Source organism: Balaenoptera musculus, chromosome 3 (assembly GCF_009873245.2).
Source record: "Balaenoptera musculus isolate JJ_BM4_2016_0621 chromosome 3, mBalMus1.pri.v3, whole genome shotgun sequence".
NCBI lineage: Eukaryota > Metazoa > Chordata > Mammalia > Artiodactyla > Balaenopteridae > Balaenoptera > Balaenoptera musculus.
Genome location: NC_045787.1, coordinates 160,136,078 through 160,280,256, shown reverse-complemented (window position 1 = coordinate 160,280,256; position 144,179 = coordinate 160,136,078). Strand labels below are relative to the sequence as shown.

Here is a 144,179-nt window from a genome sequence, read left to right as displayed (position 1 = left end):
GATTTCCCTTTGCATGGTATATCTTTTTCCATCCCCTCTCTTTCAGTCTGTATGTGTCCCTAGGCCTGAGGTGGGTCTTTTTTAGACAGCATATATACAGGTCTTGTTTTTGTATCCATTCAGTGTGTCTGTGTCTTTTGGTTGGAGCATTTAATCCATTCAAGTTTAAGGTAATAGATATGTATGTTCCTATTACCATTTTCTTAATTGTTATGAGACTGTTTTTGTAGGTCCTTTTCTTCTCTTATGTTTCCCACTTAGAGAAGTTCCTTTAGCATTTGCTGTAGAGCTGGTTTGGTGGTGCTGAATTCTCTTAGCTTTTGCTTGTCTGTAAAACTTTTGATTTCTCCATCAAATCTGAATGAGATCCTTGCTGGGTAGAGTAGTCTTGGTTGTAGGTTCTTCCCTTTCATCACTTTAAATGTATCGTTCCACTCCCTTCTTGCTTGTAGAGTTTCTGCTGAGAAATCAGCTATTAACCTTATGGGAGTTCCCTTGTATGTTATTTGTCATTTTTCCCTTGTTGCTTTCAATAATTTTTCTTTGTCTTTACTTTTCATCAGTTTGATTACTATGTGTCTCGGTGTATTTCTCCTTGGGTTTATCTGCCTGGGACTCTCTGCACTTCCTGGACTTGGGTGGCTATTTCCTTTCCCATGTTAGGGAAGTTTTTGACTATAATCTCTTCTAATATTTTCTCAGGTCCTTTCTCTCTCTCTTCTCCTTCTGGGACCCCTATAATGTGAATGTTGTTGCGTTTAATATTGTCCCAGTCTCTTATGCTGTCTTCATTTCCTTTCATTCTTTTTTGTTTATTCTGTTCCATGGCAGTGAATTCCACCATTCTGTCTTCCAGGTCACTTATCCGTTCTTCTGCCTCAGTTATTCTGCTATTGATTCCTTCTAGTGTATTTTTCATTTCAGTTATTGTATTGTTCATCTCTCTTTGTATGTTCTTTAATTCTTCTAGGTGTTTGTTCTTTCATTCTTCTAGGTCTTTGTTAAACGTTTCTTGCATCTTCTTGATCTTTGCCTCCATTCTTTTTCCAAGGTCCTGCATCATCTTCACTATCATTATTCTGCATTCTTTTTCTGGAAGATTGCTTATCTCCACTTCATTTAGTTGGTTTTCTGGGGGTTTAGCTTGTTCCTTCATCTGGTACATAGTCCTCTGCCTTTTCATTTTGTCTATCTTTCTGTGAATGTGGTTTTCCTTCCACGGGCTGCAGAATTGTAGTTCTTCCTGCTTCTGCTGTCTGTCCTATGATGGATGAGTCTATCGAAGGGGCTTGTGCAAGCTTCCTGATGGGAGGGACTGGTGGTGGGTAGAGCTGGGTGTTGCTCTGGTGGGCAGAGCTCAGTAAAACTTTAATCCACTTGTCTGCTGATGGGTGGGGCTGGGTTACCTCCCTGTTGGTTGTTTGGTCAGAGGCAACCCAGCACTGGAGCCTACCAGTGCTCTTTGGTGGGGCTAATGGTGGACTCTGGGAGGGCTCACGACATGGAGTACTTCCCAGAACTTCTGCTGCCAGTGTCCTTGTCCCCACGGTGAGCCACAGCCACCCCCGCCTCTGCAGGAGACCCTCCAACACTAGCAGGTAGGTCTTGTTCAGTCTCCTGTGGGGCCAGTGCTCCTTCGCCTCGGTCCTGATGCACACACTACTTTGTGTGTGCCCTCCAAGAGTGGAGTCTCTGTTTCCCCCAGTCCTGCTGATATCCTGCCAGCAAATCCTGCTAGCCTTCAAGGTCTGATTCTCTAGGAATTCCTCCTCCTCTTTCCGAACCCCCAGGTTGGGAAGCTTGATGTGGGGCTCAGAACCTTCACTCCAGTGGGTGGACTTCTCTGGTATACGTGTTCTCCAGTTTGTAAGTCACCCACCCAGCAGTTATGGGATTTGATTTTATTGTGATTTTCCACTCCTACTGTCTCACTGTGGCTTCTCCTTTGTCTTTGGATGTGAGGTATGTTTTTGGTGAGTTGCAGTGTCTTCCTGTTGGTGATTGTTCAGCAGTTAGTTGTGATTCTGGTGCTCTCACAAGAGAGAGTGAGTGCACATCCTTCTTCTCCACCATATTGAACCAATCTCCTCCTGTTGGCCATTTTGATATTCTGTTTTGAAAAATGTCTATTTAGTTCTTATTTTTTCATAGGATTGTTTGTTTTTTGTTATTGCATTGTATGATTGCTTTATATATTTTGGATATGAACCCCTTTTCTGGTAGATGATTTGCAAAATTTTTCTCCAAGTCTGTATGTTGTCTTTTCATTTTGTTATTTGTTTCTTTTGCTGTTCAGATCCTTTTGAGTTTGATGTAGTCTCATTTTTTGACTTTTGCTTTTCTTGTTTGTGCTTTCAGCATCATTCTGAAAAATCATTGTCAATACCAGTGTCAAGGGACTTCTCCCCTATGTTTTCTTTTGGGAGTTTTATGGTATCAGGTCTTCTGTTTATGTCTTTGATCTATTTTGAGTTAATTTTTCTGAGTGGCATGAAATAGGGGTTCAGTTTCATTGTTCTGCATGTATTTATCCAGTTTTACCAACACTGTTTGTTAAAGAGACCATCCTCTGCTCATTGGGTGTTGTTGGATCCCTTGTTGAATATTAGTTGAGCTCGAAAGCTTTTCAGCATGGTTTTCTTGGTCTGTGAACACAATATTAAATAACTCCAAAAAAGCATTTCCTGTTTAATTCTTTACATCCTTCTGATTACTCTCTGAGAACATTCTGGTTTGGTGCTACTATGTCTCTAACACTTTTCATATAACATCCTTTAGAAAACGAGAAGGAGTGTCTTGCACTCAAAGCCCTCACTAGGCAAGAGTTCTTGCTAGGATTTAAATAATGTTCTTTCATTTTTATGACATTCTCTTTTTACTCTTTTCTTCTGTTATCAGTTGGGGTTCAGGTCGGAAAATGGAAAACATACTCTGGCTGTCACCCTTATCTATGTCAAGTGGTTTTGGTTACCAGATGGGACAGGAAGGGGGGAGGGACAAATTAAGAGTATGAGATTAACAGATACAAACTGCTCTACAGAAAATAGATGTGCAACAAGGATTTACTGTGTAGCACACGGTATTATACCCAATATCTTGTAATAGCCTCTAATGGATATAATTTGCATAAAACACCCCAAATCACTATCCTGTACCTTTGAAATGAACACATTATTGTAAATCAACTATAAAGATGCAGACGTAGAGAATGGACTTAAGGACACGAGGAGGGGGGAGGGTAAGCTGGGACGAAGTGAAGGAGTGGCATGGACATATATACACTACCAAATAGATAACTAGTGGGAAGCAGCCACATAGCACAGGGAGATCATTTCGGTGCTTTGTGACCATTAGAGGGGTGGGATAGGACGGGTGGGAGGGAGACACAAGAGGGAGGGGATATCGGTATATATGTATGCATATAGCTGATTCACTTTGTTATAAAGCAGAAACTAACACACCATTGTAAAGCAATTATACTCCAATAAAAATGTTTAAAAAAATAAGAAAAAACCCAGAATAAGATATCATCTTACACTTGTTATATTGGCTATTATCAAAAAGGCAAGAAACAATAGGTGATTGTGAGAATGTGGAGCAAAGGGATCCCTCATGCACTCTTGTTTGGAATGTAAATTAGTGAAGCCATTATGGAAGAGAATATGGATATTTCTAAAAAAATTAAGAATAGAACTATCATGTGATCCATCTATCCCACCTCTGGGTATTTATCCAAAGAATTGAAAACACTAATTTGAAAAGATGTATACACCTGGATTTTCATCAGGGCATTATTTACAATAACCAAGACATGGAAAAAAAACTAAGTGTCCATCAAGGGAGGAATGGATAAAGAAGATGTGAGGTATATATCTATCTATATCTATATCTATCTATCTATCTATCTATCTGTCTCACCCATAAAAATTTGTGACAATATTGATGGATCTTGAGGATATTATGGTAAGTGAAATAAGTCAGATGGATAAAGACAAATACCATATGATTTCACTCATATATGGAATATAAAAAACTAATAAACAAAGAAAAACCAGAATAAATGCGCAAACCAAACCAAACAAAAACGAACACGTAGATACAGAGAACAAAATAGATGTTACCAGAGTGGAAGGAGGGAGGAAGGCAAATTGGGTAAAGGGGTCAACTGTATGATGATGGATAGAGACTAAATTTTTGGTGGTGAGCATGCTGTACGTTACACAGAAGTAGAAGTATAGTGTTGCACACATGAAACTTATACGATATTATAAATAAATGTTACCTCAATAAAAATAACTTAAAAAGAAAGGAGACATAAACATTATAGAAAAACATACGACATCTGCTTCATGGCTGAATAGCTTGGCCATGTTATTTAACCTCTTTATGCCTTTCTTTCTTTCTTTCTTTCTGTCGTAAGAACCTCAGTTTTATTTATTATGAGGATAACACTGTTTGGAACCTGTTTCCTTCTTTGCTTTGACTACTAGGAAGCTCAGTTCAAGTTAGAGACCACCTCAAATAACTAATTGGAATGTTATGACAAACACAGTACAATAATCTCGTATACCATACTATTAATCCAATTAAAGTATAAGGTTCAATAGCTTTCAGTATATTCACATAGTTGTGCATCCATCACCACAATCAATTTTAGAACATCTTCATTACTCCAAAAAGAAATCCATACCCCTTAGCTATTGCCCTTCAACACCCCCCTTCCCCCAGTCCTAGGCAACCACTAATCTACTTTTTGTCTCTATAGATTTGCCTACTCTGCCTATTACAAATTTGCCTAATTTGCCTATTACATATAAATGGAATCATACAGTATGTGGCTGTTTGTGACTAGCATAATAGTTTCAAGGTTCATCCACTTTGTAACATGTATTAGTACTTTCCTTTTTATTGACAAATAATATTTCATTGCACAGAGACACCACATTTTATTTATCTATTCAAAAGTCAATGAACTTTTGGGTTTTTCCCACTTTTTTCTAATATGAATAGTACTTCTATGAACATGAGTGTACAAGGTTTTGTGTGGACATATGTTCTCGTTTCTCTTGGATATACACCTGGAAGTGGAATTGCTGACTCTTATGGTAATTCTATGTTTAACCAATTGAGAAACTGCCACTGTGTTTCCATCTTTGCTTTGAGTGTTTTTATGCCTCTGTTTCTTAAATTTGGAAAATGGGGATGCCATAAGTACCTAGCTCATACATTTATTGAGAGAATTAATGGCTCACATACATACCTGTCTATATAATTATAATCTTAGAAGACTACCAGGGGAAGAGTAAGTACTGACTAAATCTTAGTTATTATGAACTACTATAACTACCATTATAATAATGTTATATAAATAACATACTATAAATATTTTACTACCACTAAAATTAATTTAGAAAGCTAGAATAATTTTTAAAAGACAACATTACATTGTACAGGAATAGACATATAAAACAGTGGAACAGAATAAGAGTCATGGAACAGACCCATGTATAAATAAACTTATTATATTAAAAAAGGTAACAATGCGAATCAGCAGACTATTCACTGAATTGTGTTGGGAGAATTAGTTAGTCCTTAAAAATAAATTTTACCACAACATGTCTATTACAATGGATAAAATCCAGAACACTGACAACACTAAATGCTGGCAAGGATGTGGAACCATAGGAACTCTCATTCATTGCTGGTATTGCAAAATTGTACAGCTGATTTGGAGGGCAGTTTGCCAGTGTCTTACAAAACTAAACATACTCTTATTATTATATAATCTAGTAATCACTTTCCTTGGTATTTACCCAAATGAGTTGAATACTTAGGTTCACACCAAAAATTGCACACAGATTTTTAAAATTTTTTATTTTTATTTTATTTTATTGGGTCTTGTTTTTTATTATTTATTTATTTATTTATATATTTTTTATTGAGGTATACTTGTTTTGCAATGTTGTGTTAGCTTCTAATGTACAGTGAAGTGAAGTTCCCTGTGCTATACAGCAGTTTCTCATTAGTTATCTATTTTATACATATTAGTTAGTGTATATATGTCAATCCCAAACTCCCAATTCATCCCACCACCCCTCTTTCCTCCTTGGTGTCCATACATTTGTTCTCTACATCTGTGTCTCTATTTCTGCCTAGCCAACAATTTCATCTGTACCATTTTTCTAGATTCCACATATATGCATTAATATACGATATTTATTTTTCTCTTTCTGACTTACTTCACTCTGTATGACAGTCTCTAGGTCCATCCACCTAAATGCCCATCGACAGACGAATGGATAAAGAAGATGTGGTACATATATATGATGGAATATTACTCAGCCATAAGAAGGAACGAAACTGGGTCATTTGCACACAGATGTTTATAGCAGCTTTATGCATAACTGCCAAGACCTGAGGGAACCAAGATGTGCTTGGGTAGGTGAATGGATAAATAAAATGTGGTACATCCAGACAATGGTATATTATTCAGCGCCAAAAATTTGAGTTATCAAGCCATATAATGGTATATTATTCAGACTCAAAAAAAGTCGAGGAAATCTCCACATTTCAAATGTGAATCTTGAGCAGCTGCAGAGAGACCGAGAAGTCTCTACTGCTAATTCAAGGAAAGAAGTCCCACTATGAGAAATGACCTGCTGTGTTAAAGAGTGACATGGCACATGGGCCAGAGGGTAACTCTTTGTTGAACCACAATACTGAGTACAGAGCCCAGGGCAAATGTGTATTCCATGGTCACACTGGTTAAATGATCCCCCATGGGCATGAGGGGTGGGGGGATTTAAGCTCGACCATACTTCATAGTACTTATAATTTGTTGAAAATATCTGTATTCAAGAGAATGACAAATACTGTATTATATCCCTTTAAGTGGAATCTTAAAAAGTTACTCGTAAAAATAGAGAGTAGAATGGTGGTTGTCGGGGGCTGAGGGGTGGGGGAATTGGGACAATGTTGTTTAAGGCACAAATTTGCAACCAGTAGATCAACCAGAAGATAAACAAGATCTGGGTGTCAAGAACACAGCACTGTGAGTATAGACAATAATTCTGTATTATCAACTTCAAAGTAGCTAAAAGACTAGATCTTAATTGTTCCCACCCCCCAAAAAAGATACGATAATTAAGTGACATGATAGAGATGTTAGCTAACACTGCAGTGGTAATCATACTGCAATATATATATATATCACTTCAGCACGTTGTATACCCTAAACTTACACACTATTATATGTCAATTGTATCTCAATTAAAAAATTCCCTTGACAAATTTATAGCATTTCAGAATATGAATTTATGCATTAAAAATAGCAATTTATAATACATAATGGACACTAGTTTATGGTGATACCGTTTTGTACAACAATAAATGTAATTAAAATACATAAGTAATAGTCAAATAGGCAAAGTTTTAGAAAAGAAAATGTGTATTCATACATAAGTTGAGTAGGAAACTATACATCATTTTCTCTAAAGTTGAGTTCAATCTTTGCCTATACTTGTGTAGTAAAAACATCCCATGTTACCATGCAGTGGGAAGATGCGGAAAAATTTTCAGTCAAACTGAGGATCCCAGAGCATCCTCCTTTGCATACTATACTGCATGTTTCATATTACCCCTCAAATACATCATCTCATTACAGCCCTACAGTGGGGGATCAGGGCAGACAAACTCACAACTCCACTTGACAGAGGGGAAACTGAGGCTCAAAATTGTTGCATGACTCATCCAAGATCACACAACTTAGAAGGGCCAGGCTTCCAATGTAGGACTTTTCTGATCCCCAGGTCTCTTCAACCCAATGCTTCACACACCCTTTTCCTACAGTGGGTTTTGTGGGTCCCCCATCCCAGGAGGACTAGCCCAGTTTCAAATCAATCACTCCATCATCCTAAGAGCCTTTAAACCATAGGTGGGCAAATGAAGCCCACCATACACTGGAGCGTGCATCCTTGCGACACTGATGTAATATTTCTGTAGATTCAGGACTACTTCGTGATTTTAAAGTTTTGGTCTTGCTGGAGTTCCTGAGTAACTCTTTCACACTGGTGCCGAGATGCTCCCCTTCCCTGGCAGCAAGGAATCTGTAGACAAGAATACAAGCTAGCCTCTTTCATTTTCTTCATTAAAGAGCAACTTGGCCTCTGATCCTGTAGGTATCCAAATCAAAAGAGCACCTGGATGTGATTGGGTATGCACAATGAGTCGGGCACCCAATGTCTTCTGCTGACTTATTATGATTCCTTAGGCTATCAGCTTCCTGAGGTGAGGAAGTCTGTCCATCTTGCTCACCATCACAGCCAGCACCAACATGGTGCTTGGAAGATACAATTGATTGACATATATTTCTTGGGTGGGCCACTGCAATCCCCAGAATACTGAACAAACCAAAATGTTGGCTTATAATGTTTACTGTGAGAAACCTCATTGCCATCCAAAGCAGTGGGAAACAGTGTGTGGGAGGCTGTGTTTGGGGTCAGAATGACATGGTTAAATCTTGCCTCCCATTTTCCCACCTAATTAGATGGACATCTTATAGGTATATTCCACATCTGTGTAAATACTAGGATGTTCAGAGCTGGGACATCTATATGTCACATTAGGTATATCCACTAATAAAGGACTGTTAAACAAATCTTGGTTCATTCATACATGGGACACAGGCAGCCATAAAGTCCATTTAATCCTTGGACTTCATCAGCATCCTGCTCTCCCTGGCGATCCCATCTTCTGTCATGGTTTTCTGTACCTTGTGCACACAGGTGATCCTCAAATTCTTATCTTTATCCCTATCCAACTGCCTACTCGATATCCCCAAGTGGGTATCTAGGAGGCATCTCAAACTTTATGTGTCCAAAACCTTGGATATTCTTGTTGCCATTATTATCCTTTCTCTTTCTCTCTTCCTCACTCTCTCCCTCCCACCTTCCCTTCTTCTGTCCCTACCTCCCTCCTCTTCTTTCTCTCCTTCTCCATTTCTCTCTTTTCCTCTCCCAATCTCTCTCTTCCCCCCTTCTTCTTCCTCTTCTTCCCCCTTTTCTTCTTCTTCTCCTTCCTCTTCCTCTCCTTCTTCTCCTTCTTTCCCTTCTCCTCTTCCTCCTCCCTCTCCTCCTCCTCCTCTTCCAATTTTTGGGGTGATGAAAACGATCTAGAACTAGATATAGATGGTGGTTGAATAACACTGTGAATGTGCTAAATGCCAATAAATTGATCACTTTAAAGTGGTTAATTTTAAGTTATGTAAATCTCACGCCAAACATAAAAACAAAACAAAAGCACAACAAAACCCCACAATAGTACTCGTATTTTATGTGTTTGTGTTTGTTCACTTGCCACATGCATACAGAGGTCTGTAAGGACGCCCATCAGATTGATCATTGTGATCGCATGGCCGGCCACTGCGTGACTTTTAGCCTGGTGTGCAGCGTTTCAATTATTTAACAAGAAGGAACACATATTTGTGTGCTGATTTTTAAAATTTTAAAAAGACATGTAATTGAGCAAAGGCCCTGAATGGGCAAGAAAGCAGGTGGAGGGGCATGTCGGGCAGCCTCCTCAGCCGCAGTGGGCAATTGGCAGGGCTGCTTTCCTGACGATGTCAGCAGCCAGAGCCCCAAATCCCAAATTTGGAGAGCATTAGACTCTGCTCAAGCCCCTGAGAAGCTCAGGTAATTAACTCACCCCTGTCAGGCAGGGAGGGAGGGAAAGTGAGGACAGTCTCCCTGAGGTTGCCCAATGCCTCCCAGGGTCCCCAGGGGTCTTGCATACCTTGGGGACCCTGGGAGGGCAAATGCAGAGGCAGTGGGACCACAGAGAGGGAAGGCAGCAGGCAGGGGGCAGAGGCAGCATAAGTAATGGCGGCGTGGCTCAGGTGAGCTCCCCACCCGCTGGCACGATCAGGGCGGCAAGCTGCTTGCCTAGCAGCTCTCACTTGTAAGGCCCTCAGCTGCAGGGAAACACCAAACTAAGACCTCCAGCTGGAGTGAGGCAGAAGCAGGTGCAGAGCCTGGAGCCCCAGGTGAGTCATCTTCCCTCCCTTCCACTTGACTAGGAGAGACCTGGGGAACCAGCATATGCCACAGACTCAGAGAAGCCACCCTGCTTATAAAACTCCTTGTGTAACTTGAATTTATGAGGTGGGACCAGAAGGCAGTGGTCGACTTCCTGGGTTCAAAGTAATGTGATGATTGCCTTGCAGGACAAGTGAGGAAACTGAGGTGCAGAGAGAGAAGAGCTACTGCTCTAAGTTACCCTGAACACCCGTCTGACTTTTAACCGCTGTCCCCACTCCGTTCTGGCGAAAAACCAAAGGTGAAATGATTGTCGGGAGGCAGAGAAAAGAGACAAGAGAATTTAGGATGCAGAGGCGCCAGTCACCCGCCGAGGGTGTAAATTATTAGGGAGGCACCAGGGTGGGCAGGTGTGGTGATGGTAAGGAGTCAGGGATGAAAACAGGCAGAAAAAAGGGAGGCAGGAGGTGGCTGAGATGGGAGGGAGGATGCGGAGAGGGGAACCTAAACAGCTTCAGTGAGAAGAGAGAGCCAGGATGGGGGAAGACCCATAAGGCAAGATGGAGACGACACAGACCTGGTCTGTGGTTCTCAACCAGGGGCAGTTCTGCTCCCGAGGGGACACTTGACTATGTGTGAGGGTACTTCTGATTGTATACAATTGGGAGATGATACTGGCATCTAGTGGGCAACAGGGACACTGCTCAGCATCTTATAATGCACAGGACAGCCCCAGCCACAAGAAATCATCAGCACCTAAAGTTTCTAATGTTCAAGTTGGAAAACTCTGCCCCAGGGGATATGTGTGGACAGGATTTGTCCATGGGTGGGCTTGGTCCCTGAGTTCCTGGGTGGAGACTGACCCCACTGTGGGTTCCTCTAAGTGCCAGATAGCCAGGTTGCTCTCTCTGGGGTTGTTCAGTTCACTTACAGAGGAACCCGCTAGGTGTTCTCCTGGAGGATCAATGCCGGGACACTTCAGTCTATTTCTCTGCCATCCTGGACTGACACCCATCATAGTTCTAAGGGTTTTTATTTTCCTTAAAAAAATTAACAGACTTTACTTCTTGGAGCAGTTTTAGGTTTACAGAAAATTGAGCAGATAGTGCAAGGTATTTCCACATACCTCCTCTCTCCATGCACAGGCTTTTCATTAACATCCTGCATTCGTGAGGTAACTGTGTTACAGCTGCTGAACCAATATTGACACATTATTATTAACTAAATAACACAGTTTATATGAGGGTTCACTCTTGGTGCTGTACATTCTATGAGTTTTCACAAATGCCCAATGTCATGTATCCCCCACTATAGTATCATGCAGAGTTGTTTCACCACCTTAAAAAAAACCAGAGTTCCACCTATTCATCTCTCTCTCTCCTTCTGAATCCCTGACAACCACCAATCTTTTTACTGACTCCACACTTTTGCCTTTTTCCAGAATGAACAGACACCAATCTTACCTGTCTTCTGCATCCCCATCATCCCAGAAGTTGTATATGCAGCCCTGGACCACCTTCCCAAGACACGGTGAGCTCTTGTCTTCTCATAGTTCCTCTCTCTTTCTTTATTGATGACTGTGGATTTTTGTGATCTAATTAATATAGGGAGGGAATGTGTGACTGGTCTGGTATGGTGAAGCTAAGAACTCCCTGGTCCTGGGAGTGGCTCTGACATCCATTAACAGCCACCAGTAAGTGGTGAGTATAACATGTTAGGAAAAGATAGGCTTAGGGGTCATTCAGATGTAGATTCAGATCCTGGCTCCCCCACTCAGGAGCGATGGTCTCTTGGAGAAGTGTTGTGTCCTCTGTGGGATGCGGCTGTAACTTCCATAAAACAGGGATCACAGCAGGTGCCTCATAATATTGGGGTACAAATTTAATAAGAAAGGTATGAGCACAGGTGCCAACATCCAATTAAGAGTAGCTATTCTCATCAAGAACTCAAAATCCAGTGCTAGAGAGAGTTGCATCTCCAACACGACACATTATAATGATGGTCATGGAAAATATAAAAGCAAGGACTTTTAGACTCACTCAGGAGTTGTTTTGGAAGCACACAGGAATGAATGACTAAATCTCTGTTGGGAAGAGATGTCCAGGAAGGTTGCACAGAGAAAGTGCCATTTAAGTTGAGTCTTAAAGATAAACAGGTGTTTGCCAGTTGGAAAAGGGGAGGAACCAAGATCCAGGTAGAAGGAACAGCTAAGGAATTACAACTGTACTCTGTAGATTATTGGTTCTTAACTGGGGGCAACTTTGCCCCCATTGGGACATTGGCAATGTCTGGAGATGTTTTTGGTTGTCACTACTGAGCAGGGAGCTACTAGCCTCCTGGTGGTGAAAAGCAGGGATGCTGGTGAACACCTTAGAGTGCACAGGACAACCCCCCATAGCAAAGAATTATCTTGCCCCAAATATTGAGAAATCTTACACTGGATGTTGGAGAGCTATGGGAAGCTGAGAGCACAGGCCGCAAGATCCCGGTCTCACCCATTCAGTCTCTTCTTTGAGGCTGTTGTTTCAAAGTCGTTGACTCTGACTCATGCCATCTAGGAACTCAGAGTATCAGGACTGAGTGTGGCCATTGGGGCTACCGTCCTGGGGACATAAGGCAGGTGCTGACCCAGAAGTGAAGGAAAGAAACAAGTGACTGCAAGGGAGGGAGGCCAAGAAACTCTGGAAACCGGTGATGTTTGGGGAATGCAGCCTCCAGGGACGAAAGTGTCTGGTTCCCCCATTTTGTTTTGTTCTCAACCTGTCAGGGCTTGATCTAGGACATGAGCCCATTTAAAAGGGCCTTCATTACAGTTTCTTATTTTTTAAATTGTGGTAAATACACATAAGAGAAAATTTACCATTTTCTCCATTTCATAACATACAATTAATTCAGCGGCAGTAAATACATTCACGATGTTGTGCAACTACTACCTCTTTCTAGTTCCAGAACCTTCTCAGCACCCACAAAGGAAACCCCATATCCATTAACAGTCACTCTCCATTCTCCCCTTACCCCAGCCCATGGCAACCACTGATATGCTTTTTTTTTTTAACATCTTTATTGGACTGTAATTGCTTTACGATGTTGTGTTAGTTGCTGCTGTATAACAAAGTGAATCAGCTATACATATACATATATCCCCATATCCCCTCCCTCTTGCATCTCCCTCCCACTCTCCCTATCCCACTCCTCTAGGTGGTCACAAAACACCGAGCTGATCTCCCTGTGCTATGTGGCTGCTTCCCAATAACTATCTATTTTACATTTGGTAGTGTATATATTTCCATACCACTCTCTCACTTCATCCCAGCTTACCCTTCCCCCTCCCCGTGTCCTTAAGTCCATTCTCTACATCTGCATCTTTATTCCTGTCCTGCCCCTAGGTACTTCAGAACCCATATATATGTGTTAGCATATGGTATTTATATTTCTCTTTCTGACTTACTTCACTCTGTATGACAGACTCTAGGTCCATCCACCTCACTACAAATAACTCAATTTTGTTTCTCTTTATGGCTGAGTAATATTCCACTGTATATATGTGCCACATCTTCTTTATCCATTCATCTGTCGATGGACACTTAGGTTGCTTCCATGTCCTGGCTATTGTAAATAGTGCTGCAATGAACATTGTGGTACATGACTCTTTTTTTTTTTTTTATTACAGCAGGTTCTTATTAGTCATCAATTTTATACACATCAGTGTATACATGTCAATCCCAATCGCCCAATTCAGCACAGCACCATCCCCACCCCCCTGTGGTTTCCCCCCTTTGGTGACCAACATTTGTTCTCTACATCTGTGTCTCAACATCTGCCCTGCAACCCGGTTCATCTGTACCATTTTTCTAGGTTCCACATACAGGCGTTAATATACGATATTTGTTTTTCTCTTTCTGACTTACTTCACTCTGTATGACAGTCTCTAGATCCATCCATATCTCAACAAATGACTCAATTTCGTTCCTTTTTATGGCCGAGTAATATTCCATTGTATATATGTACCACACTTCTTTATCCATTCGTCTGTCAATGGGCATTTAGGTTGCTTCCATGTCCTGGCTATTGTAAAAAGTGCTGCAATGAACATTGGGGTGCATGTGTCTTTGTGAATTATGGTATTCTCTGGGTATATGCCCAGTAGTGGAATTGCTGGATCATATGGTAATTCTATTTTCAGTTTTTTAAGGAACCTCCATACTGTTCTCCATAGCGGCTGTATCAATTTGCATTCCCACCAACAGTGCAAGAGGGTTCCCTTTTCTCCACACCCTCTCCAGCATTTGTTGTTTGTAGATTTTCTGATGATGCCCATTCTAACTGGTGTGAGGTGATACCTCATTGTAGTTTTGATTTGCATTTCTCTAATAATTAGTGATGTTGAGCAGCTTTTCATGTGCTTCTTGGCCATCTGTATGTCTTCATTGGAGAAATGTCTGTTTAGGTCTTCTGCCCATTTTTGGATTGGGTTGTTTGTTTTTTTGTTATTGAGCTGCATGAGCTGTATATATATTTTAGAGATTAATCCTTTGTCCGTTGACTCGTTTGCAACTATTTTCTCCCATTCTGACAGTTGTCTTTTCGTCTTGTTTATGGTTTCCTTTGCTGTGCAAAAGCTTTGAAGTTTCATTAGGTCCCATTTGTTTATTGTTGTTTTAATTTCCATTACTCTAGGAGGTGGATCAAAAAAGATCTTGCTGTGAATTATTACAAAGACTGTTCTTCCTATGTTTTCCTGTAAGAGTTTTATAGTGTCCGGTCTTACATTTAGGTCTCGAATCCATTTTGAGTTTATTTTTGTGTATGGTGTTAGGGATTATTCTAATTCCATTCTTTTACATGTAGCTGTCCAGTTTTCCCAGCACCACTTATTGAAGAGACTGTCTTTTCTCCATTGTATACCTTTGCCTCCTTTGTCATAGATTAGTTAACCATAGGTGCATGGGTTTATCTCTGGGCTTTCTATCTTGTTCCATTGATCTATGTTTCTGTTTCTGTGCCAGTACCATATTGTCTTGATTACTGTAGCTTTGTAGTATAGTCTGAAGTCAGGGAGTCTGATTCCTCCAGCTCCATTTCTTTCCCTCAAGACTGCTTTGGCTATTTGGGGTCTTCTGTGTCTGAATAGAAATTTTAAGATTTTTTGTTCTAGTTCTGTAAAAAATGCCATTGGTAATTTGATAGGGATTGCATTGAATCTGTAGATTGCTTTGGGTAGTATAGTCATTTTCACAATATTGATTCTTCCAATCCAAAAACATGGTATATCTCTCCATCTGTTGGTATCATCTTTAATTTCTTTCATCAGTGTCTTATAGTTTTCTGCATACAGGTCTTTTGTCTCGCTAGGTAGGTTTATACCTAGGTATTTTATCCTTTTTGTTGCAATGGTAAATGAGAGTGTTTCCTTAATTTCTCTTTCAGATTTTTCATCATTAGTGTATAGGAATGCAAGAGATTTCTGTGCATTAATTTTGTATCCTGCAACTTTACCAAATTCATTGATTAGCTCTAGTAGTTTTCTGGTGGCATTTTTAGGATTCTCTATGTATAGTATCATGTCATCTGCAAACAGTGACAGTTTTACTTCTTCTTTTCCAATTTGTATTCCTTTTATTTCTTTTTCTTCTCTGACTGCAGTGGCTAGGACTTCCAAGACTATGTTGAATAATAGTGGTGAGAGTGGACATCCTTGTCTCGTTCCTGATCTTAGAGGAAATGCTTTCAGTTTTTCACCATTGAGAATGATGTTTGCTGTGGGTTTGTCGTATATGGCCTTTATTATGTTGAGGTAGGTTCCCTCTATGCCCACTTTCTGGAGAGTTTTTATCATAAATGGGTGTTGAATTTTGTCAAAAGCTTTTTCTGCATCTATTGAGATGATCATATGGTTTTTCTTCTTCAATATGTTAATATGGTGTATCACATTGATTGACTTGCGTATATTGAAGAATCCTTGCATCCCTGGGATAAATCCCACTTGATCATGGTGTGTGATCCTTTTAATGTGTTGTTGGATTCTGTTTGCTAGTATGTTGTCAAGGATTTTTGCATCTATATTCATCAGTGATATGGGTCTGTAATTTTCTTTTTTTGTAGTATCTTTGTCTGGTTTTGGTATCAGGGTGATGGTGGCCTCATAGAATGAGTTTGGGAGTGTTGCTTCCTCTGCAATTTTTTGGAAGAGTTTGAAAAGGATGGGTGTTAGCTCTTCTCTAAATGTTTGATAGAATTCACCTGTGAAGCCATCTGGTCCTGGACTTTTGTTTATTGGAAGATTTTTAATCACAGTTTCAATTTCATTACTTGTGATTGGTCTGTTCATATTTTCTATTTCTTCCTGGTTCAGTCTTGGAAGGTTATACATTTCTAAGAATTTGTCCATTTCTTCCAGGTTGTCCATTTTATTGGCATAGAGTTGCTTGTAGTAGTCTCTTAGGATGCTTTGTATTTCTGTGGTGTCTGTTCTCCTTTTTCATTTCTAGTTTTATTGATTTGAGTCCTCTCCGTCTTTTTATTGATGAGTGTGTAATGGTTTATCAATTTTGTTTATCTTCTCAAAGAACCAGCTTTTAGTTTTATTGATCTTTGCTATTGTTTTCTTTGTTTCTATTTCATTTATTCCTGCTCTGATCTTTATGATTTCTTTCCTTCTGCTAACTTTGGGTTTTGTTTGTTCTTCTTTCTTTAGTTCCATTAGTTGTAAGGTTAGATATTTTATTTGAGATATTTCTTGTTTCTTGAGGTAGGCTTGTGTAGCTATAAACTTCCGTCCTAGAATGGCTTTTGCTGCATCCCGTAGGTTTTGGATCGTCATGTTTTCATTGTCATTTGTCTCTAGGTTTTTTTTGATTTCCTGTTTGATTTCTTCAGTGATCTCTTGGTTATTTAGTAACGTATTGTTTAGCCTCCATGTGTTTGTGTTTTTTACGTTTTTTTCCCTGTAATTCTTTTCTAATCTCATAGCGTTGTGGTCAGAAAAGATGCTTGATATGATTTCAATTTTCTTAAATTTACTGAGGCTTGATTCGTGACCCAAGATGTGATCTATCCTGGAGAATGTTCCGTGCGCACTTGAGAAGAAAGTGTAATCTGCTGTTTTTGGATGGAATGTCCTATAAATATCAATTAAATATATCTGGTCTATTGTGTCATTTAAAGCTTCTGTTTCCTTATTTATTTTCATTTTGGATGATCTGTCCATTGGTGTAAGTGAGGTGTTCAAGTCCCCCACTATTATTGTGTTACTGTCGATTTCCTCTTTTACAGCTGTTAGCAGTTGCCTTATGTATTGAGGTGCTCCTATGTTGGGTGCATATATATTTATAATTGTTATATCTTCTTCTTGGATTGATCCCTTGATCATTATGTAGTGTCCTTCCTTGTCTCTTGTAACATTCTTTATTTTAAAGTCTATTTTATCGGATATGTGTATAGCTACTCCAGCTTTCTTTTGATTTCCATTTGCATGGAATATCTTTTTCCATCCCCTCACTTTCAGTCTGTATGTGTCCCTAGGTCTGATGTGGGTTTCTTGTAGACAGCATATATATGGGTCTTGTTTTTGTATTCATTCAGCAAGCCTGTGTCTTTTGGTTGGATTATTTAATCCATTCACGTTTAAGGTAATTATCTATATGTATGTTCCTATGACCATTTTCTTAATTGTTTTGGGTTTGTTTTTGTAGGTCCTTTTCTAATCTTGTGTTTCCCACTTAGAGAAGTTCCTTTAGTATTTGTTGTAGAGCTGGTTTGGTGGTGCTGAATTTTCTTAGCTTTTGCTTGTCTGTAAAGCTTTTTTTTTTTTTTTTTAATTAATTAATTAATTTATTCTTGGCTGTGTTGGGTCTTCGTTTCTGTGCGAGGGCCCTCTCCAGTTGTGGCAAGTGGGGGCCACTCTTCATCGCGGTGCGTGGGCCCCTTACTACCGTGGCCTCCCCTGTTGCGGAACACAGGCTCCAGACGCGCAGGCTCAGTAATTGTGGCTCACGGGCCTAGCCGCTGTGCGGCATGTGGGATCTTCCCAGACCAGGGCTCAAACCCGTGTCCCCTGTATTGGCAGGCAGACTCTCAACCACTGCGCCACCAGCGAAGCCCTGTAAAGCTTTTGATTTCTCCATCGAATCTGAATGAGATCCTTGCTGGGTAGAGTACTCTTGGTTGTAGGTTCTTCCCTTTCATCACTTTAAGTATATCATGCCACTCCCTTCTTGCTTGTAGAGTTTCTGCTGAGAAATCAGCTATTAACCTTATGGGAGTTCCCTTGTATGTTATTTGTTGTTTTTCCCTTGCTGCTTTCAATAATTTTTCTTTGTCTTTAATTTTTGCCAATTTGATTACTATGTGTCTCAGCATGTTTCTCCTTTGGTTTATCCTGTATCGGACTTGCTGCGTTTCCTGGACTTGGGTGGCTATTTCCTTTCCCATGTTAGGGAAGTTTTTGACTATAATCTCTTCAAATATTTTCTCTGGTCCTTTCTCTCTCTCTTCTCCTTCTGGGACCCCTATAATGCAGATGTTGTTGTGTTTAATGTTGTCCCAGAGGTCTCTTAGGCTGTCTTCATTTCTTTTCATTCTTTTTTCTTCATTCTGTTCCGCAGCAGTGAATTCCACCATTCTGTCTTCCGGGTCACTTATCCGTTCTTCTGCCTCAGTTATTCTGCTATTGATTCCTTCTACTGTAGTTTTCATTTCAGTTATTGTATTGTTCATCTCTGTTTGTTTGTTCTTTAATTATTTTAGGTCTTCGTTAAACATTTCTTGCATCTTCTCGATCTTTGCTCCATTGTTTTTCCGAGGTCCTGGATCATCTTCACTATCATTATTCTGAATTCTTTTTCTGGAAGGTTGCATCTCCACTTCATTTAGTTGTTTTTCTGGGGTTTTATCTTGTTCCTTCATCTGGTACATAGCCCCCTGCCTTTTCATCTTGTCTATCTTTCTGTGAATGTGGTTTTTTTCCAAAGCCTGCAAGATTGTAGTTCTTTTTGCTTCTGCTCTCTGCCCTCTGGTGGATGAGGCTATCTCAGAGGCTTGTGTAAGCTTCCTGATGGGAGGGACTGGTGGTGGGTAGAGCTGACTGTTGTTCTGGTGGTCAGAGCTCAGTAAAACTTTAATCCACTTGACTGTTGATGGATGGGGCTTCGTTCCCTCCCTGTTGGTTGTTTGGCCTGAGGCAACCCAACACTGGAGCCTACTTGGGCTCTTTGGTGGGGCTAATGACAGAATCTGGGAGGGCTCACCACAAGGATTACTTCCCAAAACTTCTGCTGCCAGTGTCCTTGTCCCCACGGTGAGCCACAGCCACCCCCCGCCTCTGCAGGAGACCCTCCGACACTAGCAGGTAGGTCTGGTTCAGTCTCCCCTGTGGTCACTGCACCTTCCCCTGGGTTCCGATGTGCACACTACTTTGTGTGTGCCCTCCAAGAGTGGAGTCTCTGTCTCCCCCAGTCCTGTCAAAGTCCTGCAATCAAGTCCCATTAAGCTTCAAAGTCTGATTCTCTAGGAATTCTTCCTCCTGTTGCTGGATCCCCAGGTTGGGAAGTCTGACGTGGGACTCAGTACCTTCACTCCAGTGGGTGGACTTCTGTGGTATATGTGTTCTCCAGTCTGTGAGTCACCCACCCAGCAGTTAAGGGATTTGATTTTATTGTGATTGCACCCCTCCTACCGTCTCATTGTGGCTTCTCCTTTGTCTTTGGATATGGGGTATCTTTTTTGGTGAGTTCCAGTGTCTTCCTGTCAATGATTGTCCAGCAGCTAGTTGTGATTCTGGTGTTCTCGCAAGAGGGAGTGAGAGCACGTCCTTCTACTCCACCATCTTGGTTCCTCTCCACATGACTCTTTTTGAGTAATGGTTTTCTCGGGATATATGCCCAGTAGTGGGATTGCTGGGTCGTATGATAGTTCTATTTTTAGTTTTTTAAGGAACCTCCATACTGTTCTCCATAGTGGCTGTATCAATTTACATTGCCACCAACAGTGCAAGAGTGTTCCCTTTTCTCCACACCCTCTCCAGCATTTATTGTTTCTAGATTTTTTTATGATGGCCATTCTGACTGGTGTGAGGTGATACCTCATTGTAGTTTTGATTTGCATATCTCTAATGATTAGTGATGTTGAGCATCCTTTCATGTGGTTGTTGGCATTCTGTGTATCTTCTTTGGAGAAATGAATATTTAGGTCTTCTGCTCATTTTTGGATTAGGTTGTTTGTTTTATTGTTATTGAGCTGCATGAGCTGCTTGTATATTTTGGAGATTAATCCTTTGTCAGTTGCTTCATTTGCAAAGATCTTCTCCCATTCTGAGGGTTGTCTTTTTGTCTTTTTTATGGTTTCCTTTGCTGTGCAAAAACTTTAAAGTTTCATTATGTTCCATTTGTTTATTTTTGTTTTTATTTCCATTTCTCTAGGAGGTGGGTCAAAAAGGATCTTGCTGTCAACCACTGATATGCTTTAAACTCCTACATGAATGTTTATAGTAGCACTATTCACATGAGTGAAAAAACAGAAATAACCTAAATGTCTAACAATGGGTGAATGGGTAAAAAAAATTTAGTCTATCCATTAAGGGATATTGTTTGGTCATAAAAATGAAGTTCTTCATACATGCTACAATATGGATGATCCTTGAAAACATCATACTGAGTGAAAGAAGCCACACCCCAAAGGTCTCATAGTGTAGATTCCATTTAGGTGAATTATCCAGAGCAGGCTAATCCATAGCGATGGAAAGTAAATTAGCGGTTAACTGCCTTTTAAACTTGATATTGCCTAATAAAAAAGATCACATTAAAATAGGTAAGTTATTTATTCATAAAGAAACATTGAAATCTCATTAAATTGACGTTATTTACTGAGCACAGACTATGTACATTTGCTCACTTAATGTATTGATTTAATTATCATCGATAGCACCTATTGTTTTCCAGGTCACAGTCCAAGAATAACACATTTAGTTCTCACAACCATTCTTTGAGGCAGGTAGAGAGAAATGGAGGTATAGAGAGGTGAAGAAATTGCTCAAGTTTACACAGTGGGCAGAGCAGGGATTCAAAATCAATCAGCTGACTCCCATACCCCTTTGTCAGATGGCTATGTTGCATTGCCTCAGAACATACAGATGGGCTGCATGAGATCTGGAAAACAACCAGAACATTATTTCAACAGTTTCCTGCTTCGGATGCCTTGCATGAATAACTCCAGAGGAAGAATCGGATTGATCCATGTTAAGGTAGAGATACCATAGGGTAGGTATGTCTTGTGGTATCTGCAGCTCTGGGAAGAACAGGATTTATCAGAAGGGAGCAGGAGGGCAGAGCAGCAATGACTGGAAGGTCTGATGAAGGAACATTTTCATTTTTGCAAGCAACCTAGAAGGATAGAAAGGAAGAGTCTTTGGGGACAGCCAGCCATGTGTTCAGGTGTTGGCTCTGCCATTTCAGCAGCTTTGCCATAAAACAAGTTGCTTAGACTCTGCACCCCAATATTCTCAATGAGTATTCTCAAGATACTCAAAACAGAGTGATAAAAGCAGCACCTCCCCCAAAACATTGATGAAAGGATTAAATCACAGAGTAGGAACTCAACCAAAGCCACCTGTCATTTATCAGGAGCAGCCCCTTGGGCAGGGCCAGGAATGGTGGAAGCTGATGACCTTCCTCCATCCAGTAGCTGACCTCTGCATGTCACACCTCACTGCAGGCACAGTCTCCATGCAGGGAGCCAACCTCTCAGCAGTGACTGAATTCATCCTCATCGGCTTCTCCATCTTCCCCCACCTTCAGCTGATGTTCTTCCTGCTCTTCCTGCTGATGTACCTGTTCACGCTGCTGGGGAACCTGCTCATCATGGTCACCATCTGGAGGGAGCCCAGCCTCCACATGCCCATGTACCTCTTCCTGTGCGCCCTCTCCATCTCCGAGGTCCTCTACACCTTTGCCATCATCCCGCGCATGCTGGCCGACCTGCTCTCCACCCACCACACCATCGCCCTCATGGCCTGTGCCAGCCAGATGTTCTTCTCCTTCACGTTCGGCTTCACCCACTCCTTCCTGCTCACCGTCATGGGCTACGACCGCTACGTGGCCATCTGCCACCCCCTGCGCTACAATGTGCTCATGAGTCCCCGTGGCTGTGCCTGCCTGGTGGCCTGGTCCTGGGCTGGAGGCTCCATCGTTGGGTTGGTGGTGACATCTGCCATTTTCCAACTCACTTTCTGTAGGTCTAATGAGATCTATCATTTTGTTTGCCATGTAAAGCCTCTTCTGAAGTTGGCCTGTGGAGAAAACGTCTTCACTCTGGCCATGGGTGTGGGCCTGGTGTGTATCACTGCCCTGCTGGGTTGCTGTCTCCTCATCCTCCTCTCTTATGCCTTCATCGTGGCCGCCATCTTGAGGATCCCCTCAGCCGTGGGCCGGCACAAGTCCTTCTCCACGTGTGTGTCCCACCTCACCATGGTGGTCGTGCATTATGGCTTTGCCTCTGTCATCTATCTCAAGCCCAAGGGTCCCCAGTCTCTGGAAGCAGACACTCTGATGGGCACCACCTACACAGTCCTCACTCCCTTCCTCAGCCCCATCATCTTCAGCCTCAGGAACAAGGAGCTGAAGAAAGCTATGAAGAAGACCATCCTCAATAAGCTCTAGCCAGAAAAAAATGTGATTATCTGGGAGGAATTCCTTGGAAATAGCTAAACTGGGTTACTAGATGCTACCATTAGATATGGCACCCTGTAAGCATGTAATAGCCTATATTTGTCTGATGCTTTATGGTTTACAAGGACCCTTGTAGGCAACATCCAAATGATTGCAAAATGGTTAAATAACATCATGCGTGTATCCAGGGTGGAAAGATGTATGAGACGATAACACACAGAAAGTCAGATTCTTTGATTCCTATATGCTGCAAGACCCTTTGTCAGGTATCATTAAACCTGGAATCTGTTCTTCTCCTGCCAGAAACCAGGGTGGTCTAATTACTCCCATCATCATAAACCCACACTACAAAGAGAAATGGAATAGGTCATGCCTCAGTCCTTCTTTAGGCAGCAACAGGTAGCTACAACACAAATTTTGTGAGGCTACAAAAGACTAAGCCAGATTACAGCAGAGGAGAGCAAGGCACCCTAAATTTCAGCATTGCACAGATCTGTGCAATAGCTGTTAGAGACAGTAGTAAGCAGACTCAGAAAAGGTCAGGGAAACCACCATGTTTCAAGTATGAATCTTGAGCAGCTGAAGAGAGACAGAGAAGTCTCTCCAGTTAGGTTAAGGATAAAAGTTCCACCATGAGAAATCACTTTCTCTGCTAGAGGTGATATTGCACATAGGCCAGTGGGGAACTGTTTGTTGAACCACAATGATGAGGGCAGAGCCCAGGATTAAGTTTATTCCTTATCATGATGTGTAATGATCTCCCATGGGCATGAGGGGAGGTTTTAAAGTTGATCACACATCACAGTACTTTGAATTTGTTGAAAGCATGTGTATTCAAGAGAATGATAAATACGGTACAATATCCCTTGTAAATGAATCTAAAAAAAGTAAACTCATAAAAACAGAGAGTAGAATGTTGATTACCAGGGGCTGAGGGGTGGGGGAATTGGGGAGATGTTGTTTAGGGCATAACTTTGCAACCAGCAGATCAACCAGAAGATAAGCAAGATCTGGGGGTCTAGTCTACAGCATAATGATTATAGACAATAATAATTTATTATAAACTTCAAAGTTGCTAACACACTAGATCTTAGTTGTTTCCACCACAAAAAAGATATGATAATTATGTGACATGATAGAAGTGCTAGCTAACACTGCAGTGGTAATCATATTACAATATATAAATGTATCAAATCAGCAGGGTGTATACCATAAACTTACACAATGTTATTTGTCAATCACATCTCAATGTTTAAGAAAGTTTCACTGACAAATTTAAATTGTTTTGGAATATGACTTTATGCACTTATTTTAAAATAGCAATTTATAACACCTAATGGACACTAGTTTATGGTGATGCTGGTGTATGGAAAAACAAAATATAATTGAAATGCACTAGCAGTAAATAAAATTAACCAACGTTTAGAGAAAGAAAATATGAGTATTCATATTTAAGTTGAAGAGTTAACTGTATGTCATCTGTCCTAAAGCTGAATTTAGTCTTTCTCTATAAGTTGAGCAGTAATAACCTTTATTTAACAATTACATGAAGCCATCTGTGTCTCAAATCCTATGCTAGTTTTGGGGGTACAGAGATGGGTCTGTTGCTAGTCCCTGTCTTTGAAGAGTTTCCATGGTACTTGGTGGACAGACACACATAGAAATGTCAGGGCTCTCACCAAGATATGGACCAGATGTTAAAGGCCACCAAAAGGGGTGTGACTCTGCAGCTTGGGATGCATCAGCTAGGTCTTCCCTCATTCCCGTACTCCAGTGGCTCTCACTGGTGTCTCCAGAAGACACTTGGAAGTTTCTGGAGACATTTTTGCTTGTTACAACTGACGGAGGGGGAGATGTGCTATAATATCTAGGGGATCAAGGTCAGGGATGCTCCTCAACATCCTACAATGCACAGAACAGACCCCACCACAAGGAATGTGCCAAACCCAAATGTCAACAGTGCCAAGGACGATAAACCCTGCTGTATTTATTAACAAACATTTATTGAGCATCTACTGTGTGCCAGGCACTTTTTTAGATGCTACAGGGGATCCAATGTTGAAGTATTTAGATATGACCCTGATCTCAGTGTTTGCAGTTGAGAAAGGAAGATGTGGCTATTAAAGAGATAATCACACTAATTAATATACATGATAAATTGTGACAAAAGCTATGAGGAAAAGAAAGACGTTACTATGAGGGCTTATAATAGGAGTGATGACTCAGTATGGGAAAATCAGGGAAAGGTTTCCTAAGGAGGTGACATTTAAGGTCAGACCTAAGATTGTGTAGGATATGCCAGGGGAAGGGTGTTCCAGGAAGCAGCAGCAACATGTGCAAAGCCCCTGAGGTCTGAATGTGCTTGGTTTATTGCAGGAACAGCCAGAAGTTAGAAAGACTGGAGAGCTGGGGAGGGCTGGGATGTAATGTTGAAGATGAAGCATGGATCTGACCACAGGAGAGTTTATACTGTGTCCTAAGTGTATAAGCAGATAGGTCATTTTTCAGGTTTTCCCCTTTGAAAGATCCCTCTGGCTCCGGAACAGAGACAGCTTAGGCGGGGTGGGGCGAGGTTAGACAGTGGAGGAGAAGAAAAACATCCTTGAGGAGGGGACTGGGCTTTCATCCACAAGCCAGGCTGTCAAGGTCAACATTGGGGAAGGGCAGAAGAAGAGAAGGCAGGAGGTTGCCTCACTCAGGCTGGACTTTGCCTTGAGCAATTAGCATGGAAGCCCACGGTGGCTCCATTAGCGCTGGAATGGGGTGGGGGGTCCCCTAAAGTCTGGAGATCTCTCCATCAGCAGTCTTTCTCTGTGCTCCAGGCCCTTTAGTCACCTCTCCGGGCTCTGACCCCACCTTGGGGATACCAAAGCATGTGGCACAGCGGGAACCATTAGAAAGGAATGGCAAACAGCTAGGAATGCAGGGGGTGGGGGAACATCAGAAAATGGAAGCTGAATAATGGAGGGGAGTGGAGGACAGGGCCCTGAGTGGGGGGTGTCCTGGCCAACACTAGTGGGTAGGGGGGTGGTGCTGTCTCTCTTCCTGTGATGTGGAGGGTCATCACCCCAAGAGTTGTGTTTACACTGAAGTTTTGGTGTTTATTCATATTTTCAATTGGTACATAAGTTAATGGTGGCTTCTATTTTTTAGACTTTTGTGGAGAAAATAAATGCAATGTTTGTGTGTGTGTGTGGCGGGGGGAAGGTAGGAATCTAACAATTCTACCTTCAGGACTAGGGTCAGGCAAGTGAGGCACTCACACTGACCACTAAATTTAAGGGGCCACCACAAAATTCAGTGGTCAAGATAAATCATATTTCATGCAATATATTTTTTAAATTTCCCCCTTTTATTTTCCCAGAAGAATTTAAATTAAAAAAAAAAGACTAAGGTATAATTAATTGAGGTATTCGTATTTAAACAATAATCTTGCTTCAAAATCTAATTCTTGTTTCAAACAACTTTATGTTCCAAAACTATTTCTTACATCCAAAATTATAAATGTCCATTTGTTACAAAAACTTTTATTTTGAGAGTTTTATTTTAATCTGTGCCTTGTGTTTCTTTAACTTTATTCCATTACTAGGTACTAGGGATTTCATTTTTTTTAAAAATTTTTATTGGAGTATAGTTGATTTACAATGTTGTATTATTTTCAGGGGTACAGCAAAGTCATGCAATATTTTAAAAAATCAAAATCAATGCTAAAATTCACGATGAAGAACATATCAGCATTTTAAATGACAGGATCCAGGGCTGCACTTTCAGGACCCTGCCTTACTCTTCTCACTCTGACCCAGACCTTGAGGTCTAGACTATGCATCTTAGAGAAAAAACTTACATTCCCTAAGTTCAACTTCGTTGATTGTTTTAAATTTACAGAACAACTAATGCTAAATAAAGTAAAGGAGTAAAAACACGGTTTATTTAAATTTCAGAATGCATTGACATTAATCGATCCAACTAGAATGAGTGGATTTTTTTCTCTGATGACCACAGGGAACCACACTGGCGCTTCTTGGCTATAATCCAGAAGTCACCTTTGCCGTCAGCTCTTTCAAATCAACAGTGTGATTTTTACCTGTTTCCCAGGACAACCAGTATATTCCACGATGTCTCCAGACAGGTGATCAGCTAAAGAGCACTGGCTACACCCCAGGACTGGTGTTGGCCACTTAAACATCTGTTGAACATGGCAGCTCCAAGAGGGACAGTTCTTTTCTTTCCCCCTTAATACTTCAGCATTTTCATTATTATTTGGAGTTCAATATTTGTTTATTTTTTTCCTTTTAAACATATAATAAAATGTACAAATATGAGGTCTGCCATTGATGATTTTGCCTAATGTATATGCTTGTGCAATGCAATCCCCTTATGAGACATAGAACATCACTGGGCCCCCAAAATGTTCTCTCAAGTCTCTCAATCCCATTCCCGCCCCATACCGGAAGCAACCACTGATTTTGTTTTTGCTTGTTTTACAGCATAGATTAGTTGTCCCATACTAGAGTCTCATATAAATTGAAGCATACTGTGTGTTCCCTTTTACATAAGGTTCTTCTTTTTTTTTTTTTTAAACATCTTTATTGGAGTATAATTGCTTTACAATGGTGTGTTAGTTTCTGCTTTATAACAAAGTGAATCAGTTATACGTATACATGTATCCCCATATCTCTTCCCTCTTGCATCTCCCTCCCTCCCACCCTCCCTATCCCACCCCTCTAGGTGGTCAAAAAGCACGGAGCTGATCTCCCTGTGCGATGCGGCTGCTTCCCACTAGCTATCTATTTTACGTTTGGTAGTGTACATATGTCAGTGCCACTCTCTCACTTTGTCCCAGCTTACCCTTCCCCCTCCCCGTGTCCTCAAGTCCATTCTCTAGTAGGTCTGCATCTTTATTTCTGTCTTGCGCCTAGGTTCTTCATGACCTTTTTTTTTTTTTTTTAGATTCCATATATATGTGTTAGCATACGGTATTTGTTTTTCTCTTTCTGAATTACTTCACTCTGTATGACAGTCTCTAGGTCCATCCACCTCACTACAAATAACTCAGTTTCATTCCTTTTTATGGCTGAGTAATATTCCATTGTATATATGTGCCACATCTTCTTTATCCATTCATCTGTCGATGGACACTTAGGTTGCTTCCATGTCTTGGCTATTGTAAACAGTGCTGCAATGAACATTTTGGTACATGACTCTTTTTGAATTATGGTTTTCTCAGGGTATATGCCCAGTAGTGGGATTGCTGGGTCGTATGGTAGTTCTATTTTTAGTTTTTTAAGGAACCTCCATACTGTTCTCCATAGTGGCTGTATCAATTTACATTCTCACCAACAGTGCAAGAGGGTTCCCTTTTCTCCACACCCTCTCCAGCATTTATTGTTTGTAGATTTTTTGATCATGGCCATTCTGACTGGTGTGAGATGATACCTCATTCTAGTTTTGATTTGCACTTCTCTGATGATTAATGATGTTGAGCATTCCTTCATGTGTTTGTTGGCAATCTGTATATCTTCTTTGGAGAAATGTCTATTTAGGTCTTCTGCCCATTTTTGGATTGGGTTATTTGTTTTTTTGATATTGAGCTGCATGAGCTGCTTGTAAATTTTGGAGATTAATCCTTTGTCAGTTGCTTTGTTTGCAAATATTTTCTCCCATTCTGAGGGTTGTCTTTTCGTCTTGTTTATGGTTTCCTTTGCTGTGCAAAAGCTTTTGTTTCATTAGGTCCCATTTGTTTATTTTTGTTTTTATTTCCATTTCTCTAGGAGGTGGGTCAAAAAGGATCTTGCTGTGATTTATGTCATAGAGTGTTCTGCCTATGTTTTCCTCTAAGAGTGTTGTGTTTTCATTCTCATTTGTTTCTAGGTACTTTTTTGATTTCCTCTTTGATTTCTGCAGTGATCCATTGGTTATTTAGTAGCATATTGTTTAGTAGCATATTGTTTGTTTTGTTATATTTGGCTTGCTAATGTTTTGTTGAGGATTTTTTTCTTTTATGTTAATCAGAGATATTGCCCTATAATTTTTTTCTGTGTTGCCTTTTTTCTGGTGTTGGTGTCAGGGTGATTTTGGACTTGTTAAATGAGTTAAATTTAAATACTAAAATTCAAATTTATATTAAAATATAAAATATTTAACTTGTTAAATATTCCTTCCTCTTCAATTTTTTGGAATAGTTTGAGAAAAATGAGTATTAAATCTTCTAATATTCTAAATGTTTTATAGAATTCACCTATGACTCTATAGTTAATTTAATAGTTTAACACCTATTCTGATAAAGAGTTGCAATTTTCTGATTCTGTCTATATATCACCTTGCTCAAAGTTTTGTGTACTTTTGCCTTTTTGTTTCTAATAGGAGATCTCCTTTTAGCATTTCTTCTAAGGCAGATTCACGGTTGTTGAACTCCCCCAGCTTTTCTTTGTCTGGGAAAGTCTTTATTTCTTCTTCATATTTGAATAATGACTTTGTTGTATGGAGTATATTTGGGTGACAGTTTTTATCTTTCATGTTTGGAGTATGTCATTCCACTCCCTCCTGGCTTGTAGAGTTTTGGCTGAGAAATTTTCTGATAGCCTAATGGGGGTTCCTATGTAGGTTACCATCATTTTATCACTGACTGCCTTTAAAATTCTTTTTTTTGTCATCGAATTTTGACAATTTTAATATGATGTGTCCTGGAGAAGGTCTTTTTGCATTGAGGTAATTAGGTGTTCTTTTGGCTTCATGGACTTGTATATCCAGGTCCTTTCCCAGGTTTGGGAAGTTCTCAGCTATTATTTCTTTAATCTCTCTGCTCCCTTCTCTCTCTCTTCTCCTTCTGGAATACCCATTACCCTAATGTTGCCCTTCCTAAGAGAGTTGGATAGCTCTCACTGAATTTCCTCATTTTCTAAAAAGATTGTTTCTCTTTCATCTTTTACTTGTTTCATTTCTATATTTCTATCTTTGAGCTCACTAATTCTCTCTTCTATAAGGTCTGCTCTATTTCAATTCTTTCTTGTGCCTTCTTCATCTTGTTTATTGAGTTCTACAGTTCCAGAATTTCAGTGTAGTTCTTTTTTAGTTTCAATCTCTCTGGTAAAGTATTCCTTCTGTTTACTAAATTAATACCTGTCCTCATTGAACTGCCATTCTTAGTTTTCCTGTAGCTTGATAAGTTTCTTCATGACAGCTATTTTGAATTCCCTATCAGATCACATTATTTGTGACATTAAGTCTGTTTTCTGGAGAATTGTCATTGTCTTTTTGTGGTGTAGTGTTACTCTGGTTCTTCATAATGCTTGATGAACTGTTCCTCTGCTGGTGCATTTGAAGTAGTCACAGGTTGGAAGTTAGAGGACTTCTTTTGTTATTGTCTGTTTTCCAGGAGGAAGCATTATAGCACAAGTTTTTCTTTTTTCTTACCTGAGATGCCTCTGCTTATATTTGAGAGTTGGCGCTTTCCACCCTCCACTGGCTTTATAAGAAGTGTGACTCCATGATTTCCTGCCTTCCTTATCACTTCTTATGCCTCAACTGTTCTGCTTTTTTGCGTCTGCCAGTGTGCTGTCTGGTGCACTGGGATGGTGGGTTCCTTCCTCACATCTGGGATCCCCTGAGTTGCAGACTCCACTGCTACAGGGGTAGGAGCATGGGCAGGAGAGCCAGGGTTATGCAGGCACCTCTGTTGAGTCCAGTGTTGTAAGGTTCAAAGGCTCCACTGCTTGGGGGCAGTGACTGGGTTGTGGGTACCTCAGCAGCTGGAGGGATGGGGTCCCAGAACCCACTGTCACTGCTGCCTGGTTACCTGTGGCCACAGGCACTGCTGCAGCTGAGAGACTGGAGCTGCGTGTGTAGCCTCTTCTGCTGCTAATGTTTTCTCTGGGGCTGTGGATTCAGCTGCCACAGCTGGAGGGTCAGGATTTCAGGCATTGACTCAGCTGATCCCTCCGTTCTGCCTCCTTCATGTGTTCTAGTTCACCCACCTTTAGATGTACAGATGTGTGGAATTCTCCAGAGTCTGGGTTGTTGGGCAGGGACACCTTTGTTGAGTTGTGGAAGTTTTACTGGTTGTAGATTGAAAGTGAGAGACAAACAAAGTTTTTTACTTTAGCACGATGCTGATGTTGCCACCATGAAGTGGGTATTTGAAAGTTCCATATTGTTCTCTTCTCTAATTTTATCATTCTTTCTTTGTGCTTCTTTTTCATATTTGTATCAGATATTCTTGAAGATGTACTTGTTCATGTGAGTTTTGAATTCACAATTCATATTTCATATTAAAATTTTTATCAGATTTTCATCAATTTGTAGATTAGGGAGCTTTTTCGGTTTACATTATTGTATCTTTGGTATCTCTCTCCATTTATTTAGGAATTCTTTTATGTCCATCAATAAAATGCTATAGTTTCTCCCTGTAAATGTCTTATGCATTTTTACTCATATTATACCTAAATGCCTCATAAGTTTTGTTGCTTTTGTGAGTGAGACTCATTTCTATTATACTATGTTCATGAGGTTAATTATATAGAGAAGCTGTATTGTTAGTTGATTCTCAAATCTTTCCTAGATAGATAAACATTATTGGCAAATATTGAAAGCATTGTCTGTTCCTGTCCAATCCTTATACTTCTTTTTCTGTTTGTTTTCTAAGTGCATTGTCTAGGTTCTCTGGTAAAATGCAGAAGAGAAGTAATGAGAGTAGGCATTCTTTCTTTTAAAAATGGGGATATAATTGATATATAACACTATATTGGTTTCAGGTGTACAACATAATGGTTTGACATATGCATATATTGAGAGTGGGTGTTCTTATCCATTCCTGAAGTTAATGGCAATGTTTCTGAATCAAGTCTTGAAGATGGCTTGAGAAGGCCATGGTGGGCTTGGAACCTTGAATGTAACCTAGTAGACGCTGGGCAGGGGGGAGGGTAAAGATCAAACATGAGCAGGGGAAGTTGTCAGGGTGAACTTAATAAGGCTTGGTTGTTGGTATAAGGAGCTATGGATTCTTCTTGAACTCTGGGAGAATCATTCTAGTGTTTTAATCTTGATGGTGGCATAATCAAATGACTTGGAAGAATATGGATTAGAGGGAGACAGTTAGTGACATGTGGGAAAAAGGTCAAGACCCCTTACAAGAGCCAGTGTTAAATTTTCTGGAATTTTGCAAGCTGGTTGTTAAACACAGCTGTTATTAAAACTAAGTTATATAAACATAAAATTAGATAAATTAGGGTAATCTAGGACTGAGCCCCGTCTTCTCAATTCTGCTTTTTGTCACTGTCGAGAAGACTAATGTGATGTTCTTACCACTGAAACCAATGGTTGACAGGTCTTAAGAAAATATAGATTATAAGGAGATTGATTCTTCTGTCTGAAAGTCAGAGAAGTAAATTTTTAGGGACAAATAATTTGGTTAAGGATTTGGCAAGTCAGGAAGTAATACAATCTAGAACCTCAACCCTAGAATGGTAAAAAATACTCTAAATTCATTACTTCCCAATTATTTTATTACTTTTTGTAAGATTAAGCAGGTGAAAAAGTAATAATGTCTAGAACCTAAAAATAATAAATGCTCAAAATCTATCAATTCTCAAATGAAATTGAGTTATTTGTAGTGAGGTGGATGGACCTAGAGTCTGTCATACAGAATGAAGTCAGTCAGAAAGAGAAAAACAAATACCATATGCTACCACATATATATGGAATCTAAAAAAAACAATGGTTATGGAGAACCTAGGGGCAGGACAGGAATAAAGACGGAAACGCTGGGAATGGACTTGAGGACACGGGGAAAGGGTAAGCTGGGAAGAAGTGAGAGAGTGGCATGGACTTATATATACTACCAAATGTAAAATAGATAGCTAGTGGGAAGCAGCCTCATAGCAGAGGGAGATCAGCTCCGTGCTTTGTGACCACCTAGAGGGGTGGGATAGGGAGGGTGGGAGGGAGAGGCAAGAGGAAGGGGATATAGGGATATATGTATATGTATAACTGATTCTTTGTGTTATACAGCAGCAACTAACAACAATGTAAAGCAATTATACTCCAATAAAGATGTTAAAAAAAAACCTGCAAAAAAAATCTATCACTTCTCAATTATTTTATTACATTTTACTATTATCTGTACTCTTGAGGGCCTTCACAAGTATTGTATACGTTTTGTGGAAATAGTATGTAAGGGTGTGCACATCTCTTTAACTACTTCAGCCATAGAGAGAGTCTTTACAACACAGAAATTGGCAAATGCTAGCATATCAATGGAGGTGAATCTAGAGGCAGTAGGAGAGGAAGGAGGCTCATTGAGATAGAGACTTGGGAATAGACAGAAGGAAAATCAATACCCTGGAGAGATCTAGAAAGTAAATGGGACAGAATTTGGACACCAAATTCAGTTCTGGCAAAAGATTTGTTTCCAAAGACGACAGAAATAAAATATCAGCAGATATAGTTGAACATGTTGAAAGAACTACCTCAAAAATAGAAATAGATAAAGTTTTTTTGTAGCAAAAGGTACATTCAGTGAGTTTGGACTTTCCTTATTATTTCTTTCCCTAAACTCTGTCTTTAAAAATAAACACTTTATATCTCTATAAGCACAAAGGCCAAATCTCAGAAGCACCATACAATTTTTGTTTTTGCAATGTTGATGTTTTCTTTTGTCCTTCTCATTTTTTAAGAAGATGTTAAGGGAAAAGTGTTAAAGACATAATAGCACCAAATCAGAATGATCTCAGAGTGTAATCAGAAGGATGGAAAGAATTTAAAAGGGAATACTTTTTTGTTGTTATTTAACGTGTGTCCATGGACCAACAAAAACCAACCTGAAAAGCTGTCAATTTCAACTAATATTCGACAAGGGAGCCAATAACACTGAATGAGGAGGGGATGGGCTCTTCAACAAGTGATATTGGGAAAAAATGGATAAACACATGCAGAACAATGAAATTGGACCCCTATCTCATGCCACTCACAAAAATTAACTCAAAATTGATTAAAGTCTTAAACGTAAGACCTGATACCTTAAAACTCCTAGAAGAAAACATAGGGAGGAAGCTCCTCAACATTTGTATTGCAATTATTTTTTTGATATGACACCAAAAGCACAAACAACAAAGCAAAAATCAACAAGTGAGACTACATCAAACTCAAAAGCTTATATGCAGCAAAAGAAATAATCAACAAAATGAAAAGGCAACCTACAAAATGGGAGAAAAATTTTGCAAACCATATATCAGATAAGGGGTTAATATCCAAAATATATAAAGGACTCATACTAGTCAATAACAAAAAACAAACTATCTGGTTTAAAAACAGGCAGAACTAAATAGGCATTTTTTTCCCAAAGAGGATATCAAAATAGCCAAGAAGCATTTGAAAAGATGCTCCACATCACTAATCATCAGAGAAATGCAAACCAAAACCACAATGAGCTATTACCTCACACCTGATAGAATGGCTATCATCAGGAAGATGAGAAACAACAGGTACTGGCAATGATGTGGTGAAAAAGGACCCTTACACACTGTTGTTGGGAAAGTAATTGGTCCAACCACTATGGAAAACAATATGGATCTTCCTCAAAAAATTAGAAATGGGTCTACCATACAATCCAGCAATCCACTTCTGGGTATATAGTCAAAGAAAATAAAAACAGGATTTCAAAGAGATGTATACACTCCTATGTTTACTGCAACATTATTCACAATAGCCAAAATATGGAAACAAAATAAATGCCCATTAATGGATGAATGGATAACAAAAAATGTGAGATAAAGATAAATAGATAAATATGTACACATACACAATAGAATATTATTCCACCATGATAATGGAGGATAGCCTGCCATTTGCAACAACACAGATGGACCTTGAGCACATTATGCTAAGTAAGTTAAGTGAGAAAGAGAAAGACAAGTATCAGATGATGTTACTTATATGTGAATCTAAAAAGTCAAACTCGTGAAAAACAGAATGGTAGTTACCAGGGGGAAGTGGGTGATAATATCGATGTTGTTTAAGGGTACCAACTTGCAACAAGTAGTAAATAAGCCATAGAGACCTAATGCACAGTATGATGAATCTACATGACAATACTGTACTACATTCATCAAAGTTGCTAAAAGATTAAAACTTAATTATTCGACAATAACAAGAAGAGATAATTGTGTAATGTGATAGAGGTGCTAAATAGCACTATAGTGGGATTGTGAGACTTTGACAGGACTGGGGGAAGTGGAGACTCCACTCTTGGAGGGCATGCACAAAGTAGTGTGCACAGCAGGACCCAGGGGAGGGAGCAGTGACCCAATGGGAGACTGAACTGGACCTCCCTGCTAGTGTTGGAGGGTCACCTGCAGAGGCAGGGGACAGTTGTGGCTCACCATGGGACAAGGACACTGGCAGCAGAAGTTCTGGGAAGTACTCCTTGGTGTGAGCTCTCCTAGACTCTGCCATTAGCCCCACCAAAGAACACTGGTAGGCTCCAGTGCTGGATCGCCTCAGGCCAAACAACCGACAGAGAGGGAACACAGCCCCACCCATCAGCAGACAAGCAGATTAAAGGTTTACTGAGTTCTGCCCACCAGAGAAACACCCAGCTCTACCCACTACCAGTCCCTCCCATCAGGAAGCTTGCACAAGCCTCTGAGATAGCCTCATCCACCAGAGGGCAGATAGCAGAAGCAAGAAGAACTACAGTTCTGCAGCCTGTGGAATGAAAACCACATTCATAGAAAGACAGACAAAAAGAAAGGGCAGAGGACTATGTACCAGATGAAGGAACAAGATAAAACCCCAGAAAAACAACTAAATGAAGTGGAGATAGGCAAAATTCCAGAAAAAGAATTCAGAATAATGATAGTGAAGATGATGCAGGACCTTGGAAAAAGAATAGAGGCAAAGGTCGAGAAAATGCAAGAAATGTTTAACAAAGACCTGGAAAAATGAAAGAACAAACACCTAGAAGAATTAAAGAACATACAAAGAGAGATGAACAATACAATAACTGAAATGAAAAATACACTAGAAGGAATCTATAGCAGAATAACTGAGGCAGAAGAACAGGTAAGTGACCTGGAAGACAGAAGGGTGGAATTCACTGCCACAGAACAGAGTAAAGAAAAAGGAATGAAAAGAAATGAAGACAGATTAGAAGACCTCTGGGACAACATTATATGCAACAACATTCGCATATAGGGGTCCCAGAAGGAGAAGAGAGAGAGAAAGGAACCGAGAAAATATTTGAAGCGATTATAGTAAAAAATCTCCCTAACATGGAAAAGGAAATAGACACTCAAGTCAGGAAGTGCAGAAAGTCCCAAGCAGGATAAACCCAAGGAGAAACATGCCGAGACACATAGTAATCAAATTGACAAAAATTAAAGACAGATTCACTTTGTTATAAAGCAGAAACCAACACACCATTGTAAAACAATTATACTCCAATAAAGCTGTTAAAATTTTAAAAAAGACAGAGAAAGATTAGTAAAAGCAACAAGGGAAAAACAACAAATAACATACAAGGGAAATCCCAAGAGGTTAACAGCTGATTTCTCAGCAGAAACTCTACAAGCCAGAAGGGAGTGGTATGATACATTTAAAGTGCTGAAAGGGAAGAACCTACAACCAAGATTACTCTACCAAGCAAGGATCTCATTCAGATTCAATGGGGAAATCAAAAGCTTTACAGACAAGCAAAAGTTAAGAGAATTCAGCACCACCAAACCAGCTCTATGGCAAACGCTAAAGGAACTTTTCTAAGTGGGAAAAACAAGAGGAGAAAAAGACCTACAAAAGCAAACCCCAAACAATTAACAAAATTGTAATAGGAACATACATATCAATAATTACCTTAACGTGAATGGATTAAATGCTCCAACCAAAAGATATAGACTGGCTGAATGGATACAAACACAAGACCCATATATATGCTGTCTAAAAGAGATCCACTTCAGACCGAGGGACACATACAAATTGAAATTGAGGGGATGGAAAAAGATATTCCATGCTAATGGGAATCAAAAAAAACACTGGAGTAGCGATACTCATATCAGATAAAATAGAGTTTAAAATTAAGAACGTTACAAGAGACAAAGAAGGACACCATGTAACGATCAAGGGCTCAATCCAAGAAGAAGATAAAACAATTATAAATCTATATGTACCCAACACAGGAGCACCTCAATACATAAGGCAAATGTTAACAGCTATAAAATAGGAAATTAACAGTAACACAATATTACTGGGGGACTTTAAACCTCACTTACACCAAGAGACATATCATCCAGACAGAAAATTAGTAAGGAAACACAAGCTTTAAATGACACAATACAGCAGATACACCAATTGTAAATATTTAAGCACCCAAAATAGGAGCACCTCAATACATAAGGCAAATACTAACAGCCATACAAGGGGAAATCGACAGTAACACAATCATAGTAAGGAACTTTAACACCTCACTTTCGCCAATGGACAGATCATCCAAAATGAAAATAAATAGGGGAACACAAACTTTAAATGATACATTAAGCAAGATAGACTTAATTGATAGTTATAGGACATTCCATCCAAAAACAACAGAATACACTTTCTTCTCAAGTGCTCATGGAACATTCTCCAGGATAGATCATATCTTGGGTCACAAGTCAAGGCTTGGTAAATTTAAGAAAATTGAAATCATATCAAGTATCTTTTCCGACCACACTGCTATGAGACTAGATACAACTTACACGAAAATATCTGTAAAAAATACAAACGCATGGAAGCTAAACAATACAGTACTAAATAACCAAGAGATCACTGAAGAAATCAAGAGGAAATCAAAAAATACCTAGAAACAAATGATAATGAAAACACGGTGACCCCAAACCTATGGGATGCAGGAAAAGCAGTTCTAAGAGGGAAGTTTATAGCAATAAAATCCTACCTCAAGAAACAAGAAAATCTCAAATAAACAACCTAACCTTACACCTAAAGCAATTAGAGAAAGAAGAACAAAAAAACCCCCAAAGTTAGCAGAAGGAAAGAAATCATAAAGATCAGATCAGAAATAAATGAAAAAGAAATGAAGAAAGCTCGTTCTTTGAGAAGATAAACAAAATTGATAAACCATTAGCCAGAGTCATCAGGAAAAAAAGGGAGACGACTCAAATCAATAGAATTAGAAATGAAAAAGGAGAAGTAACAACTGACACTACAGAAATACAAAGGATCATGAGAGATTACTACAAGCAACTCTATGCCAGTAAAATGGACAACCTGGAAGAAATGGACAAATTCTTAGAAAAGCACAACCTTCCGAGGCTGAACCAGGAAGAAATAGAAAATATAAACAGATCATTCACAAGCACTGAAATTGAGACTATGATTAAAAATCTTCCAACAAACAAAAGCCCAGAACCAGATGGCTTCACAGGCGAATTCTATGAAACATTTAGAGAAGAACTAACTCCTATCCTTCTCAAACTCTTCCAAAATATAGCAGAGGGAGGAACACCCCCAAACTCATGCTACAAGGCCACCATCACCCTGATACCAAAACCAGACAAAGATGTCACAAAGAAAGAAAACTACAAGCCAATATCATTGATAAACATAGATGCAAAAATCCTCAACAAAATACTAGCAAACAGAATCCAGTTGCACAATAAAAGCATCATACACCGTGATCAAGTGGGGTTTACGCCAGGAATGCAAGGATTCTTCAATATAAGCACATCAATCAATGTGATAAACCATATTAACAAATTGAAGGAGAAAGACCATATGATCTTCTTAATAGATGCAGAAAAAGCTTTTCACAAAATTCAACACCCATTTATGATAAAAACTCTCCAGAAAGTAGGCACAGAGGGAACTTACCTCAACATAATAAAGGCCATATATGACAAACCCACAGCCAACATCGTTCTCAATGGTGAAAAACTGAAACTATTTCCACTAAGATCAGGAACAATGTTGTCCACTCTTACCACTATTATTCAAAATAGTTTTGGAAGCTTTAGCCACAGCAATCAGAGAAGAAAAAGAAATAAAAGGAATACAAATCAGAAAAGAAGAAGTAAAACTGTCACTCTTTGCAGATGACATGATACTATACATGGAGAATCCTGAAGATGCTACCAGAAAACTACTAGTGCTAATGAATGAATTTGGTAAAGTAGTAGGATACAAAATTAATTCACAGAAATCTCTTGCATTCCAATACACTAATGATGAAAAATCAGAAAGAGAAATTAAGGAAACAGTCCCATTTACCATTGCAACAAAAAGAATAAAATACTTAGGTATAAACCAACCTAAGGAGACAAAAGACCTGTGTGCAGAAAAGTACAAGACACTGATGAAAGAAATTAAAGATGATACAAACAGATGGAGAGATATACTGTGTTCTTGGATTGGAAGAATCAACATTGTGAAAATGACTATACTACCCAAAGCAATCTACAGATTCAATGCAATCCCTATCAAATTACTAATGGCATTTTTTATGAAACTAGAACAAAAAATTTTTAAATTTGTATGGAGACACAAAAGACCCCAAATAGCCAAAGCAGTCTTGAGGGAAAAAAAAGGAGCTGGAGGAATCAGACTCCCTGACTTCAGACTATACTACAAACCTACGTTAATCAAGACAATATGGTACTGACACAAAAACAGAAACATAGATCAATGGAACAGGATAGAAAGCCCAGAGGTAGACCCACACACATATGGTCACCTCATCTTTGATAAAGGAGACAAGAATATACAATGGAGAAAAGACAGCCTCTTCAATAAGTGGTGCTGGGAAAACTGGACAGCTACATGTAAAAGAATGAAATTAGAATACTCCCTAACACCATACACAAAAATAAACTCAAAATGGATTAAAGACCTAGATGTAAGGCCAGACACTATAAAACCCTTACAGAAAAACATAGGCAGAAAACTCTGTGACATAAATCACAGCAATATCCTTTTTGATCCACCTCCTAGAGAAATGGAAATAAAAACAGAAATAAACAAATGGGACCTAATGAAACTTAAAAACTTTTGCACAGCAAAGGAAACCATAAACAAGACAAAAAGACAACCCCCAGAATGGGAGAAAATATTTGCAAATGAAGCAACTGACAAAGGATTAATCTCCAAAATTTACAAGCAGCTCATGCAGCTTAATATCAAAAAAACAAACAACCCAATCCAAAAATGGGTCAAAGACCTAAATAGACATTTCTCCAAAGAAGATATACAGATTGCCAACAAACACAGAAAAGAATGCTCAACATCACTGATCATTAGAGAAATGAAAGTCAAAACTACAATGAGGTATCACCTCACACCAGTCCGAATGGCCATCATCCAAAAATCTACAAACAATAAATGCTGGAGAGGGTGTGGGGAAAAGGGAGCCCTCTTGCACTGTTGGTGGGAATGTAAATTGATAGAGCCACTATGGAGAACAGTATGGAGGCTCCTTAAAAAACTAAAAATAGAACTACCATATGACCCAGCAATCCCACTACTGGGCATATACCCAGAGAAATCCATAATTCAAAAAGAGACATGTCATTGCAGCTCTATTTACAATAACCAAGACATGGAAGCAACTTAAGTGTCCATCAACAAAAGAATGAATAAGAAGATGTGGCACATATATACAGTGGAATATTACTCAGCCATTAAAAGGAAAGAAATTGAATTATTTGTAGTGAGGCGGATGGACCTAGCGTCTGTCATACAGAGTGAAGTAAGTCAGAAAAAGTAAAACAAAAATCTAAAAAAATGGTACTGATGAACCTACTGGCAGGGCAGGAATAAAGACGTAGACATAGAGAATGGGCTTGAGTACATGGTGTAATGGGAAGCTGGGACGATGTCAGAGAGTAGCCCTGACATATATACACTACCAAATGCAAAGTAGATAGCTAGTGGGACGCTGCTGCATAGCACAGGGAAATCAGCTCGATGCTTTGTGACCACCTGGAGGGGTGGGATAAGGAATGTGGGAGGGAGGCTTAAGAGGGAGGGGATATGGTGATATATGTATACATATAGCTGATTCACTTTGTTGTACAGCAGAAACTAATACAACATTGTTAGGCAATTATACTCCAATAAAGGTGAAAAAAATTCATAAATAGACATACATATATCAAATCATTATGTTGTACACATAAAACTAATACGTTATGTGTCAATTATATCAAAAATTTTTAAATCGTAAATAGGAGTTGAAGTTTATAAAATATACTCCTCCCTTGATGGAAATAATTATATCATTTATTTTCTAGTTTATTTATGTTATGAATCACATGATGCTGCACCATCTAGTCATTCATGGGATAAACCAACACTACTTGATTGTAATTGACAATTTTAATAAATCATTTAATTTGATTAGGTGATGTCTTATAATGGTTTTAAAAATTTGCATGGATAAGTAAAGTGGGACCATAATTGTCATTTCTTGTAACATTTTACCTGGTTTTAGAATTAAGATTGCATTAATCAGATGAAATGAGCTCAGCAGATTTCAATTTTTCCTTTTTTTTTCTTTTATTCGAAGAACATGTATAAGATATTAATCAACTATTCCTTAAAGTTTTATGAGCACTCATAAACCCACTGGGACTAATGATTATAGGAAGGGAAGGTCTTTAACCATTTCAATTTCTTTAAAATTTTTGAATATCCATGGACTCTCTTTTTTTCTCACACCAGTTTTGCAATTTTATATGTTTCTGAGAATTCATTCATTCATTTCAATTTCTTAACTTATATTTTATTAGTATTTCTTTTCATTTTAAAATATCCATTATTTCCATAGTTATTTCCAATTTTAATTTTGTTTTTTTTCATTGGCATTTTCTCCTTGGCTCTATCTTGTTAATCTGTTCCAATCACCTGATTTTGATTGTCTTAAGCATGATTTTCTGCATAAAGTTTCTGATAAATATATTTAAAGATGTGTATTCCCCTCATGGTACTGTTTTAGCTTAAAACTTTGACACTTGATGCTTAAATTACTTAATTATAAATATTTCTTCATTTTATGATTTAATATTTAAACAAAAAATTATTTAATAATATATTTATCTTTCTAATTCATGGAATTTGGAAAGCTATTCTTTATTGATTTTCAATTTTAGTGCATTATATTCTATATATAATTTATACTTTGAAATGGATAGAGGATTTCTCTATGTCCTAAAACAAGGTAAATTTTGGTTAAAGTCCTCTATGTGCTTGAAAGAAATGTTTAATCTTGCTTAGTAAAAAGCCTAAATGTATCCAGGAGCTAACGTCTGAATATTTTAATGCATTGTAATTAATAATTCCCAAATTGCATTTCTGAACTCTTAAAATTTCCAGCTTCAATTTTATTTTATTTTTTTGCCTGCGTTGGGTCTTTGCTGCTGTGTGCAGACTCTCCTCTAGTTGCTGCGAGTGGGGGCTACTCTTCATTGTGGTGTGCAGGCTTCTCACTGCGGTGGCTTCTCTTGTTGCGGAGCATGGGCTCTAAGTGCATGGGCTTCAGTAGTTGTGGCACGTGGGCTCAGTAGTTGTGGCCCACGGGCTCTAGAGTGCAGGCTCAGTATCCAACTTCAATTTTAAAATCTCTCCCTCTAGTACTGATTTTTCTAGTATTTGTATTTTATAACTATTTCACTGAAGTTATGTTGAATATTTATTCCTAATATTCAAATGTATACCATTATATAGGTTAATTGTATATATGCAGGTTGCTAAAATGTTCTTTTAACTTTCATAAAATATTCCTCTTTGACCCTTCCTGTGTGCATGTGTGTGTGATTTTTACATTTCAGTATGCTTTTAAACTAGAAATATTTTCCTTCACAGCCTATTTATAACAAAATCACAGTTAAAATTGATAACTAAATTAAGAATAATCCCTTCATATTATTCATAAATCATCATTCATTCTTACCATAATAAAAGTTTTCTCTATTTCCTTAATAATACTTAACGAATATCTCATCTAAATCAGCATCTAATCCAGTAGGCTATATTGCGTGTGGTTATGTCCCTTGAATTTCTATTCATCCTTTTCTTGACCCTGGCTTATTGATGAGACCAGAGCAATTGTTCTGTGGAATATTACTCCTTCTAGATTTTCTGATTGCTTCCTCGTGGTGTTATTTATCTTGTTCCTCCATCCTCTGCACATGATCAATCTTTTTGATGCTCAGCTATGGCCAGTGGGCACATTTTTAATCTGGTTCTGGCATCCCTTAACATTAACACTTTGCTCAGTGAAAGTTCCATTTCACAATGGAAGACATTTCCTAAGCTTGTTATCATGCCCAGACCATTTCCTCAGGGAACCTGCTTCCTTTTACTGGCATATGGTAACAAAATATTATGATTATTGTTTCATTAAATTCAATTTTTTTGCTTTCAGGTTTGCTTCCTCAGCTTTCCTTTGCTGCACATTTGCTTGACATATATTCGTCCATCCTTTTATTTCCAAGCGTTCTCTTCAGTTCCTTTAGAAGAGTAAATACAAAATATGAGATACAATGACAGAAATGAGTATCATTAAAACAGTATTAAAATAAATATGAATGGGTTACTCAATTAAAGGCAAAGACTCAGAGAAAAAAGTTTTTATAAAGCCAAGATCCAAATATATTTTCTAGAACGGGCACAGTAGTGAAGAGAAGATGACCCTGATCATCTATGTCTGTGTTGATTACAAACCTGAATCTTTCATTTCTTTTCATCACTGTTAATAAAAACCCAGGAGCCAAACTATGTTTTAAGCATTTAATATGATGATCTAATTTTATCTTTATCACCATTACTAAGTGGTAAGAAGTATTATGATTTTTTTCCATTTTACTGATGAAGATTCTGAGACCCAGACAAGTTAAGCAAATGAATATATGGTACAGAGCCCTTCAATTGCCACTTAATCTATGTTAGAGCCTCTGATTTAACCACTGTGCCTTCATTCTGTTTCTGATCTCACCAGATGCACCATCCCTGTCTTGTCAGAACTATAGCGCAGTGTCTGAATTCATCCTCATCGGCTTCTCCACTTTCCCTCAGCATCTCCTGCCTGCCTTCTTCCTGCTGTACCTGCTGATGTACCTGTTCACGCTGCTGGGGAACCTGTTCATCATGGCCACCATCTGGAGGGAGCACAGCCTTCATACGTCCATGTACTTCTTCCTGTGTGCCCTCTCCGTCTCCGAGATTCTGTTCACTGTCACCCCTCGAATGCTGGTGGACATGCTCTCCACTCACTGCTCCATCACCTTTGTGGCCTGTGCCAGTCAGATGTTCTTCTCCTTCACGTTTGGCTTCACCCATTCCTTTCTGCTCATGATCATGGGCTATGACCGCTATGTGGCCATCTGCCACCCCCTGTGCTACCAAGTGACTGTGCCTGTCTTGTGTCCTGGTCCTGGGCTGGTGGCTCAGTCATGGGGATGATGGTGACATTGACAGTTTTTCACCTCAGCTTCTGTGGGTCTAATGAGATCCACCGTTTTGTCTGCCACGTGTTTTCCCTCTTGAAGTTGGCCTGTGGGAAGGAGACAGCCAATGTCACCATGGTTGTGATCATGGTTTGTGTCACAGCCCTGCTGGGATGCTTATTTCTCATTGTCCTCTCCTATGTCTTCATCATGGCCGCCATCTTGAGGATGCCCTCTGCTGAGGGCCGGCACAAGACCTTCTCCATCTGTGTATCCAACCTCACAATAGTGATCGTGCACTACGATTTTGCTTCCATCATCTACCTCAAGACCAAGAGTCCCCATTCTATGGACAGTAACACTCTGATGACCACCACCTATACAGTCTTCACCCCCTTTCTTAGCCCAATCACTCAGGAATAAGGAGCTAAAGAACGCCATAAAGAGAAGCTTCTGCAGAAACTCTGTCCCCTAAGCTCTTGATGGCCAGTTTATGATGAAGAAATATGATAGAAAAGTTGGGAGATAATAATGTCTGTCTTCATAGAACTCTTGTAGTGATTCAGGTCTGTAAAATACCTACACTCCATATGAGTTTGATGCATACTAGCTATTTGTTTTTCTCCAATATTTCCCCCTCTTGCATAGGCTCTATCATCATATTCTCTTATTTATACCCAGTGAGATGAACTCCATTCCATTATCTATGCCTATGAATGTGTTATCTATCTGTAGGCAGGTGGGGAGCATCACATGGGTGTGTCAGGACCCTGATGCACCTGGTTCTTCTTTTTTTTTTTTTTTTTCATTTTTATTGGAGTATAATTCCTTTACAATGGTGTGTTAGTTTCTGCTTTATAACAAAGTGAATCAGTTATACTTATACACATATCCCCATATCACCTGGTTCTTCTTGAATGGACTAGCAAGAGAAAGTTTTATTTCCCCATCCACCAAAATAAAAATAAACAAAATAACCTAAAGATAATAAGAAATGCCACCAGCATTGGGTCTTTTCTATGTATGAAGCACTGTGTCTGGTGTTTTGTTTTTATTATCTTTTTAATGATAACAAATATACAAAAGAAAATGAACCATTTGTCTCTGAGAATGGTTTACTATTTACAGTTCATCACTGCATTTTGGAGTGATAGACTCTAAGAGAGGTTTTTGCTTTCGTTTGTTTGTTATTTTTTGTTTGTTTTTATCTTGAGCTCAATTGAGTGAAGAAGGTCAGAATGTAAAGCAGAGAGAGAGAGAGCACGAACTAGATCTAGTGAGAGCAAAAGCAATATAGAGAGCAGGCTAGGAGGAATGGAATCCTTTAAATTGATCTGATCATTCAATTGGATAAAGAAAATATGGGGCAAAATCTGGGAAATAGAGGAAGATTGAGAAGGAGGTTGGTAATAGGGCAATGTTCATATGAAGAATGGAAGATGAGGGTGGTAGGGAGGAAGAAAAGGAGAGAGAGAGACAAAGGGCAGAGAGAGAAAGGGAAGAAAGATCAGTGTTTAGGTAAGAATATAGGCACGTAAAAGAGTGTTGCTTGTCGTTTCCATTTGTGTGAAATATCTTTTACTATTATCTCACTTTCAGTCTGTGTGTCTTTAGCCCTGAAGTAAGTCTCTGTAGGTAGCATATTGAGGGGTCTTGATTTTTTTATCCAGTCATCCACCTTAAGTCTTTTGATTGGAACATTTAGTTTATTGACATTTAAAGTAATTACTGACCATTGAGAATGACGTTAGCTGTGGGTTTGTTGTATATGGCATTTATTATGTTGAGGTAGATTCCCTCTATCCCCACTTTCTGGAGAGTTTTTAACATAAATGGGTGTTGAATTTTGTCAAAAGATTTTCTGCATCTATTGAGATGATCATATGGTTTTTATTCTTCAGTTAGTTAATGTGGTGTATCACATTGATTTGCATATATTGAAGAATCCTTGTATTCCTTGGATAAATCCCACTTGATCATGGTGTATGATCCTTTTAATGTATTGTTGGATTTGGTTTGCTAGTATTTTGTTGAGGATTTTTGTCTCTATGTTCATCAGTGATATTGGCCTGAAATTTTCTTTTTGGGGGTATTTTTGTTTGGTTTTGGTATCAGGGTGATGGTGGCCTCATAGAATGAGTTTGGGAGTGTTCCTCCCTCTGCAGTTTTTGGAAGAGACTCAGAAGGATAGATTCCAGTCTTCTTTGTTGGTGGTTATGCAACAGTTAGTGGCAATTTTGGTGTTTTCGTGAGAGGAGGTGAGCTGAAGTCCTTCTACCAAGAAATAACAAGTGTTGTCGAGGAGGTGTGGCAAAGGGAACCCCCATGCACTGTTGTCGGGAATGTAAATTGGTGCAGCCAATATGGAAGACATCATGGAGATTCCTCAAAAAATTAAGCCTAGAACTACCATATGATCCAGCTATCCCACTTTTGGGTATTTATCCAAAGAATACAAAAACACTAATTCAAAAAGATATATGCAGCCTTATGTTCATCATGGCATTATTTACAGTAGTTGAGATGTGGAAACAACTTAACTATGCACTAAAGAAGATGTGAGATATATTTCTATACATAATGGAATACTACTCAGCCATAAAAAGTTTGAAATCTTGCTATTTGTGAAAACATGGATGGATCTTGAGAGTATTACGCTAAGTGAAATAAGTCAGATGGTTAAGAACAAATACCATATGATTTCACTCATTCGTGGAATATTTAAGGAACAAACAAATAAAAGCCACAATAAATGAACAAATCAAACAAAAATAAGCACAATGATACAGAGAAAAGAGCAGAGGTTACCAGAGAGGAAGGAAGGGTGAGGGAAAATGGGTAAAGGGGTTAACTGTATGGTGGTGAATAGAAACTAAATTTTTGGTGGTGAGCAACTGTAAGACATACAGAGTAGACACACAATGTTGTACACATGAAATTTATATAATATATATTTAAATCAATGTTACCTCAGTAAAAATAAATTTTTAAAAAGGAGATATACACATTGTAAAAATAATCCACTTTTTCATGGCTGAATAGCTTGGCCAAGTTATTTAACCTCTTTATGCTTCTTTTTTTCAAATTTGGGTAGTGTGGATGTCATAAATACCTAGCTCATATAGTTATTTTGAGAATTAATGACTCACATAGATACCTGTTTATATAATTATAATCTTAAATGACTACCAAGGGCAGAGTAAGTAGTGACTAAATCTTAGTCATTATGAACTACTATAACCACCATCATTATGATGTTACATAAATACCATACTATAAATATTTTACTACCACTAAAATTAATTTAGAAAGCCAAAATAATTTTTTAAAAACAACATTGTATTGTACAGGAATAGACTTGTAAAACAGTGGAATAGCATATATGTCATGGAACAGCCCCATGTGTAAATAAACTTATTAGATTAAAAAGGGTGGCATTTCAAAACAGCGGACTATTCATTAAATCATATTGGGACAATTAGTTAACCATTAAAAATAAATTTTACCCCCACATGCCTATTAGAATGACTAAAATTTGGAACAGTGGCAACACCAAATGCTGGTAAGGATGTGGAAAAGCAGGAACTCTCATTCATTGCTAGGAATGCAAAATGGTACAACTACTTTGGAGGACAGTTTGGTGATGTCTTACGAAACTGAAAATACTCTTTGTATAAAATCCAGCAGTCACACTCCTTGGTATTTATTCAAAGGAGTTGAACACTTAGGTTCACACAAAAACCTGAACACGGATGTTTATAGCAGGTTTCTTCATAATTGCCAAAACTTGAAAGAACCAAGATGTCCTTGAGTAGGTGAGTAGATAAATAAACTGTGGTACACCCAGACAATGGAATATTATTCAGCGCCAAGAAATTGAGACATTGAGGAACCTTTAATGCACATTACAAAGTGAAAGAAGACCATCTAAAAAGACTACATACTGTATGATTCCAACTATATGATACTTTGGAAAAAGCAAAACTATGGAGACAGTATAAAGATCAGTGGTTGCCAAAGGTTAGGAGAGAGGGATGGATGAATAGGCAGAGCACAGAGGACTTTTAGGGCAGTGAAAATACTCTGCATGACATAATAAACATGAATACATCTCATTAAACATTTGTTGAAACCCAGAGAATGTACAATGAGGGTGAATGACAATGTAAACTATGGACTTTGGTGATGATGGTGTATAGGCTCAACAGTTGTAACAAATGTACCACTCTGGTGGAGGATGTTGATAATGGGAGACCCTGTACCTGTGTAGGGGGCAGAGGGTACATGGAAAATCTCTGTGCTTTCCTCTCAATTTCACCATGAACCTAAAATTTCTCTAAAAAAAAGTCTTAAAAAATAATGTTGAAAACAAACCTGAAATATTTGCACAATTTTTTGGTAGATTAAAGTTTGAGAGGTTAACAAACTTTTGTGTAAAGATCAGATGGTAAATATTTTCAACTTTGCAGGTCACACCATCTCTGTCCAACTGTTCAACTCTGCTGTTGTACCATGAAAACAGCCATAGACAATATATCAACGAATTGTCATGATTGAGGTTCCAATAAAACTTTATAAAATAGTCAGTGGACCCACATGCTGCAGTTTTTCACCCCTAACTTATCGTATAAAAGCATTAGCAGTAACCGAGTGGAATATTTCTGACAGGAACAAGAAACAGAAGGCAAAGGAAAAAGATTGGTAGGCAAAATTACTATTTAGAATCTCTAATTATATGCCTGCAAATCAGTAAGAACAAAACAAAAAAGAAAAAAAGGAAAGGCTTTGATTAAGCATACCACAGAAAGGAAATCTATATGGATAAGAAACAATAGAGATTTTTGAACCCCACTAGTAATTAGGGAAATGCAAATTAAAGTGACAATGGGAGCTCGCTTGGCAACCATATTGGCAAAATTAAGTTTCACACTGTCAAGCGTTGGTGAGGGTGTGGGGAAACAGATCCTCTAACACACAAGCGCTGAGAGTATAAATTAGCACAGCCACTTGGGAGTTTAATTTGGCAATTCTTCTTAAATTTAAGATTCATATTTTTAACGACCTGATCACCTCTCTATTCAATTTGTATTTAATCAGATAGTGCCTGCGTGTAGTAAAAGACATACAAGAGTATGTATTGCATTATTCCTAATAATGGAGAAAAATGGGATGCCTAACAGTTAAATGTGTACTGCATATACTTAGGAAATTGATTTATTAAATTGATTTTATAAAAATGAGATGTTTCTATAGCAGTGGTTCTCACCTAGGGGTGATTTTGTCCCCGAGGTGACATTTGGCAAAGCCGGGAGACTTTCTGTCACGGCTGGGGTGGGGAGGCTACTGGCATCTAGTGGGTAGAGACCAAGGATGCTGTTAAACGTCCAGCAATGCTCAGATAACCCCCACCACGAAGAATGATCCAGCCCCAAATGTCAACACTGCCAAGGCTGAGAAACATTGGTCTATAATAAACTAACATGAATATCACTCCAAAATGATGAGCAAAAATGCCAAGTTACAGAAAGGCACCTACAGAACAATCAGATCTATATTAAAACACATAGTATAAAAAATAGTTTGGTGGTTCATCAAAAAATTAAATATGGAATTACTCTATGACTCAGCACTTTTACTCCTAAGAGTATATCCCAAAGAAATGAAAATAATTCAATCAAATCTTTGTACACAAATATCCATAGCAGCACTATTCATGCACCCCAAAGGTGGAAACTACCCAAATACCCATTAATAGGTGAATGAATAAACAAAATGTGGTCCATACAATGGAATATTACTCAGCTATAAAAAGGAATGAAGGGGCTTCCCTGGTGGCGCAGTGGTTAAGAATCCGCCTGCCAATGCGGGGGACACGGGTTCGAGCCCTGGTCTGGGAGGATCCCACATGCCACGGAGCAAGTGGGCCCGTGAGCCACAATTGCTGAGCCTGAGCGTCTGGAGCCTGTGCTCCGCAACAGGAGAGGCCGCGATGGTGAGAGGCCCGCGCACCGCGATGAAGAGTGGCCCCCGCTTGCCGCAACTAGAGAAAGCCCTCGCACAGGAGCGAAGACCCAACACAGCCATAAATAAACAAATAAATAAATAAATAATTAAAAAAAAAAAAAAAAGGAATGAAGCACTAATGCATGCTACATGATGGATGAATCTTCAAAGTATTACGCTGAGTGAAAACGCCAGACCCCAAAGGCTACATATTGTATCATTCCATTTGTATGAGATGCCCAGATCAGGCAAATCCACAGGGTAAGAAAGCAGGTTAGTGGTTGCCAGGGGCCGGGGGGAGGAGGACTGCTAATGGAATGGGATCTCCCATTTCTTGAGGTGATGAAAATGTTCTAGAACTAGATAGAGATGGTGGTTGAATAACATTCTGAATATGCTACATGCAACAGAATTGTTCACTTTAAAGTGGTCAATTTTAAGTTATATAAATTTCACCTTAAAAATAAAAACAAAACCAAAAAAACCACCACAAAACCCCACAATAGTACTCGTATTTTATGAGTTTGTGTTTGTTCACTTGCCACATGCATACAGAGGTCTGTAAGGACGCCCATCAAATTGATCATTGTGATCGCATGGCCGGCCACTGCATAACTTTTAGCCTGGTGTGCAGCGTTTCAATTATTTAACAAGAAGGAACACATATTTGTGTGCTGATTTAAAAGAATCTTTTAAAGACACTTAATTGAGCAAATGCTCTGAATGGGCAAGAAAGAGGGTGAAGAGGCACGTCGGGCAGCCTCCTCAGCATCAGTGGTCAATGGCAGGGCTGCTCTCCTGCCAATGTCAGGAGCCAAGGCTCTAAATCCCAAGTTTGTGAAGAATTAGGCTCTGCCTGAACCCCTGAGAAACTCAGGTAATTGACTTACCCCTGGCAGGCAGGGAGGAGAGAGGGAAAGTGATGACAGTTTCCCTGAGGTTGCCCAATGCATTGCAGGGTCCCCAAGGGTGCCAACATCCCTGTAACAGTGGCAGAGACAGAGGCCAGGGCATCACAGTGACAGAAGGCAGCAGGCAGGGGGCAGAGGCAGCATAAATAATGGCAGTCAGGCTCAGGTAAACTCCCCACACAGCTGGCATGCTCAGGGTGGCATGCCTTGCAACCCTCACCCTTACAGCCCTTACCTGCAAGGAAACGCCAAACCAGGACCTCCAGCTGGATTGAGGCAGAAGCAGGTGCAGAGTCTGGAACCCCAGGTGAGTCATCTTCCCTCTCTACCACTTGACCAGGAGAGACCTTGGGAGCCAGAATCTGTCACAGACAAGTAGAAGCCACCCTGTTTATAAAACTCCGTGTGTAATATGAGTCTATGGGTTGGGGCAGTAGGCAGGGCTCCGCTTTCTAGCTTCAAGGTAATATGACGATTGCTTTGCAGGATAGGTGAGAAAACCAAGATGCAGAGAGAAAAGAGCTACCGCTCTAAGTTACCCAGAGCACCTGTCTCGCTTTTAACCTCTCTCCCTTCTCTGTCCTGGCCAAAATCCAATGGTAAAAGGATTGTGGGGAAGCAGAGAAAAGAGGTAGTCAAGAGGATTCAGGATTGAGAGGCTCCAGTCACCCCCACCCCGAGGGTGTAAAGTGTCAGGGAAGCACCAGGCTGGACAGGTGTGATGATGGTAAGGAGTCAAGGATGAAAATAGGGAGAAAAAAGGGAGGCAGGAGGTGGCTGAGATGGGAGGGAGGATGCAGAGAGGGGAACCTAAACAGCTTCATGAGAAGAGAGAGCCAGGATAGGGGAAGACCCGTAAGGCAAGATGGAGACGACACAGACCTAGCCTGTGCTTCTCAACCAGGGGCAGTTCTGCTCCCCAGGGCACATTTGACAATGCGTGAGGGTACTTTTGATGATCACAATTGGGAGATGATACTGGCATCTAGCGGGCGACAGAGATGGTGCTGAGCATCTTATAATGCACAGGACAGCTCCCAGCCACAAAAAATTATCAGTCCCTGAAGTCCCTAATGCTGAAGTTGGAAAACCCTGCCCCAGGGGTATTTGTGGACAGGACTGTCCATGGACAAATTTGGCCCCTGAGTTCCTGGGTGGGTAGCTGGCCCCACCGTGGGTTCCTCTAAGTGCAAGATAGCCGGATCACACTCTCTCTGGGGCTGTTCAGTTTACTTGCAGAGGAACCCACTAGGTGTTCTCCTGGTGGATCAATGCCAGGAGAATTTAGTCCACTTCTCTGCCATCCGGGACCCACACCCATCATGGTTCTACGGCACACTCATCATGGTTTTTTACTTCAAAAAATCATATATACTACTGTGTATATGTCAATCCCAATCTCCCAATTTGTCCCTATCTCCCTTTCCTCCTTGGTAACCATAAGTTTGTTTTCTACATCTGTGACTCTATTTCTCTTTTGTAAATTAGTTCATTTGTACCATTTTTTTAAGATTCCACGTATAAGTGGTATCATATGATATTTTTCTTTCTCTGTCTGACTTTACTCAGTATGACAATGTCTAGGTCTATCCATGTCGCTATACACAGAACTATATGTAAAATAGACAACTAATAAGGACCTACTGTATAGCACAGGGAACTATTCCCAATAGTCTGCAATGACCTACATGGGAAAAGAATCTACAAAGAGTGGGTATATGTATATGTAAAACTGATTTACTTTGCTGTACAGCAGAAACTAACACAACATTGTAAATCAACTATATTCCAATAAAAATTAATTTTAAAAAATTAGGAGACTTTATTTCTTAGAGCAGTTTTAGATTTACAGAAAATTGAGCAGATAGTGCAAAGGATTTCCATATACCCTCTCTCTCCCTGCACACAGCTTCTTATTAACACCCTGCATTAGTGACACTGTGTTACAGTTGCTGAACCAATATTGACACATTATTATTGACTAAAGCCCACAGTTTCATTAGGGTTAACTCTTACTGCTGTATATCCTATGAGTTTTGACAAATGCACAATGTCCTGTATCCACTATTACAATACCTATCATACAGAATTGTTTTACCACCTTAAAAAATCCCCTGAGTTCCACCTTTTCATCTCTCCCTCTCTCCCGCTGAGTCCCTGACACCCACCAATCTTTTCACTGTCTCCACAGTTTTGCCTTTACCCAGAATGAAGAGGCACCAATCTTAGCTGCATTCTGCATCTCCATCATCCCAGAAGGTGTATATGCAGCCCTGGGCCACATCCCCAGGACATGGTGAGCATTTGCCTTCCCATAGTTCCCATCTCTTTCTTTTTTATGGATGTGATTTTTTTTTGTGATCTAATTAATATGGGGAGGGAATGTGTGAATGGTCTGATATGGTGAAGCTGACATTTCCTTGGTCCTGTGAGTGGCCTTTGACATTCATAAACATCCAGCAGTAAATGGTGAGTATAACAGAGAGGTTAGGGAAAGGTAGGCTTTGGGGTTATTCAGATGTAGGTTCAGATCCTGGCTCCCCCACTCAGGAGCCATGGTCCCTTGGGCAAGTGATGTGTCCTCTGTGGGATGCAGCTGCCATTTCTGTAAAACAGGGATCATAGCAGGTGCCTCATAATATTGGGGTACAAATTTAATAAGAAACACATGAGCAGAAGGGCCAACGTCCAATAAAGAGTAGCAATTCTCATCAAGAACTCAAAATCCAGTGCCAGAGACAGTTGCATCTCCAAGATGACACATTATAATGACGGCCCTGAAAAAGTTAAAAGCAAGTACTTTTAGACTTGCTCAAGAGTTGTTGTTTTGGAAGCACACAGGAATGAGTGATTAAATCTCTGTTGGGAAGAGATGTCCAGGAAAGCTGCACAAAGAAGGTGACATTTAAACTGAGTATTAAAGATGAACAGGTGTTTGCCAGTTGGAAAAGGGGAGGAACCAAGATCTGGGTAGAAGGAGCAGCTAAGGAATTACAACTGTACTCTCTAGATCATTGGTTCTCAACTGGGGGTGACTTTGCCGCCCACAGGGAAATCGGCAATGTCTAGAGACAATTTTGGTTGTTATTACTGAGCAGAGGCTACTGGCATCCAGCTGGTAGAGGCCGGAGATGATGTTAAACACCATACAGTGTACAGGATACCTTCCCCGTGTAGCAAAGAATGATCTGGCCCCAAATATCGAGAAACCTTGCACTAGACATTTGAAAGCCCAGAAGCCTGTGAGCACAGCCCACATGACCTCTGTTTCACCTATTCAGGCTCTTCTTGGAGGCACTTGTTTCCAAGTCATCCACTTTGATTTGCCCCTCTAGGATCTCAGAGTATCAGGGCTGAGTGGGGCCACTGGGGCTACCATCCTGGGGACCTACAGGCAGGTGCTGACTCAGAAGTGAGGGAATGATGCAAGTTACTCCAAAGGAGGGAGGCCAAGAAACTCTGGAAACCAGTGATGTTTGGGGAATGCAACCTCCAGTCACCAAAGTTTCTGGTCCCCCTTCATGTATCATTATTAACCTGTCAGGGCTTGATCTAGGACCTGAGCCCACTTAAGATGGTATTTCCTATTTTCCTATTATTTAATTGTAGTAAAATACATGTAAGTTACAATTTACCATCCTAGACATATTATAGCATACAATTCAGTGACATTAAGTACATTCATGATGTTGTATGAACACCATCTATGTATTTCCAGAACCTTCTCAGCACCCCCAAAGGATACCCTATATCCACTAACAATCACTCCCCTTTCTCCCCTTCCTCCAGCCCCTGGAAACCACTGATATGCTTTAAACTCCTACATGAATGTCCATAGCAGTACTATTCACAAGAGCGAAAAAATGGAAACAACCTACATGCACATCAATGGAGTGAATGAATAAACAAAATGTGGTATCCATAAAGTAATATTGTTTGCCCATAAAAAGAAATGAAGTTCTGACGATGCTACAAATGGGTGAACCTCAAAAATATCATGCTGAGTGAAAAAAGCCAGACCGCAAAGGTCACATAGTGAATGATTCTGTTTATATGAAATGTCCAGCACAGGCAAAATCATAGAGATAGAAAGCAGATTAGTGGTTCACTGCCTTTTACTTGGCAGTACCTAATAAAAAAAAAAGATCACTCAGAAATTGTTATTTATAAAAAGACATTGAAATCTCATTAAATTGAAGTTATTTACTGAGCATGGACCATGTACATTTTCTCACTGAGTGTATTGATTTAATTATCATATGTAGCACCTACTGTTTTCCAGGTCACAATCCAGGAATAACTCATTAGTTCTCTGAACAATTATTTGAAGCAGGTAGAGAGAAATGGAGGAACAGAGAGGCAAAGAAACTTGCTCAAGTTTACACAGTGGGTAGAGCAGGGATTCGAACTCCTTGACTCCCTCATCCCTTTGTCAGATGGCTATGTTGCATTGCCTCAGAAGGTACAGATGCACCTCCTGGGATCTGGAAAACAACTCGAACATTATTTCTACACAGTCTCTTGCTTCTGATTCATTGTATTGATAACTCCAGAGGAAGAATCTGATTGGTTCGTCTTAAGTTAGAAATGTACACTGGTCCAAAGTGTTGTAGCCATGGGTAGGTAGGTCTTGTGTTATCTGAAGCTATGGGAAGAAAAGGATTTATCATAAGGGAGAGGAAGGCAATGGCTGGAAGCTCTGGTGAAGGAACATTTATATTATCGGAGGTAACCAGAGGGAGAGAGGTGTATAGCCTTTGGAGAAAGTCAGCCATGTGTTCAAGTCTTAACTCTGCCATTTTGGCAGCTCACCTTGAACAAGTTGCTTAGCATTTAGCATCCCAATATTCTCAGTGAGTATTCTCAAGACACTCGAAATGAGGTGATCAAATCAGCACCTCCCCCACTACATTGATGAGAAGATTAAACCATAGGAGGCACAGAGTAGGAACTCAAACAATGCCACCTGTCATTTATCAGGAGCAGCCCCTTGGGCAGGGCCAGGAATGGTGGAAGCTGATGACCTTCCTCCATCCAGTAGCTGACCTCTGCATGTCACACCTCACTGCAGGCACAGTCTCCATGCAGGGAGCCAACCTCTCAGCAGTGACTGAATTCATCCTCATCGGCTTCTCCACCTTCCCCAACCTTCAGCTGATGTTCTTCCTGCTGTTCCTGCTGATGTACCTGTTCACGCTGCTGGGGAACCTCCTCATCATGGTCACCATCTGGAGCGAGCGCAGCCTCCACATGCCCATGTACCTCTTCCTGTGCGCCCTCTCCATCTCCGAGATCCTCTACACCTTTGCCATCATCCCGCGCATGCTGGCCGACCTGCTCTCCACCCACCACACCATCGCCCTCATGGCCTGTGCCAGCCAGATGTTCTTCTCCTTCACGTTCGGCTTCACCCACTCCTTCCTGCTCACCGTCATGGGCTACGACCGCTACGTGGCCATCTGCCAGCCCCTGCGCTACAACGTGCTCATGAGTCCCCGTGGCTGTGCCTGCCTGGTGGCCTGGTCCTGGGCTGGAGGCTCAGTCATTGGGTTACTGGTGACATCTGCCATTTTCCAACTCACCTTTTGTGGACCCAGTGAGGTCGGCCATTTTGCTTGTCATGTGCCCCCACTATTGAAGTTGGCCTGTGGTACTGATGTGCAAGTAGTGGCCATGGGCGTGGGCCTGGTGTGTATCACTGCCCTGCTGGGTTGCTGTCTCCTCATCCTTCTGTCTTATGCCTTCATCGTGGCCGCCATCTTGAGGATCCCTTCAGCCGAGGGCCGGCACAAGGCCTTCTCCACGTGTGCGTCCCACCTCACCGTGGTGGTCGTGCACTATGGCTTTGCCTCTGTCATCTACCTCAAGCCCAAGGGTCCCCAGTCTCTGGAAGGAGACACCCTGATGGGCACCACCTACACAGTCCTCACTCCCTTCCTCAGCCCCATCATCTTCAGCCTCAGGAACAAGGAGCTGAAGAATGCCATGAAAAAGACCTTCCTTAGCAAACTCTACCCAGAAAAAATGTGATTATCTGGGAGGAATTCCTTGGAAATAGCTAAATTGGGTTACCACATGCTACCTTTAGAGATGACACCCTGTAAGCATGTAATAACCTATATTTGTCTGATGCTTTATGGTTTACAAGGACCCTGTAGGCAACGTCCAAATGTTTGCAAAGTGGTTAAACAGCCTCATGAATGTATTCAGGGTGGAAAGATGTACGAGTTGATAACACATAGAAAGTCAGATTCATTGATTATCTGTTGCAGGACATTTTGTCAGATAGCCTTAAACCAGGAATCTGTTCTTCTCCTGCCAGAAACCAGGGTGGTCTAATTACTCCCATCACCATCAACCCATACGGCAAAGAGAAATGCAATAGTTCAGGCCTCCACCCTCCTCTAGGCAGCAACAGGTAGTTACAACCCAACTTTTGTGAGGCTACAGAAGACTAAGCCAGATTACAGCAGAGGACAGCAAAACACCCTAAATTTCAGCATTGTGCGTATCTGTAATAAGCAGACTCAGAAAATGTTGAAGATACCTCCACGTTTCAAGTGTGAATCTTGAGCAGCTGCAGAGAGACAGAGAAGTCTCTATAGTTATGTCAAGGAAAGAAGTCTCACGGTGAGAAATCACCTGCTGTGTTAGAAAGTGACTTGGCACATAGGCCAGTGGGTAACTGTTTGTTGAACGGCAATAATGAGTGCAGAGCCCAGAATGAAGGTGTATCCAATGGTCATACTGATTTAATGATCCCCCATGGGAGTGAGGGGGGATTTAAGGCTGATCATACTCAATATTACCTATAATTTGTTGAAAATCCATGTATTCAAGAGAATGGCAGATACTGCATGATATCTCTTATAAATGGAATCTTAAAAAGGTAAACTTGTAAAAACAGAGAGTAGAATGATGGTTGTCGGGGGCTGAGGGGTGGGGGAATTGGGGAGATGCTGTTTAAGGGCACAAATTTGCAACCAATAGATCAACCAGAAGACAAACAAGATCTGGGGCTCAAAAACACAGCATTGTGAGTATAGATAGTAATACTGTATTATAAATTTCAAAGTTGCCAAGAGACTAGATCTTAATCTTTCCCACCCCCCAAAAAGATATGATAATTATGTGACATGATAGAGGTGTTAGCTAATACTGCAGTGGTAATTATATTGCAATATATAAATGTATCCCTTCAGCACATTGTACACCCTAAACTTATACACTGTTATATGTCAATTATATCTCAATTAAAAGTCTCTTGACAAATTTAAAACTTTTCAGAATATGAATTTATGCACTAAAAATAGCAATTTATAATACTTAATGGACACTAGTTTATGGTGATACAGTTTTGTACAACAATAAATGTAATTATCATGCATAAGTAATAGTCAATTAGCCAAAGTTAAAAAAACATGTAAGTTGAATAGTAAACTATACATCATTTCCCTAAAGTTGAATTCAGTCTTTCTCTATAACTTGAGCAGTAAAAACATCTCATGTTACTCTGCAGTGGGAAGATGTGGAAAAAATTCCAGTCAAAACTGAGGATCCTAGATCATCCTCCTTTGCATAATGTACTCCATGTTTCATGTTACCCCTCAAATACATTACCTCATTACAGCCTCACAACTGGATATCAGGGCAGATAAACTCACATCTACTCCACTTGACAGAGGGGAAACTGAGACTCAAAATTGTTGCATGATTCATCCAAGATCACACAAGTTAGAAGGGCCAGGTTTCCCTTGTGGGTCTTTTCTGATTCCCAGGCCTTTCCACCCACTGCTTCACACAGCATTCTCCTACAATGGGTTTTGTGAGTCCCCCATCCAAGGAGGACTAGCCCATTTTCGAATCAATCTCGTCAGTATCCTAAGAGCCTTTTTTTTTTTTTAATTTATTTATTTATTTATTTTTGGCTGTGTTGGGTCTTCGTTTCGCGTGAGGGCTTTCTCTAGTTGCGGCCAGCGGGGGCCACTCTTCATCGCGGTGCGCGGGCCTTTCACTATCGCGGCCTCTCTTGTTGCGGAGCACAGGCTCCAGACGCGCAGGCTCAGTAGTTGTGGCTCACGGGCCTAGTTGCTCCGCGGCATGTGGGATCTTCCCTGACCAGGGCTCGAACCCGTGTCCCCTGCATTGGCAGGCAGATTCTCAACCACTGCGCCGTGAGGAAAGCCCCCTAAGAGCCTCTTAAACCACAGGTGGGCAATTGGAGCCCACCATAAACTGGAGTGTGCAACCTTGGGACATTGATGGAATATTTCTATAGATTCCAGATTTTAACGTTTTGGACTCATAGGAATTCCTGAGTTACTCTTTCACACTGATCCTGAGATGATCCCCTCCCCTGGCAACAAAGAAAGTCTAGACAAGAATATAAGCTAGGTTCTTTCATTTTCTTCATTAAAGTCAACTCAGCCTCTGAGCCTACTAATAACCAAATGGAAAGAAAACCTGGAATGTGATTGGGTATCCACAATGAGTGGGGCACTCAATGTCTTATGCTAACTTATTATGATTCATTAGGCTATCAGCTTCCTGAGGTCAGGAAATCTGTCCATTTGCCCACCGTCACACCCAGCACCAGCATAGTACTTGGAAGATATAATTGATTAACTGATATTTCCTGGGTGGACCAGTGTAATCCACAGAATACTATACAAACCAGAATGTCGGCTTGTAATGTTTACTATGAGAAACTTCACTGCCCTCCAAAGCAGTGGGAAACAGTGTGTGAAAAGCTGTGTTGAGGTCAGGATAATCTGAGTTTAAATCTTGCCTCCCTAATTAGATGGATATCTAATTAGATTGAAACCTAATTAGATAGACATCTTATATATTCCACATCTGAGTAAATAATGGAATGTTCAGAGCTGTGACATTTAAGATTGTAAAACTTAGATATATCCATTAATAATGGACGATTAAACAAATACTGGTTCATTCATAAATGGAACACAAGTCAGCCATTAAAACCATTCAGTCCTTGGACTTCATCAGCATCCTCTCTCCCTGGGGATCCCACCTAGTACCATGTGTTTATGTACCTTATGCACACAGGTGATCCCCAGATTCTTATATTTATTCCTATCCAACTGCCTATTCAATATCTCCAAGTGGATATCTAGTAAGCATCTCAAGCTTAATGTATCCAAACCTTGGATGTTCTTGTTGACATTATCACACTTACTTTTTCTCTCTCCCTCCCTCACTTTGTCCATCCCTCCCTCCTTTCCTCTGTTCTTTTCCTCTCCTTTTCTCTCTTTTCCTCTTCCACTCCCTCTCTCTCCCTCCCTCTTTTCCCCTTTCTTCCCATCTCCTTCTCCCTCTCTCTCTCTCTCCCCACCCCCCTCTCCTTCACACACACACACACACACACACACACACACACACACACATCATTCTCCCACAGTCTTTCTTATCTAAGAAAACAGAAACTCAGATTTCAATTCCTTGGAGTCTTTTCTGCTCAAATATCATAGAGCCCTTCTTTAACCATACTACACAAAATAGAAACACCCCTGGCCGTGTCCTACCTCCCTGATCTGCTTTACTTGTCTCCCACATGCTTATTACCTCCTGACATGTATCTGCCCAATGAAGTCTGTCTCTGCCAACTGGAATGTTGCTCTGAGGAGGTCAAGGACTCTTGGTTCATTTTGTCCACTGCTGTATTCCTACACAGCATATGGTAGGCTTTCAAAAATTTAACTAAATTAATTTAGAAGAATGAAAGTAACAGTTAGGTGCTATTTTTCCCATCCAATTGGATGGACAAAAAATTTTCAAACTTATTAACACTGTTGGAGTGGGCATGGGGAAATTTACTCCCATGTGTTGCTGTGTGTCCATAGGCAGGTCAATTCCCTTCTCTGAGCACACCCTGTAATGATGAAAAAGCACCTACCTTCTAAGACAGTTATGAGACTGAAGTAAGACAATGTTTGTGAAGGGCTTAGCATGGTGCCTGGCACATGGATATGCTCAATAAACAGTAGTTAGGATGATATTATAATTTCAAGTTTTGCTTAATGAGTTTGGAAACAGAGGCGTTGGTTGAGGAACTGTTCAGTTGTCCACCAACTTTGACTATCACCTGGGTTATCAATGTGGCCAAAGGAGTGGGACCTCAATGGAGAGCATTTTTGTCTAGAAGGGGGTGTTGTTGGCAGAAGTTCTACACCAACTGAGCTTCCTGACCTCCCCCTTTCTCCCAGGATCCCCTTCTACACAAACAGCCTCATTGCTATGGCTACTAGTCTCTAAGCGTGGTCTCCACAAGTCATCTCTATGGCAACAGCTGATGGGCAGGGAGACAGGTGATACCTTGCACTCTAAAGAGAAAAGAAAGAGTTGCTCAGAATTGTAAATAGCGCTGTGCAGTGGGTAAGTGATGAAGCAAAGTGGCTTTGGTTAAATCACATGTAATCTCTCAGCCTCAGTTTCCCATCATTAAAATAGGTTTAATAATAAGGTAGCCACCTCTTAGGATAGTTCTGAGAATTAAATCATATCTAGGTAGGGTAATTGACAGTGACTGGCAACCAATAAGCACTTAATAAATGCCAGATTTTTAAGATTTATTTAATAATTAATTGTCTTCTGTGTGTTAAATCCTGTGCTAGTTTTGGGAGTACAGAGATGGGTCTGTTGCTAGCCTCTCTCTTTGAAGAGTTTACACAGTGCTTGGTGGAAAGACACACAGAGAAATGTCAGGGCTCTCACCAAGATATGGCCCAGGTGCTAAGGGCCACAAAAAGGGGTGTGACTCTGCAGCTTGGGATCATCAGCCAAGTCTTCCCTCATTTCTGTCCTTAAGTGGCTCTCAGAGCCTCCAGAGGACACTTGGAAGTTTCTGTAGACATTTTTGATTATTACAACTGAAAGAGGAGGAGATGTGTTACAATATCTAGTGGGTAAAGGTAATGGTTGCTGCTCAACATCCTGCAATGCACAGAACAGACCCCACTGCAAAGAATGAGCCAACCTCAAGTGTCAACCGTTCCAAGGATGATAAACCCTGCTTACTTACTTAACAAACATTTATTATCTACTGTGTGCCAGGCATGTTTTCAGATGCCACTGGGGATTCAACATGGAACTGATTAGATGTGACACTGATCTCAGTGCTTGCAGCTGAGAGAGGAAGATGTGGCTATTAAACAAATAATCACACTAATTAATATATATGATACATTGTGATAAAAGCTATGAGGAAAGAAAGAAGTTGCTATGAGTGCTTATAATAGGAGTGGTGACTCAGTCTGGGGAAATCAGGGAAGGCTTTCCTGAGGAGGTGACATTTAAGGTCACACCTATGGATGTGTAGGTTATGCCAGCGGAAGGGTATTCCAGGTAGAAGCAGTAGCATGGGCAAAGCCTGAAAGGTCTGAGTGTGCTTGGTTTATTGCAGGAATAACCAGGACGTTAGAGAGACTGAAGACCTGGGGAGGGCTGGGGTGTAATGTTGAAGATGAAGCATGGACCTGACCACAGGAGAATTTGTACTGTGTCCCAAGGGTATAAACAGACAGGTGATTTTTCAAGTTTTCCCTTTAGAAAGATCCTTCTGGCTGCTGGGCAGAGACAGCTTGTGGGGGTTGAGGGTGGAGGAGAAGAAAAACATCCTTGAGGAGGGGACTGGACTTTCACCACAAGCATGGCTGGTAGGGTCAACACTGGGGAAGAGCAGAACAAGAGAAGAGAAGGCAGCACGTTGCATCACTCAGGACGGTCTTTGCCTTGAGCAGTTAGCATGGCAGCCCACGGTGGCTCCATTAGCACCAGGAGGGGGGACCCCTAAAGTCTGGAGATCTCTCCATCAGCAGTCTTTCTCTGTGCTCCAGGCCCTTTAATCACCTCTCTGGGCTCTGGCCCCACCTTGAGGATACCAAAGCATGTGGCACAGCGGGTACCATTAGTAAGGAATGGCAAACAGCTAGGAATGCAGGCGGTGGAAGAACATAAGAAAGTGGAAACTGAATAATAGAGGGGAAGTGAGGACAGGCCCTGGGGGGGCGGGGTGGTCCTAGCCAACACTAGTGGGCAGAGGGGCAGGGCTGTCTTCACTCCTGTGATGGGAGGGTCATCACCCAAAGATGCTGGTTGTGTTTACACTGATGTTTTGGCATTTATCTCTATTTTCCATCACCAGATAAGTGAATGATGGCTTCAAATTTTTGAACTGTTGCAGGGAAAATAAAGGCAAGGTATTTTCGGGGGTTGGGGGAGATAGGGATGTCTAACGGTATCAAGACTAGGGTCAGGCAAGTGAGACACTCACATTGACAACTAAATTTAGGGGGTCACCACAAAATTCAGTAATTAAGATAAATCATATTTTATGCAATATTTTACAAAATCAAAATTAATGCAAAAAATTCACGATGAACAATATATCAACATTTTAAATAAAGAAAGGAAGCAGCACTGCAGTTTCATGACCCTGCCTCATTCTTCTAGCCCTGACCCAGCCCTTGGGTCTAGAATATGCCACTTAGAGAAACAACATACATTCACTAAGTTCAACTTCTTTGGTCATTTTAAATTTACAATACAACTAATAGTAAATAAAGTAAAGGAGTAAAAATATGGTTTATTTAAATTTCAGAAAGTGTTGTCATAGGTCAATCAAAGTAGAGTAAGTTGATTTTTTCTATTATGACCACAGGGAACCACACTGGCACTTCTTGGGTATAATTCAGAAGTCACCTTTGCTGTCAGCTCCTTCATATTCACATAGTCTGACTCTTACATATTTCCCGGGACAATCGGTATATTCGAAAAGTCTCCAGATCTGTGATTTGCCAAAGAGCACTGGCTACACCTCAAGGCTTGTGCTGGCCACTTAAACATTCCTTGCACGTGACAGCTTCAAGAGGGGCAGTCCTTATATCTGGTATTCCTTCACCATGTATAGGGGAAGCAAAGGATGTCCCCAAATATTGCTAATTAACTGTCTTAAGTCTTCTCAATATAACCCAGGAACCTGGCTTTAAAAGGATTCAGTTCTTTTTGTTTTGTTTGTTTGTTTGTTTTAGCTCAAGCAACTTCATATTTAAACATGACACTCTTTTCCATATTAATACCACTGCTAAGGAAAACCAAACACAGAATGCCTATAGCCTGTTTTTGTCAAGGTTAGGTTATGTCTCCCCGGTCCTCTCACATTGGGTGTTTCTTCCTAACCCCCTGAGGTCAGCATATTTTCAAGGTCTGGGCTTATTTCATTTGGTGCCTGCTAAAACCGGTCTTTTCTTTCCAATCCAGGTTTTCATCCCTTCCTGGAACAGCTGGCCTCCTCTCCTCATAACCCCTGAGAAGTGTATGCTTCTGAGCCCCAGCTCCAACTTAATGAATTCTAGCTTTTTTCCACTTCAGGAGAAAGATTTAGCTAGCAGACTTAATCTCTTTATATCTCAATTTCCTCATCTTGAAAATGGAACTAATAATCTGACCTCCCTCGTGGAGTAAAAGAACTGATGTGTGTAAAGCATTTAAGACCTTACCTGTCTTTATCCATCAGGGAAATGCTAATCAAAACCACAATTAGATACCTCTAGAATGACTACAATCAGAAAGTTAGATAACAACAAATGCTGGTGAGGATGTGGAGAAATTGGAACCCTCATACGCTGCTGCTGGGGATGAAAAATGGTTCAACCTCTTTAGAAAAGAGTCTAGCAGTTCCTCAAATAACTAAACATAGAGTTACCATATGACCCATCCATTTCACTGAAAGGTATATACCTCCCAAAATGAAAACATAGGTCCACGCAAAAACTTGTACATGAATGTTTATAGCAGAAACACTCCTGGTGGCCAAAATGTGGAAACAACCAAAAAATGTATCAACAGATGGATGGATAAACAAAATATCATATATCCAAACAATGCAACTTTATTCAGCTATAAAAAAAGGAATGAAATTAGTGATACATGCTGTGACATGGATAAACCTGGAAAACATGGTACATGAAAGAAGCCAGACACAAAATGATAAATATCGTATGAGTCCATGTATATGAAATGGCCAGATAAGTCAAATCTATAGAGACAGTAGATTCGTGGTTGCTTAGGACTGGAAGGAAAGGAAGAAGGAGAGGTGATAGCTAAAAGGTACAGCTTTCTTTTGGAGGTGAGGAAAATGTTCTAAATTCGCTGTGGTAATGATTACACATATCTTCATATGGGTATGTTATATGGTATGTAAAGTACATTTCAATACAGGTATTTTTTTAAAGACCATAATAGCTGATGATAAATGCTCAACAAATGGGAAGCTGTTATCTTCATAACTATTAAAAAGAAAGGAAGAAAGGGAGGAAGGAAGGAGGGAGAGAGGGAAAGGGGGAAGGGAGGGAGAGAGAGAGAGAGAGGGTGAGACAGAAAAGCTACCTCTGCCTCCAACTCAAATATGTGGCTTCATATTTGAGCTAAGGATTCTTTAGAGCAGTGGTTCCCAAAGTGTCATCCTCAGACCAGCTGCAGCGTCACCTGGGAGCTTGTTAGAAATGAAGATTCTAGAGTCCCCCTTGCCCAACCACACAGACCTACTGAATTAGACACTCTGAGGTGGGACCCAGCAGCCTGATTCTGATGTGCCCTCAAGTTGGAGACCCATTACTACAGAAGACTCACTCAGCCCACCCCATTCTACATCCATGAACCTACCTGGCTTCTTGATTTCGGACAAGTACCAAACCTCACTGTGTCCATTGCCTCATTTAAAAATGTAGCGTAACCCAAAGCAGCTACCTGATTCTGCCTGAGCACTTCCCTTGAAGCAGGCCCAGCCTGTGGATGCATCCCCCCAATCTATCTGACTCCACAACCCATGAAAGGGAAATGGATTTTTATTGAGGATTTCAAGGGCGTCCAGAAAGGGGATTTACATCAGGTACTTTATAGCAACCTTATTAACCTTATAAAATGTCCATTTATGTCCCTGCTCTTTCCCCGTATTTCTTCACCAGCCACTGGGTCCATCATCCCCTCCTAGGTCCCCATCAACTGCTAGCAATCTGGTTTTTCTACCTGTTCCTCCCTTATTCCTCAAACCAGCCACCACTTCATCTTCCCTCTCCCATGTCTTCCCCCATCTCTTTCCATATTGTTTATCTTAGAAGGAGAAGTTCAGATCCCCTCTCTCTTCTTTCTATAATTTGTATCCTTAGACCTATCATTCACTCAGCCAAAAAAAGCAACTCATAGGAGAAGACACCCTACCTCCAAAAATGTGAAGACTTGAAATGAAAAACAACAACAGTCAACAATGCTCTCCTTCCCTCAATATGATACATGAGAGAGATGAGGTCTCCAAAGCATAGAGTGCAGTTCTTGATACACAGCAAGCACGAGATCAATGTCGCTGTTTATGTCATCATTGTTTTAGGTAGAGCAAGCATCCCTCCTTCACACAGTGAAGATAAATTATGCACGCAGGTTCCCCAACACAGGACATGGGCGTCCCCTCTTTCGTGCTGCTCTCAGGCACAGTAAACAGGAGGAAGTTGACTCACAAGGTCAATATTGGGGAGATTGTGACTCCAGTGAATGCAGGAGGAATGAGGTCAACCAGACTGGGGGAAAGGAGAGAAAGCAGACATCTAACATTTATAGAGAAGTTGCTGAGTGGGGACGAGTGGAAATTCACAAACAGGAATCATCACCAGTGCAGCACGATTATTCCCATTTTACAGAGGATAGACTGAAGTGCCTCTACGTGCCACATCTCCTGTTACAAAATCTGCCATTTCAGGAGCTATGGAGAAAGAATTTGTTGAGGAAGGTCTTTTTCATGGCATTCTTCAGCTCCTTGTTCCTGAGGCTGAAGATGATGGGGCTGAGGAAGGGAGTGAGGACTGTGTAGGTGGTGCCCATCAGGGTGTCTCCTTCCAGAAACTGGGGACCCTTGGGCTTGAGGTAGATGACAGAGGCAAAGCCATAGTGCATGACCACCACGGTGAGGTGGGACGCACACGTGGAGAAGGCCTTGTGCCGGCCCTCGGCTGAGGGGATCCTCAAGATGGCGGCCACGATGGAGGCATAAGAGAGGAGGATGAGGAGACAGCAGCCCAGCAGGACAGTGACACACACCAGGCCCACACCCATGGCCACGGTGGAGACGTTGTCCCCACAGGCTAACATCGCTAGAGGTGGCATGTGGCAGAAGAAATGGTGGATCACATTGGGTCCACAAAAGGTGAGGTAGAAAATGGCAGATGTCACCACTAGCCCCATGACTGAGCCTCCAGCCCAGGACCAGGCCACCAGGCAGGCACAGCCATGGGGGCTCATGAGCACGTTGTAGCGCAGGGGCTGGCAGATGGCCACGTAGCGGTCGTAGCCCATGACGGTGAGCAGGAAGGAGTGGGTGAAGCCGAACGTGAGGGAGAAGAACATCTGGCTGGCACAGGCCATGAGGGCGATGGTGTGGTGGGTGGAGAGCAGGTCGGCCAGCATGCGCGGGATGATGGCAAAGGTGTAGAGGACCTCGGAGATGGAGAGGGCACACAGGAAGAGGTACATGGGCGTGTGGAGGCTGCGCTCGCTCCAGATGGTGACCATGATGAGGAGGTTCCCCAGCAACGTGAACAGGTACATCAGCAGGTACAGCAGGAAGAACATCAGCTGAAGGTTGGGGAAGATGGAGAAGCCGATGAGGATGAATTCAGTCACTGCTGAGAGGTTGGCTCCCTGCATGGAGACTGTGCCTGCAGTGAGGTGTGACATGCAGAGGTCAGCTACTGGATGGAGGAAGGTCATCAGCTTCCATCATTCCTGGCCCTGCCCAAGGGGCTGCTTCTGATAAATGACAGGTGGCATTGTTTGAGTTCCTACTCTGTGCCTCCTATGGTTTAATCTTCTCATCAGTGCAGTGGGGAAGGTGCTGATTTGATCACCCCATTTTGAGTGTCTTGAGAACACTCACTGAGAATATTGGGGTGCTAAATGCTAAGCAACTTGTTCAAGGTGAGCTGTCAAAATGGCAGAGTTAAGACTTGAACACATGGCTGACTTTCTCCAAAGGCTATACACCTCTCTCCCTCTGGTTACCTCCAAAACTATAAATGTTCCTTCACCAGAGCTTCCAGCCATTGCCCTCCTGCTCCGTTCTGCTAAACCTTGTTCTTCCCATAGCTTCAGATACCACAAGGCCTACCTACCCATGGCTACAACACTTTGGACCAGTGTACATCTCTAACTTAAGATGAAGCAATCAGATTCTTCCTCTGGAGTTATCCATGCAAGAGACTGTGTAGAAATAATGTTCGAGTTGTTTTCCAGATCCCAGGAGGTGCATCTGTACCTTCTGAGGCAATGCAACATAGCCATCTGACAAAGGGATGAGGGAGTCAGCCAACCTGTGTTCGAACCCCTGCTCTGCCTGCTGTGTAAACCTGAGCAAGTGTCTTAACTTCTTTGTACCTCCATTTCCCCCTACTTAACTCAAAGTGTTGTTGTGAGAATTAAATGAGTTATTCTTGGACTTGATCTGGAAAACAGTAGGTGCTACCTATGATAATTAACTCAATACACTCAATGAGCAAATGTATATGATCTGTGTTCAGTAAATAACAATTCAGTGTCTCTTTATGAATAACAATTTTAAATCCTTTTTAAAAATAAATGTATTTATTTTATTTATATTTATTTTGGGCTGCATTGGGTCTTCGTTGTTGCGCGCAGGCTTTCTCTAGTTGCGGCGAGTGGGAGCTCCTCTTCATTGCGCACGCGGGCTTCTCATTGTGTGCCTTCTCTTGTTGCAGAGCACGGGCTCTAGGCACACGGGCTTCAGTAGTTGTGGCTCGCAGGCTCTAGAGCGCAGTCTCAGTAGTTGTGGCGCACGGGCTTAGTTGCATCCGTGGCATGTGGGATCTTCCTGGACCAGGGCTCGAACCCATGTCCCCTGCATTGGCAAGCAGATTCTTAACCACTGCGCCACCAGGGAAGCCCCAAATCTTTTTTTTTTTTTTTAATTAGGCTATGTCAAGTTAAAAGGCAGCTAACCACTAATCTTTTTTCTGTCTCTATGGATTTGCCTGCTCTGGACAAGTCGTCTAAATGTAATCATATACTCTGTGGACTTTGGGGTCTGGCTTCTTTCACTCAGCATAATGTTTTTGAGGTTCATCCATGCTGTAGCATTGTCATAACTTCATACCTTTTTATGGCTGAGCAATATTCCATTGTATCGACAGACCACATTTTGTTGATCTATTCACCCACTGATGGACATTTGGTTCTTTTCCACTTTTTCACTATAGTGAATAGTGCTGCTATGAATATTTATATAAGAGTTTAAGGCATATCAATGGTTGCTGGGGGCTAGGGGAAGGGGATAAATGGGAGTGACTTCTAATGGATATGGGGTTTCCTTTGGGGGTGCTGAGAAGATTCTGGAACTAGATAGATGGTGCTTGTACAACATCGTGAATGCATTTAATGCCACTGAATTGTATGCTATAAAATGGTTAAAATGGTAAATTTTATGTTATATGTATTTTACCAGAATAAAAAAATAAGAATAAAGTAGTAAATGCCCTCTTAAGCGGGCTCATGTCCTTGATCAAGCTCTGACAAGTTGAGAACAAAACAAAGTGGGGGAACCAGACACCTTGGTGACCAAAGGTTGCTTTCCCCAAACATCACTGGTTTCCAGAGTTTCTTGGCCTCCCTCCCTTGGAGTCACTTGTTTCTTTCCCTCACTTCTGGGTCAGCACCTGCCATAGGTCCCCAGGTAGCCCCCGTGGCCTCACTCATTCCTGATACCCTGAGATCCTAGAGGGGGTGAGTCAAAGTCAATGACTTGGAAACAAGAGCCCCCAAGAAAAGGCTGAATGGGTGAGACTGGGATCATGTGGGCTGTGGTCTCAACTTCCTGTAGCTCTCCAGCATCTAGTGCAAGTTTTTTCAATATTTGGTTCTGGATCATCCTTTGCTACGGATGCCCTGTAAGGTGTTTAACAGCATCCCTGGCGTCTACCAGCTGGATGCCAGTAGCTCCTGCTCAGTAGTGACAACCAAAAGTGTATCCAGACATTCTGACAGGTGTGAGGTGATACCTCACTGTAGTTTTGATTCGCATTTCTCTAATGATTAGTGATGTTGAGCATCCTTTCATGTGTTTGTTGGCAATCTGTATATCTTCTTCGGACAAATGTCTATTTAGGTCTTCTGCCCATTTTTGGATTGGGTTGTTTGTTTTTTTTTTTGATATTGAGCTGCATGAGCTGCTTGTATATTTTGGAGATTAATCCTTGTCAGTTGCTTCGTTTGCAAATATTTTCTCCCATTCTGAGGGTTGTCTTCTCGTCTTGTTTATGGTTTCCTTTGTTGTGCAAAAGCTTTTAAGTTTCATTAGGTCCCATTTATTTATTTATTTATTATTATTTTTTTAAAAAGACTAAGGTTTTTATTTATTTTTATTTATTTATTTAATTTTTATTTATTTATTTATTTATGGCTGTGTTGGGTCTTCGTTTCTGTGCGAAGGCTTTCTCTAGTTGTGGCAAGCGGGGGCCACTCTTCATCGCGGTGCGCGGGCCTCTCACTGTTGCGGCCCCTCCCGTTGCGGAGCACAGGCTCCAGATGCGCAGGCTCAGCAATTGTGGCTCACGGGCCCAGTTGCTCCGCGGCATGTGGGATCTTCCCAGACCAGGGCTCGAACCCGTGTCCCCTGCATTGGCAGGCGGATTCTCAACCACTGCGCCACCAGGGAAGCCCCCATTTATTTATTTTTGTTTTTATTTCCATTTCTCTAGGAGGTGGGTCAAAAAGGATCTTGCTGTGATTTATGTCATGCAGTGTTCTGACTATGTTTTCTTCTAAGAGTTTTATAGTGTCATTGCCAGTGTCCCCATGGCAGGCAAAGTCGCCTCCAGTTGAGAACCAATGATCTAAAGAGTACAGTTGTAATTCCTTAACTGCTCTTTCTCCCTGGATCTCAGTTCTTCCCCCTCTTCAACTGGCAAACACCTGTTCATCTTTAAGTCTAAGCTTAAATGCCACCTTCTCTGTGCAGCTTTCCTGGACATCTCTTCCCAAAACAGATTTAGTCACTCATTCCTGTGTGCTTCCAAAACAGTACTCCTGAGTAAGCTTAAAACTTCTTGAGTTTAACTCTTTCATGACCTTCATTACAATGTATCATGTTGGAGACACAACTGTCTTTGGCACTGGATTTCAGTTCTTGATGAGAGTAGCTACTCTTTATTGGACGTTGGCACCTGTGCTCGTATGTTTCTTATGAAATCTTTAATCCAATATTGTGAGGCACCTGCTATGATCCCTGTTTTACAGAAGTGGCAGCTGCCTCCCACAGAGGACACATCACTTGCCCAAGGGACCATGGCTCCTGAGTGGGGGAGCCAGGATCTAAACCTACATCAGAATAACCCCAAAGCCTATCTTTTCCTAAACTCTCTGTTATACTCATCACTTACTGGTGGCTGTTAATGAATGTCAGGGCTACTTCCATATATATCCATATATCCCCATATCCCCTTCCAGGACCAGGGACATGTTATATCCATTTATCCCTACTTCCATATATCCCCATATCCCCTTCCAGGACCAGGAACGTGTTAGCTTCACCATACCAGACCATTCCCATACTCCTTCCCTATATTAATAAAGATCACAAAAACCACAGCCACGAAGAAAGAAAGAGGTACTATAAGAAAACAAGAGCTCACCATGTCCTGGGAAGGTGGTCCAGGGCTGCATATATATCTTCTGGGATGATGGGGACACAGAAAACAGCTAAGATTGGTGTCTGTTCGTTCTGGAAAAAGGCAAAACTGTGGAGACAGTAAAAAGATTGATGGTTGTCAAGAGTTCAAGGAGAGAGCAGAAAGGATGATTAGGTGGAACTTGGGTTTTTTTTTTTTAAGGTGGTGAAACTCTTCTGTATGATACTATAATGGTGGATACATGACATGGTGCATTTGTCAAAACTCATAGGATGTACAGCACCAAGAGTGAACCCTATTGTAAACTGTGGGCATTGGTTAATACCAGTGTGTCAATATTGGTTTAACAGCTGTAACGCAGTTATCTCACTAACGCAGGATGTTAATAATAAGGGAATCTCTGTGGTGGGAGAGAGATGGTACATGGTAATTTTCTGCACTATCTGCTCAATTTTCTGTAAACCTAAAATTACTCTAAAAAAATCTACTAATTTTTTTAAAAAGAAAAACAAACAGTCATAGAACCACGGTGGGCATGGGAGTAGGACAACAGAGAGGTAGACTGAAGTGTCCTAGCACTGATCCACTAGGAGGACACGTAGTGGGTCCCTCTGTAAGTAAACTGAACAACCACAGAGAGAGTGTAATCTGGCAATCTTGCACTTAGAGGAGCCCACAGTAGGGCCAGCTCCCCACCCAGGAACTCAGGGACCTAGCCTGTCCATGGACAAATCCTGTCCTCCTATACCCCTGCAGCAGTTTTCCAACTTCAGCATTAGGGATTTTAGGGGCTGATAATTTTGGGGGGCTGGGGCTGTCCTGTGCATTATAAGATGCTGGGCAGCATTCCTGTCACCCACTAGATGTCAGCAGCACCTCCCAATTGTGACCATCAAAAGTACCCTCACACATTGTCAAATGACCCCTGGGAAGCAGAACCGCTTCTGGTTGAGAACCACAGACCAGGTCTGTGTCATCTCCATCTTGCCTTACCTGTCTGCCCCCATCCTGGCTCTCTCTTCTCACTGAAGCTGTTTAGGCTCCCCTCTCCGCATCCTCCCTCCCATCTCAGCCACCTCCTGCCTCCCTTTTTTCTCTTATTTTCATCTCTGACTCCTTACCATCACTGCATCTGTCCACCCTGGTGCTTCCCTGATACTTTATACCCTCAGAGTCGGGTGGTGATTGGAGCCTTCAGTCCTAAATCCTCTTGACTATCTCTTTTCTGTGCTTCCCCACAATCCTTTTACCATTGGTTTTTGGCCAGGACAGAGAGGAGAGAGAGGTTAAAATTCAGGCAGGTGTTCTGGGTAACTTGGTGTGGCAGCTCTTTTCTCTCTGCACCTTAGTTTTCTTACCTGTCCTGCAAAGCAATCATCACATTACCTTGAAGCTAGAAAGTAGAGCCCTGTCTACTGCTCCCACCCCATTCACACAAATTGCACAAGGAGTCGTATAAACAGGGTGGCTTCTCTGAGTCTGTGGCAGATACTGGTTCCCCGGGTCTCTCCTGCTCAAGTGGGAGGGAAGGAGGTTGATTCACCTAGGGCTCCAGGTTCTGCATTTGCTTCTGCCTCACTCCAGCAAGAGGCCCTGGTTTGGTGTTTCCCTTGAAGTGAGGGCTGCAAGGCAAGGGACATTCCAGCGCAGTAGGGGGATTTACTTGAGTCTGTCCTCCATTTTTTATACTGCCTCTGCTCCCTGCCTGTTGCCTTCTCTCACTGTGGTACCACTGCCTCTGCCTCTGCTACAGGTATGCTGGGACCCCGGGGAACACTGCGAGGCATCGGGCAACCCCAGGGAGACTCTGTCCTCACTTTCCTTCCCTCCCTACCTTCCAGGGGTGAGTTGATTACATGAGCTTCTCAGGGGCTTCAACAGAGTCTAACACTCTGCAATTTGGGATTTGGGGCTCTGGCTCCTAACTTTGGCAGGAAGGCAGCCTTTCTATTGCCTGTTGGGGCTGAGAAAACTACCCAATGTGCCTCTCCACCTTCATTCTTCCCCTTCCAGGTTATTTGCCCAATTAAATGTCTTTTTTTTTTAATTTAAATTATCACATAAATATTTGTTTCTTCTTATTAAATAATCGAAATGCTACAAATCGGGCTAAAAGTCATGCAATGGTCAGCCATGCTATTACCATGATGAATTTGATGGGCACCCTTACAGACCTTTGTATGCATGGGGCATGTGAACAAACACAATCCCATAAAATAAGAGTAGTATTGTGGAGTTTTGTTGTGCTTTTTGGGGTTTTGTTTTATTTTGGGGGTGAAATTCGCATAACATAAAATTAACCATTTTATAGTGAACAATTCAGTGGCATTTAGCACATTAACAATGTTGTTAAACCATCATGTTTATCTAGTTCTAGGACATTTTTATCATCCCCAAAATGGGAGATCCCATCCCATTAGCAGTCCTCCGCTGTCTGCTCACTAGCCCCAGATTAGCGGAAACCACTAATCTCCTTTTTTACCCTATGGATTTGCCTGTCCTGGACTTCTCGGAGAAATGGAATCATACAGTATGTAGCCTATGGGGTCTGGCTTTTTCACTCAGCATATTTTTGAGATTCATCCATCATGTAGCATGCGTCAGTGCTTCATTCCTTTTCATAGCTGAGTAATATTCCGTTGTATGGCTTGACCATATTTTGTTTATTCATTCACCCATTGATGGGCATTTAGGTTGTTTCTAACTTTTGGCTGTGTGGATAGTGCTGCTATGGATATTTGTGTACAAAGATTTAATTGAATTCTTTTTGTTTCTTTGGGGTATATTCCAAGGAGTGAAATTGCTGGGTCATATAGTAATTCTGTATTTAATTTTTTGGTGAACCACCGGACTGTTTTTCATACTATGTGTTTTAACACAGGTCTGATTGTCCTTTAGGTACCTTTCTGTAACTTGGGGCTTTTTTACACATCACTTTGGAGTGATATTCATGTTAGTTTATATAGTCCAAGGTTTCTCAGCCTTGGCAGTGTTGACATTTGGGGCTGGATCATCCTTTGCAGTGGGGGTTGTCTGAGCATTGCTGGACGTTTAACAGCATCCTTGGTCTCTATCCACTAGATGCCAGTAGCCTCCCCACCCCAGCCGTGGCAAAAATGTCTCCAGATATTGCCAAATATCCCCTCTTTGGCAACATCACCTCTAGGTGAGAACCACTGCTACAGAAACACCTCATTTTTATAAAATCAGTTTAATAAATCAATTTTATAAATATATTCAGTATACATTTCACTTCCAGTTTTTGTCCATTGTTAGGAATACATATCCTTGTATGCCTTCTACTACAAACAGGCATTATCTGATTCAAATACAAACGAGTAGTGAGATGATCATGTTGTAAAAAATATAATTCTTAAATTTAAGAAAAATTGCCAAGTTAAACTCCCAAGTGGCTGTGTTAATTTACACTCTGAGCACTTGTGTGTCAGAAGATCTGCTTCCCCACACCCTTACTAATGCTTGACAGTATGAAACTTAATTTTGCTGACATGGTTGTCAAGTGGCCAAGTGGTTTCCCACTGTCACTCTAAACTGCATTTCCCTAAATACTAATGGGGTTGAAAAATCTCCATTGGTTTTTTTTTTCTATTTTTTATTTAAATTTTATATTGGAATACATTTGATTTACAATGTTGTGTAAGTTCCAGGTGCATAGTAAAGTGATTTAGTTATACATATACATATGTCTATTCTTTTTCAGATTCTTTCCCCATATAGGTTATTATAGAGAATTGGGTAGAGATCCCTGTGCTATACAGTAAGTCACTGTTGATTATTTTATATATAGTAGTGTGTATATGTTAATCCCAAACTCCTAATTTATTCCTGCCCCCTCCTTTCCCCTTTGTTAGCCATAAATTTGTTCATAAATTTGTTCTCTAAGTCTGAGTCTGTTTCTATTTATAAATAAGTTCATTTGTATCATTTTTTTTTAGATTCCACATATAAGTGATATCATATGATATTTGTCTTTCTTCACTCAGTATGACAATCTCTAGTTACATCCATGTTGCTGAAAATATCATTATATCATTCTTTTTTTAGGACTGAGTAGTATTCCATTGTATATATGTACAACATTTTCTTTATCCATTCACCTGTCATTGGACATGTAGGTTTTTTCCATGTCTTGGCTATTGTGAATAGTGCTGCAGTGAACACTGGGGTGCATGTATCTTTTCAAATTATGGTTTTCTCTGGATATATCCCTAGGAGTGGGATTGCAGGACCATATAGTAGCTCTAGTTTTAGTTTTTTAAGGAACTTCCATACTGTTCTCCATACTGGCTATATCAATTTACATTTCAACCAACAGCGTAGGAGTGTTCCCTTTTCCCCACACCTTCTCCAGCATTTATTGTTTGCAGGATTATTTAAAAACATCTTTATTGAAGTAAAATTGCTTTACATTGTTGTGTTAGTTGCTGCTGTATAACAAAGTGAATCACCCATACGTATACATATATCCCCATATCCCCTACCTCTTGTGTCTCCCTCCCACCCTCCCTATCCCACCCCTCTAGGTGGTCACAAAGCACCGAGCTGATCTCCCTGTGCTATGCGGCTGCTTCCCACTAGCTATCTATTTTACGTTTGGTAGTGTATATATGTCAGTGCCACTCTCTCACTTTGTCTCAGCTTACCCTTTCCCCTCCCCGTGTCCTCAAGTCCATTCTCTACATCTGTGTCTTTATTTCTGTCCTGTCCCTAGGTTCTTCAGAATGCCCCCTCTTTTTTTTAGATTCCATATATATGTGCTAGCATACAGTATTTGTCTTTCTCTTTCTGACTTACTTCACTCTATATGACAGACTCTAGGTCCATCCACCTCATTACAAAGAACTCAATTTTGTTTCATTTTATTGCTGTGTAATATTCCATTGTATATATGTTCCGTATCTTCTTTATCCATTCATCTGTCAATAGACACTTAGGTTGCTTCCATGTCCTGCCTATTGTAAGTAGTGTGCAATGAACATTGTGGTACATGACTTTTTTTGAATTATGGTTTTCTCAGGGTATATGCCCAGTAGTGGGATTGCTGGATCATATGGTAGTTCTATTTTTAGTTTCTTAAGGAACCTCCGTACTGTTCTCCATAGTGGCTGTATCAATTTACATTGTTTGTAGACTGTTTGATGATGGCCATTCTGACTGGTGTGAGGTGATACCTTATAGTAGTTTTGATTAGCATTTCTCTAATAATTAGTGATATTGAGCATGTTTTCATGTGCTTTTTGACCATCTGTATGTCTTATTTGGAGAAATGTCTATTTAGGTCTTCTGCCCAATTTTTGATTGGGTTGTTTGTTTTTTTACTATTGAGCTGCATGAGCTGTTTGTATATTTTGGAGATTAATACTTTATCAGTCACATCATTTGCAAATGTTTTCTCCCATTCTGAGAGTTGTCTTTTTCTTTTGTTTATGGTTTCCTTTGCTGTGCAAAAGATTTTAAGTTTAATTAGTTGGCATTTATTTATTTTTGTTTTTATTTTTATTACTCTAGGAGGTGGATTAAAAAAGACCTTGCTGACCTACTCACCACAACAATATAGCATGCTGAAGTGTCTCCTCACACTCAGCCAATGCCTTCCACTTCCCACCTTTTTGAGGCAGGTTTTCTGTCATTTCATTTTGGATCCTGGACTTCGTCATTGAGTATGGACCTCTGTAATGGTGCTTGTGTGCACACAGCTGGGACCTAGTGACCTTCTTCCTTATTTGGGTCAGGGTAGCTGAGTCAGGAGCAAGGAATTCCAAACATGGTGTGAACACAGAAAAGGAAACTATCAACAAGACAAAAAGACAACCCTCAGAATGGGAGAAAATATTTGCAAACAAAGCAACTGACAAAGGATTAATCTCCAAAATATACAAGCAGCTCATGCAGCTCAATATCAAAAACACAAACAACCCAATTCAAAAATGGGCAGAATATCTAAAGAGACATAATATTTCTCCAAAGAAGATATACAGATTGCCAACAAACACATGAAAGGATGCTCAACATCATTAATCATTAGAGAAATGCAAATCAAAACTACAATGAGATATTACCTCACACCAGTCAGAATGGCCATCATCAAAAAATCTAGAAACAATAAATGCTGGAGAGGGTGTGGAGAAAAGGGAACCATCTGGCACTGTTGGAGGGAATGTAAATTGATACAGCCACTATGGAGAACAGTATGGAGGTTCCTTAAAAAACTAAAAATAGAACTACCATACGATCCAGCAATCCCACTACTGGGCATATACCCTGAGAAAACCATAATTCAAAAAGAGTCATGTACCACAATGTTCATTGCAGCTCTATTTACAATAGCCAGGACATGGAGGCAACCTAAGTGTCCATCAACAGATGAATGGATAAAGAAGATGTGGCACATATATACAATAGAATATTAATCAGCCATGAAAAGAAATGAAATGGAGGTATTTGTAGTGAGGTGGATGGACCTAGAGTCTGTCATACGGAGTGAAGTAAGTCAGAAAGAGAAAAACAAATACCGTATGCTAACACATATATATGGAATCTAAAAAAAGGTCATGAAGAACCTAGGGTCAGGACGGGAATAAAGACCTACTAGAGAATGGACTTGAGGATATGGTGAGGGGGAAGGGTAAACTGGGACAAAGTGAGAGAGTGGCATGTACATATATACACTACCAAATGTAAAACCAATAGCTAGTGGGAAGCAGCTGCATAGCACAGGGAGCTCAGCTCAGTGCTTTTTGACCACCTAGAGAGGTGTGATGGGGAGGGTGGGAGGGAGGGAGATGCAAGAGGAAGAGATATGGGGATATATGTATATGTATAGCTGATTCACTTTGTTATGAAGCAACAACTAACACACCATTGTAAAGCAATTATACCCTAATAAAGATGTTTAAAAAAATACATCTACATGTGGAACAACTCCTACGGAACACTTACTGAATGCTGGCAGAAGACCTCAGACTTCCCAAAAGGAAAGAAACTCCCCATGTACCTGGGTAGGGCAAAAGAAAAAAGGAAAAACAGAGATAAAAGAATAGGTATGGGACCAGCATCTCTGGGAGGGAACTGTGAAGGAAGAAAAGTTTCCACACACTAGGAAGCCCCTTCACTGGTGGAGAAGGGGATGGGTTGGGGGGAAGCTTTGGAGCCACAGAGAAGAGCGCACCAACAGGGGTGTAGAGGGCAAAGTGGAGAGATTCCCGCAGAGAGGATTGGTGCCAACCAGCACTCACCATACTGAGAGGCTTGTCTGCTCACCCGCTGGGGAGGATGGGAGCTGGGAGCTGAGGCGTTGGCTTCTGAGGTCATATCCCAGGGAGAGGACTGGGGTTGACTGCATGAACACAGCCTGAAGAGGGCTAGTGCACCACAGCTAGTCGGGAGGGAGTACAGAAGAAAACTCTGGAACTGGCTAAGAGGCAAGAGACAATTGTTTCTGGGTATGTGAGGAGAGGGGATACAGAGCACCACCTAAACGTGCTCTAGAGACGGGCGCAAGCCGTGGCTATCAGCACGGACACCAGAGACGGGCATGAAACACTAAGGCTGCTGCTGCAGCAACCAAGAATCTTGTGTACAAGCACAGGTCACTATCTACAGCCCCCCTCCTGGGAGACTGTGCAGCCCGCCACTGCCAGGGTCCCGTGACCCAGCGACAACTTCCCCGAGAGAACACACAGCGCGACTCAGGCTGTTACAACGTTACGCTGGTCTCTGCTGCCACAGGCTCGCCCAGCATTCTGTACCCTTCCCTTCCCCCGGCCTGAGTGAGCCAGAGCCCCCAAATCAGCGGCTCTTTAACCCCCTCCTGTCTGGGTGAAGAAGGGACACCAGAGGGCAACCTACATGCAGAGGCGGGACCAAACACAAAGCTGAACCCCAGGAGCTGTGCGAACAAAGAAGAGAAAGGGCAATTTCTCCGTGAGCCTCAGGAGCAGTGAATTAAATCTCCACAATCAACTTGATGTACCCAGTATCTGTGCAATAACTGAATAGAAAATGAGTCATCCCAAAATCGAGGCAGTGGACATTGTGAGCAACTGTAGACTTGGCTTTTGCTTTCTGCATCTAATTTGTTTCTAGTTTCATGTTTATCTTACTTTAGTATTTAGAGCTCAGTTTCATTGTTTATTGATTAGGTTGCTCTCTTCCTTTTTTAAAATATATATATATATGTTTTTTTCCTTTTTCTTTTTTTGTGAGAGTGTATTTGTATGCTCCTTTGTGTAATTTTGTCTGAATAAGCTTGCTTTTAGCATTTGTCCCAGGATTCCGTCTTTCCATTATTTTTTTTAGTATAATTTTTAGTACTTGTTATCATTGGTGGATTTGTTTATTGGTTTGGTTGCTTTCTTCCTTTTTTAAAAATTACTTAAAAATTTTTTATGTTAATATTTTTTTAATTTTTAATTTTAATAATTTTATTTATTCCTTTTATTTTTCTTTATTTCTTTATTTTCTTATTTTCTCCCTTTTCTTCTGAGACGTGTGGCTGAAATGGTTTTCTTGCACCAGTCAGGTGTCAGGCCTGAGCCTCTGAGGTGGGAGAGCTGAAATCAGGACCTTGGTCCACCAGAGACCTCCCGGCCCCTCGTGATATCAATCAGGGAGAGCTCTCACAGATATCTCTGTTTCAACGCTAAGACCCAGCTGCACTCAGTGACCAGCAAGCTCCAGGGCTGGACCCCCTATGACAAACCACTAGCAAGACAGGAACACAAACCCACCCATTAGCAGAGAGTTTGCCTAAAATCATAATAAGTTCACAGAGACACAAAAACACACCACTGCACACAGTCCTGCCCACCAGAAAGACAAGATCCAGCCTCATCCACCAGAACATGGGCACAAGTCCCCTCCACCAGGAAGCCTACACAACCCACTGAATGAACCTTACCCACTGGGGGCAGACACCAAAAACAATAGGAACTACAAACCTGCAGCCTGCAAAAAGGAGACCCCAAACAGTGAGTTAAGCAAAATGAGAAGACAGAGAGACACACAGCAGATGAAGGAGCAAGGTAAAAACCCACCAGACCAAACAAATGAAGAGGAAATAGACAGTCTACCTGAAAAAAGAATTCAGAGTAATGATAGTAAAGATGACCCAAAATCTTGGAAACAGAATGGAGAAAATACAAGAAACGTTTAAGAAGGACGTAGAAGAACTAATGAGCAAACTAACAGTGATGAACAGCACAATAAATGAAATTTAAAATTCTCCAGAAGGAATCAATAGCAGAAAAACTGAGGCAGAAGGGCAGATAAGTGACGTGGAAGATAAAATAGTGGAAATAACTACTGCAGAGCAGAATAAAGGAAAAAGAATGAAAATAATTGAGGACAGTCTCAGAGACCTCTGGGAAAACATTAAACGTACCAACATTCAAATTATAGGGGTCCCAGAAGAGAAAGAGAAAAAGAAAGGGACTGAGAAAATATTTGAATAAATTAGAGTTGAAAAGTTCCCTAATATGGGAAAGGAAATAGTTAATCAAGTCCAGGAAGCACAGAGAGTCCCATACAGAAAGAATCCAAAGAGAAACACGCCAGGACACATATTAATCCAACTATCAAAAATTAAATACAAAGCAAAAATATTAAAAGCATCAAGGGAAAAGCAACAAATAACATACAAGAGAATCCCCATAAGGTTAACAGCAGATCTTTCAGCAAAAACTCTGCAAGCCAGAAGGGAGTGGCAGGACATATTTGAAGAGATGGAAGGGTAAAACCTACAACCAAGATTATTCTGCCCAGCAAGGATCTCATTCAGATTCGAAGGAGAAATTAAAACCTTTACAGACCAGCAAAAGCTAAGAGAATTCAGCACCACCAAACCAGCTTTAGAACAAATGCTAAAGGAACTTCTCTAGGCAGGAAACACAAGAGAAGGAAAAGACCTAAAATAACAAACCCAAACAATTAAGAAAATGGGAATAGGAACGTACATACATATTGATAATTACCTTAAATGTAAATGCTCCAACCAAAAGACACAGACTGGCTGAATGGATACAAAAACAAGACCCGTATATATGCTGTCTACAAGAGACCCACTTCAGACCTAGGGACACATACAGACTGAAAGTGAGGGGATGGAAAAAGATATTCCATGCAAATGGAAATCAAAAGAAAGCTAGAGTAGCAATTCTCATATCAGACAAAATAGACTTTAAAATAAAGACTATTACAACAGACAAAGAAGGACACTACATAATTATCAAGGAATAAACCCAAGAAGAAGGTATAACAATTGTAAATATTTATGTACCCAGCACAGAAGCACCTGAATACTTAAGGTAAATGCTAACAGCCACAAAAATGGAAATTGACAGTAACACAATAATACTAGGGGACTTAAACACCTCACTATCACCAATGAACAGATCATCCAAAATGAAAATAAATAAGGAAAACAAGCTTTAAATGACACATTTTCAACAAGGATTTAATTGATATTTATAGGACATTCCATCCAAAAACAACAGTATACACTTTCTTCTCAAGGGCTCATAGAACATTCTCCAGGCTAGAACATATCTGGGGTCACAAATCAACCTTTGGTAAATTTAAGAAAATTGAAAGTGTATCAAGTATCTTTTGAGAACACAACACTATGAGACTAGATATCAATTATGGGGAAAAAATCTGTAAGAAATACAAACACATGGAAGCTAAACAATACACTACAAAATAACTAAGAGATCACTGATGAAATCAAAGAGGAAATCAAAAAATACCTAGAAACAAATGACAATGAAAACACGATGACATAAAACCAATGGGATGCAGCAAAAGCAGTTCTAAGAGGGAAGCTTATAGCAATGCGATGCTACCTCAAGAAACAAGAAAAATCTCAAATAAACAAACAAACCAAATGCTTAAAGCAATTAGAGAAAGAAGAACAAAATAACCCCAAAGTAGCAGAAGGAAAGAAATCATAAAGATCAGATAAAAAATAAATGAAGAAAGCAATAGCAAAGATCTATAAAACTAAAAGCTGGTGCTTTGAGAAGAGAAAGAAAATTGATAAACCATTAGCCAGAGTCATCAAGAAAAAAAGGGAGAAGACTCAAATCAACAGAATATGAAATGAAAAAGGAGAAGTAACAACTGACACTGCAGAAATACAAAGGATCATGAGAGATTACTACAAGCAACTATATGCCAATAAAATGGACAACCTGGAAGAAATGGACAAACTCTTAGAAAATGCACAACTTTTTGAGACTAAACCAGTAATAAATAGAAAATATAAACAGACCAATCACAAACATTGAAATTGAAACTGTGATTAAAAATCTTCCAACAAACAAAAGCCCAGAACCAGATAGCTTCACAGGCGAATTCTATCAAACATTTAGAGAAGAGCTAACACCTACCCTCTCAAACTATTCCAAAATATAGCAGAAGGAGGAACACTCCCAAACTCACTCTACGAAGTCACCATCACCCTGATACAAAAATCAGACGAAGATGTCACAAAAAAAGAAAACTACAGGCCAATATCACTGATGAACAAACATGCAAAAATCCTCAATGAAATACTAACACACAGAATCCAACAGCACATTAAAGGATCATACACCATGATCAAGTGGGGTTTATCCCAGGAATGCAAGGATTCTTCAATATATGCAAATCAATCAATGTGATACGCCAAATTAGCAAATTGAAGGAGAAAAACCATATGATCATCTAAATAGATGCAGAAAAAGCTTTTGACAAAATTCAACACACATTTATGATAAAAACTCTCCAGAAAGTAGGCATAAAGGGAACCTACTTCAACATGATAAAGGTCATATATGTGAAACCAACAGCCAACATCGTTCTAAATGTTGAAAAACTCACACCATTTCCTCTAGGATTAGGAACAAGACAAGGTTGCCCACTCTCACCACTATTATTCAACATAGTTTTGCAAGTTTCAGCCACAGCAATCACAGATGAAAAAGAAATAAAAGGAATCCAAATCGAAAAAGAAGTAAAACTGTCATTGTTTGCACATGACAGGGCACTATACGTAGAGAATCCTAAACATACCACCAGAGAACTACTAGAGCTAATCAATGTATAAGGTAGAGTAGCAGAATACAAAATTAATGCACAGAAATCTCTTGCATTCCTATACAGTAATGATGAAAAATCTGAAAGAGAAATTAAGGAAGCACTCCCATTTACCATTGCAAGAAAAAGAATAAAATACCTAGGAATAAACCTACCTAAGGAGACAAAAGACTTGTATTCAGAACACTATAAGACACTGATGAAAGAAATTAAAGATGATACAAATAAATGGAGAGATATACTATGTTCTTGGATAGGAAGAATCAACATTGTGAAAATGACTATACTACCCAAAGCAATCTACAGATTCAATGCAATCCCGATAAAACTACCAAGGCATTTTTCACAGAACTAGAGGAAAAATTTTCACAATTCGTATTGAAACACAAACGACCCCAAAAGGCAAAGCAATCTTGAGAAAGAAAAACGGAGGTGGAAGAATCAGGCTCCCTGACTTCAGACTATACTACAAAGCTACAATAATCAAGACAGTATGGTTCTGGCACAAAAACAGAAATATAGATAAACGGAACAGGATAGAAAGCCCAGAGGTAAACCCGAGCACATATGGTCACCATATCTTTGATAAAGGGGGCAAGAATATACAATGGAAAAAGACAGCCTCTTCAATAAGTGGTGCTGGGAAACTGGACAGCTACATGTAAAAGAATGAAATTAGAACACTCCCTAACACCATACACAAAAATAAACTCAAAATGGATTAAAGACCTAAGTGTAATGCCAGACACTATAAAACTCTTAGAGGAAAACATAAGCAGAACCCTATATGACATAAATCACAGCAAGATCCTTTTTGACCCACCTCCTAGAGAAATGGAAATAGAAACAAAAATAAACAAATGGGACCTAATGAAACTTAAAAGCTTTTGCACAGGAAAGGAAACCATAAACAAAACGAAAGACAGCCCTCAGAATGGCAGAAAATCTTTGCAAATGAAGCAACTGACAAAGGATTAATCTCCAAAATATACAAGCAGCACATGCAGCTCAATATCAAAAAAACAAACAACCCAATCCAACAATGGGCAGAAGACCTAAATAGACATTTCTCCAAAGAAGATATACAGATTGCCAACAAACACATGAAAGGATGCTCAACATCACTAATCATTAGAGAAATGCAAATCAAAACTACAATGAGGTATCACCTCACACCAGTCAGAATGGCCATCATCAAAAAATCTACAAACAATAAATGCTGGAGAGGGTGTGGAGAAAATGGAACCTTCTTGTACTGTTGGTGGGAATGTAAATTGATACAGCCACTACGGAGAACAGTATGGAGGTCCCTTAAAAAACTAAAAATAGTGAAAGCTTCAAGATGGCGGAAGAGTAAGACATGGAGATCACCTTCCTCCCCACAAATACATCAGAAATACACCTACATGTGGAACAACTCCTACAGAACACGTACTGAACACAGGCAGAAGAACTCAGACTTCCCAAAAGGCAAGAAACCCCCCACGTACCTGGGTAGGGCAAAAGAAAAAAGAAATAACAGAGACAAAAGAATAGGGTCGGGACATGCACCAGTGGAAGGGAGCTGTGAAGGAGGAAAGGGGTCCACACATTAGGAAGGCCCTTCCCAGGCGGAGACTGCGGGTCGCGGAGCGGGGAAGCTTTGGAGCCACGGAGGAGAGTGCAGCAACAGGGGTGCGGAGGGCAAAGCAGAGAGATTCCTGCAGAGAAGATAGGTGCCGGCCAGTACTCACCAGCCCAAGAGGCTTGTCTGCTCACCCGCCCAGGTAGGTGGGGCCTGGGAGCTAAGGCTCAGGCTTTGGAGGTCAGATCCCAGGGAGAGGACTGGGGCTGGCTGCGTGAACACAGCCTGAAGGGGGCTAGTGCGCCACAGCTAGCCAGGAGGGAGTCCGGGAAAAGATCTGGACCTGCGGAACAGGCAAGAGACTTTTCCTTGCCTCTTTGTTTCCTGGTGCGTGAGGAGAGGAGATTAACAGCGTAGCTTAAAGAGCTTCAGAGACGGGGGCAAGCTGCGGATATTAGCGCAGACCACAGAGACGGGCATGAGACGCTAAGGCTGCTACTGCAGCCAGCAAGAAGCCTGTGTGCAAGCACAGGTCACTATCCACACCTCCCATCCCGGGAGCCTGTGCAGCCTGCCACTGCCAGGGTCCCGTGATCCAGGGACAACTTCCCCGGGAGAACGCACGGTGCGCCTAAGCCTGGTGCAACGTCATGCCGGCCTCTGCCGCCGCAGGCTCGCCCCGCACCCGTACCCCTCCCTCCCCGCGGCCTGAGTGAGCCAGAGCCCCCCAATCAGCTGCTCCTTTAACCCCGTCCTGTCTGAGCAAAGAACAGACGCCCTCAGGCGACCTACACGCAGAGGGGAGCCAAATGCAAAGCTGAACTCCAGGAGATGTGCAAACAAAGAGAAAGGGAAATCTCTCCCAGCAGCCTCAGGAGCAGCAGATTAAATCTCCACAATCAACTCGACGTACTGTGCATCTGTGGAATAACTGAATAGACAACGAATCATCCCAAATTGAGGAGGTGGACTTTGGGAGCAACAGTATATATATATAATTTTTTTCCCTTTTTCTCTTTTTCTGAGTGTGTATGTGTATGCTTCTGTGTGTGATTTTGTCTGTATAGCTTTGCTTTTACCATTTGTCCTAGGGTTCTGTCTGTCCGTTTTTGGTTTGTTTTTTTTTTTACTGTAGTTTGTAGCACTTGTTATCATTGGTGGATTTGATTTTTTTTTTTTTGGTACAATGCTTTTTATTTTTTTATTTTTATTTTTTTACATGCTTATTATTTTTATGAGACTTTGATAGTTCTTTACTATAAGGAGAATATTTTTGAATAGTAAAAAACATATGAATACTCAAATATATGATATGCGTTTTCCCTCTGTATAGGTACAGCTGTGGGGTTTTTTTTGTTTTTTTTTTCCACACACACACACTGTATTTTATTTTTACAAGAGATAAATAGACTGACACCCAGCATTGTACATGGATGACCACAACAAAAGAAACAATGATTGCAATTACCAAACATGAAACACACTCATACTGTGTCATAATATTGACATTCAGTCCAGTAATCCTCCACTGTAACAGCTCCTTTACTTTGCAGTGAAAATTGATTTGTATATTCTTTGCCTCTGAGTCCTTGTGGGATTTTTTTTTTTAATTCAGACAGAAAGTCACAAAAATTATACTCATCCTCATCAGTTCACTCAGTCCCATGTAATTAATTTATTTTTCATCTTGATCTTTTGTTAGCACTTTTATGAGTTCATCAGTTTTTCATTAGAGTTCTGAAAATGCTTATTCATTCAGTTCAGCAGTACAGTCAGTTACCAGAAACCTGTACTTGTCAGAGTCTTTTCCATGAATTTCTTGAAGATGAAAGCCTTTTATAGGAACATATTTGCAAAAGCATCAGAGTACACCGAGAACTGTCTGTAAATGACAAAAGACTTAAAAATGACCACTGTTAAAGATTTGATGAAAGTTCATAATAATGCAGTTGACAAGAAAATTAGTTATTTCTGAGATATACATTTTAAAGTAATAACTAGGATTATTACTTACAACATTATACCAGAGCATATAAGATTTTTAGAAATTTCATGTAATGTCTGAAACATTTATATTAACATATTTCCATACCTATTTCCATACAAAAACAAATATAAGATTTTTAGAAATTTCATGTAACGTCTGAAACATTTATATTAACATATTTCCATACATATTTCCATACAAATACAAATATAAGATTTTTAGAAATTTCATGTAATGTCTGAAACATTTATATTAACATATTTCCATACAAATAACCCAATGAAAGTTTAGTATTAGTTGATTTGTTTGTTTGTTTTTTTATACTGCAGGTTCTTATTAGGCATCAATTTTATACACATCAGTGTATACATGTCAATCCCAATCGCCCAATTCAGCACACCACCATCCCCACCCCACCGCAGTTTTCCCCCTTGGTGTCCATATGTCCATTCTCTACATCTGTGTCTCAACTTCTGCCCTGCAAACCGGCTCATCTGTACCATTTTTCTAGGTTCCACATACATGCGTTAATATACGATATTTGTTTTTCTCTTTCTGACTTACTTCACTCTGTATGACAGTCTCTAGATCCATCCACTTCTCAACAAATGACTCAATTTCGTTCCTTTTTATGGCTGAGTAATATTCCACTGTATATATGTACCACAACTTCTTTATCCATTCGTCTGTTGATGGGCATTTAGGTTGCTTCCATGACCTGGCTATTGTAAATAGTGCTGCAATGAACATTCGGGTGCATGTGTCTTTTTGAATTACGGTTTTCTCTGGGTATATGCCCAGTAGTGGGATTGCTGGGTCATATGGTAATTCTATTTTTAGTTTTTTAAGGAACCTCCATATTGTTCTCCATAGTGGCTGTATCAATTTACATTCCCACCAACAGTGCAAGAGGGTTCCCTTTTCTCCACACCCTCTCCAGCATTTGTTGTTTGTAGATTTTCTGATGATGCCCATTCTAACAGGAGTGAGGTGATACCTCATTGTAGTTTTGATTTGCATTTCTCTAATAATTAGTGATGTTGAGCATCTTTTCATGTGCTTCGTGGCCGTCTGTATGTCTTCTTTGGAGAAATGTCTATTTAGGTCTTCTGCCCATTTTTGGATTGGGGTGTTTGTTTCTTTAATATTGAGCTGAATGAGCTGTTTATATATTTTGGAGATTAATCCTTTGTCCGTTGATTCGTTTGCAAATATTTTCTCCCATTCTGAGGGTTGTCTTTTCATCTTGTTTATGGTTTCTTTTGCTGTGCAAAAGCTTTGAAGTTTCATTAGGTCCCATTTGTTTATTTTTGTTTTTATTTCCATTACTCTAGGAGGTGGATCAAAAAAGATCTTGCTGTGATTTATGTCAAAGAGTGTTCTTCCTATGTTTTCCTCTAAGAGTTTTATAGTGTCCAGTCTTATATTTAGGTCTCTAATCCATTTTGAGTTTATTTTTGTGTATGGTGTTAGGGAGTATTCTAATTTCATTCTTTTACACGTAGCTGTCCAGTTTTCCCAGCACCACTTATTGAAGAGACTGTCTTTTCTCCATTGTATATCTTTGCCTCCTTTGTCATACATTAGTTGACCATAGGTGCGTGGGTTAATCTCTGGGCTTTCTATCTTGTTCCATTGATCTATGTTTCTGTTTTTGGGCCAGTACCATATTGTCTTGATTACTGTAGCTTTGTAGTATAGTCTGAAGTCAGGGAGTCTGATTCCTCCAGCTCCATTTTTTTGCCTCAAGACTGCTTTGGCTTTTCGGGGTCTTTTGTGTCTCCATACAAATTTTAAGATGATTTGTTCTAGCTCCGTAAAAAATGCCATTGGTAATTTGATAGGGATTGCATTGAATGTGTAGATTGCTTTGGGTAGTATACTCATTTTCACAATGTTGATTCTTCCAATCCAAGAACATGGTATATCTCTCCATCTGTTGGTATCATCTTTAATTTCTTTCATCAGTGTCTTATAGTTTTCTGCATACAGGTCTTTTGTCTCCCTAGGTAGGTTTATTCCTAGGTATTTTATTCTTTTTGTTGCAATGGTAAATGGGAGTGTTTCCATAATTTCTCTTTCAGATTTTTCATCATTAGTGTATAGGAATGCAAGAGATTTCTGTGCATTCATTTTGTATCCTGCAACTTTACCATATTCATTAATTAGCTCTAGCAGTTTTCTGGTGGCAGTTTTAGGATTCTCTATGTATAGTATCATGTCATCCGCAAACAGTGACAGTTTTACTTCTTCTTTTCCAATTTGTATTCCTTTTATTTCTTTTTCTTCTCTGATTGCCGTGGCTAGGACTTCCAGAACTATGTTGAATAATAGTGGTGAGAGTGGACATCCTTGTCTCGTTCCTGATCTTAGAGGAAATGCTTTCAGTTTTTCACCATTGAGAATGATGTTTGCTGTGGGTTTGTCATATATGGCCTTTATTATGTTGAGGTAGGTTCCCTCTACGCCCACTTTCTGGAGAGTTTTTATCATAAATGGGTGTTGAATTTTGTCAAAAGCTTTTTCTGCATCTATTGAGATGATCATATGGTTTTTATTCTTCAATTTGTTAATATGGTGTATCACATTGATTGATTTGTGTATATTGAAGAATCCTTGCATCCTTGGGATAAATCCCACTTGATCGTGGTGTATGATTCTTTTAATGTGTTGTTGGATTCTGTTTGCTAGTATTTTGTTGAGGATTTTTGCATCTCTATTCATCAGTGATGTTGGTCTGTAATTTTCTTTTTTTGTAGTGTCTTTGTCTGGTTTTGGTATCAGGGTGATTGTGGCCTCATAGAATGAGTTTGGGAGTGTTCCTTCCTCTGCAATTTTTTGGAAGAGTTTGAGAAGGATAGGTGTTAGCTCTTCTCTAAATGTTTGATAGAATTCACCTGTGAAGCCATCTGGTCCTGGACTTTTGTTTGTTGGAAGATTTTTAATCACAGTTTCAATTTCATTACTTGTGATTGGTCTGTTCATATTTTCTGTTTCTTCCTGGTTCAGTCTTGGAAGGTTATACCTTTCTAAAAATTTGTCCATTTCTTCCAGGTTGTCCATTTTATTGGCATAAAGTTGCTTGTAGTAGTCTCTTAGGATGCTTTGTATTTCTGCGGTGTCTGTTGTAACTTCTCCTTTTTCATTTCTGATTTTATTGATTTGAGTCCTCTCCCTCTTTTTCTTGATGAGTCTGGCTAATGGCTTATCAATTTTGTTTATCTTCTCAAAGAACCAACTTTTAGTTTTATTGATCTTTGCTATTGTTTTCTTTGTTTCTATTTCATTTATTTCTGCTCTGATCTTTATGATTTCTTTCCTTCTGCTAACTTTGGGTTTTGTTTGTTCTTCTTTCTCTAGTTTCTTTAGGTGTAAGGTTAGATTGTTTACTTGAGATTTTTCTTGTTTCTTTAGGTAGGCTTGTATAGCTATAAACTTCCCTCTTAGAACTGCTTTCACTGCATCCCATAGGTTTTGGGTCTTCGTGTTTTCATTGTCATTTGTCTCTAGGTATTTTTTTATTTCCTCTTTGATTTCTTCAGTGATCTCTTGGTTATTTAGTAACGTATTGTTAAGCCTCCATGTGTTTGTCTTTTTTACGTTTTTTTGCCCTGTAATTCATTTCTAATCTCATAGCGTTGTGGTTAGAAAAGATGTTTGATATGATTTCTATTTTCTTAAATTTACTGAGGCTTGATTTGTGACCCAAGATGTGATCTATCCTGGAGAATGTTCCGTGCGCACTTGAGAAGAAAGTGTAATCTGCTGTTTTTGGATGGAATGTCCTATAAATATCAATTAAATCTATCTGATCTATTGTGTCATTTAAAGCTTCTGTTTCCTTATTTATTTTCATTTTGGATGATCTGTCCATTGGTGTAAGTGAGGTGTTAAAGTCCCCCACTATTATTGTGTTACTGTCGATTTCCTCCTTTATAGCTGTTAGCAGTCGCCTTATGTATTGAGGTGCTCCTATGTTGGGTGCATATATATTTATAATTGTTATATCTTCCTCTTGGATTGATCCCTTGATCATTATGTAGTGTCCTTCCTTGTCTCTTGTAACATTCTTATTTTAAAGTCTATTTTATCTGATATGAGTATAGCTACTCCAGTTTTCTTTTGATTTCCATTTGCATGGAATATCTTTTTCCATCCCCTCACTTTCAGTCTGTATGTGTCCCTAGATCTGAAGTGGGTCTCTTGTAGACAGCATATATATGGGTCTTGTTTCTGTATCCATTCAGCAAGCCTGTGTCTTTTGGTTGGAGCATTCAATCCATTCACGTTTAAGGTAATTATCGATATGTATGTTCCTATGACCATTTTCTTAATTGTTTTGGGTTTGTTTTTGTAGGTCCTTTCTTCCTCTTGTGTTTCTTGCCTAGAGAAGTTCCTTTAGCATTTGTTGTAGAGCTGGTTTGGTGGTGCTGAATTCTCTTAGCTTTTGCTTGTCTGTAAAGCTTTTGATTTCTCCATCGAATCTAAATGAGATCCTTGCCGGGTAGAGTAATCTTGGTTGTAGGTTCTTCCCTTTCATCACTTTAAGTATATCATGCCACTCCCTTCTGGCTTGTAGAGTTTCTGCTGAGAAATCAGCTGTTAACCTTATGGGAGTTCCCTTGTATGTTATTCGTCATTTTTCCCTTGCTGCTTTCAATAATTTTTCTTTGTCTTTAATTTTTGCCAATTTGATTAATATGTGTCTCGGCATGTTTCTCCTTGGATTTATCCTGTATGGGACTCTCTGCGTTTCCTGGACTTGGGTGGCTATTTCCTTTCCCATGTTGGGGAAGTTTTCGACTATAATCTCTTCAAATATTTTCTCAGGTCCTTTCTCTCTCTCTTCTCCTTCTGGGACCCCTATAATGCGAATGTTGTTGCGTTTAATGTTGTCCCAGAGGTCTCTTAGGCTGTCTTCATTTCTTTTCATTCCTTTTTCTTTAGTCTGTTCCGCAGCAGTGAATTCCACCATTCTGTCTTCCAGGTCACTTATCCGTTCTTCTGCCTCAGTTATTCTGCTATTGATTCCTTCTAGTGTAGTTTTCATTTCAGTTATTGTATTGTTCATCTCTGTTTGTTCTTTAATTCTTCTAGGTCTTTGTTAAACATTTCTTGCATCTTCTCGATCTTTGCCTCCATTCTTATTCCGAGGTCCTGGATCATCTTCACTATCATTATTCTGAATTCTTTTTCTGGAAGGTTGCCTATGTCCACTTCATTTAGTTGTTTTTCTGGTGTTTTATCTTGTTCCTTCATCTGGTATATAGCCCTCTGCCTTTTCATCTTGTCTATCTTTCTCTGAGTGTGGTTTTTGTTCCACAGGCTGCAGGATTGTAGATTTTCTTGCTTCTGCTGTCTGCCCTCTGGTGGTTGAGGCTATCAAGAGGCTTGATGGGAGGCTCTGGTGGTGGGTAGAGCTGACTCTCCAGGTATTTTTAATTTTAGTTTTAAATTCTGCATTATATCAGAACTTCTGTCCTTTTAGCAAAAGCCAAAAGGAAAATACTAGGAGAAATATGTATTTTCTCCCTTAGCATCTACGAGTTGTGCTAAATATTCTTTTAGTGACAAAAGAGAAGTAATACAAAAGATTTCTGAAGCAGCAGCACAGTAGTGTTTTCATGTAACTTTTTTTCATCGTTTGTAATAATTTCCATTTGATCTTTATTTTGTGTTTTTGAAAATCAAATTTCTACTTATGTATTCCATTTTGTGTTTTTGAAAATCAAATTTCCACTTATGTATTCCAATCAATCACTTATAAAAATTTGTCAGAAAATCTTTTCATCCAAGAATTTTGTTGCCTTCGTTTCAACCTAAACTTATTTGTCTTAGGAAACAATAGTGCAACTGACTCAAAGATAACCTCCCTGATGTGAAGGTGAAGGAAGCGAATGCTTCACCTAATAGAGTGAAAAATATCTAAACACATTCTTTTTTTTTTTTTTTGGCTGCATTGGGTCTTCGTTGCTGCACATGGGCTTTCTCTAGTTGTGGTAAGCAGGGGCTACTCTTCGTTGCAGTGCGCGGGCTTCGCATTGCAGTGGCTTCTCTTGTTGCGGAGCACGGGCTCTAGGCATGCAGGCTTCAGTAGTTGTGGCATGCAGGCTCAGTAGTTGTGGCTTGCAGGCTCTAGAACACAGGCTCAGTAGTTGTGGTGCACAGGCTTAGTTACTCCACGGCATGTGGGATCTTCCCAGACCAGGGATCGAACCAGTGTCCCCTGCATTGGCAGGTGGATTCTTAACCACTGTGCCACCAGGGAAGTTCCTCTAAATACATCCTTGAAAGATAACAACATAAAAAAGTCAAGGAAAATTTAAAGAAAGTGTAGTTTTGTTTTCCTTTTTAAGTTATCACAGCTTTGAAGACTTTAATATTGAGAATTCCTGGTTTACTATGTGTTTCAGGTGTTCTAAACCTTCAACATTTTCTTGAATATGAATTGTGCCTTTTCTCTAAATGTGGGTATATATGTGTGTGTGTATATGTATATGTTTAAAATGAACAATAAAAGTATTTTTTTCCTTAAAAAAAAAGCCATGTCTGTTCAAAGCAGAAATAATAACAATGTTATTATGGGAGTTTTCTCATACAAAGAAATAGAATCTTTGACAACAATAACACAATAGCTGAAAGGGATATAAATTAAATTATACTGCTTTAAGATATTAACTTTATACAATATGTGGTATAAAATTAATCTAAGGACTAATGTGATAAATGAAGGATGCCTATTGTATTCACAATAGCAATCTCTTCAAAAATAAATCCAAGAGGGGGAAAGTGGGGGCGGGGGGGCAGTGGTGGTGAGATGAACTGGGAGATTGGGATTGACATATATACACTAATATGTATAAAATAGATAACTAATAAGAATCTGCTGTATAAAAAATTAAATTAAATTAAATTTTAAAAAAAGAACATTTAAATAAATAAATAATAAATCCAAGAGATACAGTTCAAAACTTAAAAGAGGAGATAAAATAGAAAACTTTAAACATGTTTAATTAATTGATAAAAGGCATGAAAGGAAATAATAATAGATGATACAAATAGAAAACAAAGAGCAAAATGTTCGACCTAATGCATATTTTTTGCAGGTTTACATGAGTATTCAGTAAAATGGATCCATATGATGGGTCATAAATCAAGTCTCAATAAATTCCAAATGATTGAAATCACTCATAGCATGATCTCTATGACAGAATTAAATTAGAAGTTAATAAAATGGATAATTAGAAAAATATTCAAATTTGTGGAAATTAAATAACACATTGTTTAAAAACAAAATGAAACAGAAACAACCCATGTGTCAGAAAAAGAATCATAAGTAAAATTATTTTTAATTTAATTATAATGAAAACACAATATATCAAAATTTGTTAGATTCCCATTAAAGCAGTGTTTATATGGAAATTTATAGCTTTAAATGAATACATGGAAAAATAAGAAAGGTTTAAAAATAACGATCTAAGCTCCCACATTTTAAAAAAATAGATCAAATTAAGCTTAAAGTAAGTAGAGACAGTATATAGTAAAGATAAGAGCACAAATCAATAAAGTATGTAGGAGACAAACAATAAAGAAAATCTATAAAGGTAAAAATTGGTTTCTTTTTTTTTCTTTTCTTTCTTTTTTTTTCTGTGCTGTATCGCGTCTTAGTTGCAGCGTGCACGGTCTTCATTGAGGTGCGCTGGACCTTTCCTTGCAGTGCAGGCTCTTTGTTACACCACACAAGCTTCTCTCTAGTTATGGCATGTGAGTTTTCTTTCTCTAGTTGTGGCGTGCGGGCTCCAGGGTGCGTGGGTTCTGTAGTTTGCAGCATGGGTCTCTCTCATTGAGGTGCACGAGCTCTGTAGTTATGGTGAGCGGGCTTAGTTGCCCCACACACCCGGCATATGGGATCTTAGTTCTCTGACCAGGGATCGAACCCACGTCCCCTGTATCAGAAGGTGGATTCTTTAGCACAGGACCACCAGGGTAGTCCCCAAAATTGGTTTCTTTAAAAGATTAATAAGATAAATAACTCAACAATATACTGACCAAGAAAAAAAAGAGAAAACACAAATTACCAATAACAGTAATGAAAGAGAGGCCATCATTACAGATCCTACAGACATTAAAAAGTGTATAGGCTGTATAATATTAACAACTATCTGCCAATAACATTGATAAGTAGATAAATTTTATTTATTTGTTTGTTTGTTTGTTTATATTGAAGTATAGTTGATCTACAATGTTGTGTTACTTTCTGGTGTACAGCAAAGTGATTCAGTTATATATATTCATTTTTCAGATTCTTTTCCATCATGGTTTATTACAGGATATTGAGCATAATCTCCTGTGCTATACAGTAGGACCTTGTTGTTTATCTATTTTATATATAATAGTTTGTATCTGCTAATCCCAAACTCCTAATTAGCTCTCCCCTACCCCCTTTCCCCTTTGGTAACCATAAGTTTGTTTTGTATGTCTGTGAATCTGTTTCTGTTTTGTAAGTAAGTTCATTTGTGTCATATTTAAATTCCACATATAAGTGATATCATATGGCATTTGTCTTTCTCTTTCTGACTTACTACACTTAATATAACAATCTCTAGGTCCATCCATGTAGCTGCAAATGCCATTATTTCATTCTTTTTATGGCTGAGTAATATTCCACTATGTATATGTGCCATATCTTTTTTATCCATTCATCTGTCAATGGGCATTTAGGTTGCTCCCATGTCTTGGCTATTGTAAATAGTGCTGCTATGAACATTGTGGTGCACGTATCTTTTCAGATTATGGTTTTCTCTGGATATATGTCCAGGAGTGGGGTTGCTGGATCATATGGCAGTTTTATTTTTAGTTTTTTAAGGAACTTCCATACTGTTTTTCATAGTGGCTGCACCAATTTACATTCCTACCAACAATGTAGGAGGGTCCCCTTTTTGCTGCACCTTCTCCAGTATTTGTTATTTGTAGACTTTTTAATGATGGCCATTCTAACCAGTATGAGGTGGTACCTCATTGTAGTTTTGATTTGCATTTCTCTAATGATTAGTGATGTTGAGCATCTTTTCATGTGCCTATTTGCTATCTGTATGTTTTTGGTAAAATTTATTTTAAAACTTTTTTCTGAAACTGACATAAGAAGAAATAGAAAATTTGAATTGCTCTATATCTACTAGAGATATTGAATTTATAATTTAAAACCACTCCACAAATACTCCAGACCTATATAGTTTTGCCAGTAAATTCTTCCAAATATATGAGGAAGAAACGATACCAATCTGACACAAATTCATCCAGTGATGATTAAAAAAAGGAACAATTACTTACTCATTTTTTGAAACCAGAAAAACCCTGATACCAAAACCTGACAAGGACATTACTAGAAAATAAAATTTAAAAATCAATATTTCTCATGAACATAGATGAAAAATTTTAAGAAAATAATAAGAATCACAATCTAGTCATATATTAAAAGGTTAATACACCATGACCATGTGAGGTTTATTTCAGGAATGAAAGTTTGGTTTGATATTTGAAAATTAATCTCTATAATTCACCACATTGAAAGAATGAGTGAGAAACACATGTGATTATCTTAACAGATGTAGGGAAATCATTTGACAAAATTCAATACCCATTCTTCTTTAAAAAACAAAACAAAACAAAAACAAACAAGTCTCAACAAACTAGGAATAGAAGGGAACTTCTTCAATCTGATAAAGGATAGATTTTTTAAAAAACATAACTAACATCAAACTTAATGGTGAAAAATTTACCCTTAAGATTGGGAAGAAGGCAAGAATGTCTGCTCTCATCCTTTATATTTTAACATTGTTCTGGAGGTTCTAGACAGTGCAATAGAAATGAAAAAGAAATATAGTCATTAAAAATTTTAAACTGTCTTAGTTTGCAGACAACCTGATTGTTTACATAGAAAACAAAACAAAAAACTCTACAAACTACCGGAACTAATAAGTGAATATAGCAAAGTTGTAGGAGACAAGGTTAATATATTAAAACATCAATTGTATGTCCTCCTCTGGCAGCAAACAATTGGGGGGGAAAAATTTGCTTATCAAAAGACACAATATGACATTTTAAAAAGAACACTACTTAACATCAAAAATATAAAATACTAGCAATAAATCTAATGAAATATGTGCAAGACCACTACATGGAAAACTACAAAGCTTTTTTGAATAAAATATTTTAAAAATAAATGAGGAGATATAACATGTTCATGGATAAGAAGACTCAAAGTGGTTAAAATGACAATTCTCTCAAAATTAATTTATAGAGCCAAAGCAACCCCAACTTAAATCCCACCAGGATTTTAATAGAAATTCACAAACTGAACCTAAAATGTGTATGGAAATTCCAATGAGCTTGAATAAGCTGAGACAATCTTGAAAAAGGAACAAACTTTTTTTTTAAAGGAACTTTGAAAACACACTACCTGATTGCAAGGCTTACTACAAATTTACGAAAGTTAAGACTGTGTCTCATAAATATTAGGATGGACAAATATAGCAAACAACAGAATAGAGAGTCCAGAGATAGCCCCACACATGTATGGTCAATTTAGTCTTCTACAAAGGCTCTATGGTTAAGAGGAAAGGAAAGTCTTTTCAACAAAGTGGCTAGACTTTGAAAGAAACCAGACACAAAAAAGTACATAACAATTCCATTTATTTAAGTTGCAAAAAAAAGCAAAAATCTGATCTACAATGGTAAAAACCATAACAGTTGTTGTTCTGGTGATGGTAGGATGGGGTTGACTGGAAAGAGACAAAGAGGGAAGTTTCTGGGGTGATAGGAATGTTCTATATCTCGATTGGGGTGATAATAACATAGGTAAATGCATTTGTCTAATCTTATCAAAATTAAGTGCTGTGCATTTTACTGTATATAAATTTTACCTCGATGAAAAGAAATTTAAAAGATGGAGGAAAGGACAATGGGACCGGCAGGTCAAAGACAAAGAAATATAAAACAAAACAACACATTTGTACTTGAACAAACTTTGTTCAAAGTGTTTGGAGCTGCCTGGGGAAGGAGTGAGGATGAGGTGACTATGAGACAAGCACCAGCAGTGATTGATCCCATCACTGAGAAGTCTTTCAAGTATAGTAGATAAATTCATTCCTCAACCCCATTCACAATGATTCCCGACTCTTCCATGATGTGTATTCCAAAGCAATGGCTAGGGGGCAATAGTGTTTCAAAATCAATTACAGTAGGTCATTTGGGAAGATTCTCTGGGGCATATTTCCCCACTGGGCATCTAGCCAGGCCCAGCTATTTCTTTCCTCAAGCATTAGAGCTGGGCAGTGCCCACCCACACACTGAAGCTTCCCAGGAGAATCTGAAAATAATTGCAATCAAGGGATGAAAAAAAAAAAATGAAGCAGAGTTTTGCTCTAAAACACAAATGGAAAACCACAAAATTGAAATCAATAAATGTTTAAAGAAAGGACTACCAAGTGAAATGTTGTATCAACTTCATTCATTGTTGGCTATAGTATTTATTAAAATTCCATTACAGCCCACTCATATAAAAACCTGCACACAAATATTCACAGCAGCTTTATTTGTAACAGCCAAAAACTGGAAATAACCCAAATGTCCTTCAACAGGTAAATGGGCAAACAAATTCTGGTATATCCATACAATGGTATACTACCCTGTATTCGTTTGCTAGGGCTGCCTTAACAAAGTAGCACACACTGGGTAGCTTAAACAATATAAATTTATTTTCTCAGAGTTCTGAAGGCCAGAAGTCTGCGATCAAAATGTTGGCAGGGTTGATTTCTTTCAAGGGCCATGAGGGAAGTACCTGTTCCAAGCCTCTAGCCTTGGTCTGTAGATGTCTTCTCCCTGCATCTTCACATCATCTTCCTTCAGTGTGTAGCTCTGTGTCCAAATTTCCTCTTCTTATAAGGACTACCAGTCATATTGGATTAAGGCCCATCCTAATGATCTCACTGTAACTCGATTACCTCAGTAGAGACCTTATCTCCAAATAAGGTCATATTCTGAGGTGTTGGAGGTTATGACACCTACATATGAACTGGGCGGGGGAGTGGGGGGTAAGGGAAATGACAAAATTCAACCCATAACACATCCAGTAATTTTAAAAAAGAACGAAATACCATGATACATGCAACAACTTGGACGGACCTTCAAGGCATTATGTTGAGTGCTAAAAGCTAATCACAGAAGGTTACATGCTGTATGGTTCCATTTCTATGACACCTTCAAAATGACAAAAATTATAAAGATGGAGAACAGATTAGTGATTTTTAGAGATTTGTGGGGAGCGGGGTAGGTGTGACTACACAGGGGAACAGTTCTGTATCTAGGTTGTGGTGGTGGCTACACAAATCCACATGTGGTAAAATTGCATACAACTACACACACACATTGTACCACTGTGAATTTCCTAGTTGCAATCTTACACCACACGTATGTAAGAGGGAATACTGAGTGAGTCTGAGTAAAGGGTACACAGGATTTTATGTACTATTTTTGAAACTTCTTGTGCGTCTATAGCTATTTCAAAATAAAATTTTTTTAAACTCACTTTAGTAATAAAGACTCATTCTCAGGTTAAAAAAATTATTATAGTGAAAATTATTTGTTTTTTGTTTTTCAACTTCATGTGAAAATCTATGGATGCTCAAAGTATCCAGCTGAGGGTTAAATAAGTAATCTACTCATGACAGAAAATGATTTCAAGAGAAAAATTGTAATGATCATTTCCTCTTTTATAGAAAAAATAGATACATTTAATGTAGGTGCATTTTAATTTGCCTTATAGGAGGTGGTATGCCTGGTGGAGTGCATTACCCATATTTAACTAAACCAACCCTTATGTAATGGACAAGTAGCTTTAAAAAATTCTTGAAAAAAATCCACAGAATGAAATTAATTTTAACAATGCAAACACCATGCTTAAGAAAATGACTGAGGGACTTCCCTGGTGGTGCAGTGTTTAAGAATCCGCCTGCCAATGCAGGGGACACGGGTTCGAGCCCTGGTCCGGGAAGATCCCACATGCTGTGGAGCAACTAAGCCCATGCACCACAACTACTGAGCCTGTGCTCTAGAGCCCTAGAGCCACAACTACTGAGCCCACGTGCCACAACTACTGAAGCCTGAGTGCCTAGAGCCCGTGCTCCACAACAAGAGAAGCCACCGCAATGAGAAACCTGCACACTGCAACAAAGAGTAGCCCCCGCTCACCACAACTAGAGTAAGCCCGTGCGCAGCAATGAAGACCCAATGCAGCCAAAAATAAATAAATTTTTTTTTAAAAAAAAAGAAAAGAAAATGACTGAGCTAGGACACTTCACTGGGAAAAATGTGAAGAAAAATTAATGCAATCAACTGCTTTGGCAAATTTCATATTCTAGGAATGACTCTACCAATACCTGCCATCCCACATGTTTTTCCTACAGTATGATGTGGACAATCCCTCATCGAGAAGAGAGGTCTAAGTTCCCTTGTCTTGAATCTGTGGGAGCCTATGACTATTCAGAGAGGTACTATGTGACTTCCAAGGCTGGGTCACTAAAAGTAGTACAGCTTCCACCTGGTCTTGTTGGGATGCACAGTCTTGGAACCCAGTCGCTATGATGTGAAGAAGTAAAGCTGTCACACGGAGGCACCACCAATTGGTGTTCCAGCCCAGCCTCAGCTGAGGTCCAGCCAATAACCAGAATAAACTGTACCTTCAAATGATTCTAGCTCTCAGCTTTTGAGTGGAAGAGATGAACTAACCATGACAAGCTCTGCTCAAGTTGAAATCCAAAAGCAAACAAAGACAATTTTATTTCTTCCTTTTTTATTTGAGTGCCTTTTATTTCTTTTTCCTGCCTAATTGCTCTGGCAAGGACTTCCAGTACTATGTTGAATAGGAGTAGTGAGAGTGGGCATCCTTGTTTTGTTTCTGATCTTAGAGGAAATATTTTCTACTTTTCACTGTTGAGAATGATATTAGCCATGGGCTTGTCATATATGTCCTTTATTATATCAAGGTACATTCCTTCTATTACCTAACTTGTTGAGAGTTTTTATCATGAAAGGATATTGTTTTTTGTCAAATACTTTTTCTGCATCTATTGAGATGATCATGTGATTTTTATCCTTCATTCTTTTGAAGTCATTTACCACATTTACTGATTTGCATATGTTAAAACTTCCTTGCATCTTAGGGATAAATCCCACTTGATTATGGTATATGATCCTTTTAATGTGCTGTTGACTTCGGTTTGCTAGTATTTTGTTGAAGATTTTTGCATCTATATTCATCAGGGATAGTTGGAATATTACTCAGCCATAAAAGAAAATCCTGCCATTTGTGACAACGTAGATGAACCTGGAGAACATTATGCTAAGTGCAATAAACCAGACGGAGAAAGACAAATACTGTATGACTTCAATCATATGCTGAATCTAAAAAAATATCATACTATAGAAATAGAGTGGAACGGTGGTTGCCAGATTGGAAGGGAGAGGAAAGGGGAGATGTTGGTCAAAGGGTACAACTTTCAGTTATAAGATGAATAAGTTCCAGTGTGGTGACTGTAGTTAATACTACTATACTATATACCTGCAATTTGCTAAAAGAATAGGTCTTAAGCGTTCTCACCACCAAATAAAAGGTAACTATGTGAAGTGATGAAAGTGTTAATTAACTTGCTTGTGGTAATCATTTCACAATGTATACATTTATCAAATCATCCTGTTGTACACCCTAAATATATACAATTTTATTTGTCAATTATACGTCAATAAAGCTGGAAGGAAAATAATTCTAGCTTTAAAAATAAGAAAGAGGAGTGGCAGCTAGGGCTTCTGTTCTACAGGATGGGTTTTTTAAAGTTGTCAAGAATAAGGCCTACTTTAGGAGATACCAAGTGAAATTTAGAAGACGACGACAGGGCAAAACTGACTACTATGCTTGGAAACGATTGGTAATCCAAGATAAAAATAAGTACAACACACCCAAATACAGAATGATAGTTCATGTAACTAACAGAGATATCATTCATCAGATTGCTTATGCCCGTATAGAAGGAGATATGATAGTTTGTGCAGCTTATGGTGTGAAGGTTGGCCTGACAAATTATGCTGCAGCATATTGTTCTGGCCTGCTGCTGGCATGCAGCCTTCTTAATAGGTTTGGTATGGACAAAATTTATGAAGGCCAAGTCGAGGTGACTGGAGATGAATACAATGTGGAAAGCATTGATGGTCAACCTGGTGCCTTCACCTGTTACTTGGATGCAGGGCTTGCCAGGACTACTACTGGGAATAAAGTTTTTGGGGCCCTGAAGGGAGCTGCCGATGGAGGCTTATCTATCCCTCACAGTACCAAACGGTTCCCTGGTTATGATTCAGAAAGCAAAGAATTTAATGCTGAGGTACACCAAAAGCACATCATGGGGCAGAACGTTGCAGATTATATGCGTTACCTGATTGAAGAAGATGAAGATGCTTACAAAAAACAATTCTCTCAATACATAAAGAACAACGTAACTCCAGATATGATGGAGGAGATGTATAAGAAAGCTCATGCTGCAATATGAGAGAATCCAGTGTATGAGAAGAAGCCTAAGAAAGAAGTTAAAAAGAAGAAGTGGAACCGTCCCAAAATGTCACTTGTGCAGGAGAACGATCGGGTAGCTCAGAAGAAGGCAAGCTTCCTTAGAGCTCAGGAATGGGCTGCTGAGAGTTAATAAACCAAACCACAATTTCTATAAAGATTTTTCAGATAAAGACAGTAATAAACTTATTGAACAAGTGAAAAAAAAATAAGAAAGAGAAAAAAATAAATAAATAAAAATAAGAAAGAGATTCATAAGTAAAATAAATGTTGGGGACTTCCCTGGTGGCACAGTGGTTAAGAATCCACGTGCCAATGCAGGGGACATGGTTTCCAGCCCTGGTCCAGGAAGATCCCACATGCCATGGAGCAACTAAGCCCATGCGCCACAACTACTGAGCCCTTGTGCCACAATTACTGAAGCCCATGCACCTAGAGCCCGTACTCCGCAGCAAGAGAAGCTACCGCAGTGAGAAGCCCATGCACCACAACAAAGAGTAGCCCCCACTCACCACAGCTGAAGAAAGCCTGCACACAGCAACAAACACCCAACATGCCAAAAATAAATAAATAAAATAAAAATTAAAAAATAAGTAAAATAGGGCTTCCCTGGTGGCGCAGTGGTTGAGAATCTACCTGCTAATGCAGGGGACACGGGTTTGAGCCCTGGTCTGGGAAGATCCCACATGCCACGGAGCAGCTGGGCCCGTGAGCCACAACTACTGAGCCTGCGCGTCTGGAGCCTGTGCCCCGCAACGGGAGGGGCCGCGATAGTGAAAGGCCCGCGCACCGCGATGAAGAGCGGTCCCCGCACCGCGATGAAGAGTGGCCCCCACTTGCCGTAACTAGAGAAAGCCCTCGCACGAACTGAAGACCCAACACAGCCAAAAATAAATAAATAAATAAATAAAGTAGCTATAAAAAAAAAAAATAAGTAAAATAAATGTTGTTGTTTTAATCCACTAACTTTTGGGGTTATTTGTTACACAGCAATTGGTAACTGAAACAGCTGGGACAGAAGTCAGCCCCCACCCCACTCCCAAAAAAACCTCAAAAACATCAAAAAGACAATCACATATGCAGGTTTTTATGCAGTACATTAGCCATGATATATGCCTTGAGGTATAAGCTAAGAATACTATGAAGCCCCCATAATTATAAATCCATCTAAATAAGATTTATTTCATTCTTCCTTTTGTAAATTAATATTTACAGGATATGGTTTATAAAATATTTAATATGATCTCTGTAGTAGAGGTACATAATTTATGAGTAAGCATAAATATGTGGTTCAAACGCTTTTACTTGTAAAAGTCTGTGTCAAAAAATTGTAGAGACGCTATCTAAGGATGGGAGCCATGGTGGGATTTTGACCAGGAGAAGGACACTATTGATTTGCCACCAATGACCCAGAAGCGCCAAAGGAATTCTGCCATTTCTAGGGCCCTTGAGGCAGTTTGTCCCCAAGATAAGTGCCTCAGAGATAAGGGTCTCTCACTGCTGCAGGCTTAGCAGAAGTGGAGGAAAAGAAAAAAGAAAGAAAGAATGAGTGTTGCTCTCTTTCCCCAAGAGGCTACATCCAGGAGTGGTTTCATTTGCAGCAAACATTATTTGGCATCTGTAACCCTAACAAGGCATTTGGGGGCTCAGCCCAGCATGCAGGGGCTGGGGTATAAATGCTAAAGGTCTTTCCTGAGAGACCTCAGACCTACTTTCCCATCACTCAAAGCCCAAGACCCCATTCTCCATGCAACCCAGCTTGCCACTCAGCAGATATCTCCAGATCCAGAAGGCAGAGATATATGTTCCACCTTCAGCTTAGTGCCTGATATCACAGCTCATCTGCCAGGTAAGTGGGGAGAGAGGTAGAACAGCAGGAAACATAAAGAAAGAGCAGGAGTTCTGGAGTCTGCCAGATTTTAGTCCAGCAGGACTTAAAAAAAACACTTGAGGAAATAACAGCTAAAATCTTCCCAAATATGGCAAGAGACAAAGCCTAGAAACTGAAGCTCAGTGAACCCCAAATAGAATAAACCTAAAGAAATCCAAGCCAAGATACATCATAATTAAACTTCTGGAAACTAAAGATAAAGAAAAAATCTTGAGACTAGTCAGAAAAATTATGCCTTATCTATAGGGGGAAAGCAATTAGAGTGAGAGTGGATTTCTCATCAGAAACCATGAGGCAACACTCAAGGAAATGGCACAATATTTGTTCAGATGCTGAAAGAAAAGAACTGTCAATCCAGCAAAATGTCCTTCCAGAATAAAGGGGAAATTAAGACATTCTCAGATGAAGGAAAACTAAGAAAATTTATCTCTAGCAGACCTAATCTAAAAGAATATCTAAATGAAGTTCTCTGAACCCAAAGGAAAATGCATTCTGTATATGTGTGCATGCTGTACACGTGTATTCACAGAGATACATTTAGACAGATGTACCCTCAGATGAGGGTACTTCATCTGAGTACCCTCATCAAAGGGTACCAACCCCACCTGTTTGCACCAGCAAGAATGAAAAAATAACATGCTGCTAAGTAGTTAAGATAGATGCTGCACCACTATGGAAAACAGCATGGAGGTTCCTAAAAAAACTAGAAATATAATTACCATATGACACAGCAATCCCACTCCTGGGCATATAGCCAGACAAAACTATAGTTCAAAAAGATACATGCACCCCTATGTTCATAGCAGCACTATTCACAATAACTAAGACATGGAAACAACCTAAATGTCCATCACCAGATGAATGGAGAAAGAAGACGTTGTACATGTATACAATGGAATACTACTCAGCCATAAAAAAGAACAAAATAATGCCATTTGCAGCAACATGCATGGAACTAGAGATTATCCTACTAAGTGAAGTAAGTCAGAAAGAGAAAGACAAATACCATATGCTATCACTTATATGTGGAATCTAAAATATGACACAAATGAACATACCTATGAAAGAGAAACAGACTCACAGACATAGAGAACAGACCTGTGGTTGCCGGTGTTGAGGGGAGGCAGGGACTGGGAGTTTTGGGGTTAGCAGATGCAAACTATTACATATAGAATGGATAAACAACAAAGTCCTGCTGTATAGCACAGAGAACTATATTCAATATCCTGAGATAAACCATAATGGAAAATAATATTAAAAAGAATGTATATATATGTATAACTGAATCACTTTGTGGTACATGAGAAATGAACACAACATTGTAAATCAACTATATTTCAATAAAAATTTTAAAAGATAGGAGAATTCCCTGGCAGTCCAGTGTTTGGGACTCTAAGGCTCGGTGCTTTCACTGCCATGAGCCCAGGTTCAATCCCTGGTTGGGGAACTAAGATCCCGCAAGCCACTTGCGGCACAGCCAAAAAAAAAAAGATAGATGCTACAAGGTCTTTGTAATGAAAATCATGCAAACTTTTTACGGGTAGGATTCCCAACTTTCACTCAGGGCATCAGTTCTTATTTTAATTATGATTCTAACAATTGTAGTTCTCTTAAACAAGTTACTGATATTCCTGGAGCCTCAAGTCTCCTCGTTTGTAAAGTGAGTGTGTTTGTATAAAAGCTCCAAAGTTAGAGATCAGATATAAAAGTCCCTAACACTGCACAGCACACATAAAACACACAATACGTAATAGCATTATTATGATGCCCATTGTTACCTGCTTCCCCAGCCTAGAGAAAAGAAAATAACAAATTAGAAAATATGTAAATGAAAAAACAAAGGAAACGATTTTGTTAAAGGAAACTTGGAACATCAAAAAGAAAGAACCTGGTAAGAGGGACCTCCCTGGTGGTCTAGTGGCTAAGACTCCACACTCCCAATGCAGGGGGCCCAGATTCGATCCCTGGTCAGGGAACTAGATCCCACATGCCACAACTAAGAGTTTGCATGCCGCAACGAAGATCCTGAATGGGGCGATGAAGCTTCCGTGTGCTGCAACTAAGACCGGCACAGCCAAATAAATAAATATTCAAAAAAAAAAAAAAGAACCTGGTAAGAATAATATGAGGAAATATAATATACTTTCCTTCTCCCCATGGGTCATCTAAGTTGTTTGATGGTCGATGCAAAAATTATGACACTGTCTAATGCGGTTCTAAATGCATGTACAGGAAATATTTAATACAACATTAAAAAAAGTAATCACTTTGCAATGAAAGCATACTCCCAGCCCACAGAGCTTTTCAAAGATGCTCATGCCATCATTACCAAGGCATTTCTCAATTCCTAATGGTGGGGGTATTCTGTGAAACCTCCTGGGGGCTTAGAGCAATGATGCAGAGTGGGAAGGTTGCACATAATAAACATACTTTAACATTTCTGTTTCCCTATGTTCTCTGATTCTTACCTTTATGTCATACCAAGTTCCTGAATTTCAGTCTTATTAAATGTACATCACAGTGGTGTCCAAGTTTCTGTTAACCAAACTATTAGAATGATTCCTAGCTACTTGAACTCAGAATTTCTGATAATTGCATTCATATAAATAAATGCAGGCTCATCCAACACTGGCTTCTCTCTTCTTCCTTGATACAGAACATTTAGACTTGCTCCCCACACATATTCCCCAGGTTTCTGTAATATAAATTAGTAAAAGTTTGTGACTATTTTGGTGTGAAACCATATTCTCCCAGATCAGAGACATCAGTAAGATGTCTCTTGTTATCCATATCTATTTGGTTTCTGTGTTTCAGTAAAGAGAAGTTTTGGTGTGACTTTGGAAATCAAAAAACACCATGGTATCAGAATCTATTGAGTTTCTGAGTCTTGGATAAACGGAATAATGCCCTCCCCCAAAGATGCCCACATTGTAATCCCCAAAGCCTGTGAATATACTAGGTTACATGACAAAGAGGAATTAAGATTGAAGATGAAATTGTTTGCGAACCAGCTGACCTTAAAATAAGGAGATTATCCTGGATTATCCAGATGGACCCAAATGTAATCAAAAGTGTCTTTAAAAATTTGAGAACTGTTGAATTTGGGTGATAGGCATATCGAGGTTCATTGTAAAACTCAGTGTTTGTATCCATTAGAAAGTTTTGTAATAAAAAATTAAATATATTTTTAAATGTTCAATATCATGAAAGACTAAGAAAAGTTGAGGAACCAAGAAAAGGTTTGGATGAAAGGAGACAAAAGAAACATGACAACTAGATGCACCTGATCCTGGACCGGATCTTGGATCAGAGAAAAAAATATTGCTATAAATTATAGACATTTGGGGGACAGTTGGAGACATTGGAATCTAGATTATCTATTAGACAAAAAAATTGTGTCAATGATTAATTTTTAGGACTTGATAAATTTACTGTAGTTTTCAAGAGAATACCCTTATTCTTAGGAAATACATAGTAAAAGTATCTAGGGGTAAAGGGGCATTATGTCTGAGACACCCTCAAGTGGTTCAAGGGGGAAAAAATATATATATAGAGAGAGAGATGGAGCAATTTTAAAATGTGAAGAAAAAAAAAAGGTTAACAATTGGAGAAACTGGAAAAAGGATGCAAAGAGTTTCTGTGTAATATTGTCACAACTGTTCTGCAGGTTGAAATTATTTTAATTTTATATTATTTATATTTTATGTATTTTAAATTATTATTTTAGAAGTGATCATTTCGTGGATATATTTGTATGTCAAAACTTATCTAATTGTACACTCTAAATTTGTGTCATTTATTGTATGTAGATGATACCTCAATCAAACCCGTTTAGAAATAAAATTAAATGAATAAATAAAAGAATGCAGAGGGAACTTCTGCAAAGGCAGACAGGCGTGTGAAAGGAAGGCAGTGTCGGGAGGGAAGGACACTTCCTTCTAGTTAGAGGTTGGGTTTCATGGAGATGGAACAACTATGGGAGAAGAGTCAGGGTAGCTGGGAAGCCATCATGGCTGTAGGTTCACTTTTCTGCAGCACCACGTAGGGGATGATCTGCACCCTCACAGGGTGTGTTTCCCAGTTCGGACGCTGGGAGGCGCCAGTACACTGCTGCGCATGTACGTTTTCCAGAAGTCTTGGAAAATGCTCCAAGAACTGGAAGAAAAAATTTTAAACCGCACAGTTTGATGATGGAAAACATAAAAGCAAGGCTGAAAAATCAAAATCAATAAATATTTGAATGAACTGTCTTTTAAACTAGCAGGATGTCAACTTCATTCATTCTTGTCTTTAACATTCCTCCAAAATGTCATTAAGTTGGAAAGTTATTTGTGGGTTCAGAGGGCTGCGTTTGCAAGAATTCCTGCAGATGTACGATAATGCTGGGGAATTGTGCTGTATAGTGGTCCTGAATGTAGGAAAACTGAAGAGCTTCCATTTACATTCATTTTTATCTTCCAAAAACTTTTTAAATAACAGTAATTAGAGAATGGACAAAAGACATGAACACTTGTACACTTCACCAAAGAGGATATACAAAGAAGGACCTGAAAGATGTTCAACATTATTAGCCATTAGGGAAATAAAAATTAAGGCCACAATAAGATGCTACTACACACCTATCAGAATGGCTAAAATAAAAACACTGACAAGAACAAGTGTTAACAAGGATGCAGAGTAACCAGAACTCTCATACTTTACTGGCGGGAGTGCAAAATGGTACGGAAAAGAGTTTGACAGCTTCTTATAGACTTACACTTACCATATAACCCAGCAATCTTACTCCTAGGTATTTACCCTGGAGAAATGAATACCTGTGTACATGAATATTCAGAGCAGCTTTATTTGTAACAGCCAAAAGCTGGAAACAACTTAAATGCCTTTAAACTGGTGAATGTCTGTACAAACAGCAGTTCATCCATACAATGGAATACTACTCAGTACTAAAAAGGAACGGACTATTGATAACATATGACAGCCTGGATGGTTCTCTAGGGCATTTGCTGAGTAAAAGAAACCAATCTCAGGGCTTCCCTGGTGGCGCAGTGGTTGGGAGTCTGCCTGCCAATGCAGGGGACACGGGTTCGAGCCCTGGTCTGGGAAAATCCCACATGCCGCGGAGCAACTGGGCCCGTGAGCCACAACTACTGAGCCTGCGCGTCTGGAGCCTGTGCTCCGCAACAAGAGAGGCTGCGATAGTGAGAGGCCCGCGCACCGCAATGAAGAGTGGCCCCCGCTTGCCACAACTAGAGAAAGCCCTCGCACAGAAACGAAGACCCAACACAGCCATAAATAAATAAATAAATAAATAAATAAATAAATAAATAAATAAAAAAGAAACCAATCTCAAAAGGTCGCATGCCGTATAATATTATTTACATAACATTCTCAGAATGACAGAATTGTGGGGGTTATGATTGCCAGATTATGGTTGCCAAGAGTTAAGAAAGGGTGGGAGTGTTGACTACAAAGGGGCAGTATGAGGGAGTTTCTCTGCATGATGGAACTGTTCTGTATCTTGACTGTGGTGTGGTTACATGAATCTACACAAGTGACAAAATTTCACAGAGTGTTTCAAAGCAATTGAGTGAATATTATAATTGGTGAACTCCAAATAAGGTTTTTAGTTAATAGTGTCGATGTTAATGTCCTGGTTTTTATAATTGTCTATAATCATGTAACTACACATAATATTTACATATAAATACATAATGCATAATTATATTTAAATACATTATATATAAATATATATAATCATATAATTGTAAGAAATTTTTATTGGGGGAAGCTGAGTGAAGGATACACTGGACCTCTCTGTATTATCCTTTCCACTTCATGTGGGTCTAAAATTATTTCAAAATAAAAAGGTTTTAAAAAATAAAAATAGGGCTTCCCTGGTGGTGCAGTGGTTAAGAATCCGCCTGCCAATGCAGGGGACACGGGTTGGAGCCCTGGTCCGGGAAGATCTCACATGCCACGGAGCAATTAAGCCCTTGCGCCACAACTACTAAGCCTGCACTCTAGAGCCCGCAAGCCGCAGCTACTGAGCCTGCGCACCACAACTTCTGAAGCCCGTGCACCTACAGCCCGTGCTCCTCAACAAGAGAAGCCATGTCAATGAGAAGCCTGGGCACTGCAACGAAGAGTAGTCCCCGCTCACCCCAACTAGAGAAAGCCCACGTGCAGCAAAGAAGACCCAACACAGCCAAAATAAATAAATAAATATTTTAAAAAATAATATGAACTTTACTAACATTCTCTATTTTGCTACAGTGACTCTAAGCTTTCAGCTGATTTTGGTATGCATAACGTAGTTTCCATGTGCCAAGATTGGTAGACCTACAGGTTGTATTATCTATGTTTCTCTCAATCAGTCATCAAAAATAACTCCTGTGACATAAAAGACCACAGGTTGACCCTAATGCGAATCAAAAAATGTTGGTGGAGACACATTGACCCCTAAAATGTCTATCCTCTATGTTAGACAAAGAAATCAGTTGTGATTAGAAATAGTCAAACATTCTTCAACTGTCAAAAAGCATATTTGTGATAAGGATTTCTATCCATGACCCTTAATCATGAACTCTGCCTCAGGGTAACTTGAAGTATTAGCTACTATTAGTGTTACTGTTAGGGTGGTTTGGAAACAACCAAAAGTTTATTTCATCCTAATAGCTTCTCCTTTTAACTTACATTTGGGAGACATGTTTTATGTTGATAATGCTACTACCATGGTGCGATATTTAGCTTTTAAATAAATATATGTATAGTGGGGGTATGTGCTCAAATATATTTTACCAATAGATATGCAAGTTCTAAAATATTTGGAACATAAAAGATGCTCAAAATGATTATCCATCATGGAAATGCAAGTCAAAACCACAGTGAGATACCACTTCACCCCCATTAAGATGGCCATAATAAAAAAGACAGATGACAAGTGTTAGTGAGAATATGGAGAAATTGGAACCCTTGTGCACGGCCGGTGGAAATGGAAATTGGTATAGCCACTGTGGCAAACAGAATTAAAAATAGAATTAACATATGACCCAGCAATTCTACTTCTGCGTATATATACCCAAAGGAAGTGAAAGCAGTGTCTTGAAGAGATATTTGTACACCCATGTTCATAGCAGCATTATTTTTTTTTTAAATGGGATGTAGTTTTTTACAATGTTGTGTTAGTTTCTACTGTACAGCAAAGTCGAGTTTCCTGTGATATAGAGCAGGTTCTCATTAGTTATCCATTTTATACATATTAGTTAGTGTATATACGTCAATCCCAATCTCCCAATTCATCCCACCCCCTTTTCCCCCCTTGATGTCCATACGTTTGTTCTCTACGTCTGTCTCTATTTCATAGCAGCATTATTTACAATAGCTAAAATGTGGAAGAAATTGCTACCTGACCCAGCAATCCTGGTCCTAGGAACGTACCCAAAAGAACTGAAAACAAGGGCTCCGACAGATACTTGTAAGCCAGTGTTCATAGCAGCACAATTCACAGTAGCCCAAAGGTGGAAACCGTTCCCGGTGAATTTAAGGTTCTTTCTTCATCGCAAAAGAATTTGGAGACAAAGCAGAAAGGTAAAGAAGTTAAGTGAGAGTTTATTTAAGCAAGGATTTGCTCTCAGAGGGAGAACGGGCAGACAGGTGAGGAGCTGGGTTTCTTTGGCAAGCCAGTTATGAGGGGCATACAAATGAAGGGACAGAATATTCACTGGGGAAGGAGAAGTTTGGGGGTCGTATTCCCTGATTTTCATCCCAACTCCATCTTCCCGAGGGGAGGAGGGATTTTTGTCCCTTATTTAGCTTAGATCAGAAGTGTTGTGGTGTTGGTGCAGGATGGGTATTTCTTATCCGCAGGGCTAATTTTATTGTAATGAGAGTATAATGAGCAAAAGGTTACATTTGGACGCAGGAGATTCCCTCTTTCCCCCTTTCTTTGTTTGCTACCCAGACACTTATCACCCAAAATGTGTGCTTTCCTGTCAGCCTGGTTGTTCCTGCTTTCCTTTGTCTGGATATGGATCCCCGATGTTTACAAGATATGTGATTTCCTGCCACCTGGCCCCTGCCCCCATTTCTCTGCTCATAACTAGCGAACTCTCTGCTGTAACAAAACTACCCAACATCCATCAATGGGTGAATGGATAAACAAAGTGTGGTCCATTCATACAATGGAATACTACTCAGCCATAAAAAGGAATGAAGGGAACCTTCAAGATGGTGGAGGAGTAAGATGTGGAGATCACCTTCCTCCCCACAAATACATCAAAAATACATCTACACGTGGAACACCTCCTACAGAACACCTACTGAATGCTGGCAGAAGACGTTAGACCTCCCAAAAGGCAAGAAACTCCCCGCGTACCTGGCTAGGGCAAAAGAAAAAAGAAAAAACAGAGACAAAAGAATAGGGATGGGACCTGCACCAGTGGGAGGGAGCTGTGAAGGAGGAAAGGTTTCCACACACTAGGAAGCCCCTTCACGGGCGGAGACTGCGGGTGGCAGTGGGGGAACCTTCGGAGCCACGGAGGAGAGCGCAGCCACAGGGGTGCGGAGGGCAAAGCGGAGAGACTCCCGCACAGAGGATCAGTGCCGAGCAGCACTCACCAGCCCGAGAGGCTTGTCTGCTCCCCCGCCAGGGCGGGCAGGGGCTGGGAGCTGAGGCTCGGGCTTTGGTTGGATCACAGGGAGAGGACTGGGGTTGGCGGCATGAACACAGCCTGAAGGGGTTAGTGCACCACAGCTAGCTGGGAGGGAGTCCGGGAAAAAGTCTGGACCTGCTGAAGAGGCAAGAGACTTTTCTTGCCTCTTTGTTTCAGTGGTACAAGAGGAGAGGGGATTAAGAGCGCCTCCTAAACGGGCTCCAGAGACGGGCGGGAGCCGCGGTTATCAGCGCGGACCCCAGAGACGGGCAGGAGACGCTAAGGCTGCTGCTGCCGCCACCAAGAAGCCTGTGTGCGAGCACAGGTCACTATCCACACCTCCCCTCCCGGGAGCCTGTGCAGCCCGCCACTGCCAGGGTCCTGTGATCCAGGGACAACTTCCCCGGGAGAACGCATGGCACGCCTCAGGCTGGTGCAACATCACGCAGGCCTCTACCGCCACAGGCTCATACCGCATTCCAGTTATGACTACTGTACCCCTCCCAACCCCTGGCCTGAGTGGGCAAGAGTACCCTAATCAGCCGCTGTTTTAACCCCCGCCTGTCTAGGTGGGGAACAGATGCCTGAGGGCAACCTACATGCAGAGGTGAAGTCAAATCCAAAGTTGAACCCCAGGAGTTGTGCAAACAAAGAAGAGAAAGGGAAATTTCTCCGTACAGCCTCAGGAGCAGTGGATTAAATCCCCACAATAAACTTGATGTACCCTGCACCTGTGAAATACCTGACTAGACACTGAATCATCCCAAAATTGAGGCCATGGACTTTGGGAGCAAATGCAGACTTGGGGTTTGCTATCTGCAAATGACTTGTTTCTGATTTTTATGTTTACCTTTGTTTAGTTTTTAGTGCTTGTTATCATTGGTGGATTTGTTTATTCGTTTGGTTGCACTCTTGTTATTTTAATAATTTTTTTTAATATTTTAATTTTTTTTCTTTCTTTTTTACTCCCTTTTCTTCTGAGCCATGTGGCTGACAGGATCTTGGTGCTCTGGCCTGGTGTCAGGCCTGAGTCTCTGAGGTGTGAGAGCCAAGTTCAGGACACTGGACCACCAGAGACCTCCTGGTCCCACGTAATATCAATTGGTGAGAGCTCTCCCAGAGATCTCCATTTCAATGCTAAGACCCAGCTCCACTCAACGGCCAGCAAGTTCCAGTGCTGGACACCCCATGCCAAACAACTAGCAAGACAGGAACACAACCCCACCCATTAGCAGAGAGGCTGCCTAAAATCATACTAAGTTCACAGACACCCCAAAACACACCACCAGATGTGGCCCTGCCCACCAGAAAGACAAGATGCAGCCTCATCCACCAGAACACAGGCACCAGTCACCTCCACCAGGAAGCCTCCACAACCCACTGAACAAGCCTCACCCACTGGGGGCAGAAACCCAAAACAACAGGAACTACGAAGGTGCAGCCTGTGAAAAGGAGACCCCAAACACAGTAAGTTAAACAAAATGAGAAGATAGAGAAACATGCAGCAGATGAAGGAGCAAGGTAAAAACCCACCAGACCAGACACATGAAGAGGAAATAGGCAGTCTACCTGAAAAAGAATTGAAAGTAATGATAGTAAAGATGATCCAAAATCTTGGATATAGAATAGAGAATATACAAGAAACGTTTAACAAGGACCTAGAAGAACTAAAGAGCAAACAAACAATGATGAACAGCACAATAAATGAAATTTAAAATTCTCTAGAAGGAATCAATAGCAGAATAACTGAGGCAGAAGAACGGATAAGTGACCTAGAAGATAAAATAGTGGAAATAACTACTGCAGAGCAAAATAAAGAAAAAAGAATGAAAAGAACTGAGGATAGTCTCAGAGACCTCTGGGACAACATTAAACGCACCAACATTCAAATTATAGGGGTCCCAGAAGAAGAAGAGAAAACGAAAGGGTCTGAGAAAATATTTAAAGAGATTATAGTTGAAAACTTCCCTAACATGGGAAAGGAAAGAGTCAGTCAAGTCCAGGAATTGCAGAGAGTCCCATACAGGATAAATCCAAGGACAAACACACCAACACACATATTAATTAAGCTATCAAAAATTAAATACAAAGAAAAAATATTAAAAGCAGCAAGGGAAAAGCAACAAATAACATACAAGTGAATCCCCATAAGGTTAACAGCTGACCTTTCAGCAGAAACTCTGCAAGCCAGAAGGGAGTGGCAGGGCATATTTAAAGTGATGAAAGGGAAAAACCTACAAGCAAGATTAGTCTACCCAGCAAGGATCTCATTCAGATTTGATGGAGAAATTAAAAACTTTACAGATAAGCAAAAATTAAGAGAATTCAGCACCACCAAATCAGCTTTACAACAAATGCTAAAGGAACTTCTCTATGCAGGAAGCACAAGAGAAGGAAAAGACCTACAAAAACAAACCCAAAACAATTAAGAAAATGGTAAGAGGAACATACATATCTATAATTACCTTAAATGTGAATGAATTAAATGCTCCAACCAAAAGACATAGACTGGCTGAATGAATACAAAAACAAGATCCATACATGCTTTCTACAAGAGACCCACTTCAGACCTAGGGACACATACAGACTGAGAGGGGATAGAAAAAGATATTCCATGCAAATGGAAATCAAAAGAAAGCTGGAGTAGCAATACTTATATCAGATAAAATAGATTTTAAAATAAAGACTGTTACAAGAGACAAGGAAGGATGCTACAGAACGATCAAGGGATCAATCTAAGAAGAAGATATAACAATTATAACTATATATGCACCCAATATAGGAACACCTCAATACATAAGGCAAATGCTAACAGCTATAAAAGAGGAAATCAACAGTAACACAGTCATAGAAGGGGACTTTAACACCCCACTTTCACCAATGGACAGATCATCCAAAATGAAAATAAATAAGGAAACACAAGCTTTAAATGACACATTAGACAAGATGGACTTAATTGATGTTTGTAGGACATTACATCTAAAAACAACAGAATACACTGTCTTCTCAAGTGCTCATGGAACATTCTTGAGGATAGATCATATCTTGGGTCACATATCAAGCCTTGGTAAATTTAAGAAAATTGAAATTGTAACAAGTACCTTTTTGAAATTGTAACAAGTATCTTTCCTGTCCACAACACTATGAGACTAGATATCAATTACAGGGAAAAAAAACTGTAAAAAATACAAACACATGGAGGCTAAATGGTATGCCATTAAATAACCAAGAGATCACTGAAGAAGTCAACAAGGAAATCAAAAAATACCTAGAAACAAATGACAATAAAACACGATAACCCAAAACCTATGGGATGCAGCAAAAGCAGCTCGAAGAAGGAAGCTTATAGCAATACAATCCTACCTCAAGAAACAAGAAAAATCTCAAATAAACAACCTAAGCTTACACCTAAAACAATTAGAGAAAGAAGAACAAAGAAACCCAAAGTTAGCAGAAGGAAACAAATCATAAAGATCAGATCAGAAATAAATGAAAAAGAAATGAAGGAAACAATAGCAAAGATCAATAAAACTAAAATCTGCTTCTTTGAGAGAATAAACAAAATTAATAAACCATTAGCCAGACTCATCAAAAAAAAAAAGGGACAAGACTCAAATCAACAGTATTAGAAATGAAAAAGGAGAAGTTACAGCTGACACCACAGAAATACAAAGGATCATAAGATACTACTACAAGGAACTATATACCAAAAAAATGGACAATCTGGAAGAAATGGACAAATTCTTAGAAAAGCACAACCTTCTGAGCCTGAACCAGGAAGAAATAGAAAATATAAATAGACCAATCACAAGCACTGAAATTGAGACTGTGATTTAAAATCTTCCAACAAACAAAAGACCAGGACCAGATGGCTTCACAGGTGAATTCTATCAAACATTTAGAGAAGAGCTAACACCTATCCTTCTCAAACTTCCAAAATATAACAGAGGGAGGAACACTCCCATACCAAAACCAGACAAAGATGCCACAAAAAAAGAAAACTACAGGCCAATAACACTGATGAACATGGATGCAAAAATCCTCAACAAAATACTAGCAAACAGAATCCAACAGCACATTAAAAGGATCATACACCATGATCAAGTGGGGTTTATCCCAGGAATGCAAGGATTCTTCAATATACACAAATCAATCAATGTGATAAACCATATTAACAAATTGAAGGAGAAAAACCATATGATCACCTCAATAGATGCAGAAAAAGCTTTCGACAAAATTCAACACCCATTTATGATAAAAACTCCCCAGAAAGTAGGCATAGAGGGTACCTACCTCAACATAGTAAAGGCCATATATGACAAACCCACAGCCAACATTGTTCTCAATGGTGAAAAACTGAAACCATTTCCTCCAAGATCAGGAACAAGACAAGGTTACCCACTCTCACCACTATTATTCAACATAGTTTTGGAAGTGTTAACCACAGCAATCAGAGAAGAAAAAGAAATAAAAGGAATCCAAATTGGAAAAGAAGAAGTAAAACTTTCACTGTTTGCAGATGACATGATACTATACATAGAGAATCCTAAAGATGCTATCAGAAAACTACTAGAGCTAATCAATGAATTTGGTAAAGTAGCAGGATACAAAATTAATGCACAGAAATCTCTTGCATTCCTATACACTAACGATGAAAAATCTGAAAGAGAAATTAAGGAAACACTCCCATTTACCACTGCAACAAAAAGAATAAAATACCTGGGAATAAACCTACCTAAGGAGACAAAAGACCTGTATGCTGAAAACTATAAGACACTGATGAAAGAAATTAAAGATGAAACAAACAGATGGAGAGATATACCATGTTCTTGGATTGGAAGAATCAGCATTGTGAAAATGACTGTACTACCCAAAGCAATCTACAGATTCAATGCAATCCCTAACAAACTACCAATGGCATTTTTCAGAGAACTAGAACAAAAAATTTTACAATTTGTATGGAAACACAAAAGATCCCGAGTAGCCAAAGCAATCTTGAAAAAGAAAAATGGAGCTGGAGAATCAGGCTCCCTGACTTCAGACTATATGTCAAAACTACAGCCATCAAGAGAGTATGGTACTGGCACAAAAACAGAAACATAGATCAATGGAACAGGATAGAAAGCCCAGAGATAAACCCATGCACATATGGTCACCTTATCTTTGATAAAGGAGGCAAGAATATACAGTGGAGAAAAGACAGCCTCTTCAATAAGTGGTTCTGGGAAAACTGGACAGCTACATGTAAAAGAATGAAATTAGAACACTCCCTAACACCATAAACAAAAGTAAACTCAAAATGGATTAAAGACCTAATTGTAAGGCCAGACACTATCAAACTCTTAGAGGAAAACATAGGCAGAACACTCTATGACATAAATCACAGCAAGATCCTTTTTGACCCACCTCCTAGAGAAATGGAAATAAAAACAAAAATAAACAAATGGGACCTAATGAAGCTTAAAAGCTTTTGCACAACAAAGGAAATCATAAACAAGACGAAAAGACAACCCTCAGAATGGGAGAAAATATTTGCAAATGAAGCAACTGGCAAAAGATTAATCTCCAAAATATACAAGCAGCTCATGCATTTCAATATCAAAAAAATAAACAACCCAATCCAAAAATGGGCAGAAGACCTAAACAGACATTTCTCCAAAGAAAATATACAGATTGCCAACTCACACATGAAAGGATGCTCAACATCACTAATCATTAGAGAAATGCAAATCAAAACTACAATGAGGTATCACCTCACACCGGTCAGAATGGCCATCATCAAAAAATCTACAAACAATAAATGCTGGAGAGGGTCTGGAGAAAAGGGAACCCTCTTGCACTGTTGGTGGGAATGTAAGTTGATACAGCCACTATGGAGAACAGTATGGAGGTTCCTTAAAAATTAACATAGAACTACCATATGACCCAGCAATCCCACTACTGGGCATATACCCTGAGAAAACCATAATTCAAAAAGAGACATGTACCACATTGTTCATTGCAGTACTATTTACAATAGCCAGGACATGGAAGTGTCCATCGACAGATGAATGGATAAAGAAAATGTGGCACATATATACAATGGAATATTACTCAGCCATAGAAAGAAACGAAATTGAGTTATTTGTAGTGAGATGGATGGACCTAGAGTCTGTCATACAGAGTGAAGTAAGTCAGAAAGAGAAAAACAAATACCATATGCTAACACATATATATGGAATCTAAAAAAAAAAAAATGGTTCTGAAGAACCTAGGGGCAGGACAGGAATAAAGACGCAGATGTAGAGAATGGACTTGTGGACACGGGGAGGGGGAAGGGTAAGCTGGGATGAAGTGAGAGAGTGGCAAGGACATATATACACTACCAAATGTAAAATAGATAGCTAGTGGGAAGCAGCCGCATAGCACAGGGAGATCAGCTCGGTGCTTTGTGACCACCTAGAGGGGTGGGATAAGGAGGTTGTAAGGGAGATGCAAGAGGGAGGAGATATGGGGATATATGTATACATATAGCTGATTCACTTTGTTATACAGCAGAAATTAACACAACATTGTAAAGCAATTATACTCCAATAAAGATGTTAAAAAAAAAAAAAGAAGGAATGAAGCATTGGCACATGCTACAATGTAGATGAACCTCAAAAACATTATGCTGAGTGAAGGAAGTCAGTCACAGAAGGTCACACATTGTATGATTCCTTTTATATGAAATGTCCAGAATAGATAAATTCATAGAGACGGATTCGAGGCTGGGGGACGGGAAATGGGGAGTGACTGCTAATGGGCATGATGTTTCCTTGTAGGAGGGTGAGAATGCTTTGGAACAAACAGAGGTGGCGGCTGCCTTACATTGTGAATGTGCTAAATGCCACTGAACTGTTCACTTTTAAATGGTTAATTTTAAGTCATGTGAATCTCACCTCAATTAAGAAGTAATGTTTGCAAAACATTGCTCCCAGCAGTGGGGAGCCAGAGACACGATCCAGTGGTTAGGCAGGTCCCCCAAAGCTGGGGGAATTCCTCTGGGCCAGGCCCTGCAGAGAGGTCCCCCAAAGAGACCCAGAGTCCCCATGACCCTGAGCTCAGGAGTGAAGGGAAAAGCCCAGAACAAGATGTGATCACCCTTCTCCCCAGAGAGACAAGCCAACAGGGACAGAGTGTGGAGCGGACAATTAGCTGGTGACCTAACAAGACATGAGGGACTGAGCCTGAGGTGCAAGGATGGAGGGGTAAATTGGGCTCTGCCAGGTCTCGTGCTCCCTTCTGTGGGGCCAAAGACCTCCCTCCACGTCGCACGCAGCCCAGGAAACTCTCCCAGCAAAAACTGTGTCACCTCCTGCCAAATATCTCCAAAGCCAGAGGGGCCACCTTCCATAGGTGAGTGGGGAGAGAGGGAAGCAGACAGGAGAAGAAAATAGCAAGCTGGGGTCTGCGCATCGCCAGCCAGGCCTGCTGTGTGACCTTGGGGAAGTGACTTTGCCCCTCTGAACCTCAGTTCATTTGTCTGTATAACGAGTACAAATAAAACGGGAAGCACCCTGTGTGTGCAAGCCCTGTTAAGAGGTTCCAGCTTCTGGGTCCTGCATGGCAGAATTTTAGGAGCTTTGGAACAAGAAAGACTGTGAGATACTGGGTAGTGGATTATTCTCTCCAAGACTCCTCATCCTATAAATGGAGGTAAGAGTGCCTATCTTAGAAGATTAAGTAAGAGGAAGCATGTAGAACGCCTTGTCATGGTGTCAGGTGCACAGGAAGCATGTAAGAAATGTTAGCTGTTAGTAGCAGGGCGATAGGGAGCCAATGCAGGATTTAAAGCAAAGGAAAGTTCGGTCATTTCACCCTGGTGGCGGCCATCGCAGAGGTTGAACCAGAAGAGCAAGCCTGGAGCCAGAGAGACCAGAGAAGAGATGGGTTTGAAATCTCAGAGTGACAAGATGAGAATCTGGTAGGGTGCTGGGAAGGAGAGGAGTGGTAAGGAAGAAGAGAGGGGGCAAGGTAAAACTGTCAGGATGCAGCGAATGGGGCTGAAGGAGATTGGCTGCCACCAAATCTCTGGCCCAGGTGACCAGGCAATCAGCAGGGTCACTGCTAAGCTCAGGTACAGCAGAGGAACAGGATTGAGGGTAGACACCGAGCTAGGTTTGATAAAGGGTAGAATCAATCTGGGGGGGGCTCGGCAAAGATGAACACCCAAGAGGTGTATCTGTACCCTCAGGATGGAAGCTCGAGGGACACAGTGATCCTGACCAGAGAATGGGGTGGTATCCATCATTTACTTGCCCACCCATCCGGCCCTCTCTCTCCTAGTGAGTTCCTTGAGGATAGGTGGGGACCGATATGTGTGTGTGTGTGTGCACGCGCACGCGTGCGTGCAATATTTCAGGCACGCAAAAAAGCACAGATCATAATTCAAGTTGGAGCACAGCTATATTCATCATTCAACTTAAGAAGTAAAATGTCAAGTACAACTCTCCACTCCCATGCCTTCGTTTTCCTCCGTCTCTCCCCATCCCCCGCCCCGAGATAACCAACATCCTACATCAAGTGTTTATCAATCCCATGCACATTTTTCGTCTTTACTACACAGGATGTGTCCACCAACAATATACTGTATAGGATTGTGCTGCATGTTTTTAAACTTTACATAAATGGCAATATTCTGTACACATACTTCTATGATTGTTTTCTCAAGCTTTTGAGATTCATCCAGGTTGGTACAAGCCATTCCACATTTGTTCCATTTCTGTGACTAGAAGCATCCACCAAATGGGAGCATCATATTTGATGGATGCGCCCCTATCGTGGATGGATGCTTCTCTGCAAATCTCCTTGAACATGCCTCACGGTGCACCTTCAAGAGAATTCCTCTGTGGTGGAATCGCTGGGTTGGGAGGGGGACTCTGTCATCATCTCAGAATTCCTGTCCACAGCTTGGGGAATGCCTCAGTGAAGATGCCCAAAAAGGGGTCAATGAATCAACAAGGAAGTGAGACAGAGAGTGTAGACTTCCTGGGCAGGGGAGGAGAGAAACAGGGCAGCAGGCAGAGGGACCCAGAGAGAAGGTTCCTCTCCGGGTCCAGAGAACACAAGTCATTAGAGGACAGAGGATTGAGCAGCCACTGTGTGCTGAACTATAGGAGAGGGAAGGATTTGAGACGGTCTTGAAAGCTGGAGCAAAGTCCTGAAGGAAGAACATTTGAGGCAGAGGAAACAGGAAGTGCAAAGGTCCTGAGGTAGAACCAATCTTGGACAAAGAGACCTGCGTGGTTGGGAGACAGTGATATAAATGGAGATGGGGGAGGTGAGCAGGATCTAGACTTTGTAGAATTCGACATTTTTTTTCACTTTTTTTTTTTTTTTAAGATTCCATATACAGTTGATACCATGCAGTATTTGTCTTTCCCTGTCTGGCTTATTTCACTTAGCATAAGGCCCTCAAGGTATATCCATGTTGTTGCAAATGGCAGGATTTCCTTCTTTCTCATGGTTGAATAATATTCATATATATATTATATGAATATTATATAAAACCACAGCTTCTTTATCCATTCATTGCATATATATAAAACCACATCTTCTTTATCCATTCTTCCATTGTTTCCATATCTCAACTATTGTAAACAATGCTGCAATGAACATGAGGATGCAGGTATCTCTTCAATGTCCCATTTTTATTTCCTTTGGATATAAGGAAATAAAAGAAGTGGAATTGCCAGATCATATGGTAGTTCTATTTTTAATATTTGAGGAAACTCCATTTATTTTCCATAGCAGTTGCACCAGGATTTGGAATTTTACTCCAAATATTACTGGGAGGAAAGTACTATGTGAAGGACAAGATCGCATTTACTTTTGTAAAAGCTCCTCCTACCTGATTAATGGAAATATTATCATAGGGGCCAGAAGTAGAAATAAGAGCTATATGAATATCTGGGGGAAAGAGTATTCTAAGCAGAGGGAACAGCAAGTGCAAAGGCCCTGAGGCAGGAGCATCTCTGGATTATTCAAGGACCATCAAAGAAACCAGAATGAGCACAGGAGATGAGATCAGAAATGAGAAGGGAGGGACAGATTTGAAGGTGATTGTCACTAGGTCTCTTGCAGCTTTAAAAAAATAACGCTTTTCTGTTAATGTCAATAGCATTGTGCAAGGTGCTGAGTCCTCTCTTAGTTTCTACTAAACTAACAGAATTAAAATTAAAAGCAAAGTCCTAGCTCTCATAACCCTGTCTGAGATTTTTATATATTCAATACCTCTCTGTGCGATTAAGTCCTAGGAATGGTTTAATTGTCCTATTTATTTGATCAGCTTAATTTTATTAATATTTGTTCCACAGAGCTTCATGGATATACTTCGATCAACTTCTAGGATTCAATAAGCTTATCTTGTCCTCAAACAACAAGTTCATTTTCATAAGAGTTAGTAGAGGACCCCCTAAGAGTTTCCATCCCACACCTGGGATTGATATTTATTTTGTTGGTTTTCAAATGGCATATCATTTCTATAATTATTTTACATTTCTCTTTCATCGTTTTCTTTATTTGCAAGTGTTCAATACTTTTTATTTATTTTTTTCTGGAAAGCATAAATTTGTTTTCTTTTTTTTAATTTTTTATGTTATATTAGAGTATAGTTGATTTACAATGTTGTGTTAATTTCAGGTGTACAGCAAAGTGATTCAGTTATACATACATCCATTCTTTTTCAGATTCTTTTCCCATGTACGTTATTACAAAGTATTGAGTAGAGTTCCCTGTGCTATACAGTAGGTCCTTGTTGATTATCTATTTTTTTAATTAATTTATTTTGGCTGTGCTGGGTCTTCATTGCGGTGCGTGGGCTCTAGAGTGCACTGGCTCAGTAGCTGCATCGCGTGGGCTTAGTTGGGTATGCGAGATCTTTGTTCGCTGATCGAACCCGGAGCCCCTGCATTGGGAGCTCGGAGTCTTAACCACTGGACCACCAGGGAAGTCCCAATTATCTCTTTTATATACAGTAGCGTGTATATGTTAACCCCAGTTTCCTAATTTATCCTTCCCCCTCCCCTTTGGTAACAATACTTTTTATATATCAAATTATTGTCAGCTTTAACAACTGAAACATTCCTTTCTTGTAAGACTGAATGAAGTATTGATATCCCTGTTAGGACTGCATTTATTAAATCCAGATCCTTAAAAAAAAAAAAAAGCACACACATAATTATTTTCTAATGTTAACTCCTTTCTCATAATTTTTATTGAGAAGAATTTAGAAGACTTGACATGATTTTCAGGCTGCTCTTACAAGCTCCAGCCCCTCAGGTTGTCCATCTGGATCCAAATACTCTTCTTGTTTTCACTATTTCAATCCCCAGCTTTTTAGATATGTTGGTTTATTCTCTCTGTGTTTATTGGATGCATGGTGGCATACAGAAAATTTTACAGAAAATGTTTAAAGGGTTTCATTTGAATTATATCTTTTTTGAATCACCCAGAGATAATTGAACAAAGAGACTTAAATGAAACCAAATTAAAATATCCAGGAAGTTTTGTAACTTTTGCCTGAAATCCCAAATTTATATTATATCTGTATAAAAGTCAAGAAGGTCTTCATGTGACTATTTTTCATTGAGAAGACATTTCTAAAACACCATCTGATCATCTCAGACATCATTTGGCCACGTTTCAGAGTCAGTAAATGTAATTCTGTTTTTTACTTTTTTCCAATTTTATTTCAAATGTTCTGAAATAAATCACAACCTCATGTGATCAACAAACTTAAACTACCTTCACAGTCTTGAATTTCACTTTATAAATAAATTGCTGGGAAAAAAAAGTTAGTGACACTGATGAAACTTCATTGGTAATGGCTGAAATTTTACTGACCTGATGTAGTTTTCCAAAAAGGTATTTTCTCTTTCCAGTAAATGGGTTTTACCATAAGCAGGTGCATGAGTCAGAATGGCAATGTTATGCCTACATCAAAATTACATTTTTTGAAATTCTATTAATTTTTTCATATCTAAAAAGTCTCAATTACTTTTAACCATACACTAGAGTGTTTTAAAAGTCCTGTATTCCTTTCTAAATGCTTTCTGTCTGCTTTACCAACATATAATACTTTGACATAAATTTTTCCCATAACTTTCTGTTGTTCAAACACTTTTTAGTGTCTCACTGAATAATGATGTTTTTTTCATTTTTCCTCATAGACCATTACAAATTTTCTTTATTTGAGCCCAAAATGAACAAAACATGATTGCTATTCAGATGAAATATTTAAGTATGAGCACTTCCAACTTTAATGAAAGGTTTTGAATAGCACTTGGACCCAATATTTATATCACCTGTTACCATAAACTACCCATATTTTTTTTTATTGTTTTTCATTCCAAAATTAAGTGTTACATTTTACAGTGGGTCTTACACAGTAACAAAACTGTTCCAGGTTGCTCAACTTCTGCAAGTATCAGATGTTCCAACACTGCTATTCACCGTGAATATCATTTCTTTTCTATTCTTCCACAAATACAGCAATATTTAAAGGGAACATTATCCAAACTTTGTTGCCTTTTCATTCAGGATGCTTTCTTTTCATGTTTATTGTAAACTTTTGATTTTATAATTATGAGAATATTGCACACTGACAACTTAGACAAAAACTCCAATGCACAAACAATAAAAACCAAAGTAAATCTTAACTATTTAAAACCAGGACCAACCTCAAAATTTGAGGGTAATGATAAATTGGTACTTCTCCTATAGCACAGATAATTTTATAAGCACACAACCACACTGCTCACAGTGACAGTAGCCAAACTGACAAAAAGTTTTGCAGATGTTTCTCAGATGTTGTCCATGTATCAAAGCTCATTACAACATTCAACAACAGTAAACTTGAAAGTGTGTCTATATTATAATTTGTATTGTTAATTAATTTTACTATTCTTTGGATGTTCTTTAAGAGTATATTCCAGTCTCTGCCAAATCTTTCTAGATTTTAGCAATGGGACTAGTGTGCTGGTGCATACTAACTGTATACTAGCCTTGGATTAGCAATAGGAGGTCAAGGTTGCTCTTGACATGCAAGGACAGGCAATGTTTTTGAGGAGTATGAGATCTAATGGAGCAGAGAAAGCGGAGTTGTAGCAGGAGGGGTATTTGGGACAAAGAAGGGATTCCTTAAAAATAGAAGATTTTTTGGAATCCTTGCATTTTAGTTTGAAATCTCCCCCAAAGCATGTTCTGAGTCAAGAACTTGAGTGCAAATAGTTTATTTGGGAAATAATCCCAGGAGACCCAATGAGTGTTTGGAGAAAGGAGGTGTGGATAAGTAGGTTCCCACTCTTGGCAACTGAGGGGTCATCTTTCTAGGGATCCTTGAGAGAACACACCCCAGAACTGCTTCACTCAGAAGCGATGAAGCCGGGGCGTTCACCCAACAAGGCCTGTCCCTCACTGGCCAAAAGTCACTCTTGGGGTGCCAACTCCCAGCACTTCCATGTTACCCTGTGTGCAGGCTGAGCCTGCTCTGGTGACCAGATGAAGCCTTGGGGCATAGAGATGCACGTGATGGAGGTGAGAAATGGTCAGTGTGCTTGGGAGCTCTCCACCAAGCTCCAGGTGACATCCTGCAGGTGGGCTGTGGGGAATGAATGGTGTGTTCACTGTTGGAAATGATGCAGCAAATGGTGGGGGAGGGTCCTGTTGCAGGAGGGAGTGGGAAGAACTGATGAATGGCTGAACTAACAAGAGGGGATGAGATCCAGGGTGCGAAGGAGAGGCTGGCCTTGGCCAGGACCCTGGACAGCTCCTCCGTGTCATTTTTGATTGATTCAGGATGGCCTTTGAAGGGGCAAATCTCACCCTGGTCTCTGAGTTCCTGTTCCTGGGCTTCTCGGAGGACCCCAAGCAACAGCAGCTGCTGTTCGTACTCTTCCCGAGCATGTACCTGGTCACAGAACTGGGGAACCTGCTCATTATCCTGGCCATCGCCATCGACGTCCAGCTCCCATGTACTTCTTCCTAGCCAACCTGGACTTTGTGGACATTTGCTTCACCTCCACCACCATCTGCAAGATGTTGGCCAATCACGTGTCAGGACACAAAGGGATTCCTTAGGCTGGCTGCCTGACCCAGATGTTCTTCTTCATGTGGTTCGCCGATATCGGCAGCTTCCTGCTGACCGCCATGACCTACGACCGCCATGTGGCCATCTGTCACCCTCTTCGCTATGCCACGTCTGTGATACCACAGCTCTGTAGCCTCCTGGTGGCAGCATCCTGTACTGCAACCTTTGGGAATGCCTTGACCCACACGATATTCCTGACCCGCCTCTCATTCTGCACCCACAACCAGGTCCCCCATTTCTTCTGTGACCTCAGCCCTCTCCTGAAGCTCGCATGCTCTGACACCTTTCTCAACAATGCAATGGTGTACACCGTGGGCGCCCTACCCATCATCACCCCCTTTGTGAGCATCTTGGTGTCCTACACGCACATCTTTGCTGCTGCGTTGAGGATCCCGTCCACCAGAGGCAAGCGGAAGGCTTTCTCCACCTGTGGCTCTCATCTCTCTGTGGTGTCCCTGTTCTACGGCACACTCATCAGGGTTTATTTCAGCCCCATGTCCTCCCATACGGCCCAGAAGGACACAACCGCTGCAGTGATGTACACCGTGGTCACTCCCTGCTGAACCCCTTCATCTACAGTCTACGCAACAACGACATGAAGGGCGCCTTGGGGGCCCTCATCAGCAGGAGGCCAGTTTTTATTCGGTGACCACAGCATTGGAATGTCTGTCCAAATACAGCGCCCATCTGTTCTGAACTTCCGGGCACAGTCCCAGTCTTAGATAGTTCCTTCATATTACTCTTGGTTCATTTGTTTATTACCTCATCCTTCCAACAGATATTTATTGAACATCTGTCACATTTTACTATTTACTCTTTACTATTTACACTCTTTCAAGAGTCTGGCAGGGAACAAACAAAATCCCTGATCTTGTGGCACTTAAACTGCAGCCTAAAGAACACATAATGGTTAAAAGGAAGTGCTCTGGAAACCAGAGAGACCAGGATTCAAGCCCCACATTGGGTTAAGGGCCAGGTTAAGCTGCTATAAGAAAGAGACCCAAGACAAAAGCTCAGAAGTCATAAGATTTTGCAGACTGAACTTGGATTTTTTAGCAACATAGTTGCTTCAGAAAACTTAGTAGACATCTGGTCTAGTTGCTTCTAGCTAGTTCCATTGCTAGAACATTCAGTGTTCTTTTCTAGCCAGAGTTCTTGTGTCTATTTAATTTGCAGTATTTGCTTCATTGAACTATCTACATCTTTGTCATTCTCCATTAATGGTCATCTGAAACAATAGCCTTGGGCAGGAGGCAAGATCCTTGTTTATACTGTTTTGGGAGCGAGGAAGTTGTTGGCTCTTCCAAACTTGTGATGTTCCTGACTTTGAAAAGTGGACAATTCTTGTGTAAGAGCATCTCTTTCTTGTGATTCCTTGCTGAAAGCAGCAAGGAGCAGCCAACTTACAGTGACATTCTAACTCTTTCCAATCACTTCTAGAAACACAGGCTTAGTAGACATATGATCTAGCTTTCAGGTAGGTGATCGCAGGTGATGACATTACCAAATGTTGTTCTTTGGCATAATGAGGGTCAGTTATCCAGTCTGCAATATTTGTGACCTTACCAGCAGGTTCATTAAGCTAATGCACCTAATTTTTGATTTTTGTAATTGCAACACCCCATTTCTGATACTAATTTTTGTATTAGGTAGGATGAATAGCCTACTTGCTGTATTAGGTCTTCTATAAAAAAATACCACAAACTATATGGCTTAAATAACAGAAATTTATTGTCTTACAGTTCTGGAGACAAGCCTGAAACCAAGGCGTTAGCAGGTTGGTGTCTTCTGAGGCTACAAGGGAGAGTCTGTCCCATGCCTCTCCCCTCACTCCTGGTGGTTTACTGGCTATCTTTGGTGTCCCTTGACTTGTAGATATCTGCCTTCATCTTTACAAGGCATCCTCCCTGTGGGCATGTCTATCTCCAAATGTCCCCTTTTTATAAGGAAACCAGTTACCTTAGATTAGGAGCTCACCCTAGTCTAATATGGCTCCATCTTAACTATTGTATGCAAAAATTCAGACACATTCTGAATACTAGTGGGTTAGGATTTCAACACATAAATTTGGGAAAGGGATGTAATTCAATCCATAACATTTGCTTTAAAAAAAAGACTAAATGAATAATGGGGACCCCTCCCTAGTGGCACAGTGGTTAAGAATCCACCTGCCAATGCAGGGAACACGGGTTCGAGCCCTGGTCCGGGAAGATCCCACATGCCACAGAGCAGCTGAGCCCGCATGCCACAACTACTGAAGCCCTTGCACCTAGAGCCCGTGCTCCGCAACAAGAGAAGCCATTGCAAGGAGAAGCCCATGCACCGCAACAAAGAGTAGCTCTGGCTCGCCACAGCGAGAGAAAGCCCGCAGGCAGCAACGAAGACCCGACACAGCTAAAAATAAATAAATAATTTTAAAAAAATAAAGCAAAAGAGTAATGGCTAAAGCAAAGTACAAGTTTATTCCCCTCTCATGTAACAGTCAGAGTTCTATATCAGTGGGTGACTCTGCTCCTTTCAATCAATCAGAAACCTAGGTTCCCAATGTCTTATTTCTTGTCTATTTCCCTGAACATTATTATTGTCTGTGAGGTTGAAGCTGTGAACTCTAGATTAAAAAGAAGAAGAAGAAAGAAATCAGCGAGCACAGGGGAAGAAAGTCCCTGATCTTGAAGTGTCATGTACTTTTCACATTCCACACTGGGTAATACCTAGCTGCAAGAGAGGCTGGGAAATATGGCATAGGTGGTCAGCCATGTTGCTAGGCTGTGATTCTGTCATTACAGAAAAAGGAGAGTGTAGATTTTTGTGGAGAGCTGGCAGTCCACATTCCAACCCTCCAACCACCAAATACATGAAAGCATGCTTCTCCCCACCCATAGAATCCACTTATACCCTGCCCTGAAGAAGATAACCTAAAGTCCCACCCAGTGATGCTTTCAGCTCAGAGTCCAAAATCTCTGCCTGATACACAGTCTTCTTCAGCAGAACAGAATGTTTATCCCATGATCTAATAATTTTTAAATTAGAAGTTTATTTATCTGGCCCTCCCTTCACCCAAAGTACAATATGAGACCAGCTACTGGTCCATCATAATGATCAAATCCCACAGGGCAGAATTTATTTAAGAATTCCCTGCTTATGAAGTGGAATAAATTCTTTGGCTCTAGAAGGGAAACCTCTTTGTCTGTTGTTCACTGCAGTCTCTGGTTTTGCCATCTGGGATGTTCTTCCCTGTCCATTACCCTCTGTGGCCACTGTCAATGAAAAATTAATCAGTTGATCTAAGAAAGAAATGGAAATTTTTATTTGAGCCAAATTTGAGGATTATAACCCGGGAAGAGCATCTCAGAAAGCTCTGAGGACTGTTCCACCTGTTAGAAGTCAAGGCACAGTTATATAAGTTTTTTTGAGACAGAAGGCTGTGCATCAAAAGGTGTATTATAGACAGTTTACATGATCCAGATCTAAGTGGCATTGTGGTGGGTCACGTGACCCCTGATAAGCTCAAGAAGAAATGCTCTCTTTGAAGGAGTTCTCTGGTTGATGCTAGGAGAATGTTGTTCTTTACGGCAGGTACTCCTGCCAGTGGGCGAGGTTTGATGATGAATAATGCACATACACAGTGCACAGTTCGGGGGAGAGACAAGGCCAAAAAGCAGAGGAGAATTTTTACGGTTAAATCTTGCTTGTCTTGCCATAAAGCATGAATTTTATTTCACACCACATTTGAAGTAGACATAGAAGGAAATACCCTTCTTGGGAATTCTACAGCCATCATCGCCTGATTCCTCTAATGCAAATTAGGGAAGCTGGGTTGTTTTTTTTTTAATTTATTTATTTATTTTTATTTTTAGCTGCACTGGATCTTCCTTGCTGCACACGGGCTTTCTCTAGTTGCGTCAAGCAGGGGCTACTGTTCGTTGCGGTGCGCAGGCTTCTCATTGCGGTGGCGTCTGTTGTTGTGAAGCACCGGCTCTAGGCACACAGGCTTCCGTAGTGGCAGCACGCAGGCTCAGTAGTTGTGGCTCACGGGCTCTAGAGCTCAGGCTCAGTAGTTGTGGCGCATAGGCTTAGTTGCTCCGCGGCATGTGGGATCTTCCCGGACCAGGGCTCGAACCCGTGTCCCCTGCACTGGCAGGCGGATTCTTAACCACTGCGCCACCAGGGAAGCCCGGGACCTGGGTATTGTTTTAAGGCTCAGACAGGCACAGACTGGGTGCATGGTTTAAAAATAATTCTCTGGAACACTTCACAGGCTATTTGTTCCCGGTCAGTAACCGCACCCGAAGCTTTTTCCCAGCCAAAGTTTTTGCATTCCTTGACTTACCCGGGTCCCTTTGTCATGTGAATGATGGCTACCTGAGGTCCTTTGAAACAGAGGTCTTGGGTGGGAAGGTGTGTCAGTCTCAGCTAGGAACACCTGGGGTCACCCACCTGGACATGTAAGACTTGTGGGGACCCCCACAGACATTTCCACAACCAACCAGAGCCAATGGTGTGGCTGGACTAGCCCTTGTGGTTCTTACGATTGCAAGACACCTCAGCAACAACCATTGGGGAACTTTGAAAAAAAGATTTCTTACAGGTCCTGGAGGGTACAGGACACACCGAGGGCCACACTGTGAGGTCACAGGTAGAGAGACAGCACAGACCTGGGGCTCTGCCTTTATTAGGGTCCAAGTGTGGGGTGCCTGGGGTGTTGCAGATTCACTCTTTACTGGCTAATTTAAAGCCTAATAACAAGAATTAGGGCACAAGAAGGGAGACATAGGGCCACGCAAGTGGTCAGTTATTTAGGTTACCCAGGGCTTTCTGAAAGGAGAGCCTCATGGGTGGGGCAGCCTAGTTCCTTATCTGGTTGTTTGTCTAGTAGCTGTATCTTACAGCTGCCGATATGTTTATTCAAGATGGATGAATTACTATTTGGCCATAAAAAAGAAAAAAGTCCTGCCATTTGTGACAATATGGACCTTGAGGGCATTATGCTAAGTGAATTAAGTCAGACAGAGAAAGGACAAATACCGTTTGATGTCGTTTATACAGTTATATGTGGTATCTTAAAAAACAACAGCAACAAAATGAATTCATAGATACAGCGAACAGATTGGTGTTACCAGAGGCAGGGAGTGAGTGGTAGGGTAAGTGGGTGAAAGTGGTCAAAAAGGACAAACTTCAGGTTATAAAATAATTAAGTCAGGAAGTGTAATGTACAGCATGATTTGTATAGTTAATAATACTGTACTGTGTATTTGAAAGTTGTTAAGAGAGATCTTGAAAGTTGTTGAGAGGGATCTTGAAAGTTCTCGTCACAAGAGAAAAAAATTCTAACTACGTGTGGCGATGGTTGGGTTTTTTTGTTTGTTTTTATTAAAGTATAGTTGATTTACAATATTGTGTTAATTTCAGGTGTACAGCAAAGTGATTCAGTTATACACATATATGCATATATCTATATTCTTTTTTTTTTATTCCATTATAGCTTATGGTGAGGGTTGTGCACTAGACTTATTGGGGTGATCATTTGGCAATATATACAAATATGGAATCATTATGTTGTGTACCTGAGTGCTGCCTGGGATAAGCCATTTCACCCCTCTGAGTCCCCATTTTCTCATATGTAAAATAAAGGTAATAACACCTAGTGCACAGGGATGTTAGGAGGATTAAATGAGATAATACAGTTCATGAATGACTGGCAAGCAAGATGATTGTAGATGTGAAACGAGGACTCTCCTGGCAGTCCAGTGGTTAAGACTCGGTGTTTCCACTGCCGGGGGCACAGGTTCCATCCCTGGTCAGGGACCTAAGATCCCATGTGCCATGTGGCAGGGCCAAAACAATTAAAAATAATTTTTTTAAAGTGTGAAATGGATAAACACATTTTACTTAAATGTGTAGAAAACATGATTGGTACCTCGAGCCTGCACTATGATGAGGCCAAAGAAGTTATTTGAGTTTTTTTAAAATTGTCAGCTGGTAATAACAACATAAGGGTAACAATATGAGGAAATGTTTTAGGACCACACTCCCAAACAAAGAACACCTAAAAAAAACAAACTGCGTTGCCTTCTCAACAATTTCTCACTTCATTGATCATTTCTAGCTGGAGACACTTTTTTTTTAAGTTTTTAAAGTTATGTTTATTGAAGTAGAATTTACATTCAGTAAAACTCACTCTGAAATTTGACAAATGCCATCACCACCACAACCAAAGAGTAGAGCAGTTCTTCAGCCCTGTTGACTTAAAAAATATTCACAACCTAAAAGTTGAGAGTCATGTTTTATTCGGCGGGAATTTTTAGGACTTCAAGCCCGGGACGTAGCATCTCAAGTAACCCTGAGAGAACTGCTCTGGGGAGGCAAGGGGGAAGCCAGGTTATATAGGAGTTTTGCAGCAAAGGGCAGATAGTCTGAACATCGAAAGATTATTGTTAATTAAAGAAAACCAGATATGTCAAGTTAAGGAATTTAGTGCTTTTCTATGTATGGGAAGATACAAGAGTCTGGGCTCACTGAAATCATTACTTTGATATGCACCTCAGCTATCTGGGGCCAGTATCCTGTGTTTTCACATCCTGAGTTTCCTCAGGGCTCACTGACTCAAGTCGGAGGGCTGCAAGCACTGAAGACTGTGACATCCTTTGTTTACTGATATGACAGGCAATATTCCATTTATCAGCCCTGACCCCCCACCCCAAAATCCTATGCAACAAACTCTTCCCTGATCCTTAGGAATGCACAGATCTGTTTTCTGTTGAAGGGGTTAAATTTAATCAATAAAATGATCTACTATAGAAAAAAATTGTAAGCACAAAGAAATAAGTTTTTAAAAGGATGCTTTGAAACATACAATCTTTAACGTAGTCAAAAGAATGGAATTTAAATATAATCTTTGTAAATTAAAGCAGTTGACAGAGTTCTCTTAAGATAGTTGTAGAACAAATAGCTAGTCTAGTTACTGTGTCAAGCTTCAGGCTGGGGCCAGTTAGTAGAAAAACTATTTTATTTATTTATTTTTTTTAAACATTTTTTATTATTATTTGGCCCCGTCAGGTCTTAGTTGCGGCATTCTGGATCTTCGTTGTGGCATGCGGGCTTCTCTAGTTGCAGAGCACAGGCTCTCTAGTTGTGGCGCACGGGCTCTAGAATGTGTCGGCTCAGTAGTTGCGGCATGTGGGCTTAGTTGCCCCGAGGCACGTGGGATCTTAGTTCCCTGACCGGGGATAGAAACCCATTCCCTGCATTGGAAGGTGGATTCTTAACCACTGGATCACCAGGGAAGTCCCCTAGAAAAACTATTTTAACTAATGGAATTGAATTCTACAGAAGTTCTCTCAGGGGCAGATATATGTTCTTAGATATTTGGCACCTTCTCAGACGTTTACCCTGCTACCACCATGAAAGGGCCAAAGAAAGCAAAAACCTTTATTCTATAAATATCAATCGTCACATGTTCAAATACACTTTAACTCCTTGAAAAGCTTCTTTCAAGCACCACAATTCTGTCTTTCAAGCACCAGCCCTGAAGTTTGTCAGCATCTTGAACTAGACCTAACCAAGTCACGTGCCATGGCCGAAAAGTTCTAGTTGAAGATACTTTATTTTGTTCCGTTTTAATTTTATTGAAGTATAGTTGATTTACAATGTTGTGTTCATTTCTGCTATACAGCAAAGTGATTCAGTTATACATATATATTCTTCTTCATATTCTTTTCCATTATGGTTTATCACAGGATATTGAATATAGTTCCCTGTGCTATACAGCTTGCTGTTTATCCATTCTCTATATAATAGTTTGCATCTGCTAACTCCAAACTCCCATTCTAATCGACATTTCTCCAAAGAAGATATACAGATTGCCAACAAACACATGAAAGAATGCTCAACATCACTAATCATTAGAAAAATGCAAATCAAAACTACAATGAGGTATCACCTCACACCATCATCCAAAAATCTACAAACAATAAATGCTGGAGAGGGTCTGGAGAAAAAGGAACTCTCTTGCACTGTTGGTGGGAATGTAAATTGATACAACCACTATGGAGAACAGTATGGAGGTTCCTTAAAAAACTAAAAATAAAGCTACCATACGACCCAGCAATTCCACTACTGGGCATATACCCTGAGGAAACCATAATTCAAAAAGAGTCATGTACCACAATGTTCATTGCAGCTCTGTTTACAATAGCCAGGACGTGGAAGCAACCTAAGTGTCCATCAACAGATGAATGGATAAAGAAGATGGGGCACATATATACAATGGAATATTACTCAGCCATAAAAAGAAATGAAATTGAGTTATTTGTAGTGAGGTGGATGGACCTAGAGTCTGTCATACAGAGTGAAGTAAGTCAGAAAGAGAAAAACAAATACTGTATGCTAACATATATATATGGCATTTTTTAAAAAATGGTCCTGAAGAACCTAGGGTCAGGACAGGAATAGAGACTCAGATGTAGAGAATGGACTTGAGGACATGGGGAGGGGGAAGGGTAAGCTGGCACGAAGTGAGAGAATGGCATGGACATATATACACTAACAAATGTAAAATAGATAGCTAGTGGGAAGCAGCCGCATAGCACAGGGAGATCAGCTAGGTGCCTTGTGACCACCTAGAGGGGTGGGATAGGGAGGGTGGGAGGCAGATGCAAGAGGGAGGGGATATGGGGATATATGTACACGTATAGCTGATTCACTTTATTATATAGCAGAAACTAACACACCATTGTAAAGCAATTATACTCCAATAAAGACGTTTAAAAAAAAAAAAAGAAACTCCCAATCTATCCCTCCCCCATCTTCTTCCCCCTTGGCAACCAGCAGTCTGTTCTCTACATCTGTGAGTCTGTTTCTGATAAGTTCATTTGTGTCATATTTTAGATTCCACATATAAGTGATATCATATGGTATTTGTCTTTCTCTTTCTGACTTACTTCACTTAGTATGATCATCTCTACGTCCACCCTTGTTGCTGCAAATGGCATTATTTTATCCTCTTTTATGGCTGAGTAATATTCTAGTTGGAGACACTTTGGAGCAGAGTAATATTACCTCCTTTGAGCATGATCTACCCCAGGTGTTTTCTTGACTTTGTTTTAGAATGAATCCCTCAGCATCATCTGATATAAGGTTTCTGTACTCATTAAAACCAATGATACAGCCCTCTATCTGCATACTCACTTGCTCATAAAGCCACAGTTCAGGGACTTCCCTGTGCTTCCCTTAGCACAGTTGTTAAGAATCCACCTGTCAATGCAGGCGACATGGGTTCAAGCCCTGGTCCGGGAAGATTCCACATGCCGCAGAGCAACTAAGCCCGTGCGCCACAACTACAGAGCCCACACTCTAGAGCCCCCGAGCCACAACTACTGAGCCCACATGCCGCAGCTACTGAAACCCGCGTGCCTAAAGCCCGTGCTCCGCAACAAGAGAAGCCACCGCAAGGAGAAGCCCACGCACTGCAACGAAGAGTAGCCCCGGCTCGCCACAACTAGAGAAACCCCATGCGCAGCAACGAAGACCCAACGCAGCCAAAAATAAATAAATAAAATAAACTTATACTATAAAATAAAGCCGGACTTGAATCCAAGATCTCTTTTGCAGGTATCTGAAAATGATGGGCTGCACTGTCACCTTCTACACTTTTTGGTTCTGACCATGGTACCCCATGGTGGGTGCTTACAATGACTAACCCACCTGAGATTTTTTTAAATGATAGATTTAAAGAAAAAAAAAATCAAGGAAATGATAGTACCTTTGGTACACAGACATGGCCTTAGCAGCCACTGTTGATGACCCCTCCCCATACTCCTTCAACACACCCATAGTTCACCTGCAGACACTTCCCATCACACGCCAACGACTTCTGATACAGTGTTCTTGGTCCCGCGTGTGGCAGACCAGAAGCAGCAGGGTGTTAATGCCCAGGGTGTAGCCATCAATCACTGAGGGTCAAGAGTTGGTGGGCAAATACCCCCAGCCTCCTGACCTTTCAGTTGGATGACTCTAAGATGACTTCTGAGTAGACATCAGAAGTGTTCAGAAGATCCCTAGTGGAACCAACCCCTGGTTGCCCGCAGCAGTAGCCACTCATGAACGTACCCCCTCTCCCTGTCTCCTTTCCCCACTCTCTCACCAGGCTTCCAGGAACCACCTCCCACAAACTCTTGTTTTGGGGTTTACTTTTGGGGAAACCCAAAGTAAGACATGGACAAAAGGGTAGAGGTGACGTGGGGATAACTGAAGTTTGCAAACTCTGAGATAGTGCAACTAAAACACTCGGTGCCTGGTGCATAGTAAATACTCAACAGATGCTGTTAGTTGTTTTGTTGTTGTTGTTACTTTTTTTAAATTGTGGTAAAATACACATAACATAAAATTTACCATCTTAATCTTGTTTCAGTGTATAGTTAAGTAGCATTAAGTACATTCACATTATTGTGCAGCCGTCACCACCATCCACCTCCAGAACTCTTTTCATCTTGCAAAATGGGGACTCTGTCCCCATGAAACACTTACTCCCCATTCCCACCCCTCAGTCACTGGCACCCACCTTTCTACTTTCTTCTGTCTCTGTGAATTTGACTACTCTAGGGACCTCATATAAGACGAATCATACAATATTTGTCCTTTTTGTGACTGGCTTATTTCATTTAGCATAATGTCCTCAAGTTTCATCCACATTGCCGCTTGTGTCAGAATGTCTTTCCTTTTTAAGACTGAATAATATTCCATTGTGTGGATGAACCACATTTTGTTTATCCATTCGTCCACCAATGGCCATTAGGTTTGCTTCCACCTTTTAGCTATTGTGAATAATGCTGCCACGAACGTGGGTGTACAGTGTTGTTGTTACTTTGTATCATTTGCTCGTTAACTCATTCATTCGTCCAAAGTCACAAGACTTCCAATATGCCAGTGTTCATACTGAGGGTAATCTAGGAATCATTTCTATATATTGATAATTTGGGAGTGTAGAGGGATCTCTCTGAAAAATAGACTCCCTAAGACAAAGAAGGCAGCTTTTTTGGTTGCCTAAGCTGTTGGTCCTTCCTAAAAGGTTCTCAACAAGGAGGATGATTTAGGGCACACACCAAGGGGCATTGACAATGTATGGAAACATTTTACGTTGTCATGACTGGGGGTGGGGTGCTAATGGCATCTAGTGAGTAGTGTCCGGTGACGCTGCTCGACATCCTACGGTGCACAGGACAGCCTTATACTATAAAGAATGATCCAGCCCAAAATGTCAACAGTGCCAAGGTTGAGAAATCAACCTTAAAGAATGACATGCTTTAACTCCTCACGACCCACTCTGCACCAGGTCAGAAAGGCAGCAGCAGAGGTGGAACCTAAACAGGTTAAATCCAGGATCCCTGGTGAGACATCTTGGTGACAGGTAGCGTCATAGAGAGAGCAAATAGGTATCTAGGACTGAGAAGGGTCTGAGACTTTACTCGTAAGCTGACAATTTAACCTGCCAGTTTCATGGATGCTGGCAGAAGATACGAGACTCCAGGGTCAGAGACAAAGGACTTTACTACTCACCGCACAGCAGGCAGTATGAACTTCATGTTTTTGCTGGTTCCTCCCAAGTGCCACGGGGACAATGCAGGTGCACGTTGGGTTTGCACCACAGCTGAGTAATTCTGAGCTCAGAAACGCCTGTCTTTTCTAGTGGGCTGTGAACAAACCTGCTCTACCTTTATCTCAGAGGGAAGCATTAACTTTGTTACATGGACAGCAAACAAACCTGCCCTCTGCTCCAGAGCAAGAAATTCTCTCTATCTTCCGGGGCTGCTTGCTATACAAACATTCTTGAAAAGAGAGCCAGAACGAAAGCTGTCCACATCCCTGCTTGTGAGTTGTATGGAAACACCTGGGACTCACAGAGAATCATCTCCCAGTAGTGGTAGCTCTGACACCCAATGGGCAGCGGCTGTCATCTGCAAAGGTAATTTGGGCTGGAGGTCAAGCATATGAGGCTGTTCAGGGCATAGTACAGTGGTTCAGGGTGCAAACTCTGGAGTCAGACAGCCTGAGTTCAAATCTTGATTTTGCCATTTTCAGCTGTGTGGCCTTGAGCAAGTTTCTTGACCTCTCTGTGCTCCAGTTTCTCCCGCTGTAAAATGGGAATAATAATAGCCCCATCTCATAGGGTTATTGTGAAAATTAATATATGAGCTTATATCTGTGAGGCATTTAGAACAGCGCAGGCAGATTGAGGGAAATGTCAGTGTTAACCATAATTGTTATTAATTATTATGATGGTGCCATAAAGCTTGTGGTCATGCCTGTTTTTCAGCATTTGTGGGCCAGGTCTGTAATCCACACAGTTCCCCCTTGGAGTCTGCCTCAGAGAATTTGGGGAGGACACGGGACCTTTTGCTCCCGCCTCCCCACACTGGCTCCTTCCCTGGTGATTCTTAATAAACTGGGCAGCAGGGCTGGAGCAGTGGTGGTTTCAGGGTCCGGGGAAATCAGACAGAGTCAGGTTCAAATCTTGGCTTTGGCACAGTGCCAGCTGTGTGACCTTGAGGAGCCACTTCCCTGCTGAGGGGACTCCAAGTACACACTGCACAAGGTTCTCAGTGAAGGGTCGAGTTCCCCATCCCCGCCCACCCCGCGCCCACATGCTGCACGTGACCAGCTCAGCACATCTGTTGCCGCTCTGGGTCATCTTTAGCCAGTGCCATTTCGATTATCATCCTTGTCATATTATTATTCAGTGAGCAAGACTCCATAGGATGCAAGCTGAGATCATCTTTGCTCTTTTCCTCCAGTACTCGGTAAATTCACTCTGGCCCCTCGGTCTCTCTGCGTGCCTCAAACTCCAGGAGAGATTTGGGGGTGGGGGGGGGAGAGGCAACCCCCTTACAGTCCTCCTTCAGACCTCACCTCAATTGCCACCTCCTCAGGGAAGCCTTCCCTGACTTCCACCCAAAATTAATCAGGTCCTCCTATACCAAGGGCTTCCTTCTTCCAGCACCTATGCATGGCGGGGTGCGGGGGTGTCTTTCTCCAGCTGCTGAAGCTGGCGGTGGCCCAATATCAACACTCCCCAGGATCAGCCTTCAACCGACAAGGATGGGAATTGGTAGATAAATACCCCAGCTCCTTCACCCCTCAGGTCCTCAAACTCTGAAGGGCATGCTCTCTGCTGCCCCCCAGAGGTCCCTGGTGGCACTGTGCTCCAGGCTTCCAGAGTGGTAACGCTTCTCACTTCCCCCCGCCCCCCGCCCTCACCTGTGTCTCTTTGGGTAACTTCCCAAATAAATTACTTGCTCTCGAATTTTTGTCTCAGGGTCTGCTTCTGGGGGATCCCAACCTCAGACAGCAGTTTGCCTTATCCTAACAAATTCCACAGTGGTTTGCAGGTATTGGTTGTCTCTCCCCACTGGGCTGAGTCATGTCCAGCATCATGTCTCCAAAGCCTGCACAGTGCCTGGCATGTAGTAGGCGCTCAATAAGTGACCCTGAGTCTCAGGGCTGTGAGGTGGCCTGATGGCAACACAGAGCTCTGCCCCACCCCGGTCCTCAGAAGTCCCCAGTTGGAGAATGACGGTGCAGGAGGGCAGCTCACTCCTTCTGAGCTATAAATGGCAGGCTTCATCCACCTCATGCCCCAGGCCACGCAGCCTGGACAGCTGGACCAGAGTCCCCAGAGGCCAGGAACCCCAGATAACCCTTCCAGTCCTGGCCAGGAATTCTGGGGTGTCCCTGGGGCAGATACCCAGAGAGAGCATAACTCCAGTGCTAAGGCTACAGGGCAGGGGGCACAGCTGGGCTCTAACACCATTCCTAGCCGCCTTCTCCCCTCCCCGGCATCAGATTCCACCTCCGGGAGCTCCCTGAGCAAGAAGCCATTCCAGGGACAAGGGTCTACCCTACAAGGTCATGGAGCGAGCCAGCATCTCCTGGGGGAGGGATCCCTTTTTGGAGCCGGTGGTGTCAGGCCTGGAATTAGCCACACCACCTGCAATGAGGCTGGTTCCAGGGTCTCCCGGGGGGACATCAGGAGTGGAGAGAGCTGACCTCTGATGACTCAGCCTGAGATAGTCAGGGGATGGGAGTTGGGGGGTAGGAAAGCATGGTGGGAGGTGGGGTCTTAGGACTTCTCTCCAGCTCTGTTCTAGAGTCAGCTGGGTCAAGTGCCAGCTGTGCCACTCACAAGCTGGCTGACCCTGTGTGGGTCACTCTGGGCCTCAGGTTCCTTTTCTATAAAATGAGAATAAAAACAGTCCGCTACCTCTTAGGGTCCAGGGAGGCTTAAGTGAGATGCTGCGTGCCCAGTGTTCAGTGTGGTGCCCCCCATGTGGTACTCGATCAATGAACAGTATTCCATGATCTATCTTGTGTCCTTTAATCATCACTGACATTCTTCAAGATGCAATTATGATACCCTACTTTGATCATAAGAGGAAAGAGTCTGCACAGCCAGGACATGGGGCGGGGGTGAGATAAGGAAGGCGGACGGAGAACTAAGTTGGGGGGGAGGGGTCTGGGTTGAGCTTTCTTAGCTCCCGAACATGGGGAGAAACCAGTGTCCTTGGAGCATGGGGCTGGGGGCGGGGGTGCAGGGGAGGTGTTCTCACCATGACAGAGAAAAGGAAGCTGGCTTAAGGGACAGTGAAGGAATCAGGAGGGGGCAGAGAGGTGCTGGGAGCTCTAGATCTCACCCCTCACACTCTCCAGCAGCGCTGCCCACTGCCCAGTCCCTTTATCTCACTCCCTCTGTGGCCTCAGGCAGGAAACACAGAAGCCTCACTACCTGCACTCCATCCCACATAGAAGTCTTTTTTTTTTTTAATATATAGGTCTGGGTCTTTTTTAATTAATTAATTTTTATTGGCGTATAGTTGCTTTACAATGTTGTGTTAACTTCTACTGCACAGCAAAATGAATCCACCATACCTATACATATAACCCCTCCCTTTTGGATTTCGCTCCCATTTAGGACACCACAGTGCATTAAGTAGAGTTCCCTGTGCCATACAGTATGTTCCCATCAGTTGTCTATTTTATACATAGTATCAATTGTGTGTATGTGTTAATCCCAATCTCCCAATTTCTCCCACCCCACCTCTTTCCCCCTTGGTATCCATACATTTGTTCTCTACGTCTGTGTGTCTAGTTCTGCTTTGCAAATAAAGTCATCTGTACCATTTTTCTAGATTCCACATATACGCGTTAATATACGATATTCGTTTTTCTCTTTCTGGCTTACTTCACTCTATATGACACTCTCTAGGTCCATCCACGTCTCTACAAATGACCCAATTTCATTCCTTTCTCTGGCTGAGTAATATTCCATCGTGTATACCACATAGAAGTCTTGATGCAGGGCTGGGTCTGGGGCTGTGTCTAGGAGTCCGAGAGGGTTTCTTGGAGGAGGGAGGCATCTGATCTGAGCTTTGAAGGATGAAAAGAAGTTTCCTAGTTAGAGAGATGGGTCTGTATGTGAATGTGTGTGAGAGAGTGTGTGAGTGTATAGAGCGAATTGTTCATTTTAATTAACAAGGACTTTCTGATCCTCTGGGGGGTCGGTGCATTCAAGGTACCACAGATAAGACCCAGGCACAGGCCTGCCCCAAAGCTGCTGATGGTCCAAAACAGATGATCAAATAATAACAAAAATAGTAATGGCTCCCACATTCCAAGCCTGTGCTTCTGGGGCTCAGCACGTGATAGGTATTCTGTGTTTCTCAAGTGAATGAATCAGTGAATACATCTTTCTTTCTTTTTTTTTTTTTTTTGAATACATCTTTCTGAAGGCAGTGAGTCCACTCCAGTTGCTGGAGGGAAGGCAAAACAGGCAGAAGGGACCGAACATGCAAAGGCCTGGAGGAGGGAAAATGGCAGCCCTGCCTGGGAAGCAGTGGAAGGAGCTGAGCTGAGTGTGGGGAGAGCTGGGGGTGGGGGTGAACAGGAGTCTTGAGTGAGAAACTGAGGAGCTAAGTCGCCTCCTGTTCCTGCCGGTGCTGGGGAGCCGTAGCCAGATTCGGAGTGGGAGAGGGAGGGGGCAAGATCTAAGGAAGGCATCAAGGGTCTGGTCGGGGCCCGCCTTGGCCTCCCAGAGTTTCCCGAAAGAAAGACAGCCCGGGTCCATCTCGCCCCTGTGAGCCGGATCCACAGGGGCAGGTGAGATGACAGAGAGAGACAGAGACATAGAAGAGGAGATAGAGAGAGAGGGAGAGATACAGAGAAAAGGATACCGAGAAAGTCTGAGAGAAAAAGACCCTAAGAGATGGGGAGACAGAGAGAGGGAAATGGAGACAGACACAAAGAGACAGAGAGATGGAGAGAGACACAGAAACAAAAAAGAGATGGAGAGAGACACAGAGACAAAAGAGATGGAGAGAGACACAGAGACAACAGAGATGAGAGAGACACAGAGACAAAAAAGAGATAGAGAGAGACACAGAGACAAAAGAGATGGAGAGAGACACAGAGACAAAAGAGATGGAGAGCGACAGAGACAGTCAGTGAAAGAGAGACGGAGGGAGATGATGAGGCAGAGACTGGTCAGAC

At 40.6% G+C, this 144,179-nt stretch overlaps 5 protein-coding genes and 2 pseudogenes across 5 annotated transcripts; 5 read left to right on the top strand and 2 right to left on the bottom strand.

The window, feature by feature from the left end:
- Nucleotides 1–21,748: 21,748 nt before the first annotated feature.
- Nucleotides 21,749–22,681, top strand: LOC118893151 (olfactory receptor 10H1-like). The gene has a single exon (XM_036848387.1). It carries the CDS (start codon nt 21,749–21,751, stop codon nt 22,679–22,681), a length of 933 nt encoding a protein of 310 aa, XP_036704282.1.
- Nucleotides 22,682–41,851: 19,170 nt separating this feature from the next.
- On the top strand, nt 41,852–44,667 carry LOC118892611 (olfactory receptor 10H3-like). The gene is given in 4 exon segments (XM_036847353.1): nt 41,852–41,885; nt 43,665–44,072; nt 44,075–44,519; nt 44,521–44,667. Coding segments are annotated over 4 exon segments (954 nt in total). The 3' UTR covers nt 44,588–44,667.
- Nucleotides 44,668–56,108: 11,441 nt separating this feature from the next.
- Nucleotides 56,109–57,198, top strand: LOC118892961 (olfactory receptor 10H1). The gene has a single exon (XM_036848051.1). The coding sequence runs from the start codon at nt 56,109–56,111 to the stop codon at nt 57,054–57,056; it is 948 nt and encodes a 315-aa protein (XP_036703946.1). The 3' UTR covers nt 57,057–57,198.
- A 9,593-nt stretch (nt 57,199–66,791) lies between these two features.
- LOC118893381 (olfactory receptor 10H1-like) lies at nt 66,792–67,739 on the bottom strand. The gene has a single exon (XM_036848875.1). The coding sequence runs from the start codon at nt 67,737–67,739 to the stop codon at nt 66,792–66,794; it is 948 nt and encodes a 315-aa protein (XP_036704770.1).
- Nucleotides 67,740–69,984: 2,245 nt separating this feature from the next.
- Nucleotides 69,985–103,124, top strand: LOC118892610 (60S ribosomal protein L5-like). Its single transcript, XM_036847352.1, is given in 2 exon segments — nt 69,985–70,068; nt 102,252–103,124. Coding segments are annotated over 2 exon segments (957 nt in total).
- Nucleotides 103,125–127,352: 24,228 nt separating this feature from the next.
- Nucleotides 127,353–128,292, top strand: LOC118892609 (annotated as a pseudogene).
- An 8,373-nt stretch (nt 128,293–136,665) lies between these two features.
- LOC118893482 lies at nt 136,666–137,318 on the bottom strand (annotated as a pseudogene).
- Between the last annotated feature and the right edge of the window lie 6,861 nt (nt 137,319–144,179).

What these genes read in the sequence shown, in the direction of transcription:
- LOC118893381 (XM_036848875.1), bottom strand. Translation starts at nt 67,739, where the DNA reads ATGCAGGGAGCCAACCTCTCAGCAGTGACTGAATTCATCCTCATCGGC.
- LOC118893151 (XM_036848387.1), top strand. Translation starts at nt 21,749, where the DNA reads ATGCAGGGAGCCAACCTCTCAGCAGTGACTGAATTCATCCTCATCGGC.
- LOC118892961 (XM_036848051.1), top strand. Translation starts at nt 56,109, where the DNA reads ATGCAGGGAGCCAACCTCTCAGCAGTGACTGAATTCATCCTCATCGGC.